The sequence below is a fragment of the Mesoplodon densirostris genome, chromosome 4 (genome assembly GCF_025265405.1).
Source record: "Mesoplodon densirostris isolate mMesDen1 chromosome 4, mMesDen1 primary haplotype, whole genome shotgun sequence".
Lineage (NCBI taxonomy): Eukaryota > Metazoa > Chordata > Mammalia > Artiodactyla > Ziphiidae > Mesoplodon > Mesoplodon densirostris.
The window spans coordinates 124,314,798-124,458,976 of NC_082664.1; the positions used below are offsets into that span (position 1 = coordinate 124,314,798).

General features: G+C 44.2%; 5 protein-coding genes and 1 long non-coding RNA gene across 9 annotated transcripts; 1 reads left to right on the forward strand and 5 right to left on the reverse strand.

Annotated features, from left to right (window-relative positions):
* Positions 1–25,345: 25,345 nt before the first annotated feature.
* On the reverse strand, positions 25,346–27,555 carry RPLP1 (ribosomal protein lateral stalk subunit P1). Its single transcript, XM_060095200.1, has 4 exons — positions 27,361–27,555; positions 26,593–26,667; positions 25,732–25,849; positions 25,346–25,471 (listed from the first exon to the last, which is right to left on the reverse strand). Exons 1-4 carry the CDS (start codon positions 27,430–27,432, stop codon positions 25,392–25,394), a joined length of 345 nt encoding a protein of 114 aa, XP_059951183.1. The 5' UTR covers positions 27,433–27,555; the 3' UTR covers positions 25,346–25,391.
* Positions 27,556–27,686: 131 nt separating this feature from the next.
* Positions 27,687–58,565, forward strand: LOC132488657 (uncharacterized). Its single transcript, XR_009531795.1, has 3 exons — positions 27,687–28,065; positions 51,937–52,051; positions 58,259–58,565. It is a non-coding gene; the product is annotated as an uncharacterized LOC132488657 (long non-coding RNA).
* LOC132487500 (small ribosomal subunit protein eS1-like) lies at positions 33,592–34,442 on the reverse strand. Its single transcript, XM_060095202.1, has one exon. It carries the CDS (start codon positions 34,440–34,442, stop codon positions 33,648–33,650), a length of 795 nt encoding a protein of 264 aa, XP_059951185.1. The 3' UTR covers positions 33,592–33,647.
* Positions 49,130–84,101, reverse strand: KIF23 (kinesin family member 23). 4 transcript variants are annotated; one of them, XM_060097092.1, is made up of 24 exons: positions 83,916–84,101; positions 81,873–81,942; positions 80,658–80,786; positions 75,781–75,886; positions 68,641–68,777; positions 68,320–68,429; positions 67,755–67,925; positions 65,862–65,903; positions 65,040–65,152; positions 64,763–64,884; positions 63,372–63,474; positions 59,495–59,574; positions 59,291–59,410; positions 58,943–59,069; positions 58,222–58,380; positions 57,461–57,618; positions 56,384–56,557; positions 55,918–56,097; positions 55,333–55,644; positions 52,358–52,588; positions 51,463–51,545; positions 51,192–51,270; positions 50,488–50,558; positions 49,130–49,763 (listed from the first exon to the last, which is right to left on the reverse strand). In XM_060097092.1, exons 1-24 carry the CDS (start codon positions 83,924–83,926, stop codon positions 49,748–49,750), a joined length of 2,904 nt encoding a protein of 967 aa, XP_059953075.1. In that variant the 5' UTR covers positions 83,927–84,101; the 3' UTR covers positions 49,130–49,747. The 4 variants fall into 4 exon arrangements, with proteins under 4 accessions (XP_059953075.1, XP_059953076.1, XP_059953078.1 ...); XM_060097093.1 differs by lacking the exon at positions 65,862–65,903; XM_060097095.1 differs by lacking the exon at positions 55,333–55,644.
* An 8,934-nt stretch (positions 84,102–93,035) lies between these two features.
* PAQR5 (progestin and adipoQ receptor family member 5) lies at positions 93,036–120,139 on the reverse strand. The gene is made up of 7 exons (XM_060097096.1): positions 120,086–120,139; positions 115,007–115,134; positions 112,168–112,373; positions 107,439–107,565; positions 99,127–99,223; positions 96,418–96,559; positions 93,036–93,277 (listed from the first exon to the last, which is right to left on the reverse strand). The coding sequence occupies exons 1-7, from the start codon at positions 120,137–120,139 to the stop codon at positions 93,036–93,038; spliced, it is 996 nt and encodes a 331-aa protein (XP_059953079.1).
* An 18,421-nt stretch (positions 120,140–138,560) lies between these two features.
* On the reverse strand, positions 138,561–141,594 carry LOC132488658 (lysine-specific histone demethylase 1A). The gene has a single exon (XM_060097097.1). It carries the CDS (start codon positions 141,450–141,452, stop codon positions 138,885–138,887), a length of 2,568 nt encoding a protein of 855 aa, XP_059953080.1. The 5' UTR covers positions 141,453–141,594; the 3' UTR covers positions 138,561–138,884.
* Positions 141,595–144,179: the final 2,585 nt, after the last annotated feature.

Consider the following 144,179-nt stretch of genomic DNA (forward strand, 5'->3'; position numbering starts at 1 on the left):
GACCTCAAGAAATAGAAAGTAGCCATTAAAATGAGCAAAACAAAATTCTTAGCCCTAGGTTGCCCACTCTCACCACTATTATTCAACATAGTTTTGGAAGTTTTAGCCACAGCAATCAGAGAAGAAAAAGAAATAAAAGGAATCTAAACTGGAAAAGAAGCAGTAAAGCTGTTGCTGTTTGCAGATGACATGATACTATACATAGAAAATCCTGAAGATGCTACCAGAAAACTACTAGAGCTAATCAATGAATTTGGTAAAGTAGCAGGATACAAAATTAACGCACAGAAATCTCTTGCATTCCTATACACTAATGATGAAAAATCTGAAAGTGAAATTAAGAAAACACTCCCATTTACCACTGCAACAAAAAGAATAAAATATCTAGGAATAAACTTACCTAAGGAGACAAAAGAACTGTATGCAGAAAATTATAAGATACTGATGAAAGAAATTAAAGATAATACAAATAGATGGCGAGATGTACCATGTTCTTGGATTGGAAGAATCAACACTGTGAAAATGACTCTACTACCCAAAGCAATCTACAGATTCAATGCAATCCCTATCAAACTACCAATGGCATTTTTCACAGAACTAGAACAAAAAATTTCACAATTTGTATGAAAACACAAAAGACCCCGAATAGCCAAAGCAATCTTGAGAAAGAAAAACAGAGCAGGAGGAATCAGGCTCCCTGACTTCAGACTATACTACAAAGCTACAGTAATCAAGACAGTATGGTACTGGCACAGAAACAGAAATATAGATCAATGGAACAAGATTGAAAGCCCAGAGATAAACCCACACACATATGGTCACCTTATCTTTGATAAAGGAGGCAAGAATATACAGTGGAGAAAGGACAGCCTCTTCAATAAGTGGTGCTGGGAAAACTGGACAGCTACATGTAAAAGTATGAAATCAGAACACTCCCTAACACCATACACAAAAATAAACTCAAGATGGATTAAAGACCTAAATGTAAGGCCAGACACTATCAAACCCTTAGAGGAAAACATAGGCAGAACACTCTATGACATAAATCACAGCAAGATCCTTTTTGACCCACCTCCTAGAGAAATGGAAATAAAAACAAAAATAAACAAATGGGACCTAATGAAACTTCAAAGCTTTTGCACAGCAAAGGAAACCATATGAAAAAAAACCACCCTCAGAATGGGAGAAAATATTTGCAAATGAAGCAACTGACAAAGGATTAATCTCCAAGACATACAAGCAACTCATGCAGCTCAATATCAAAAAAAAAAAAAACAACCCAATCCAAAAATGGGCAGAAGACCTAAATAGACATTTCTCCAAAGAAGATATACAGACTGCCAACAAACACATGAAAGAATGCTCAACATCATTAATCATTAGAGAAATGCAAATCAAAATTACAATGAGATATCATCTCACACTGGTCAAAATGGCCATCATCCAAAAATCTACAAACAAATGCTGGAGAGGGTGTGGAGAAAAGGGAACCCTCTTGCACTGTTGGTGGGAATGTAAATTGATACAGCCACTATGGAGAACAGTATGAAGGTTCCTTAAAAAACTAAAAATAGAACTACCATACGAGCCAGCAATCCCGCTACTGAGCATATACCCTGAGAAAACCATAATTCAAAAAGTCATGTACCACAATGTTCATTGCAGCTCTGTTTACAATAGCCAGGACATGGAAGCAATCTAAGTGTCCATTGACAGATGAATGGATAAAGAAGATGTGGCACATATATACAACGGAATATTACTCAGACATAAAAAGGAACAAAACTGAGTTATTTGTAGTGAGGTGGATGGACCTAGAGACTGTCATACAGAGTGAAGTAAGTCAGAAAGAGAAAAACAAATACTGTATGCTAACACATATATATGGAATCTAAAAAAAAAGAAAAAAGAAAAAAAATGGTCAGAAGAACCTAGGGGCAAGATGGGAATAAAGATGCAGACCTACTAGAGAATGGACTTGAGGATACGGGGAGGGGGAAGGGTAAGCTGGGACAAAGTGAGAGAGTGGCATGGGCATATATACACTACCAAACGTAAAATAGATAGCTAGTGGGAAGCAGCTGCATAGCACAGGGAGATCAGTTCAGTGCTTTGTGACCACCTAGAGGGGTGGGACAGGGAGGGTAGGAGGGAGGGAGATGCAAGAAAGAAGAGATATGGGGACATATGTATATGTATAACTGATTCACTTTTTTATAAAGCGGAAAATAACATACCATTGTAAAGCAATTATACTCCAATAAAGATGTTAAAGAAAAAAATTCTTGGCCCTGTGGGAGCCAGTGAGTCTGAAAAGGCCCCAATCTATCTGCTTTGCTGAGTTGAAAGACTGCATTTGAAATTCCACCTCAGGCCAGGTCTACAAAACAAGTTGAGCCTAAAAGTTTATATGTATCCCTAGACCCCACCCACCCACCCAGGCTATTGGCCTATGCCAGGCCTGAGAAGCAGGGCAGAGAAGGCAGGAGAGCCTGGGAAGATGGGAGGCCTCAATCGGCTGGCCTTGGGTCTCAGAGAATGACAGGGAGTGGAGACCAGTAGGAGGAAGGAACCCAGACAGACAATATCAAGTGTTGATGAGATTGTGGAGCAACTGGAACCCTCATACACTCCTGGTGGGAATGCAGAGTGGTCCAGCTACTTTGGAAGACAGTGTCGCAGTTTCTTACAAAGTTGAACACATACAGGGACTTTCCTGGTGGTCCAGTGGTTAAGAATCCATCTTGCAATGCAGAGGACGCTGGTTTGACCCCTGGTCAGGGAACTAAGATCCCACATGCTGCAGGGCAACTAAGCCTGCACAGAGCAACTACTGAGCCTGCACGCCACAACTAGGGAGAAGCCCGCACACCGCAACGAAAGATCCCACGTGCTGCAACTAAGACCCGATGCAGCCAAAAAAATAACAAAATAAATGAATAAATATAAAATATGTTAAAAAAATTAAACACATACAGTTGACCTTTGAACAACATGGGTTTGAACTGCGGGGGTCCACTTATACGTGGATTTTTTTCAATAGTAAATATTACAGTACTACACGATCCACAATCCCTTGTTTGTTGAATCCCTGGATGCAGAGGAACCTCGGATACAGAGGGCCAGCTGTGCTGAGGGTTGGTGCCCCTAACCTCCACGTTGTCCAAGAGTCAACTGTACTTAATATATGACTCAGCAATACCTTCCCTGGTATTTACCCTAGAGAAATGAAAACTTAAGTTCACATAAGAACCTGTACACAGATATTCATAGGAGCTTTATTCATAATAGGCAAAAATTGCAAAAAAAAGTCAAAAACAGCCCGAATGTCCAACAACAAATTGTGATGTGTTCATGCAATGGAATACTCCTCAGTGTCACAAAGGCACAGACAACTGATACACCCAGCAACATGCATGAATCTCACAGACATGCTGACTTCTGGAAGAAACCAAACTCAAAAAAATTTATCTGTAGGATTCCATTATATGACATTCTAGCTATAGGAAGAGAAAGCAGATGACTGTGCAGGGGCACGAGAGAATTTTCTAGGGAGACTGAAATGAATCTTGATTGTGATGTATGCATTTGTCAAAACTCATTGAATTGTGTACTTAGGGGCACATTTATTATATAGAAGTTACAGCTTAATTAGAATATAGCTTAGTAAAATTGATATAAAAATCACACCCCAGGGCTTCCCTGGTGGCGCAGTGGTTGAGAGTCCGCCTGCCGATGCAGGGGACACAGGTTCGTGCCCTGGTCCGGGAAGATCCCACATGCCGCGGAGCGGCTGGGCCCGTGAGCCATGGCCGCTGAGCCTGCGCGTCCAGAGCTTGTGCTCCACAACGGGAGAGGCCACAGCAGTGAGAGGCCCGTGTACCGAAAAAAAAAAATAAAATCACACCCCAACACATTGTCCACTGGAAAAACCCTCCTTGAGGTCAATCATCCACCCCCTTCACTTTACACATCAGGAAATGGAGGTCCAGAGAGGGGAGTGACTTCTCCAAGGTCACACTGTGAGTTAGGACTATTAATGCACAAGGGAATGTCTAACTGAGGTTCACAGGGCGTATTCTCAACCTCCTCTGACTTAGTGCTCACTACAGCTTTGTGAGGCCACAGCCATGCCATTATGCCCAGATTTCAGATGAGCACACTAAGGCCCAGAGGAGTTGGAAGACTCACCCGAGTTCACACATCCAGCTTCACCATGACCTAGCCTGCCTGGGCAGCTGCCAGTGGAGGAGGAAGGCAAACCCAGGTCCTCAAAGCCCAGATCTTCCCTCTTCCCCACAATCCACCTCCTAGCAGAGGATGTGTGAGCTGGAGACCCTTGACTGAAGCCCAAGGGCCCAGAGCCCAGCCCTGAGGTAGGCAGAGGAGGGAAAGGAGAGTGTGGAGCATCTGTGAGCTTTCCCTGGTGAGGTTGTGGGCTGGGCGACAGGAGCCACTTCTGTTCCCAGTGGAGCCAGGGAGTAGGTGGAGAGACAGCCCCGGCTGTGCTCAGAAAGATCCGGTTTCCCCTGGATGCTTTTTCCAGCATGGCCTGCCAGGAGAGATTAAGATCACAGAGAGAAACACGATGCTCTGGAGAAAGAGATTAGTGGGTTCCGGGGTGTTTGTCTCCCTGAGAAAGGCGGTTTGTTTGGGATCTGACTCCAAGCCACAGCTGAAGCTGTGCCAGGTCCCACTGGAGTTGACATGAGGAGAGAGAAGGCCCCTCAGGCAAGGAGGCCAAACATAACAGGACTAGGCCTTCCAGAACCCTGAGAGGCAGTGGAGGGTGTTCTGGGCTCCCCTGTAAGCCTTGCTCCAGCGCCTCCTGCCGAGGACAGGCCCCATCATAGCAGACCCCTGGGTTTGCTGAGAACACAGGTGGCCTTCACCCTGCGGAGCTGGCGTGGACTGGGAGGGACCTAATTTGTTTTCTCCAGAGGGTGAGGGTCTGGACCCAGAGGGTGGGGGAGGGCTGATCCCAAGAGAGGGAGGAGGAAAAATAGCCAATTAGCATGGAAGCTGGTGGAACTTTTAAAAAACTGAAATGCGGGGCTTCCCTGGTGGTGCAGTGGTTGAGAGTCTGCCTGCCGATGCAGGGGACACGGGTTTGTGCCCCGGTCCGGGAAGATCCCACATGCTGCGGAGCGGCTGGGCCCGTGAGCCATGGCCGCTGAACCTGCACGTCTGGAGCCTGTGCTCCGCAACGGGAGAGGCCACAACAGTGAGAGGCCCACGTACCGCAAAAAAAAAAAAACTGAAATGCATAACATGAAATATTTCTGAGGCTACCATCGTAGAGGGCACGATGAGACACCTCCTGGTGACCCAAGAACCTTCAATAAGGTTTCTACAGCCTGAGTGACTTTGGAGTGAAAGACCCAGGAGAACGACCCAGGCCCTATGTTTGGGGCAACTCCAAGGGAGAGAAAAAGAACAACCGCAGGAAAACAGAGGCAGGTGTCTAGAGCCAGAGTGGCTGGTGACAATTTGCAGGAATTTGCATCTTAAGGGCTTTGGGTTCCCCACAGGGGTGGAATGAGGTTTCAGTCTGTCTCATTCAGATTTTCAGGAGCTGAGGACTCTGGCTGCCATCTGAGTTACATGTGCTCCTGCGAGACACGGTGGTGGAGGTGGGAGAAGGCAGGAGAATGGAGGTGGCTTGTCTTCTGCCCTCAAGGGGCGCCAGTGGCATTCAGCAGATAGGACAAATCACACAGCCAGTGTGTGTGAATAGAAAAGGGCTCGTGGAGGGAGCAGAGAATGTTAGAGGAAGACACAAAAGGTGAGCGAGAGTGAGGAAGAGCCAGGGAGAGGGAGAGACTGATTTTTTTTTTTTTCCAGCCTAGAGACGGTAACATAAGGAAGCCTTCTGAAGGGACATCACATTTAGGGCCATACTGTTGCATCAGTAGGATATGGCCCTGGGGATATGTGGAGGAGTCACTCCCTGCAGAGAGCACTGCCTAAGCAGAGGCCCAGAGGGGCAAGGCTGGGCGTTTCCAGAGCGCTGAGAAGCCGAAGCGATGGCAGGAGGTCTGGGGACCCCGGGTGATCACGTTGACCCCCGTCCTTGCTGGTCATGCCAGGAGCTTGCTCGAGGCTTGCGGTCTAGGGAAGGAGACGCATATTAAATAACCCCACAATCAAATACAACGTTACAGATGATGGTAGTGTTACAAAGACACCGTTTAAGGAGGTGTTTCAGAGCCAATAGCCGAGAGCACTTAGTGAGCAGTGATGTCTGCATTCACACCCGGAGGATGCGCAGAATTGAGTGGGTAAGGACGGGGGTGGGGAAAAGCACACAGGCCGAGGCAACAGCCTGTGCAAAGACCTCGAGCCGGGTCGGAGCATGTGCCGCCCCCGGCCCACCATACCCACTGCTGTCCAGGGACTCTAAGGGAGTTTTCTCCTCCTACCTTCCCCAGGGCACCACGCACAGGCCTAGGCACGCTGACTGTGCTCTGGAATTCACATGCCCACACCCCCTGCTGACTTGCTCCCAAGTTTATCCCTTCCAGCCACTCGTACTGATTGCCTCCTGGCACCACCTTCCCATCCCCTTGACCTCATATCTTACTTCCCACCCACGGCCCCAAAGTCACCAGCTCCCCACAAGGTTTGCTCTGTTTTGTGAAGGTACCACCAGCCTGAGTCTGGCTTGGGGCCCCCTCTCTCCCCCTCCTCACTCATCCTGCCCCAGCCCTTTCGCAGGATGCCTGGGAAGCCGAGGGGCATGAACACCCCATGGTAACCCCGGATCAAAGGGGGATGAATAAATGGTGTCCTCCTTCCCCCGAGGCTGTTCTGAGACTTGTTGTGTGCATTTTGCAGAAGGCCCTGTGACACAGAACAGAGGCAACTCCATCTTGCCTCTGGTATTGGTTGCCCCTGCCCTGCTTCACTCTCCCACCCTGCACTCTGCTTCCTGGTCATCGTATTCCTGAAAGAACTCCTCCAACACAGGCCTCTAACTGGGGTTCCACTTTAGGGAGCCAGGGCTAAGACCCCCCCATCAGGATGAACCTGTATCTCTGAAGCGGGAGCTGCCTCAGACTCTCCCCATCTCCAGCAATGTGTGCATCAGTGGGCTTTTCAGACCCTGGACCCCAAGCCCCTGGCCTCTCTGCTCGGCTGCTACATCCCTGACTTGACCCTGTTCAAACCCCCCAGTCCCGTCCCCATTCTGACTTCTGTAAATTGCCAGGCAGCACGTTTACCAAGAACACTTTTTTTCTTTTTTTTTTTTTTTTGGCTGCATTGGGTCTTCGTTGCTGCGCACAAGCTTTCTCTAGTTGCAGTGAGCGGGGGCTACACTTCGTTGCGGCGCGCGGGCTTCTCATTGCAGTGGCTTCTCTTGTTGCGGAACACGGGCTCTAGTCCCACAGGCTTCAGTAGTTGTGACACGCAGACTCAGTAGTTGTGGTTCACAGACTCTAGAGCACAGGCTCAGTAGTTGTGGCGCACGGGCTCAGGGCTCCACGGCATGTGGGATCTTCCCGGACCAGGGCTCAAACCCATGCCCCCTACATTGTCAGGCAGACTCTTAACCACTGTGCCACCAGGGAAATCTTACCAAGAACACTTTGACACTTACCTTCCAATGGAAGAGACAGCATGGTACATTACTTAATTCTTGTTTGCCATGGTACATGGCAAAGTGACTGATTCCCCAAGCCTGTCTGGTGGCCTGTATTTCCACAGGCTGCTCCAAAGCCAGCCTGAAGTCCTAGTGTAGAACCCAGAGCCACTGCCTTGATACCAGAAGCCTGGGCTCCCAGCCAGATTCTGCCACAGGCTCTTTGTGACCCTAGACAAGCCCCAGGTTCCTTGGTCTCTTCCTTGTGAACTGAAGAAGGAGAGACATTCTCCAAGGTCCTTTGAGCTCCAACCAGAGAATCATGCTCCCTCCAGTGCCCAGAGGAGATCAAGTTCGGGGCTGCCCTGCTCACCACACCCCCAGTTAGCATTCTCCCTATAGATCACACCTTTATAGAACACACATGTCTTCAATACAATGTTTTCTGGCTGGTATTTACGTGGGTGGGGACTTCCCTGGTAGTCCAGTGGTTAAGACTCTGTGCTTCCACTGCAGGGGGTGCGGGTTCCATCCCTGGTCACGGAACAAATATCCCGCATGCCACACGGTGTGGCCAAAAAAAAAAAAAATACATGGGAGAAAAAAATATGTGTACATCTCCAAAATTTAATACTTTTTTTTTTTTTTTGGCCATGCCAGGTGGCTTGCAGGATCTTAGTACCCCCACCAGGGATTGAACCTGGGGCACTGCATTGAAAGTGCCAAATCCTAACCACTAGACCGCCAGGGAGCTCCCTAATACAACATTTTTTAATGAAACAATGTGCAGGAAAAGAATCAAGATACTTTCCAAATACAATTAGTAGAAGGTTTAAACCAAGTTGTGTTTTGAAGAACATGAAAGTAATGAAGTGGATGGTGTCTCTTAGCTGTTGCTGGCACTGAGGCCAGATTCCCGTGTACAGAGCAGCTGCTTGGCTTTTGTTGTTGTTGTTTGTTTCATTTTTGTTTTATTTTTAAAGAGGCCTTTATAGTCCTGTCAGTAAGAAAATACATAAATACAAAGATCGGCATATCAACCCACGTGGTCTGGTTGAATGAAGATTGGATTTATCTGACAAAGCCCGCTAGAGGGGTACATTCTTTTTTTTTCTTGAAGTATAGTTGATTTACAATGTTATGTTAGTTTCAGGTGTACAGCAAAGTGATTCAGTTGTGTGTGTGTGCGTGCTTTTTCAGATCCTTTTCCATTATAGGTTATTATAGGATATTGAATTTAGTTTCCTGTGCTATACAGTAGGTCCTTGTTGTTTATTTCACAGAGTAACTGCTTGTTAATGTCCCTATTAATTATAGGTGACCAGGAAGCAGAGCTTTAAGCATCTTACAACCTAACCTGATTCTTTGTTACATATATAAGCATTTTACCATATTTTAGTTAGACCTAGGAAATCCCTAGGTTAAGGGATTGGGGTTGACAGATAACAATATAATTTTCCCCTTTAAAAGGAAAGGAAAGGGACTCCCCTGGTGGCACAGTGGTTAAGAATCTGCCTGTCAATGCAGGGGACACGAATTCGAGCCCTGGTCTGGGAAGATCCCACATGCCACGGAGCAACTGGGCCCCGTGAGCCACTACTACTGAGCCTGCGCGTCTGGAGCCTGTGCGCCGCAACAAGAGAGGCCGCGACAGTGAGAGGCCCGCGCACCGTGATGAAGAGTGGCCCCCGCTCGCCACAACTAGAGAAAAGCCCTCACACAGAAACGAAGACCCAACACAGCCAAAAATAAATAAATAAATAAATTTTTTTAAAAAGGAAAGGAAAAGAAAGGAAAAATGTTTCCAGAAGCATTTCACACAGAACATCTCATTTTCAGGAATGATAACTGACATTAAGTAGGAGATGCCGTACAATCTTCCCAGTTCACATGGTAGTCATATTCCTGGGAAATTCAATGGATATTAAAACCTTGCAAATATACCTGGTGTTTATTATGTAAAGCAGAGTTTAGTTTTGAGCTCAGATAATCACCTACATCAATGTCCTGAGAGACATTCGAAAGTCGCGTGGAGGGCAAGGCAATTCTTCACCGTGAGCTGGCCCCAGGCATTGCAATATGTCCAGCATCCCTGGCTCCTCATAGTCCCACCCTAGTTCCAGCAGTGCTCTCTTCAACATTGGGACCCCCAGAAATACTTCCATATGTTGTCAGTGCCCCTTGGGGCATTCCTACCTGCATGGAGAAATTACCCTTAAAAAAAATATAAACTGTAATCTTAGTATAATCACAAAGTTGTGCAACTATCACCACTATCTAATTCCAGAACACATTCATCACCCCCAAAAAAGGAACCCTATACCCATTAGTTGTCACTCCCCATCCCCCCTCCCCCAAGTCCTAGCAACCACTAGTCCACTTTCCATCTCTGTATCTGCCTAGTCTGGACATTCCATACAAATGGAATCATATAATATGTGGCTTTTTGTGTTTGGCTTTTTCACTTAAAATAATGTTTTCAAGGTTCATATATGTTGTAGCCTTTACCAGTATTTCATTCTTTTCAGTGGCTGAATAATATTCCATTATATGGATATACCACAATTTATTGATTCATCAGTTGAGTGGTTTCCTCTTTTCGGATCTTATGAACATTCATATATATGTTTTCTGTCTTCCATTTTTATTGAGATATAATTTACATACAGCACTGTGTAAGTTTAAGATGTACAGCATAATGATTTGACTTACAGATATCATGATCACCGCAATAAGTTGAGTGAACATACATCATCTCATATAGATACAAAGCTAAAGAAATAGAAAAAAATATTTTTTCTTGTGATGAGAACTCTTAGGATTTACTTTCTTAACAGCTTTCCTGTATAACATACAGGAGTGTTAATTTATCATGTTGTACATTACATCCCTGGTACTTATAACTGGAATTTTGTAATTTTCGACTGTCTTCATCCAATTCCCCCTCCCCTCACCCCTCATCACGTACAAATTTTTGTGTGGATGTATGTTTTCAATTCTCTTGGGTGTATACCTAGAAGTTTCTGGGTCATATGGTAACTCTATGCCTAACTTTTTGAGGAACTGCCATACTTTTTCCAAAGTGATGGCACTATTTTAAGATTCCACCAACAATGTATGGGGGTTCCAATTTCCCCACATCCTTGCCAACACTTGTTATTATCTGTCTTTTTGATAATAGCTGTCCTAGTGGGTGTGAAGTGGTATCTCATTAGGGTTTTGATTTGCATTTTCCTAGTGACTGATGATGTGGAGCATCTTTTCATGTGCTTATTGGCCATTTGCACACCTTCTTCGGAGAAATGTCTATTCAAGTCTTTTGTTTATTTTTAAATTGGGTCATTTGACTTGCTGTTGTTGAGTTGTAAGTTTTCTTTATATATTCTGGATACAAATCTCTTATCAGACATATAATTTGCAAAATTTTCTTCCATTGTGTGGGATGTCTTTCACTTTCTTCATGGGGTCTTTTGAAGTACAAATGTTTTTAATTGTGATGAAATTCAGTTCATCTATTTTCCTTTGATTGCTGTGTGCCATGGGCTTTGAATCAGTTGTCCTAGCCCCACCTCATGGCCAAGGCCAGGAAATGGAGGCTGCTGTAATTTGAATGGAGGCAACATCTTCCAGCTTCAAAGGCTCTTGATGGAATTCCATATATAGAGTTTAATTTCTCTAGATTAAAAACTCTATACCTGCCAAGTTCAATGCCCTCAGAATGAGTAGCACCAGCCCTCCCAGTCATTCATACCTTAGAGCAAACTAGTCCATCAGACCCTTCTCTAAGAGCAGACTGTGCTGGGGTGGGGACCCTGAACCCTGGGTGTGCACTATGTGGGTAAAGGCACACGGGAGAGGCAAGCTGGACGTGAGGAAGGCCAAGGTCGCCTCTTAGCTGAGGGAAGTCGTCACCAGCTCTCCTCCATAAGCATTAGCTAGGAGCCTCCCCATTCCCTACCTCAGGCCATACTTTGGGTTTTGCAGCAAAAGGCCCTGCTAAAACGTAAATATATTTGCAGGATGGGGACACATTCTTAGATGGCCAGTACTAGACTAAGAGGAACCTCCATGCTTATCTCCTGCAGGCCCTCCAGCTGTGCATGGAGAAACAGAGGCCCAGAGAAGGCAAGGGACTTACAACAAATCCACAGCAGGGCAGGGACCACGTAGCCCTCCCACTCCCCATGGCCCTCCCACAAGCACCTTGACCCTAATGGGATCCACAAGCCTCTGACAACAAACATTGTCCTTGGGCATAGGCAGTTTGCTTGGGCAGAAAGAGGCCTACATAGGTCAGTGTCCCAGAGGGTGAGCCCATGAAGGGCCACAGCAGGGGGACAGAGCAGCACAGGGCCCCAGACCTTGAGGGGCAGGGGCCTCACCTCTTTGGGACGACCCTGCAAATCACATATCTCTTAGTAATAGCTACCATTCACTGAATGCTCATGAGGTGCCAGGCACATGCTAAGAAATGTACCCACATCATCACACTGATCCTCCCGACAGCCCCATGAAACAGATTTTTTGGTTTTGGTTTTTGTTGAGGCCACCGAGGCTCCAGAGAAGTTAAGCGACTTGTCCAGTATCACATAACTGTTGATAGAAAGAGCTGAGCAGACTTTCAAATCCAAGTCCGCCAGCTCCGAAGTCAGTGCTCACTATGCCCGTTCTGACTGATTTCTGGAGAGCCCTCTAGTTCTCAGCTCCCATATGGAGGATGCACCGTGGATCCGTAGGCTCCTGTTCTACTGCCCACCTCAGGCAGCTGAGTTTGCCCAGGAGCAGTCAGAGCCCTGGGTCCGTTCCCAGGGAAGCCTCGGCCCTCTTCCTCTGTCACAGTGCCCCCTGCTGCTCGCTCCCACTCTCTTCTGCAAGACCGTTTAACGCCAAGGGGCTGCCTGTTAACAGAGGCTCTGGGGTCCCCCCAAATAGGAGCCCCAGTCTCTCACTAACACCCCTGTCTTCTTGAAAGTTCTCTAGGTTTGGAGCAAATCAGAGAGAAAAGTGTGATGTTGTTTCTGGGCTTTTAGGTCTGTGCCTAAGGGACCCAAAACCCCCACATTGTCCTACCCTCCTGTCACAAAACAGGCAGAGGGGCTTTCCTGGTGGTCCAGTGGTTAAGAATCCACCTTCCAATGCAGGGGACACGGGTTTGAGCCCAGTCCAGGGCACTAAGATCCCACATGCCACGGGGCAACTAAGCCCACGTGCCACAACTACTGAGCACATGAGCCACAACTAGAGAACCTGCGTGCTGCAGCTACTGAGCCTGCGCACCACAGCTAGACAGAGAAGCCTGCACACCACAACGAAGAGCCCACATGCCGCAGTTAAGGCCCGAAGCAGCCAAAAATAAAATAAATAAATATTTTTTAAAAAGCAGGCAGAGAGGAACTCTGGACTTTGTATCAGACACTGGAGGTCAGCAAGCTAACTCCAATTCTTCATAGTCCTACGGATGTGTGTAAACTGAGTCTCAGTTCCCTGATCTGCCAACTGGAGACAAAAGTGCCCACCTCTCTGCTGTGGGGTGTCTCGAGTCTAATATACAGCAAGTACCCAGTAGCTGAGCATGTCTCCTTCCTGAGCCTCAGTTTCCTCATCTGCTGATGTCCATTGGCACCTGACCTTCACCCACATTACCTCACTCAGTTACCACAGTAGTACATAAGGTAGAATAAGGAGAACTCAGAGGAGTCAAGCAAGTTGCCCAAAGTCACACAACTGGAAAGACGTAGAGCCAGGGCTCCGGGTTCAAGGCTTGTAACCACCATGTCACGGTGCCTTCCAGTGGCAAGGTGCCTTATATACTATGCAATGTGCAGAGTCTGTGCAAAGCTGGGGAGATGTGGAGTAGGAAGAAATTAGAAAAAATAGTACTTAGAAAAATGAAGCCAGGATGGGAAGACTCATGCAGTTTGCAGCTATCACAGCAGACTTCCTGGAGGAGGTGGGGACTGAGCCAAATATCCCCCTGTCACAGGGTCCAGAGTGACTGATGGAAAGGAGTCTGGCTGCCCTCCACCTGCCAATCTAGAAATGGGGGTGTTTCCCAACCTTGCAGGGACTGAGAGAGAACAAGGCATAATGGGACTGTCCTGATAGTGAAGACATATATTGATTGTTTATACGGACCAGGCACAGTACTAAGTGCTTTACGTGGATCATCTCCTTAAATCCCCCAAGAGCCCTGTGGGGTAGGTACCATTATCGTGGCCCCTTTACACTTGAAGAAACTGGCTTTCCCAGAGATTAAGAGGCTTTGCCAAGGTCTCACAGCAACTAAGAGGAGGAGTCAGGATTCAAATCCAGGCTCAGAGCTCTGCTGCTATATGCCCAAGCCACAGCTATGCTTCCCCAGGAAGAACGTCCCTGGCTGGGATCCACACTTTCCTGCCATCTCCACGTGGCCAGCCCTACTGGACGTTCTCTCTGGTGACTCTTCTCTCAGCTGAGGCAAACATAAAGAAGAAAGACTTCCTTTCTCCCCATGTCCCAGCATCCAGAAGTGGTCAAATGGTGGATGCTTGGAGAATGAACTGGCCTTGCTTGAGGAAGGACGGATTATCTATGTCTCTGTCGCCCCCTCCTGCCGCAAAGGAGAACTTCACAGGACCACAGCTCTTTGGGGAGCACCCCAGTGCAGGCTGGAAAACGAGGTCAGGTGCAGCGCTTCCTAAGACATCCGTGGAGAAGGACCACGCTGTCATTTTTTTTTTTCAACTTTCAATCTGTCATGGACCAATACTTTTTGTTAAAATTCATAAAAATGAATTACTTTTAAAAAATGAAATGCTGCTTGAATGATGTGGCACTGTCAAATTGCTATAAAAGTTTCTAAATGCTTCCTCACAAGTTCTCAGTGAGTACTTCCTGTACCTGTCTTCAGGTAACAATAGTGTGTGAGCCAGCATAGTCCAGGGATCACACTTTGAGTGGCACTGGTCCAAATGGCCACTGGGCCAAATGTCTGCCTGAGGTCCCATGGCTAGTTATGAGGAATCCATTCCCAAGGGCACTGCCTCAGTAGAGGCAGGGACTCTGTGCCATCCTCAGAATTGGGTCCTGATGCTGACTCGGGGTGCATCCCTGGACTTGCAGCTGGAGCCAGAGGGATAGCATAGGCCTGAGAAATCCCCAGGGGCAGGGCCCCAAAGACAGCAGTCAGAAGCCAGATCCTGGGTTCTGAGCTCTCCATCTGTGAGAGACATGAGCAGGAAAGCTGACGCTGTCAGAGCCAAGGAGGCCTATGGGAAGGCAGATCCTTCCCCTGGCAAGCTGAGAGGTAGGGGTGGGAGTCTTGACCTGCTGTAGGGCAAGGGTGATAGACACCCTGAGCTTAAGTCCAAAATTGGATGGTCACATCACCTTGCCACTCTTAGCTTCCTCTTCCACAGATGCTCTCTGAGATCCTTTCTAAGTCTAACATGCTATGCTTGTCCGGGAAGATCAACTGCCTGCCCTCAGGAATGGGGCGACAAGGCTGTTCCACTGCCAAGAGGAGAAACCAGACCAAGCGGAAGGAAAATGGACAGTAGTTGTGCATTGCAGGCTGCCCCCAGGGGACAAGGAGGATCCGGGGCCGGAAAGGCCAGAGAAGGCCTCTGGGCAGGGTGCACCCAGGGGATGCCTTGGAGGGGAGGGATGCTTCTGATCAGCTGGGGAAGGCGCTTGGTGGAACTGAAGGAGCACTTGAGGGAAGTAAAACCAGCCCTCTCCACGTTAGCATCGGCTACCTGCACACAGCTGCACTCAACCGGCCCCACTACCTCTGGTCCCCACCGCCACCTCTAAGAAAAGTAACCCAACAGCTTGAAAGAAAGCAAACAGCTGCAGAGCAAGGAGCAAGCTTCCCACTCTTTCCCAGCCCAGGTGAACAGACCGCGAGTTTGTTGACAGAGAAAAAAGTCATCAATTTTTCATGAGCCAGTGAAGGCAACAGAATGTCTCGGGATGTCAACAGTTTCCAGGCAATGAAGACAAACCAAATACATAGTCCCCTCACCTGCAAAGGTGTTTCCTTTACAAGCATCAGCTTGGATGGGGAGCCGGGAGGAGATGGAGATGGAGGCAAGTGAAACCCCTTGGCAGCCACAACGGCTGATTCAGACGTTGGGGGTTTGTGGTTGTCTGCAGTGACCCCATTAGCAGATCTTGTCAGACAATGACTCAAGGCCAAGCCGGTCTTTGGGGAGGATTCAGGCACAAGAGCAAAGCGGGAGGGATCAGCTGGCGTGTCTTATTCATCCATTTATTCAACAAACATTTTTGAGCGCTCTTAGGATCAGTGCTCAGGCCCCGGGCCCAGTCTAGCTGGGGAGATGAGCAAGGAAACCACTTCCCCTCACCCTATGGATGAGAAAGCCAAGAGCCAGAGAGAGGAAGCAACTGTCTCAAAATCACAGGGCCACCTAGAGGCCGAGCTGTAATTGATCCCCCAGCCCAGGTTCTTTGCAGCTGTGCCCGGAATGAGGTTGGCACAGACACGGTCTCGTCCAGAATTAATGCTGCAAGCTTTCCAGAGCCCTTTAGCCTAAGTGTTCAGAAACCAAATCTAAAACCGAAAAGGAGATCATTAGAATCTCGTCGTGTGGTACATGACTGTTATTTTTAACTATCGAGGTGGTTCTAACCAAAACAGAAAGGATGGCCCTTTCCAGAGCACTTTGTCAGGCCTGGAGCTCCCAGGATGTCTCCTTGTGTTTGCGTTAACGTTTCCCAGTGAATGTCAACGGAGACTCGAGAATAAGTCAACACAGGTCCTCACAGTAAATGGCAAGGCTTCTTAGCAGAGTAAACCGTGTGCTTAGCCTGTCTTAAAAGAATCTTTGCTGAGTAAACAGAAGGAAGGCTTTACTTGAGAGTAAACAGAGCCAGGAGCTGTGGTGCGCCTGAGGACTGGAAGGCGACTCCTCTGGCACCGGCTGCTTCGCGGGGCCCTGGGAGGGAGCCGGCATTGGCCTTGCGTGAGGCAGAAGCTTCCTTGTAAGCCCTTCATGCTGGGAGGGGTGTGGGGTGTGGGGACCAGAGAAGTCATGGGACTTATTGATTGTCACACAGCCAGCTGAAGCAGAACCAGACTCTGAAAGGACCCTCAGAAAGGAGAATTTGGGAGTCCATCCATTTGCTTGGAGGCATCAAGGAACTTATGTCTTAACCTTCCCAGGACAATTTTTATACTTAAAGACCACTTCAAGGAAGTGAAGCCCTAATGAAGACAGAGGTGAGAAAATATTTTTCGTCCAAATAGGTGACAGAACTTTCTGTCTGCAAATATTAATGCTGATTCAATATTGCCCTTAGTGGTAGTGGCTAAGGAAACAAACCTTAATAGCTTCTGGTCCTTTGCCCACACCATAACTTCCTTGATGGCCTTGTTTACATGAGCTTCTCATTTTCCCAAGTAAAAAAACATTTGGGTCTGAAATCTTTGACCCGTAAACTTGTTAGTCTCAAAAACCCAAGTGCAACCACCGACTTAAAATCATCTCAAATAACTTTTCATACACACGCACACACACACACACACACGCACACACACATACACATACCAACCAACTTGAAACATTCCACTCTTTGTTTAATTTATGGATTCCTTTCCTCTTTCTTGAAAGGATATGAGAACATAGATCAAAGTACAAGTATGCCGTGAAGTCATTACAAGAGCCACAAAAAAAGAAAAAAAAAATTTTTTTAAATCAGTACCAAGCAAAGGATGAGGAAGCAAATCCATTATCCATTTAGGTCAATTTAATAGCTGAGATTGGGCATTAAGCCTGGTGCTGTTTCTCAGGCAGAGAAGAGAGCGTGATAAGTCACAGAGCTCTTGTTATTATAAAGGAGGCCTGGCTACCAATTCCCTGGAGGATACAAACTTTCTTCTGGTCCTAATTTTTTTTTCTTTTTTAATAAATTTATTTATTTTTGGCTGTGTGTTGGGTCTTCGTTGCTGCGTGTGAGCTTTCTCTAGTTGCAGTGAGCGGGGACTACTCTTCGTTGCAGTGTGCAGGCTTCTCATTGCGGTGGCTTCTCTTGTTGCAGAGCACGGGCTCTAGGCACATGAGCTTCAGTAGTTGTGGCATGCGGGCTCAGCAGTTGTGGCTCGCGGGCTCTAGAGTGCAGGCTCAGTAGTTGTGACGCACGGGCTTAGTTGCTCCGCGGCATGTGGGATCTTCCCAGACCAGGGCTCGAACCCGTGTCCCCTGCATTGGCAGGCGGATTCTTAACCACTGCACCACCAGGGAAGCCACTTCTGGTCCTAAATTTAAAAGAATTTTTCACACAAGACCTTATTTAGGAGACAGTAACAACACAACAGCCTCCATAAGTTTTATGGAAAAAGCAGAAGTGGTTTTCACGTGGCCGTTTCTTCCAGCAACCTTGGAGGAAAGCCAAGGGTACAGCAGCTTGCACAGCAGCTCAGTAAAGTTCTTCCTTGTTCTTAGACAAGAAATGAACTTAGCACATTTGAATTTTCCTCTTAATATGCTTAAGTAAATTACACAGGAGGCAAGACCATGTGAAAATGCACTTGGTTTCTTCCTGACTGGATCACTGGTGGGCACACAAACATGCCTTTCCTTTCAAATGTGTGGACTGCCTTGCTCACCCCTGGGCCGACAGCCCGCACCCCTACCTGCCTGCCTCACCACGCAGGGGCAGCACTGAGCAAGCATCTGGAAGAAAGAAACTTTCAAAAATTCCATTTGTAAGCAAAGCCATCCGACATGAATGCAATTCTACCAATCTACTAATTCCATTAATCCTGAAAATCCAGTATGTGGCTGTTTCCATGAAAATTTAAATGGTGTAAAAATAAAACAGCTGCTCCAATAGTAGGCATTTTTTCTCTGATGCTCTTTTTAATTTTTTAAATGTCAATCCATCGTATGAGATAGCAAAGAAATGCTAACATTTTTTGAACAGGAACTGTGCTAAGTGTTTTACATGTGCCATCTCATTGAATTCTACAATAATTCTATGAGGTAGATCTCATCATTAACCCCACCATGCATATGAAGAAACGGAGGCACAGAGAGGTTAGACAGTTCTCCTAAGGTCACACAGCCTTATTTAGTGGCAGAGTGGGATTTGAGTCAACCCAGGTAGTCTGACATCAGAGGCCTTAACCCTCTATCCCAAGAGACTGATGGGATCTCACCGATGGAAGACATATCTAGTCCACACTCATTCCGTAAACAGACTTATTGTCTTATTTATCCCAGCCTCTGCCTAATGCCCAGCAAAGTTTTTCCCTATTTTGAGCTAAAACGCTCTCAAAATTGGTCAGAGTTCTTCCCTCCATACCTCCTTGGAATAAAGTGAGCTTCTTTTTCATATGAAAGCCCCTCCAATTTTTGAAAAATTAATAATAATGTTCACTGTTGCTCCCCAACTCTCAAACAGCCCTACAGCAAGAACAGGGTCATTATTCCCCATTTACAAATATGTCCCATATTCCTGCTGGCTAATGAAAGTGCTGGATGCTCCTGACATTGAGGTTTCACAACAGATTAGTTGCTTCAATCCACTCACCAGCGTCAGAGACCACATTGCCATTACTAAACCGGACTTAAGAGTTATTAAAAGTAATGCATGGTCATGGACTTTTTAAATGCAAGCAATATGGAAAAGGATAAACTGAAATGGAAAAAAAAATCTCTCTCCTGCCCTGTCCAATCTCTCCTTTCAGAGGTAATCACTGTTGTTACTTTTGAATCCTTCCAGAAATTTTATTTACACATATAAACATATGCATGTGAATCTTTTGGGGTCATATTATGTATAATAGTCTGTCATTTGCCTTTTTCCCTTAACAAGGTGTCATAGATATCTTTCAATAGCAGCACTCCTGTTAATGGCTACATGAAAGGCTCCTCTCATGCACTTTTTTTCCCCCTCTTACAAATAATGCTTCAGTGAAATTGTACATGTATTTTTGGATGGATTCCTATAAGTGAAATTCCTGAGTGGAAGGTAAGGGCACTTTAAATTCTGAGAGATGGAAACCAATTACACTCCTTAAAAAGTTGTAGTCATTTTCACTGAAAGCAACGGTCCATCTTCCAAGTGTTGACAACATGGTTTATAATTCAACTGTTAAATCTTCCTTCAGTATCTGAAGACAGTTATTAATTGTCCTTTTTGTTTTGTTTTTAATTTTTATTTTATAGTTGATTTACAATGTTGTGTTAGTTTCAGGTGTACACAGTCATTCTTTCAAACAATGCTTATTATGCACCACCTACATGGCAGGCACTGCTGAGGAGGTGGGTTTGCCCTAAACCAGGAGTTCCCAACCCTACTCATCAAATTCCTCAGGAGAGCTAGTTAAAATGCAGACTCCCTGCCGCCTTCTGGGAGGTCCTGGTTCATCGACCTGTGGAGGGGCCCAGGAAGCTACTTAGTTATTGTTTGTTTCATTCGGGTATTTTGTTTTATTTCGTTTTGTTTAACAGCTTCCCAGATGACTCAGCTAATGATAAGCAGTCAAAAGTAGAACAAATCTTCCCGCTTCTTTCTCTGAGCAAAAAACCGCTTTCTGGAAACCAAGGTGCTGGGAACAGGCAGGATCCACTGCCCCCAATATAAAAGAACAGGGAGCTAACTCCATGATATTAATTAGTAATGTCCAAGCGCCGAAATCTATTGTTGCTCCCCACCCCTCAAAGAAACAGCATTATGGCAGGAACGGGCTCGTTATTCCCAATTTACAAATATGCCCCATCCCATTCCTGTTGGTTAATGATAGAGCAGGAATCTCCTGACCTAGAGGTTTCACAACAGATTAGTTGCCTTGATCCACTCACTGGCGCCCGCGACTGCGATGCCGCCGCCAAACCAGACTTAAAAACTTTTACTATCTGGATAGATGGTAACGGGCACGCGCAAAAGCCCCGAGGCGCGCTCGCCCCTAGCGGTCATTATGCCTCAGTGCAATTGAGGAGTTCGCTTCCCTTGGCCACACTCGGCTTCTAACCCCGCCTCCCGTCCCGCCCCTTCCTCCCATCGCGGACGTTGATTGGCGAGAGGCGCACTATAAGAACTTGAGCGCGCGTGTCCGAAGCCCAGGCATCAGTGCCAGTTTTGAGGAGCGTGATTTCTCCGGAATGTACGGCTGAGGAGAGCTGAGAACACTTCACCCGGTCGCCTGGTCTCAGTCTCCAAGTTTTCCTGCATATTCTCCCCTCATGCTAGGCGATGTAGACGTGATGGGGGAGATGACAGGTCACAATGTCCAGACGGAAGTTTGCGGGCTGTGGGGCGCCACTCCTTGCTTCTGCTGTCCTACCTGCTGAGAATTCCACGCTCATCAATAAGGCGTGGCTCTGGCATCACCTGGGGGAATGCCGGGACGCTCTCGTTTGAGTCCGCGGACCCGGGTCTTGCGGATTTAGGATTATGGAATGTGTAAAGCCAGACCGGGTACCAGCGTCTTGCGCCTTCAGTCCTCATGTGGGTCCGTGGGTTCCCATCTCAGGGCCTGAACACCTACATTTGTACCTGGCAACCTGGCAGGTGCGTACTAAGTGTGAATTGACTTAACGAGGCTTGTGGTAGGGGGCAGGCCTGCTGCAGTGGAAAGGGCATCCGCTAGTCCAGAGACTTGGGTTCCACTTCTGGCTTGGCCAGTCACTGCTGCTGAGCAAGGTCCTCCTTCTGTCTGGGCACTGATTACCTTCCGTGTGAAAGGAGAGGGTTTGGCTCTGATAAATATAATAGTAATGCCAACAATAAGCCAGGCGTTGTGATAAGTACTGGGGATGCAGGTGAGCAACACAGGCCTGATCCCCGAACTCAGTGCATGGAGCCAGGAAGATATTGAACAAACTGTCAAAAATGCACAATTACACATTTACTTTTAAGAAGTGGTATATAGGGAACTTAGGGCAGAGATTTAACATAGCCTGGGGTGGGCTTCCTGAGGCCAGGAGTAGAATTAACTGGGGTAGGTAGTAGATGACCCAGGGAGATGGGGGATATAGCCAAGTGCAAAGATCTGGAAGGTGAAAGACAGACATTTCTTACCTTAATTGGACATCATAATAACCCTCAAAGTATACAAGTAAGAGGAGTGGAAGTTTCAGTGAGTTAAATTGAGGAGAACTTGGAGGATTCTTTGGAAGCTCATAACTATTTGAGCAATCCTGTGAAACTATGTGATGGCCCCTGAGCCTGTGTCCTGACATTAGTGTTCCATAAGATAGCTGAATCTGACCTGAACAGTCCAGGTTCCATGATGCATGCTCTGTGGTGTCTGTGTTCTGACTTTGAGGAGCATCTCCTGGCTATTTCAGAACTAGAAACGTCAGTCTTCTCTTAAAAGCAGCCCGTCTATGTCAAGCTGAAGTGTCCAGCCTTGATTGCAAAGATAAGGAGATGAGAGAGAAGTGGCTTGCGAAGTGACAGAGAAAAAAATCAAGGGCTGGTCACTGTACCTTACGTAGCACGTGTATGGAGGGGACACCAGGTCTGGTAGAAGCAATTCTGATTTGAGACAACTGAGGTGGCAGGCCCTGCACTAGCTGTGTGAACTCGACAGAGCTCTCAAGCCCTCCAAACAATGGGGTCTTGATATATAAACAGGGCTAATCAAGTTATCCTGACATGTAAAGTTCAGAATGGGAGAATGTGTGAAAGTTACTTCTAAATTATAAAGTGCTACCCAACCAAAACAATGATCACCTGATCACACTGTTCCCTCAGAATTTTACTGTATATGCCCCTTCCAATTATGGGAGAGAAAGGATCTGACACATTTTATTTGAAGTTGTAGCAATATACCAAGTTGTCTTGTTGCATAAGTATTTTGAATTCTTTCAATTGGTTTTTCTTTTCCAAAAGGTGGTTTTAAAACTTCACATTTCACGTATGGATCTCTCCTTACCATTTTTAGCTGAGAAGAAAGAACAACAACAAAAAAACAATTAGGGTAAAACAGTCGATAGGCACTTCGGATTTTTTTTAAAACCTATCCCATTGTCCAACACATTCTGTGGACTTTTTAAAATAATTTTTTAAAATTTTTGTTTATTTTTGGCTGCGTTGGGTCTTTGTTGCTATCCGTGGGCTTTTCTCTAGTTGCGGCGAGCACAGGCTTCTCATTGCTGTGGCCTCTCTTGTTGCAGAGCACGGTCTCTAGGCACGTGGACTTCAGTCGTTGTGACACACGGGCTCAGTTGTGACTTGCAGGCTCTAGAGCACAGGCTCAGTAGTTGTGGCACAGGGGCTTAGTGGCTCCGTGACGTGAGATCTTCCTGGACCAGGGCTCGAACCCATGTCCCCTGCCTTGGCAGGCAGATTCTTAACCACTGCACCACCAGGGAAGCCCCTGAGAATTTTTTAAAAGTTTTCTTAGGTGGTTTGTCAATGAACATGTCTGTTCCCAAGATTCTTCAGAACATGAGGATTAGAGCCCATATACCTAATGCTGGCTTCCTGCTAATGCAGGATTATTAGAGGGGTGAGTGAGCTGGCCATGGACCTAGGTATGCTTTCAGTAGCCACAGATGTGAATCGAATTTTAAGAACAAGGAACTGTTTAAAAAGTAACAAGTATGCTTGGTGAACATCAGAAGTGTGAAACTAGTTCTAAGAAACCAAGCAGGTACGCAGCCCTCAAGTGTCATAGTAAAGAAACCATGATTGGGGCTTCCCTGGTGGCGCAGTGGTTGAGAATCTGCCTGCCAATGCAGGAGACATGGGTTCGAGCCCTGGAGGATCCCACATGCTGCGGAGCGGCTGGGCCCGTGAGCCACAACTACTGAGCCTGCGCGTTTGGAGCCTGTGTTTCGCAACGGGAGGGGCCGCGACGGTGGGAGGCCCGCGCACTTTGATGAGGAATGGCCCCCCGCTCGCCGCAGCTGGAGACGGCCCTCGCGCAGAAACGAAGACCCAATACAGCCAGAAATAAATAAATAAATAAATAAATAAGTTTATTAAAAAAAATAAAAAAAAAAGAAACCATGATTGGGCAGGATCGGCAGGGAGGGGGCTTGGGGAGCACAAGGTTGCACCTGGGATTCTGGAAACCAGGGATGCCAGCTGTGCTCCTTGGGCCTTATGCAGAAGGAAAATAATATTCGCATGCCAGCAAGCATTACGTTGTTCATTCTCTAACATGAAGTAGGTATGATTTCCATTTTGCAAAGCGGAAATTGAGGCTCAGAGAACTGAAAGGTGGGTGGAACTGGACAAGCTTTATTACTGATATCAAATGAATAAAAGACTGGCATTCCTACATGTGGATGTGGGTCCCCTAATTTGATTATCAGATCATTCTTTGGGAAGGTTTTTTAGCTGTATTAGATTTTTACTATATTAAAGGTTTCTTTTAAAAAGCTGGGCCATCCATTAGGCCATGTTAACATGAGTCTTGCTAGAGTGAACATTTGCGATTATATTGTTTGGCTAACTTAAATTTATAATATCCCAATTTACCACTAATTTTCAGCTGCTTTAGATGCTGTGCTTTCCTTTACCTTGTATTCTCTTTAACCCGTCCAAAAAACATTTCAGCTAAATTAAACGTGGGTGTTCCCTTCTTGAATACTAAATGTAAGGAACCCGTTATCTCAGAACTCTAGAGGATGTACTCTCAGCACTACAGAGAAGAAAGCTAAGGGGCAGGAGCATGGGGAGAGATGCAGTTAAAGTAGGCTTTGCAGTCATTGCCTGGCTTTAGTCCTTCCAGGCACTTACTACTTCGTAACCAAAGGCATGAAAACCTCTGAGCTTCTACTTACCCACCTGACATGGGGTCTTACCAGCATGGGATTATTGTACGCCTGAGATTAGCACAGTGGTGACCTTCATTTAGGTGAGCTATGGATGAGGAAAGTGAGGAAAAGTAGGCACTTACCACGTGGATGTAGATCACCTTTGTTTTATGACACATTCTTTAGTGCTCCGCAATGCCCTTTTCCATGTCTAAATTGTGTTCTCATTGTACCCCAGCCACCTCAGGCCCTAATTTACCCTACCTTATCTTTTTTATCAGATATGAATGCCTTAATCCCTTTAAAAATGTGAGCTTTACAAAAAGGGTAACTATATATATGTTATTTACTAAGACTTGCTTTTAAATCTCACCCTGTAAGAATTCCTCCATATCTGTAGTTTCCACCACTGATAACTGAGGGCCACTTATTTGACGGACCTTTGAGATTTTTATTTTTCAGCACTGCTTTAAACATTACCAGAGATGTATCTTGGATGTCCAATTTTACAAGATACACCAGCCACTTGCCCAAATGGCTATAGTAACATGTACAAATGGTCCTATACACTGGAGTGAGGGCAGTCGGGGCCAGAAAGTCCTGCTCAACTCCTCAGTCCCATGTCCCCATCTATTAATTGCAGATGTCCCAAGTGCCTGGCACCTAACATGCTCTGAATACACAAGAATCATCTGATATAAATCCAAGTTCTAGGGTGGCCCTGGCATTTTGAAAAGCAAACCAATTTCCACTTCACATCACCATTCAATCACCTCTCCCCGCAAAGCTACTTCATTTGTTAGTTTTTCAAAAATCTGAGGCCTGGATCACCCCCAACAGTGACTCTTATTCAGGTCTAGAGGACGGAGCCTGTAATCATGAAGTCATGCGGGTAGTCTGGACAAGGTGTCTGCTCTAACCTTTCTCCTCCTGCCTCTCCATGCAGTTCTCAATGCTGCACCCAGCTTCTTCTTCCAGGAAGAGACCACTGAAAGCAAAGTTCATCTTTACACAACACATCCCCAGAACTATCAGGAAGACAAACAGCAGCAAAGAACTCAGCTTTTTATTGAACGTGCTACTAAAGAGGTTTAGTCAAAAAGACCAAAGCCCATGTCATCATCAGACTCTTCAGATTCTTCTTTCTTTGCTTCCACTTTCTTCTCCTCAGCTAAAAACAAAACAAAAAATAGTCAGTTACCTCTCTAAAACTCCAAAGAGCTCCAAGCCCTTCAACTTTTGTGGTCAAAAATACCCTAGATTTCCCTCATCAAACTATGCCTCTGGTTATTTTGAAAACCTTAAAAAAAAAAAAAAAAAAAACTATGCCTCTGGTTTTAAGATTTCTATACATCATCTACTCTTAGCAAATGAAGAACAATTTTGCCTGTAATACTTCTAATCTCCACACTCTGATACCAAGTTTCCTACCTGGGGCAGCAGTGGTGGAGGGGGCAGGACCTCCTGCTGGTGTAGCACCAGGTGCTGGGGCAGGTCCACCTGCCCCCACATTGCAGATGAGGCTCCCGATGTTGACATTGGCCAAAGCCTGCAATACATATGCATATATAGGTAAATGCTTAGTCCTGTCCCTTTGTTCCAGCACCAAAATGCTGGCTTAACTTGCTAGGAGAAATTTCAAGCTTCCTTAAACACTCAAACCAGGATGCTTTCCACAGTTCATGTCTCCTCCTTAGAGTGAATTCAATTTTTTTATACTATGTAGTTCTATGACTTTTCCCAAGGGAATTCACTGAAGATGACTTACGAACAATGTGTCCAATCTTTCAAGTCTCAAAGTTGAAGGACACAAGATGAATAGTTAGAGGCTATCAGTTTCACTTGCCAGAGATTAAGTTACCTACACAATGGAAGGTAGCCAGTGCTAAGTTCCTTGGGTAGGAACCCGGTTTTCATTAGTCTTTTATATTCCAACACAGAGTAAGTGGTAAATAAAAGGCCATCACCATGCTGGCAGGATTTACTTGGAACAGCACAGGTGGTATTACCTCCTGGGTGACCCTTTTATGAAGGAATGACCTGGTTAATATATTTTCCTCATGATTTTAGAACAGAAGGGAAGAGAAAGCAGAGTCTGAGACCAAGAGAAAGAGACAAAGACACGACAAAGCAAAACTTTAATTCGCTCCCAGAGACAGAAATGTGAGGAAATTATTGCTCATACTTGGACAAGTCCCGTGGAATTCTGGCACTTCTGGAGTTTAGCATGAGCACCTGATTTACTGCTCTTCCAAAATTTGCTTCTCCAAATTATTGCCACCATCACCTTACCTTTGCAAACAAGCCTGGCCAGAAAGGTTCAACATTTACACCGGCTGCTTTAATGAGGGCATTGATCTTATCCTCCTAAAACAAATAAAAACGGCAATCCATCAGACAGCAAAGTTTAGCTTTCGTAAATGTCTCCGAAATACTGTAAATTGAAAGCAAATCACTCTTAACGTGGGTACAAAACTACGTTTACCCAGTTCAAATATTCTATCGGCATCGCATGTATGCTAATTTAAGACGACTCTTCCACTCTAAAGACAAAAAAAATTTAAAAAGCCTCTGCTCTTGTGTGCCAGGTACTTTGCACGGCCTCGAGTTCATCGCTGCCACTTCACAGGCTGGGACTTGCCCAAGTCAAGCAGCTATTTTAAGTTGTGAGGCAAGGCCAGAGGTGCAGCAGAGCCTCCACACCACGCAGCCAGGCCCCAGAGGGTCTTCTCAAGAGCAAGGAAGGAAATCACACCGAATGGAGGTATAAAGCGTCCTGGGGCATTTTCTAGCTGCGGATGAGGCTGCCCACGTGTTGCACAAATTACTCTAAATACAGGTTGTCAAAGCCCGAGCGCGCCGCCGCCAAGTGAAAGCCACTCCCCCCGGGGCGGGCACGTGGCCGAGGGCCCAGGCCGCCCTCACAGGGGACCACCCGATGGGCGCCCGTTCCCCTCCGTCGGGGTGTCGATGGCCGCGGCTCCGGCCAGAAGAGTCCGCCCCGGACGCCTGTGAGGGCGGGTAACCTGCGCCCCGCCACCGGCCCAGGCTCGCACTCACCGTGACCGTCACCTCATCGTCGTGCAGGATGAGGGCCGAGTAGATGCAGGCGAGCTCCGAGACGGAGGCCATGGTGCGGGAGAAGGCTAGGCAGGGTCTGCCGGGCGCGGTGCTAGTCGCCGGATGAAGTGAGGGCCTCACCCCAACGCGGCCTTAGCTTCCTCGGAAGGACCAAGCACCTTAGCGGAAGCTGAGGAAAAGGAAGTGCCCGCCTTCGCGCAGCCCCTTATACCTGCCACGCGGACCAATCGGCGCCCGAGCCTGCCGGAAGAGGCGGGACTAGAGCCTATCGCGACAACACACCAAAGACGCCTGCGCAAACACGTATCTCGCGCGTTTGCGGGTTCAGAAAGTTGCTAGGTGTTTGCAGACGCCAATTCCCGTGGCTTGGGTAGAAACTCAGAGCTTGTGAACAGTAAAAATATTTTTAGCAAAAAGTTACCTAGATAAATAGGTATCACTCCCACCTGCTGTAGCCCTGTGAGAGTGTTTAAGCAGGCAGTGACCTGCTGAAGAGCAGGAAATAGGTTTTAACCTGGAGGTCCCTGTGCTTAGCGCAGCTTCTCGGATAAAATACTAAGTGAATATAGGAGAAAATGAGAAACATGCAACGTTACTGTAGCAGAGGCACTTGAGCGCCTACTGTGACCCAGGCACTGAGCCACACTCTGCAAGGATTCACTTAATCCTCACCCAGCATAAGAGGTAAGTACTATTATCTCCATTTTGTGGGTAGCGAAACTAAGGTGTAGGCCCGGTAACTACACAAGATTCCGCAGTTACTACGAGGCCGAGCCTGGATTTGGAATCTAGGAACCTAAATTCAGTGCTTCCTTCTTGTGTGTGCAGAGAGGGATGGGTCTGGGGATTATGAGTAAATTTTGTCTTTTTTTTTTCCCCCAAAGCATAAAAGATATATTAGGAATATAAGGGAACTTTACACTTCAGCTTCATTTTTTTTTTTTAAATAAGGGACCCCGTGGTTGGATGTAAACGCCTTGAAACTGTACTTGTGATGTTAAAAGACCTCTTGATGTAACGGCTGTCTGGCTAGGTGCTGTATTGCCTTTTTTTTTTTTTTTTTTTTTTTTTTTTTTTTTTTTGCGGTACGCGGGCCTCTCACTGTTGTGGCCTCTCCCGTTGCGGAGCACAGGCTCCGGACGCGCAGGCTCAGCGGCCATGGCTCACGGGCCCAGCCGCTCTGCGGCATGTGGGATCTTCCCGGACCGGGGCACGAACCCGTGTCTCCTGCATCGGCAGGCGGACTCTCAACCACTGCGCCACCAGGGAAGCCCTGTATTGCCTTTTTGTGTCCTTTGAAGCTAATGAAACTGGTGTTGGGTTCATGCTGAGAGGTTTTCTTTAGAATTTTTTTTTAATTGAGGTATAATTGATATATTAGTTTCAGGTGTACAACATAATATTCGATATTTGTTTATATTGGGAAGTGATCATCATAGTAAGTCTAGTTAACATCCATCAATCATACATGGAGAACAAATTTATTTGTGTGTGATGAGGTCTACTCTGTAAGCAACTTTTCAGCGTGTGGTACATTATTAACAGTAGTCACCATGCTGTACCTTACATCCCCATGACTTATTTATTTTATAACTGGAAATTTGTAGCTTTGATCCCCCTTCACCAGTTTCACTCAGCCCCGCATCCCCACCTCGGGCATCCACAAATCTGTTTCCTGTATCTATGAGCTTCTTTTTGTTTTTTTTTTTGTTTTTTGTCTGTTTGTTTAGATTCCACATATAATGAGGTCATACGGTATTTGCCTTTCTCTGACTTATTTCACTTAGCATAACACTCGCAAGTTCCACCTATGTTGTCTCAAATGGCAAGAGTTTATTCTTTTTTTGCTGAGTAGTATTCCATCTCATTTTCTTTATCCATTCATTCGTTGGTGGACGCTTAGGTAGTTTCCATGCATTGGAGATTGTAAATTATGCTGCAGTGAACATGGGAGTGCAGGTATCTTTTCAAGTTAGTGTTTTTCGTTGTCTTCTAGTAAATACTCAGAAGTAGAATTTCTGGATTTTTTTCCCCCCATGGATCAAGCTCATGTTTAATAGCATCGATGTGTAGCGGGGACACAAGGTTGAGTGATGGAACCCTGCCCTAGGGGCTCACAGTCCATCCAGAGCCACAAGTCTTACAGCACTGGGCGTGAGTGCTGAAGCAGCCAAGTGCACGAGTGGGCATGGAGGCAGGACTGCTGAAGAGCAGAAGGGAGTGCAGCGCGGGCCCAAACAATAGCTGCTAATGCAGCAGGCAAGTGCCTGGAAGGGAGCCCAGACTGGCGAGGAGGCCCCACACCCCACCCTCCTGCATCGAAGCTGTCCCAGTGGGCCAGGGCTGCTGGTAAGCCCGTACGTAGGGAAGTACCCCTCTCTGCCAAGACACCCTCCCACTTACACTGAATAGTGAGAGCAGCTGCTTCCTCCATGCAGCCTTCCTTAACTTCCAGTCCAGAGGACAGGGGACCCAGGGAGCAGAGACTGGGGCGGGGGTCAAAGCAGACACTACAGGAGTTACGTCCAAAAGGGCTGGCATGGCGGACCCAGTCCAGTCCCAGCCAGCACCGAAGGGGGTGGGTTTGTGGGGGAGAGTTACATGGACTGTACAAACTTGATGGGGACTGATCTGTGCAGCTCTTTGCAACTAGCGGGAACAGGCCAAGTGAGAAGGCGCTCCCCAACAAGGTGTAGAGATGCAGCCAGAGAGCCCAGTGGGAGGCAGCCTCTGGGCCACTGAGGGAGTCGGAGAATGAGGGGCACAGGGCAGAGGCCATTGTCCTGCTGTGCCCTCGGGTGGCGGTTTAAGAGGAGCTGTTTGTGCCCAGACACGGTAAACCCCAACAAACAAGTGCATCTCCTGCCCAGCAGTGGGGCAAGTGGATGGGGCACTACCTGGTACACTATATCTAGAGTTGGCTGGCAATGCCACACTGTCCTGACAGGGAGCCATGGGGTTCCATGGCCACGCAGGCCGCTTCATGACAAGGGGGCACTGCCACACCTGCCCGGGCCGTGTTCGGAATCCAGCGCTGTGGGTTGGGGCGTGGGACAGATTATAGTAGTTTTAATTTTCGAAGGAACCTCCGTACTGTTTTCCGTAGCCCCTGCACCAATTTACATTCCCACCAATAGTGCGTAAGGGTTCCCTTTCTCCACCTCTTCACCAACACTTGTTAGCTCTTGTTGATGATAGCCATTCTTAACAGGTGGGAGGTGATAGCTCATTGTGGTTTAAGTTTGTGTTTCCCTGATTATTAGTGATGTTGAGCACCTTTTCAAGTACCTGTTGCCCATCTGTATGTCTTATTTGAAAAAATATCTATTCAGATCTGCCTGTTTTTTTAATTTGATTGTTTGTTTTTTTGTTATTGAGTTGTATGAGTTTTTTGTTTGTTTGTTTGTTTGTTTGTTTTGCGGTACGCGGGCCTCTCACTGTTGTGGCCTCTCCCGTCGCGGAGCGCAGGCTCCGGACGCGCAGGCTCAGCGGCCATGGCTCACCAGCCCAGCCGCTCCACGGCATGTGGGGTCTTCCCGGACCGGGGCACGAACCCGTGTCCCCTGCATTGGCAGGCGGACTCTCAACCACTGCGCCACCAGGGAAGCCCTAGAGTATTTTTAATTTCATTTATTGTGTTGTTTATCGTTGCTTGTTTCATCTTTAGTTCTTCTAGGTCCTTGTTAAATGTTTCTTGCATTTTCTCTATTCTATTTCCAAGATTTTGGATCATCTTTACTATCATTATTCTGAATTCTTTTTCAGGTAGGCTGCCTATTTCCTCTTCATTTGTTAGGTCTGGTGGGTTTTTACCTTGCTCCTTCATCTGCTGTGTGTTTTTCTGTCTTCACATTTTGCTTATCTTACTGTGTTTGGGGTCTCCTTTTTACAGGCTGCAGATTCGTAATCCCTGTTGTTTTTGGTGTCTGTCCCCAGTGGCTAAAGTTGGTTCAGTGGGTTGTGTAGGCTTCCTGGTGGAGGGGACTAGTGCCTGTGTTCTGGTGGATGAGGCTGGATCTTGTCTTTCTGGTGGGCAGGTCCACGTCTGGTGGTGTGTTTTGGGGTGTCTGTGGACTTATGATTTTAGGCAGCCTCTCTGCTAATGGTTGGGGTTGTGTTCCTGTCTTGCTAGTTGTTTGGCATAGGGTGTCCAGCACTGTAGCTTACTGGTCGTTGAGTGAAGCTGGGTGTTGGTGTTGAGATGGAGATCTCTGGGAGATTTTCGCCGTTTGATATTACATGGAACTGGGAGGTCTTCTGTGGACCAGTGTCCTGAAGTTGGCTCTCCCACCTGAGAGGCACAGCACTGACTCCTGGCTGCAGCACCAAGAGCCTTTCATCCACACGGCTCAGAATAAAAGGGAGAAAAAGAAGAAAGAAAGAAAGAAAGAAAGAAAGAAAGAAAGGGAGGGAAGGAAGGAGGGAGGGAGGGAGAAAGGAAAGAAAGAAAGAGCGAAAGAGGATAAAATAAAATAAAGTTATTAAAATAAAAAATAATTATTAAGAAAAAAATTTTTAAAAAGAAAAAAAAACATGGACAGATAGACCCCTAGGACAAATGGTGAAAGCAAAGCTATACAGACAAAATCTCACACAGAAGCATACACATACACACTCACAAAAAGAGGAAAAGGGGGAAAAAATAATAAATCTTGCTCTCAAAGTCCACCTCCTCAATTTGGGATGATTCGTTGTCTATTCATGTATTCCACAGATGCAGGGTACATCAAGTTGATTGTGGAACTTTAATCCGCTGCTTCTGAGGCTGCTGGGAGAGATTTCCCTTTCTCTTCTTTGTTTGCACAGCTCCCGGGGCTCAGCTTTGGATTTGGCCCCGCCTCTGCGTGTAGGTCGCCAGAGGGCGTCTGCTCACTCAGGCCGGGTGGAGGGAGGGGTGCGGATGCGGGGCGAGCCTGCGGTGGTAGAGGGCGTTGCACCAGCCTGAGGCGCGCTGTGCGTTCTCCCAGGGACATTGTCCCTGTATCATGAGACCCTGGCAGTGGCTGCACAGGCTCCCCGGAAGGGAGGTGTGGATAGTGACCTGTGCTCGCACACAGACTTCTTGGTGGCGGCAGCAGCAGCCTTATCGTCTCATGCCATGCCCGTCTCTGGTGTCCATGCTGATAGCTGCGGCTCACGCCCGTCTCAGGAGCTCCTTGAAGCAGTGCTCTTAATCCCCTCTCCTCGAGCACCAGGAGACAAAGAGGGAAGAAAAAGTCTCTTGCCTCCTCGGCAGGTCCAGACATTTCCCCGGACTCCCTCCCAGCTAGCCGTGGTGCACTAACCCCTTCAGGCTGTGTTCACGCTGCCAACCCCAGTCCTCTCCCTGCATCAGACCTCCGAAGCCCGAGCCTCAGCTCCCAGACCCTGCCCGCCCCGGCGGCTGAGCATACAAACCTCTCTGGCTGGTGAGTGCTGGTTGGCACCGACCCTCTGTGTGGGAATCTCTCCACTTTGCCCTCCGCACCCCTGTTGCTGCGCTCTCCTCCGCGGCTCCAAAGTTTCCCCCTCCACCACCCGCAGTCTCCACCCGCAAAGGGGCTTCCTAGTGTGTGGAAACCTTTCCTCCTTCACGGCTCCCTCCCACTGGTGCAGGTCCCGTCCCTATTCTTTTGTCTGTGTTTATTTTTTTTTTGTTTTGCCCTACCCAGGTACGTGGGGAGTTTCTTGCCTTTTGGGAGGTCTGAGGTCTTCTGCCAGCGTTCAGTAGGTGTTCTTTAGGAGTTGTTCCACGTGTAGATGTATTTCTGGTGTATCTGTGGGGAGGAAGGTGATCTCTGCGTTTTACCCTTCCGCCATCTTCCCCTATCTCCTCTTGTAACATTCTTTATTTTAAAGTTTATTTTTATATGATATGAGTATTGCTACTCCAGCTTTCTTTTGATTTCCATTTGCATGGAATATCTTTTTCCACCCCCTCACTTTCAGTCTGTATGTGTCCCTAGGTCTGAAGTGGGTCTCTTGTAGACAGCATATATATGGGTCTTGTTTTTTTTTTTTTTTTTTGCAGTTCTCGGGCCTCTCACTGATGTGGCCCCTCCCGCTGCGGAGCACAGGCTCCGGACGCGCAGGCTCAGCGGCCATGGCTCACGGGCCCAGCCGCTCCGCGGCACGTGGGATCCTCCCGGACCGGGGCATGAACCCGCGTCCCCTGCATCGGCAGGCGGACTCCCAACCACTGCGCCACCAGGGAAGCCGTTTTTTTTTTTTTTTTTTTAAGTATCACAAATGAGGTCTTTTATTTGTCACCATTAAAAGTTTGATTTTTAAACAGATTCCTGGACTGGTGGCTCATATCCATGAGCTCGTTCAACTTTAGCACCTGTCTCGTCCCCAGTAGCTTTTCCAGAACCACTACCTTCACCATGTAACTCCATGAGTTTTCCCAATTCAAACTTGGGCTTCTTCAGCATTTTTACTTTTCTAACAAAGACATCATGGAGTGGATAAATAGACTGGCAGGCCTTTTCTATGTCTTTTCCAATGCCGTCTGGAATCAATTTATTGACCACCTCTTTCAAGTCATTTGTCTGCACCTCTCGGGTCATGATTTCCATCATCTTCTTACGGATCTGGCGGACCTGCTGGTGCTGGGCATAAGAGGTCTTCCGAATCTGATTGTTGTGTTTTTTAGTAAAACCCACACAGAAGAGACGAAGCAAATAACCATCGGTAGTCTTGACATCAACGTGAGCTTCAATCATGGTCTGCCATTTTTTGACCATGGAGCACATTTTGTCACAGGTAAGATCCATGCCATGGAAATTAGTCAGGCAGTCTTTGCCCTGAACGTCCTCAGTAATAAGCTTGAATTTTCTAAATGCAACTTCATCATTCTGCAGATCAGCAAGGCTCACTTCAAACACACGACCCTTGAGGCCATCAGATGCAATTTTGGTTCCTTGAGTTCTCGTGACTAGTGTTTTCCCAATATTTCTTATATTGAACATAAGTGGTGCTTTCACATCATACCAATCTTTCTTAGAAAATGCGTCAACCACTTTCTTCTTGGCTCCCTTTTTACCGCCTTTCGTAAGGCGCTTGTTCTTTCCGACCGCCATGGTCTGGGTCTTGTTTTTGTATCCATTCAGCAAGCCTGTGTCTTTTGGTTGGAGCATTTAATCCATTCACATTTAAGGTAATTATCGATATGTATGTTCCTATGACCATTTTCTTAATTGTTTTGGGTTTGGTTTTGTAGGTCCTTTTCTTCTCTTGTGTTTCCCACTTAGAGAAGTTCCTTTAGCATTTGTTGTAGAGCTGGTTTGGTGGTGCTGAAATCTCTTAGCTTTTGCTTGTCTGTAAAGCTTTTGATTTCTCCATTGAATGTGAATGAGATCCTTGCCGGGTAATCTTGGTTGTAGGTTCTTCCCTTTCTTCACTTTAAATATATCATGCCACTCCCTTCTGGCTTGTAGAGTTTCTGCTGAGAAATCAACTGTTAACCTTATGGGAGTTCCCTTGTATATTATTTGTCGTTTTTCCCTTGTTGCTTTCAGTAATTTTTCTTTGTCTTTAATTTTTGTCCATTTGATTACTGTGTGTCTCAGCGTGTTTCTCCTTGGGTTTATCCTGCCTGGAACTCTGCGCTTCCTGGACTTGGGTGGCTATTTCCTTTCCCATGTTAGGGAAGTTTTCGACTATTATCTCTTCAAATATTTTCTCAGGTCCTTTTTCTGTCTCTTCTCCTTCTGGGACCCGTATAATGCGAATGTTGTTGCGTTTAATGTTGTCCCAGAGGTCTCTTAGGCTGTCTTCATTTCTTTTCATTCTTTTTTCTTTATTCTGTTCCACAGCAGCGAATTCCACCGTTCTGTCTTCCAGGTCACTTATCCGTTCTTCTGCCTCAGTTATTCTGCTATTGATTCCTTCTAGTGTATTTTTCATTTCAGTTATTGTATTTTCATCTCTGTTTGTTTGTTCTTTAACTCTTCTGGGTGTTTGTTCTTTAATTCTTCTAGGTCTTTGTTAAACATTTCTTGCATCTTCTTGATCTTTGCCTCCATTCTTTTTCCAAGGTCCTGGATCATCTTCACTATCATTATTCTGAATTCTTTTTCTGGAATGTTACCTATCTCCACTTCATTTAGTTGTTTTTCTGGGGTTTTATCTTGTTCCTTCATCTGGTACAAAGTCCTCTGCCTTTTCACTTTGTCTGTTTTTCTGTGAATGTGCTTTTCCTTCTACAGGCTGTAGAATTGTAGTTCTTCTTGCTTCTGCTGTCTGTCCTCTCTTTCTCTTTCTGAGTTACTTCACTTAGTATGATAATCTCTAGTTGCATCATATTGCTACCAGTGGCATTGTTTCTTTCTTTTTTATGGCTGAGTAATATTCCATTGTGTATATGTACTACATCTTCTTTATCCATTCATCTGTTGATGGACATTTAGATTGTTTCCATGCCTTGGCTATTGTGAATAGTGCTGCTATGAACATAGGGGTGCATGTATCTTTTTTTTTCTTTTAATCAAAGGGAGAAGTTATTTTTTTCTTAAATATATATTTTATTTATTTTAGTACATTACAGTTGCCATTCTTTTTGATGCTCTAATTATCTTGTTTCTGACTGGTGGGAACCATTTCCAGTTGTCTCTTTTTGTTTTGTTTTGTTTTGTTTTTTGCAGTATGCGGGCCTCTCACTGTTGTGGCCTCTCCCGTTGCGGAGCACAGGCTCCGGACGCGCAGGCTCAGCGGCCATGGCTCATGGGCCCAGCTGCTCCGCAGCATGTGAGATCTTCCCGGACCAGGGCATGAACCTGTGTCCCCTGCATCGGCAGGCGGACTCTCAACCACTGCGCCACCAGGGAAGCCCTCCAGTTGTCTCTTGAGTCTTCTAATATCCCAATAGTCTCTAATAGCTTCTTTGACTTCTGATATTCTCTCTTTTTCAAAAAAATATTTATTTACTTATTTATTTATTTATTTTTGGCTGCATCGGATCTTTGTTGCATGGGATCTTCACTGCAGCATGGGGGATCTTTCATTGCAGCACACGGGCTTCTCTCTAGTTGTGGCATGTGGGCTCAGTAGTTGTGATGTGCAGGCTTCAGAGCACATGGGCTCTGTAGTTGCGCCACGCAGGCTCTCTAGTTGTGGCTTGTTGTGCTCAGTAGTTTCGGTGCGTATGGTCTTAGTTGCTCCGTGGCGTGTGGGCTCTTAGTTCCCCAAGCAGGGATTGAACCCATGTCCCCTGCATTAGAAGGTGGGTTCTTAAGCACTGGACTACCGGGGAAGTCCCAGGGTGCATGTATCTTTTTGAATTACAGTTTTGTCTGGATATATGCCCAGGAGTGGCATTGATGGATCATATGGTAATTCTATTTTTAGTTTTCTGAGGAACTTTCATACTGTTTTCTGTAGTGGCTGCACCAGCTTACATTCCCACAGGCAGTGTAGGAGGGTTACCTTTGCTCCACATCCACATCCAGCATTTGTTATTTGTAGACTTTCTAATGATGGTCATTCTGACCATGTGATGTGGTACCTTATTGTAATTTTGATATGCGTTTCTGTAATAATTAGCAATGTTGAACTTCTTTTCATGTGCCTATTGGCCATCTGTGTAACAAATACTTTTTTAATATATATATGGATTTATTTTATTTAATTATTTTTGGCTGCGTTGGGTCTTCATTGCTGCGCATGGGCTTTCTCTAGTTGCGGCAAGCGGGGTCTACTCTTTTGTTGCGCTGCATGGGCTTCTCATTGCGGTGGCTTCCCTTATTGCGGAGCACGGGCTCTAGGCACGCAGGCTTTAGTAGTTGTGGCGCACCGGCTCAGTAGTTGTGGCTCGCGGGATCTAGAGCGCAGGCTGAGTAGTTGTAGTGCACGGGCTTAGTTGGGATCCTCCCAGACCAGGGCTCAAACCCGTGTCCCTTGCATTGGCAGGCGGATTCTTAACCACTGCCCCACCAGGGAAGTACCTAAGAAATACTTTTTGAATTAAATTAATATTTTGTTCCACAAGTTGTTTTATAACCGTAGTAACAAAACCTGAACCTTAGAGTGCGAGAAAGGTAAATTATAGGCTCGTCTCAGTTATGAATGTAAACGCATTCCAAAATAAAATATTAATGTCAGTTATATCTCAATTAAACTGGGGGGAACAAAGCCAAAACAGTTAATGAACTGAATCTGTACTGTATGTAAAAATATGGTATATCATTACTAAACAGGATAGTTCAACATAATGAAGTCTATTAAAAATAATTCATTAACAAATTAAAGAGGAAAATCTACATGAACTTCTTATAGACTCAGAAAAATCACTTGATAAAATTAAGTAACTATTCCCATGGATCGTAGAAAGCTGGGATAGAAGGTAACTTCCATATCCTAAGGTATCTACCAAAAATGTACAGCAAACATCATACTTAATGATGAAACTTTAGAAACAAACTCCTTAAAATCAGGAACAAAAAATGATGCCTGCTTTCCCTGCTTCTGTTCCAATTACTATTTTAGAGTTTAGCCATCTCTGTAAGATAAGGTATTAAAATTGGAAAGTCGTAAACTTCATTATTCATAGATGATATGATTGTTTACCGAGAAGTTCCAAGAGGTTCAATAGACAAACAGTTCAGATTAATAAGTAGTTTGGCAAGGTTACTAGATTCAAGATTAATATACAAAACTCAGCAGCATTCCTGTACTCAGCAGAAGTCAGTTAGAAGATGCAATATTTAAAAATATACCTCATACAATAGTAATTAAAGTCATGGTTTCTAGGAATAAATCTAACAAGATGTGGATGACCATCATTTTAAAAGTCATAAAATTTTATGGAACAACATCAAAGGTAAACTAAAAAGAGTGATATATTCACAGATGGAAGGATCTTTTTTTTTTTAAATTATTTATTTTTGGCTGCATTGGGTCCTGGTTGCTGTGCGCAGGTTTTCTCTAGTTTCTGCGAGTGGGGGCTACTCTTTGTTGTGGTGCACGTGTTTCTCGTTGTGGTGGCTTCTCGTTGCGGAGCATGGTCTCTAGGCGTGAGGGATTCAGTAGTTGTGGCTCGCGGGCTTTATAGTACAGGCTCAGTAGTTGTGGTGCATGGCATAGTTGCTCCGTGGCATGTGAGATCTTCCCAGACCAGGGCTCAAACCCGTGTCCCCTGCATTAGCAGGAGGATTCTTAACCACTGTGCCACCAGGGAAGTCTGGAAGGATCTTAAAGTGGGTAATTCTCTCCAAATTGTGTAATTTCAGTCAAAATTCCATTATGCTTTTCAGTGGAATTTGACAAATTGACCTTTAATTTTAATGGAAGAATCAAAGGCCATTAATAACTTTCTAAGTTATAAGGGAGGATTAACTTTAATGTAAGTTTCACTGAGGGCACAAACTGGTTTACTGCTGCATTTCTTATTCCTAAAACAGTGCCTGGCACGTAGGAGGTACTCAAATAAATACATATGGAATGAATTAAAAGTGTTATTGACATACAAATAAACAGACCATCAGAACAGAGAACCCAGACGTACACTCTATTTGTAAGAGAACTTGGTAAGGTCAGAGGTATGGCTTTATAAATCGGAAAGAGGTGGTTAGGGGGAAGAGTACCTTTTCAAAAACCAGCAGTGGGACAACTAGTTTTCTATCTGTATGGGAGTGGGGAAAGAATGTTTTTAATTCCCTCCTCATACCGTACATAATGTGAAAAGCAAAACTATAAAATTTTAGAGGAAAACATAGGAGTTTTTCTGTGATATCAATGGATGAAATTTTTCATTAGGCACAGAACAGAAAGGAAAAGATTGATGTGTTTGATAACATTAAAATTGAAAACTATTTGGTTGGCCAAAAGGTTCATTAGTTTTTTTCCGTAAGATGGCTCTAGTAGCACTTAGTTGTCTTTAACTTCATTCAAAACAATTTTGTTAGATTGTATGTGACAGTTGAAATATCAGCATGCATTTAAAAAAAGATTTACCAAAATTGGTGAATTTTTGTATAGTCATTTTAATATTGAAGATGGAATAAAAAAGCAACATTTTTGGCATATTATGCTTTATTATTTCAAGAAAGCTAAAAACACAACTGAAATGCAAAAAAAGATTTGTGCAGTGTATGGAGAAGGTGCTGTGACTGACCGAACACGTTAAAAGTGGTTTGCGAAGTTTTATGCTGGAGATTTCTCACTGGATAAAGTTCTTGGTGGAAATGAAAAATGTGTCTTTTATTTTTACTTGAAAACCGAAGGCACTTTTTGGCCAACCCAATAAAAGCCAAAAGTCTGAAAAAACCAAGTCTGAAAAACTGTCACAGCCAAGAAGAGCCTAAGGAAACACAATGACTAAATGTAACATGGTTTCCTGCATGGAATTTTGGGAAAGACAAAAGATATTAGGTAAAAACTAAGGAAATCTAAATACAATATGGACTTTAGTTAATATATCAATATTGGTTTATTAATTGTAACAAATATATCATATTGGTGTGTTAAAAAATAGGGGCAGCTTGTCAATCAGTGGGGCTTAACCACTGGTTGTGGCCAGGGAAAGAAACAGAGAGCCCTGCCAAAATCACTGCCATCCCAGAGTGACTGAGCGTGCTCAAGGCTGCTCCATCTAAGAGCAACATTAGATGTTTCGCAATGTGGGGAGAAAACAGACTTCACTAAACTCATCAAGCCAATCACTAAACAAGTAAGCAAAAAGCCAGAGAACCAATACCTAGTCTTGCTATATTACCTAAAATGTCTAGTTTCCAAAGGGAAAAAAAAGAATGCAAGACATACAAAGAAAGGAAAACCTACATGTTTGGGGAAATAGCAGGCAACAAAAACTGCCAATGAGAACAATCGCATATTAGATTTAATAAAGACCTTAAAGTAGCCATTATAAATATGTTCAAAGAACCAAAGGAAACCATGCTTAAAGAAACAAAGGAAGAAGTGTTGACAGTGTCTCATCAAATAGAGAATATAAAGAGATTGTTAAAATTAATGACTTTTTCAATAAACTTCAAAATTTTTTCAATAAAGATATCATTAAAAAGAAAAAAAGTAGGGACACCTAGCTGTGAGATATGTGGGAACTCTATACTATCCTCACAATTATTCTGTAAGTCTTAAACTTTTCTAAAAATTAAGTTTTCATTTATTTATTTATTTGGCTGCACTGGGTCTTAGTTGCGGCATGTAGGATCTTTGTCGCAGCATGCTGGCTCTTAGTTGCAGCATGCGGGATCTAGTTCCCCGACCAGGGATTGAACGTGGGCCCCCTACATTGGGAGAGTGGAGGGAAGTCCACCAGGGAAGTCTCTTACGTTTTTTTTAAAAAAATACTGTAACCAAAGTGGGAAAAGAAAGTCAGATTGGGAGAAGATATGAGGCCCATAGTACCCAAAGGATATATAAAGTTCTACAAACCAATAAGAAAAGACTAAAAACTAGTCCTGTTTTGTAAAACATCAAAAATTATCAGGTAAAATTGACTAGGGCTAAGAAATTTTTAGTTAAACTATAAAAATGAGTCAGTCATTAACAAAGTAGTTAACAGCTTTGATGTCAGACTTGGGTTTAAAAATCAGCTCCATCATTTATGACTTTGGGGGGTCCTTGAGCAGGTCATTAACTCTTTCCATCTATTTCTTCACCTGTAAATGATAAATAACACCTTTACAGGGCATCAGAGACTGAGCACCCAATTAACCACAGCTATTCTTCATGACTATTTAAGAGAACTATTTAAGCAAAACATCAACTGCCCCTGCATTTCCCTTTATTTTGTGTAGTTCAGGGGCTTACTAGATTCAACATACTGTTCAGACAAATTCTACTACCCCACGTTCCCGTATCATAGTAAAAACTTCCTGTTAAGATATATTTCACAGGAATTCCCTGGCAGTCCAGTGGTTAGGACTCCACACTTCTGCTGGGGACCCGGGTTTGATTCCTGGTCAGGGAACTGAGATCCCAAAAGCCACATGGTATGACCAAAAAAAAAAAGTATTTCAAAAGACTAAGCAATAGGATATTTAAAAAAAATAAAAATAGTCAAGAAATAGAAAGATGAAATACAGTAGCATCTATTGAGAGAGGTGCTCTGAAGCATTCTAGAAACACACCTATGACACTGCTTACTACTATACTATAAGTGACAAGAAAGTAGATTTTGTCTTTTTCCTTAACCTTTGAATCTGCGTTTGGCTAGGAGTAATATCATGCCTTCACTATTAATAAAAAACAGGTAAACTATAATTTTAGTAATAAAAAGGTTCAGCCTCAAAAAAAAAAAAAAACTAGCTTCAAGAAAAATGTATGTTCACCCAGATAAGAATGGATATTTCGTCATGATGTTCAATAGTACTTCTAAATATGTTGTCCCCAAACCTTGTTTTTTGTTGAAATGTCTAGAAGAGCATACTTAATACATATATATTTTGGTTGTCAGGCAATTCGTTGAATTTGTGAATTCAGTGGCAAATTATTTTATATTATCTAGTGCTTTTTTTAACAATTGCAAAAATCTACTTTTCATTTTTTATTGAAATATATTTGACATATAACATTGTGTAATTTTAAGGTGTTCAACACCTTATAATGTATAGTTAGATCATTTATATATTATAATATTGCCATTGTAGCAATACTTAGCACCTCTATCATATTTCATAATTATTCTTTCTTTTTACTAGTTGGAATAATCAAGTTCTAATCTCTTAGGAAGTTTGATGTTTATAATACAGTATTGTTGTCTATATTCACTGTACTGTGCATTATATTTCTAGGGCTTATTTATACTTATTGCAAGTAAACTTAACATCTTTCCTGTCCTCCGTAACCACCATATTACTCTCAAGTTTTACAAGTTAGGCTTTTTAAAATTTCACATATAAGTGACATCAGACAGTACTTATCTAACTTATCTCGCTTAGCAAAATGTGCTCAGGGTTTATCCATGTTGTCTCAAATGGCAAGATTTTATTCCTTTTTATAGTTGAATAATATTCCATTGTTATTATATATAACATGTTTTCTTTGTCCATTCATTCTTTGGTGGACACTTAGGTTGTTTCCATGTCTTGGCTATTGTAAATAATGCTGCAGTGAACATAGGGGTGTAGATATCTTTTCAAGGTAGCATTTTCGTTGTCTTCAGATAGATACCTAGAAGTACTTATGTATTATTTATCTTTGATGTCTGGATCATATGGTAGTTCTACTTTTAACTTTTTGAGGAACCTCCATACTGCTTTCCATAGTGCCTGCACCATTTACGTTCCCACTGACAGTGCATCAGGGTTCCCTTTTCTTCACATCCTTGCCAGCACTTGTTATCTCTTGTCTTCTTGATGATTGCCATTCTAACAGGCATGAGGTGATAGCTCACTGTGATTTTAATTCACATTTCCCTGATGATCAGTGATATTGAGCATCTTTTCATGAACCCATTGGCCATTTGGAAGTATTCTTTGAAAAAATGTCTGTTTAGTTCTTCTACTCACTTTTTAATTAGATTGGGGGTTTTTGTTTGTTTTTCTGATGTTGAGTTGTATGAATTTTTTTTAATATATTTTGGATATTAACCCTTTATCTAATACACAGTTTGTAAAAATTTTCTCTCATTTTGTAGGTTGCCTTTTCATTTTGTTAATTGTACCTTACTGTGCAAAAGCTTTTAAGCTTGATGTACTCCCATTTGTTGATTGTTGATTTTTGCTTTTGTTGTTTGTACTTTTGTTGTCATATCCAAAAAAATCAATGCCAAAACCAATGTTGAGAAACTTCTTCCCTATGTTTCATTCTAGGAGTTTTATAGTGTCAGATCTTATGTTTGAGTCTGTGATACATTTTGAGTTAATTTTTGTGAGTGGTGTAAGGTATGGGTTTAATTTCAGTGCTAGACATATGTTAATCCAGTTTCCTAGCACCATTTGTTGAAGAAACTGTCTTCTCCACTTTGGGTGCTCTTGGTTCCCTTGTTGAATATTAGTTGACCATATAGGCTGGGGTTAATTCTGGGCTCTTTATTCTGTTCTTGGTCTATGTGTCTATTTTTATGCCAGTACCATACTGTTTTTATTACTGTAGCTTTGTAGTACAGTTTGAAATCAGGAAGTGTGTGATACCTCCAGCTTTGTTCTTTTTCTTCAGGATTACTTTGGCTATTTGGGGTCTTTTGTGGCTCCATACAAATTCTAGGATTTTTTTTCTATTTCTGTGAAGAATACTGTTGATATTTTATGGGAATTGCATTGAATCTATAGACGCTTTTGAATATTATAGACATTTTAGCAGTATTAATTCTTATCCATGAGTACAGATATTTTTCTATTATGTCTTCTTTGATTTCTTTCAGCAGTCTTATAATTTTTGTTGTACATATTTTTCACTTCCTTGATTAAATTTATTCCTGGGACTTACCTGGTAGTCCAGTCGTTAAGACTGTGCACTTCCACTGCAGGGGGTGTGGGTTTGATTCCTGCTCAGGGAACTAAGATCCCACATGCCACGAGGCACAACCAAAAAAATTTAAAAAAAAAAAAGACAAAAAAGAAAATTACTCCTAAGTATGTTATTGTTTCGATGCTATTGCAAATGGGATAGTTTCATTTCTTTTTCATATGTTTTCTCCTTAGTGTATAGAAATGCAACTAATTTCTGTATGTTGATGTTGTATCCTGCAACTTTACTGACATCATTGATTAGTTCCAACAGTTTTTTAGTAGAGTCTTTCGGATTATCTTTATACAGGATCATATCACCTTCATTTCTATATACAGGAAGAGTAACTTATTCTTCCCCAATTTGGATGCCTTTTATTTCTTTGTCTTGCCTAGTTACACTAGCTAGGGCTTCCAATACTATATTGAATAAGAATGGTGAGAGTGGACATCCTTGTCTTATTCCTGATCTTAGAAGAAAAGCTTTCAATCTTTCTCCATTGAGTATAATGTTAGGTTTGCATTTGTTATACATGACCTTTATCATGTTTAGGTATGTTCCTTCTATACCCAACCTGCTAAAGGTTTTTTATCATGAAAGGATGTTGTATTTTGTCAAATGGTTTTTCTGCATCTATTAAGATGATCACGTGACTTTTATCTTTCATTTTATGAATATATATTATGTTTATTGATTTGCATATGTTGAACCATCCTTGCATACAAGGCATAAATCCCTCTTGGTCATGGTGTACAATCCTTAAGAGTTCTTGAATTCAGTTTGCTGATACTTTGTTGAGACTTTTTGTTCCTATGTTCATCAGGGGTATTGATCTATCGTTTTCATTTCTTATGGTGTCCTTATCTGGCTTTGGCTTCAGGGTAATGCTGGCCTCATATCAATAGAATCAGTTTGGAAGTATTACCTTCTCAAATTTTTGTAAGAGTTTGGGAAGGATTGATGTTGATTATTCTTTGAATGTTTGATAGAATTCGCCAGTGTAGCCATCTGGTCCTGGGGTTTTCTCAGTTGGGAAGTTTATGACTACAGACTTAATCTAGTTGGCTATTATTGGTCTGTTCATATTTTCTCTTTCTTCCTGATTTAGTCTTTTTTTAATTTATATTATATTGGAGTGTAGTTGATTAAGAATGTCATGTTAGTTTCAGATGTACAGCAAAGTAGTTCAGTTATACATATATATGTATCCTTTTTCAAATTCTTTTCCCATTTAGGTTATTACAGAACATTGAGCAGAGTTCCCTGTGCTATACAATAGGTCCTTGTTGTTATCTATTTTAAATATAGTAGTGTGTATATGTCAATCCCAAACTCCCAATTTATCCCTCCCCTTTGGTGACCATAAATTTGTTTTCTGAGTCTGGGAGTCTTTCTGTTTTGTAAATAGGTTCATTTGTATCATGTTTTTTTTTAGATTCTGCATATAAGCGATATCATCTGATATTTGTCTTTCTGGGTTTTCTAAAAAATATTTATTTATTTAGGCTGCACTGGGCCTTAGTTGCGGCATGTGGGCTCTCAGTTGCAGCATGCGTACTTCTTAGTTGCGGCATGCTGACTTCTTAACGGCAGCATGCAGACGCTTAGTTGTGGCATGCGAACTCTTAGTTGTGACACACATGAGAGATCTAGTTCCCTGACCAGGGACCAAACCTGGGCCCCCTGCATTGGGAGCTCATAGTCTTATCCACTGGACCATCAGGGAAGTCCCTTTCTCTGTCTGACTTACTTTACTCAGTATGACAATCTCTAGGTCCATCCATGTTGCTGCAGATGGCATTATTTTGTTCTTTTCTATGGCTGAGTAATATTCCATTGTATATATGTACACATCTTCTTTATCAATTCCTCTGTTGATGGATATTTAGGTTTCTCCCATATCCTGGCTATTGTAAATAGTGCTACAATGAACACTGGGGTGCATGTATGTTTTCAAATTATGGTTTTCTTTGGGTAGGTGCCTGGGCATGGGATTGCTGGGTCATACAGTAGTTCTATTTTTGGTTTTTTAAGGAACCTCCATACTGTTCTCCATAGTGGCTGTACCAGTTTACATTTCCACCAACAGTGTAGGAGGGTCCCCTTTTCTCTACACCCTCTCCAGCATATATTATTTGTAGATTTTTTGATGATGGCTATTCTGACCAATGTGAGGTGATGTCTCGTAGTTTTGATTTGCATTTCTCTAATAATAATTAGTGATGTTGAGCATCTTTTCATGTGCTTTTTGGCCATCTGTATGTCTTCTTTGGAGAAATGTCTATTTAGATCTGGGTTGTTTTTTATTGGGTTGTTTTGTGTTTTTTTGTTTTTTTTTGTTTTTTTTTTTTTTGCGGTATGCGGGCCTCTCACTGTTGTGGCCTCTCCCGTTGCGGAGCACAGGCTCCGGACACGCAGGCCCAGCGGCCATGGCCCACAGACCCAGCCGCTCCGCGGCACATGGGATCCTCCCAGACCGGGGCACGAACCCGTATCCCCTGCATCGGCAGGCGGACTCTCAACCACTGCGCCACCAGGGAGGCCCCCGTTTTGGTTTTTTTTTTTTTGATATTGAGCTGCGTGAGCTGTTTGTATATTTTGGAGATTAATCCCTTGTCGGTAGGATCATTTACAAACCCCATTCTGTGGGTTGTCTTTTCATTTTAAATATTTTAAATATAGCAGCATGAATGCGTCAATCCCAAACTGCCAACTTATCCCTCCCCTTTGGTAACCAGAAGTTTATTTTCTTAGTCTGTTAGTCTGTTTCTGTTTTGTGAATAGGTTCATTTGTATCCTTTTTTTTTTTTTTTTTTTTTTTTAGATTCTGCATATAAGTGATATCATATATTTGGAGTGATTATTGATATCACTCCTTTCTGTCTCCTTTCTTTGTTGTTGTTTCTGTCTACCTTTGTAAAGTGGTGGTTTTCCTTAGTGATTTGCTCAGTCTTCCCCCAACTCCCGCTTTTTTTTTTTAATGTTTCATGCCTCTAGATTTTTGTTTTGTGGTTACCTTGTGGCTTATAATATATTTCATAGGTAAAATAGTCCTTTTCATGCTGTTGATAGCACCTTGTTTTCATTCGCCTATAAAGATTCAACCCTTTTTACTCCTCCCCTTTTATACTTTTGATGACCCAATTTACCTCTTTTTATGTGTACTTTCATTTGTTTTTATGTCACTAATTAGCATCATTCTGTTTCAGCTGAAGAACTCCTTTCAGCATTTCCTGCATGGCAGGTTTTGTTTGTCTGGGAAAGCCTTTATTTCTCCTTCATAGCTGAAGGTTAACTTCGCTGGATAAAGTATTCTTGGCTGGCCGTATTTATCTTCAACACTTTGAATATGTCATTCCACTCTTTCCTGGCCTATAGAATTTCTGCTGGGAAATCCACTGATAGCCTTGTGGGGATTCCTTTGTAGGCTACTTTTTTTTTAACCTCTGGATGCCTTTAAGATTTTTTCTTTTTTTTTTTCTTTGATTTTTGACAGTTTCATTATAGTGTGTTTTGGAGAAGGTCTTTTTGCATTGAGATAATAGGGTGTCCTGTTAGCTTCTTGGACTTTTATATCCCATTCCTTCCCCAGGCTTGGGAGATTCTCAGCTATTATTTTTTTAAATACCCACTCTCTGCTCCCCTCTCCCTCTCTGCTCCTTCTGGTAGACCGTTATTCTTACATTTATTTTGTCGTCATATATGAGAGTTCTCGTAGGTTTTCTTCACTTTTTAAAAATCTTAGTTCTCTCTTCTCCTGAGTCATTTCTAAATTTCTACCCTCCGAGTTGCAGATTCTATCCCAGATCTCATCTGCCTTATTTCCTAAGCTTTCTATACATTCTTGATGTCATTCATTGAATTCTTCAGCTCCAGAATTTGGTTCTTTTTTAAAATTTCGGTATATTTGGTAAACAACAAACACCTTACATTCAGTAACTTTATTTCTATATTCTTGAATTGCCTGAGTTTTCTTGTAGCTCAGCAAATAAATCCTTCATCACAGCTATTTTTAATTCTTTATCAGATCACCGTGTTCTGTGCCTTTGGGTTCAGTTGCTGGAGAATTATTATTTTTCTCATTGTGATACCATATCACTGTGATTTTTCATAGTGCTTGGTAAAATGTGCCCCTGCCATTGAGTTTGAAGTAGCACACGTTTCTTTTATTAGTTGCTTACTTTGTTCAACACTGGCAATTAGAAACCTTGCTTTTATTCTCCAGAAGGTGGCACCATAGCTCAAGTTTTCGGTTTCTCTACCTGAGCCGGCTCTGGGGCTGTGCTAGGGAGTGCCTGTAAAAAAGCTGGCAGCAGAGTGGGCAAGTGTGGGCTCAGCACCTGTGTTTGCCCACAGCCTGGCAGGGAGATCCTCCACTGCGGGGAGCCCCCAGAGGGCCATGCATGGACCTCCTGCTGAAATCTGAGGCAGAGGGCAGGGAGTGAGATACTTCAGTGCCCTTTGTTCTTGTCTCCCTCTTTCCACTTCCACTAGTCAGGGAGGTCGCTCCTGAGGAATTCGTGCTGCTGGAAAGAAACAGGTTCCTCCAGCTGTGACCAGCCAGGCAGTCCCTTAGAGACCTCTGTGAGGGAGGTGGCTGCTGTCCCTGGCAGTGGACGCCCAGTGTGCTCCTGCTCTTCCTCTGCCTCCAAACTGGTCTCCGTCCCGCTCCCCACAGTGTGCCTGGTTCTCCGTCGGGCTGGCTGGACCTCCTGTCCACCCGGTGCTGCACTCCCAGTCTAGCTTCCCACCGCGCCCACAGCGAGTGGGGCTGAGGCGCTCCCTTGGATCTGCAGCCCTCTCCAAGGTCCATCCACCTACGTTCTGAAGCGCTTATCGGTAGAAATCTTTTGGATGTTCTGGTGTAATGTACAGATACTTTTGTTCAGTTATGAATGACCCATTAGTTGTTCCCTTTTTTCCCCTCTTTTATTTACAACTCACACTGCCATGCTGCTGCCAGCACTTGCTCCTCTACCTTATATCTATGCATGTGAGTTGGGTGTAATATCAGTAATTTAAAATTTTCATACCTGGAGACTGAGTGCTGGTCTTGAAACCCTAAGTTGAACGAAGTAAAAGGAAGATTCCAGATCAAACACAGTCTGTGTGTGAAGGATTGCCCAGGGGCTGCAGTACACCCAGTGGGCTGGGAGAATGTTCCTGGTTTTCAACAGAGGAAATAGTCCCAGAACCTAGCATTGTGCCTTGCTGGCACATTTGTGGGATGAACTAAAAGAAAGCACTAGAAATTTCTCTCACCACATTGAGGATACTTGTTTCAGCATGCAAAGGAACAGCTTCAAAAGGGGCTAAGTGTTAAATTACTATCAATCACACAACCTTGTATTTTAGTGCTTTTTATTTCAATTCTTTTGGTATAGCTAAATGTCAGAAAGTACATATATACAAAATTCAGAACACCTTCCTAAAATGGTTTTAATATTGGCCAGTCTCTGACATCTTTATTTATTTTGGAAGTTTGAATTGTCAAATATGTCTAAAGTGCATTCTTGCAGCTAATCAATAGCAGCATTTGTTTTTTTTAAAAACCCTTAAATATTCAGACAAGAAGTAGAAAAGTCACAATAAAAAGCAAAGCGTGATCTAGATATATATTTTCCTTAATCACCTAAAACAAATACATGCATGAATTAGTTTATAAGTATACAAGAAATATACAAAAAAATAGCATTATAAAAAAGTTCATATGGCATGAGAAAGAGGAGGGGTCTTTCTCTGCTATTAATATTAAATATGGCAAGGTGTATAATATAAAAAGTTTGTAGAATCCTAGATATCTTTGGAACCATAGGGGAATCTTTATGTAGGCCAGTGTATGATGACATATCTGAGGTCTGTGGTATTCAACAAAGCTGGAGTTCTACAAGATGATTCATTCAGAAGACTCCTTCTGGCATTGCTTTGGAGAAATCAACACAAATGAAAATGTTCTTTTGTTATTGGGACTGTCAATTCATGGCTTCTTGCGCCTAAAATGAAAAAAAATGAAAACCAGCATTTAGTGCTGAATTTTGCAATAAATCTCTAGGAGGGCTTTGAGAGAATTCCTGTTTTATCATGGGAAGAGTTAAAAGTCCTTCTAAGAAAGCAAATAACTTATAAAATATGCTTATCTAGTATTAAATTTAAAAAACAGAACTTTCCATCTTTATCCTGTTGCATTGATTTTCCAAACTGCCTAAGGAATACGTGTGTCAAAAATGGACACATGGACCTGTATAGGTAGATATTTGAAAAGCAGTGGGTTTGATTAATATGGGGAGAAAAATGGGCCATAAATTCTGCCATTCCGTTTTATTTTAGCGAACACTTTTTGCTGTAAAAAGAGGGGAATTAGGAAAGAATGAATTACACGAGGAGCTGCCATCCCTGACTCCAGCCTCCCCTCCTTATAGGTGATCTCAGTTCAGCCTCTGAAAACTTCATGAGCACAGGCAAAAAGAACAAGAGCGAATGTTCTTACAGCTCTAATTGCTCTTATTCAGCACCCCCGACCGCCCCCCCCGACCCCGGTTCTCAGCACTGCTACTGCCTAGCGTCGTCTGCCAGTAGGGCCCAGATATTCCAACGGGCAAACAAAAACCACATAGGTCCTCTTTAAAAAAAAAAAAAAAAAAAAAAAAGTGGTTGGTAGGGAGAAGGGGTGGTGGGGAGGGAAAACACAGAGAAAGGCCACACGTGGTCAGTACTCACTTGGGTTGTGCATGGTGCTGATACCCAGGCCCCAGCTGAGACCCTGCTCTCATCTCTACAGCCACAGAACACTGAGAGAAAAACCACAGAGAGGAAAGATCAGCTCCTCTCTGCAGTCTATTAAACAGACCTATTTAGACAGATTCAACCAAGGTGAAATCCAACATTGCTTTCTAGTCCAGCGCAGATACATATGTTAAAATACTAATCAGGTACTTGAAATTTATTTGATGTGCCACAAAAATTGTGAGGTGGAAGGGTCTTCAGAGATCATTCAGGTAAATCTCCTCATTTTCTATCAGGAAGAAGAAAGTGGCAAAGGCTAGAGCTTGGCCGGCTGGCCCCCACCTTCCCATGATCTTTATTATGTCACTCTCTCCTCAGGAATAACAGTTCCACAGGGAAGTTCTTCTCCTGAGAAGATTCCCATCAGTTTGATGGGCATTCTTGTTATTCTAGGGTGATGCTCTCTGACTTGATTCTTGGGCCTTACCCCTCTACACTAAAAACGGGCTTTGAGCTGAAGAGCTCCAGTAAAACCAGAGCAGAAATACAAATACCTTCTCAGATGTGCTGGGGACAGGCCTACAGGCTGCATTGGCCATGTGGGATCAGACCTTAGTTGTTTGTTTCAAAGAGCATGAAAAGCTACAGCTGGTAGGGCTTAAAATATGACATCCCTAGCAAATATTTTTTACTCCTACCCTTGTTTCTACGTCGGTCCATTCAGACTCTGTTCCATCTGGTGGGGCAGGTGCTCCTGTGGAAGATTTTCGTTTTCGACTACAGAAAAAGGGAAAATAGAATGCAACAGTTATTTTTTGTATCTAAGAACAGGAAATATATTAGAAATAGGGAAATACCATATATACTCCTTCAGAGAATTGATACATTTTACAGGCTAGTCAGTTCCTCAAGAATGAGCAGCTAAGAAAATGACAGCCCTCTAAAGAAAGGAATTTGATGATCACTCACCCAGTTGGTGATTCTTGTTTCAAAGTCTCAATTTCAGTAAACTGGACGGATTGTCCACCACCCCTTGTTTTATAAACATCACCCTACAGCCAAGAGAAAAGGTCACCATTACACTTTTTATACATCCAAAGGGTAAACATACATATATATTTCAAATTAAATTGAAGACTCTGCTGTTTTATGGAAACTCCCATCCACAAAACCAGATGGTGCTTGGACTGCTGGGTCTGTACCGTTAAAATACTTTCTCACTAAAGAAGTCCAATGTAATATAATTAGTAGCATTCTTAATTGCAGAAAATAACATTCCTTTTTATTCAACCTATAATTTAAAAACTACACTAGAGATCAAGAAATCTGTCAGAAACTTCTAAACGTTAGAAGGCAGTATACTTTCTTCTCTGGATGTACCCCTACTCTCATATTCAAATAACAGTACAGTTGTTTTTGTTTTTGTTTTGCCGCACTGTACAGCTTGTGGGATCTTAGTTCCTGGTCCAGGGATCGAACTCAGGCCCTCGGCAGTGAAAGCACAGAGTCCTAACCACGGACTGCCAGGGAATTCCCTCAAGTGACAGTACAATCAAAGGTAGGAGTTCTTTGTTTGGTTTACTTCTTAAGTAGGGGTTAAAACAAAATACATATTAATTAAAAGTACGTAATACATCTGGAGTTCCTCTAACAAACCTGAGACTCTAAGCCTCATTTGACAGAAAGTAGCAGATTTAGTTCTAATTTAGCAGAGTCATAATCTAAGTAGTTACTTTAGTTTTCTAACAAACAAAAGGGTTTTATCAATACCCATTTGAGTTCCAGTTGACACTGCCTGTGTTGACACACAGGAAGAGTAAATGGTTTTTTGTTAAGCTGACCTTCTCTTGTGTAAATTTTTTACCTTAATTAGCTTAGTTTCAATCTCCCCATCGGAGGCTAGTTCCTGGTGGGTCAGCATGTACTTCTCACACTTAGCTAGTGCCTTTTCATTTGCAACAGATACAGTGATGGCATGAGGGACTTGTGGCTGCATGACTGTTTCAGTTTGCAGGTTAGAGGCAGGCTTATGATCTACCCATCTGTCTCCCGCAGAGCGTGATCGTCTGTGTCGCAGACGAATTGGTGGTGCATTCTGATCAGGTTGAAAGAGGAATCAAGAAACAAGCATAACCCAGAATTAATTTAAGCGTGCAATTAGAAGTGCAGCAGTTTGGGCTACATTAGTTGGTGACAATATCAAAACAAATGCATGAACCTTTTCAAAAGCTAAACGTTACTCAAGCAATTTAAATGTTCTCTTTGTATTTAAAACCAACGAACATCTTTTAACACCAGCTTGTGTATATGTATTATATATTCTACTAGGGAGCTTCCCTTTCAACAAAGAATGGAAGGAAAAGTTCTGGTAATGCCGCTCGTCTTTCCTGCATAGGTGGTATTCAGGACAAGTAATTCATTTTGCATTCTTAATCAAAAACCAGTATTTGTGCCTGCTATTGTGAGGTAATCTGTTAGGTCCATGACTAAGTTAAAAGCTTCAGAAAGACCAGCAGAAGCCCTAAATATATCATAAGCCTCTAAACAAGAGAGAAAATACTACTGTTACAAAACAGGACCCTCCCCGAAGCTGATGGAGCTGTAGACTACAGACTGCTAAAGAACATAAGGTATAATGAAAACCTTGTGTATAAAATGATTAAAAGAATGTAAATAAATACTTCTGAGTACTGTTAAAAATCTCAAAACACAACTTTTTGAAAAGTTCAGAAACAATAATGGCTAAAACATACCAACATTTTTCCCCCAAACGTTTCATAAAGGTTCCAAGAACTAGATAAAGAATATACTGTCAAATCAGCCTCTATCATACAATGAAAAACTAGATGCTTCCAGTAAAATGTTACATAACTTTAGGACAGTTAAATTTAGCACATTCAGCCTAAGGTGGGGGGGAATCACATACAGAACATAGTTAATAGTTTCTTTGTAACTTTGCAAACATCTTTCTGTTTACAAAACTGAAAGGAAATGAAACAGTCTGCCACAGCCCAAATCCTTCAAAGCTGGTCAAGTATGAACATCTAATTTAAAATGCGTATGCGGAGAACTGAAGTGTTTTTCCCTGTACAAGAAACAAATGAAGCACTAGTGACAAATCATGATACTAAAACATGGGCAATAGAGTTTGCCACTCTGGATGCCCAAACCTCACAACAAGCAGGAAACTTCCCATTCTTAAAATAGCTTAATGTTGTAAAGGAAGAATGTGGCTCTCATGTCCTACCATTTAGCAAAGGTGTCAGATTTCTCAAACACACTTAGCAATAAATACATTCTGAAACAAGCTTTGGAAAGACAACAGTCCTTACATTCTACTATTGTTTATGAAATAAATGATATTTTAAATTTCTTCCTCACTGAAGTATTATAAATTCAGTCCACCTGACCTAATTTTTGACCAACAAACCCAGATGCATAGACACTAGCCTAAACTTTTCTCTGCTGCACTTCTAAAGAGATTTTGATTTCAAATGAAGAAGTTAAAGGACCTCTAGTAAATCCTCTTAAATATCTCATAGCCAAATTAGATATTACATAAATGTTGATCAGGCATAAGTAGGCCTTGAATAGTTTTCAGTCTATAGACTTGCATGAAATAAGGGGGATTTATTAGAGTTGATCAGAAAGACCAGCCACCATGATTTGCTCCCTAAAAAGGTTTAAAGCAAAATCTGCAAAGTAAAGAACTTAAGCGACTTTAGAATTATCCGTTGCCTTGGTAAATACCTTGTAATTCATCATCATCCCTTAATAATCAGGAATGCAGGCCACCTGAATGAAATTTTCTGCACCCTAAATTATACCACAAGAAAATCTAAAGCAAATATTTACTGTAAGATTAAGTTGTTTAGAAGAAAAATTCTTAAAGAGATATATTAAAATTTTACTAAATGTAAATTCACAATATTAACTTTGTCCACTTACTCAGATTCAAAGGAAAACTTTACTTTAATCCTTAAGAAGAAAATATAGACACGAATTTGTTTAAACACCCTTGAATGAGGCAGAGCCCTTGTAAATTGAAATAAAGGCCTTGAGATTAAACGCAATGTATTGGAGATGGAAACCTTTCTTCAGCAGTTATAAAACAGCTGGCCTGGGCTCTTCAAAAAATAGTCAATGTCATGAAAATCAAAAAAGGGGAGGATGGACTATTTTATATTGAACGAGATTAAAGAGAGATAATAACCACATAGAATGTATTCACCTTGATAGGACCAAGGTTTGAAAAAAGAAAAGCCATTATTGGGACAACTGGGGAAATGTAAACATGAACTGTTTCAGGGTTAACATCTTAGGTGTGATGAAGATTGTGGTTATGTAGGGCACAAAGTCTATGACTTACTGTCAAAGGTTCAAGAAAAAAAATATTTACAAATCTATTTTTCAAAATAAAAGTCTGGGAAAGCAATTTTAAAAATGAAAGTTCGAAAACAGCAAAAAGTCTAATTTGGGGAAGAGAAACCAAAATCAGAAATGGAAAATGTGCTCTAAGACACTCAGTCACTGACTTTGTGGATGCTCATCAGTTTATGCAGCTGAAAAGCACATGTGACTCTGGGATGTGCCCCACTGACTTGCTTTCACTGAACAGGAGGCAGTATTTCTGTGCCAAATGGGTTTAGGCTTTTTCAGGTAAAGAGCTAGGCCTCAGTTTCAGGGTGATTTGATCTTTCAAACTAACAGAAAAATTAGACCTTGTTTATATTAGCGCTCACCCATCTTTCCATTGAACTTTCTGAACCAAGTTAGTTAAAAAAACACAGAAGATTAAAATCTATTGCTACAATGCTTTAAAATAATACTGGCACTAACCCTGCTGCAGTGATCCTCTTCTATTTCTATCTCATTTCTGAGTGAAGGAACCACCTCCCTGCCTTCAGTCCGGTACATCCCTCGCCTTCTGTCTGACACGATACAAGTTTTACTTTGTCCTGGCTCCTTCTGCCTACGCCTTGCAATAGATGTGACATTGAGAGGTGTGTTGTACGAAGGAATTTTCTGCTCCCATTCCGAAATACAGGAAGCTACAGAAATGCTGCTGCAAGAGTTAGAGCCCCTATGTAGCTGTGGCTGGCTCATGAGTTGCTGGCCGTTGGAAATCTGAGCAATATAGTTACTAGAAGGCTAAAAAAATTGAAGAGAAATTAATGAGCAAGACTTGAAAAAATGAAACAATTCATTACTTAAATATTAGCACAGGAAGACATAATTTTTGTACTAAATTACTAATTTTTATACTAAATTTGTGTTTATACTAAATTTGAAAATATTTATAAATAGAAATTTGAGAAATACAATAATATAAAACAAAAAATTGATTCTCACAGAAATAGTCACCTAATCTGAACAAACCTTCTCTAGTACTACTAAGTTACTACACAACTACAAATAACTTACAGGTACTGGTGATGGAGAAACAGGTCTTTGAGTAGCTTTTTCTCGATCGCGCTCCCGAGAGGGTCTCTCTGGCCTTTCAGCTTTGGGTTCAGTAACAATAGCCTTCAGTTGTTTCAGTTTTTCATCTTTCACCCAGAGTTTATTTTGCATCTCCAGCTGTTTGGCTGCCACTCGACGCTCCTGAAGATTATATATGGTGATAAATATTCTAATTCAGTTATAGCAAACAAATGCACTAGTTTACCTGAACGCTTTACTTCCTAAAGATGAGAGTTCTCCAGTTCTTCATAATGCTTATTAATTTGTTGTGACTTGTAAGGGCAGAGGAAGGAAGGAAGGAAGAGGAACTGAATAGGGGCTGCTGTGGCCACCACCACTAAAACCCTACCCCAAGTACAAGGGATTCAGAATGCTCCAATTAGAGATGAATCATCCCTGACGTGAGCACTGTATGAATGACACTCACACATTCTTTCTCCCACTTCATGGTTGTTTCTGTCACCATGCCTTGCATCCTGGCCTCTAGTCTGCGCTTGTCAGAAAACTGTTGCTGAAGTTTCTGATTCTGGGTTTCCAGCTCCTGTTGCAGATTGCGCTTGTCTTCTTCATAGATAGTCGTTGTTTTCTCTAAAATCTCAACCTGGGAAAGTAGACCATTATGTTCAGCATTTGGTATGTAAACATTTCAAGTAGGTTTAAAATAATCTCTCTCGGGCTTCCCTGGTGGCGCAGTGGTTGGGAGTCCACCTGCCGATGCAGGGGACACGGGTTCGTGCCCCAGAGTCCACCTGCCGATGCAGGGGACACGGGTTCGTGCCCCGGTCTGGGAAGATCCCACGTGCCGTGGAGCGGCTGGGCCCGTGAGCCATGGCCACTGAGCCTGCGCGTCCGGAGCCTGTGCTCCGCAACGGGAGAGGCCACTATAGTGAGAGGCCCGCATACCGCAAAAAAAAAAAAAAAAAAAAAAAAAAAAATCTCTCTCATAATCTTATGCAAGGATAGTTATGGAAAGAAAAATCATGGAGAAAGCATTTTCTTCTAAAATTTCATCTGAATTCCCACCTCCATTCCTAGAAATGAGAACTTTTAAACAAGTTCCTCACTGAAAGATGAAGTTATAACTGATTTCATGTGAAAATTACTTTTCCTGAAAATTAAGGCCTAAAATTTAATTTTTAGGCTATTTTCAGAATAGAGAACACTATATCGGTTGAGATTAGCTTCTCTCTAGAATGAATGTGTACTCTCTAAATGATCCTCAGTGAATGAGAGAACAAACATTACACATTAGTAAATCAAAAAGCAAGCTATAATCAAAGCTAAACTGTAGAACATTCTCTTCGATTGCTAAAGTCTATTTCATAAAATTAAAGAGTGTATTACCCCTTTTATGCTTTTCACTCATATTTCCTCTTTTTGGGGATGGGATGAAGATTAGTAAATAACCAAATGATAACTCCCAGTAAGCAGCAGCTGCTGGCCAGTATAGCAGAACGGCTAAGTCAGAGACCAGTGCTAAATATACATCCATGATAAAGCCAACCTTGTATTCTAAAGTTTTGTTTTTCTTCTCCAGTCGTTCAATTTCCGATTTCTGTCCTGAGATCACCTTTTCCTTTTCATTTAGTTTTCCTTGAATGTAGTTTTCTTTATTTAAAACAGCATTGTCAAATTCTTGCAACAAAGCTTTAAAAGTAATAGCTGAAACAAGAGCATGCAGGCCAAGGTTACTCCGATTCGAAAATAACCAAAGAAATCAACTTTTATGTGATGTGGGCATTTTTTCTGAGCACATTTCCTCACTTCAAAATGAGGATTTAAATACCACTTATCTCACATTTTTCTTATGAAGATAAGTGTAAGTACATTCACTGAGCACTTACTATGTACCAAGCTGTTCCTGTCCTACATGATTTTCACACATTATCTCATTTATCCTTACAGCACCCTGATGTAGGAGCAATTACAATCCCCATTTTGCGGATGGAAACTAGAAATAAAGGATTAAGTGATTTTCTCAAAGATAGTTATTATAATGTAATACATGTTAAATGCCTTGCAAATAAGTAACTAGTAGGAACTAAAAAGTAGCTGTTATCCCTTTGATCATCACTATTGATTTCTGAAAGGGAGAAACTCATACCCACTTTTCTCTTTTGCTTTAATTTCTTGGGATATAAAATGATGCCTTGGGGACTACTAAGTTCAGAGACAAAATAACCCTTCCTTGAAAATTCTATCCCAACAAAGAACTCAATTCCCTGCAAATTTCTGGTGTTAAAATGACTGCAGTTTTGCCCTTACCCTGTTTGTGAAACTCATCAGTCATCTTTTGTCGTAGGTGATGTTGTTTCTCTAGTGCTTCAGTCAGCCTGGGAAGAGTCTGCTTGTCATTGATATCCAAAATTTCGCAGGATGGCAAAGGTGGAAAACTCTGCAAAACCACTTCTGAAACCAGCAGTTCTGTATTGAGTTATTAAAAATAAAAAGTTAGTTACACAGGAAAAAAGTTACTCAAACAAGTTTTAACACTGTGATAAGATCCCCAGTCAACATTGTACCTTGTTGGGCTGTCATAATACTTCCTTAAAAATGTGTTATAAAGAAGGAAAAATGAAAAAAAGGTATATAATAAAAGAAATGTCACATACTTTGATTCAGATTTTTTTTTGCACTTGGTTTTCGAGGGGAAAGGAAGTAAACAGTTTTCTTATGTGAAACAGATTTTTTTTAAAAAAAGAGAGAGACATGGGGGCTTCCCTGATGGCGCAGTGGTTGAGAGTCCACCTGCCGATGCAGGGGACACGGGTTCGTGCCCCGGTCCGGTCCGGGAAGATCCCACATGCCGCGGAGCGGCTAGGCCTGGGAGCCATGGCCGCTGAGCCTGCGCATCCGGAGCCTGTGCTCCACAACGGGAAAGGGCACAACAGTGAGAGCCCGCGTACCGCAAAAAAAAAAAAAAGAGAGAGAGAGAGACAGACAGACAGACTCATCAGTGGGCAAATGACATAACAGCAGCTCATACCATCTCCAACAGGACCTCCCCGGGCCTGGTTTCTGTATCGCCTTCCCGGCATTAAACCACATATTGCCTTGTCTGTTGGTCTTGCTACTTCAACTTCTTGGGTCACTTCTGCAAATCTCATGACTTGCTAAGATACGAAATAAATGGGGTTTGTTTTTTTAAACAAATAAGCATATCCAAGTCTTTCTAAAGAAATTAGTAAATGAAACGGTAATAGATTGGTCATTAGTTCACTTCTGTAACTAATGGTTCTGTATCAGTTTAAAAAATGTTCAAAATGTTATTCTTCACATCCAAATGGTTGTTTTCTCTGTAGAAGGTCAGACTTTATAAAGGCATTAAAATTACCAAGCTTTCTTCATAATCTTCGGCCTTTGGATTCACACACACGATCAGGCGTACTTTCCCTTCGCCATCAAAGTAGTTCTTGAACAGATGGGTTAACTTTGAATCTCGATATGGAACCATCTATAAATATATTCAAATCCAAATACATAAGGCAGAAAATGCACACAAACAAAACTATACAAATGTTCAAAGGCTGCTGCTTACCTTGTTAGTTCCATACATTTGGTTCTCTCTCAGGACCTCCATACACGTTCTTAGCGTCATTAGTGACTGATTAATGTTACCTGACAGAAAAATGTACACAGAAGACATTTGAAGACGACAATTGAGTAGCTAGAGTGTGGTCTGTTTGCCTGTGAAATCCCTACTTCATAGCACTATTAGATGGAAATTACAAATGACAGATTTTAGTGGCTCAACTTAAAGAGCTATCCTTATCTGGCAGTGTTGCAGGAGAGGGTGAGTACCGTCCTTCAGGGACTGTATCATAAAGACCCTCCAGTGAATGCAGCATTATGCTTCATGACCCATAAAGTTTCTTCCAAATCTTAAATACTGTGATGTGAAAGAGTATATTAGATACAGATGTTTAATATCCTCATAATAAAATATTTTCTCTAAAGCATGACCATTTCAGGCTCCAGTTGGCTCCATCCGGACACTGAAGTCTCCCCTGCACCAGGAGGAGCTCCTGTTTCTACCAGTCAAGTATCTTAAGAGCCAACTAAATCTGTTCCCTCAATATCTAAACAAGGGTTTCTTAGGCAGCATACTTGTTAGTCCTGGCCACTCATTTGAATTTCTCAGTCAAGGCAAGTCTGACAGATCTATCAAGCCAACAGTACAGGAGAGCTCACCTGCATAGACCCCAGAAGTACCTGAGAATTTTTTCATCCTGAAACCTTAAGGTCAGCTGACTCTACCATGCTTTCATTCTTAGCCGCCTCTCAAAACACAGAGCTTAGGCTTCCCTGGTGGTGCAGTGGTTAAGAATCCCCTTGCCAATGCAGGGGACACGGGTTCGAGCCCTGGTCCGGGAAGATCCCACATGCCGTGGAGCAACTAAGCCCACGCGCCACAACTGCTGAGCCTGCGCTCTAGAGCCCACGAGCCACAACTAGAGAAAAGCCGCGCGCAGCAATGAAGACCCAACGCATCCAAAAATAGATAAAAATTAAAAAAACAAAACCACAGAGCTCATTTGCACCTCCGTGATATTCCATGATGCATGCTTTATTTTTCTTGACCCCACCTCCCACTGCCCTTCCTCCTTTTCTTACATTATGTCTCCAAAATCGATATTCCTGTTAACAGACTTCCCTCATCCTCAGGCCTCTCACAGAATGATCCATTCACCTCTTTCCCTAATGCCAGGGGTTCCTAACCTGGGGTCCGTTTTGTCCATGGGTACACTTCAGGGAGTCTGCATACATGGATGGGAAATAACTTACATCCTTATTTCTATTGATCTCTGAAATTTAGCCATTTCTCCCATTATGAATGTAGGCCAAAAACCTACAGTGTGGTAGTACTACCACCTGTGATTTTTAATCAGTAGAAGTCAGATACTTCTATAACACTATGGTTTTTTGCTGATCTCAAGATACTTTGAAATTATGCAGTTATTAGACATGCTGTTGGGATTTTATTTAAGGCCTTAATAAAGCACATAAATTACTATATGACAGGTTTTAAGAATACTTTAAAAAACACATTTCAGTCTAATTGGTTTCCTTTTTAATCCTGTATTTTATGTTATACATTCTAAAATATCATTCTGAGTAGTGTCCACAAGCTCTACCCCATCCCATGGTGCAAAGCCCTGCAGCCTTACTTTTATTTCCCAGAAGGGTGGTGCTTCCCCTGCAGCCCTGTAGTCTTGTGAATAAAAGTTGCTTGTTTTCTAAAGCCTGACATTTTATAAGGATGGTGAGTAGAGGGAGGCCAGCAACATTTTCCCAGTTTCTTAATGCTGCCTCCAAATAAATGTTCCCCATACATGCCAGCTCCTGGGTCAACTTCAGGATCTAAGAGGAAGGTCACTCTGACCTGCCATTGGAGGGCCCCAGCCTCGTCAAGTCCAGTAGATCTTTCTCTCTTTACCACTGTAACCACGCCCTGAACCTTGTCACTCAGAACTGCAGCACCTCTAGAAACCTGAGGCTAAACTGTGCCCCAGGCACAATATCCTCTTCTTCTAGTTCTCACTCCCTAACCATGTCACACCTGTTCCCCATCCATATCAACACTGATCGTCCTTTCTGTTTTTCTCCCCAAAGCATCAGAACCCTCAGGTTTCTACTTTCCTCCCAATCCAGCTAAACCTCTTTTCCCATCAAGGTTAATCCTTCCTCTTGTGATCTGGATTCCAGATGCTCTGTCTTCTTATAAAGACATATATAAAGTGTGTGTGTGTGTGTGTGTGTATGTGGTTAGTCATCCCATACTCCCTCAAGTCACCTAGCTATCCCTCCACTCTCTCCTTCCCAGTCTCTCTAAATTAATCATCTCAAGGATTTGTTGTCCTCAAGGCCCTGCCCTCAGTTTGTTCCTCTTTGTTTTCCATGAATAATCTTATCTTCCCCATTGCTTAAATCATGCTTTTATTGGCAAAACCTAAACCTATAAACCTCAAGTCAAATCTCTCTTCCAAATCCATGTACCTGTCTGCATCCAATTACTAGGCACTTACACTTGAATAAACTGAATATGTCCAACACAAAACTCTTAACTGCCCATACCTGCACCTCAAGCTACTTCTCCTCAATCAAGATCTTCCTTGATTTACCCTCTTCTCTTCCTTCCTCTCCACATCCAGATGGGCCTACTTCCAAACTAGCTCTTAGTTTTGGCTGACCTTTGCCTCCAGGTGACACGATTGCTCATCTGCATTACTGCAAAAGGCTCCTGACTGCTTTTCATCTCTCTAGACTTGCCTCTGGTAAATTAATCTGCTACACTGGGGAAATGGTCTTTCTAAAACTAATCCTTCATTGACTAACAGCAGAAAGATACAAGTTTTGAAAGTTCAACCAACCTGGGTTTGAACCAGGCTCTAACCTTGGGAAAATTACTTAACCTCTTCCAATCAGAAAACTGGGTATGATACAATCCTGAAAAGTCACAATCAAGAAATCAAGCCCACGTACAGTAGATACTATGACACACACTAGTCCCTTAATAATTGGTAGTCACCATTATTCCTTCAAGAAAAAATTCAGACTTTCTAATATGATAGTCAAGGGTCTTAATGACCTTGCCTTGCCCTCCTGCCTCAGTGGTCACGGCTCACCAACCCACACCCTACACTCCAGCTACCCTGACACTGCCATGTTCTCTCAGGAACGATGCCTTTAATTCTATCCTTCAAGAGCTCTCGCCTCAATTTAAGTGTCAACTCCACGCATTCTTCCCCAAAGCGCCCCCTCTCACACACAGCCCCAGAATGGATGGAGCAGCCCTGCTCTGTACTCCCACAGCACCTCGTGCTCACCTCCTTCATACTCTACTGAGACACTCTAGTTACCTGCCTCTCTTGTACTAGATGGGCTCTCTAGGGCAGGGTGTCATCCTTTATATCTGTGTTCAACTCCTGTAACACAGTAGGTACTCCATAAATGTTATTAACATAAAACATAACATGAATGGCTGTACTAAATGACAGATTAAAAGAGAAAAACACACACACAGATTTCCTTTCAACTGGCTTTTGTATTCAAAGATTTTTCCTATCTCCAGAAGCCAATTTTTACCACTTTGAATGTTGGAGTAACTATTCAATCACTTAATTTAATGGACCCAGTACTGACACGCCAGCTGTAGATATAATAGACACTTTCAATATGAATATAACCTGTTTTATATTTATTTTACTCACTTTTCCTCATTCTTAAAGAAATCAATGTGTTGTAATCAATACCAAACCACCATAACTAAAGAAAAAGCACTGGTCACTTAGCCTCTAAATTTTTAGTCAAATTGAAGACAGTTATGCATAAAACACCTATCAATAAGTGACGATAAACTGGCACGGCAAGTCTTTGAAAGTTGTAGCAATAATTAAGTACTATGCTTTGCTCACCAGCTTCACGTAACCTGTTCCCTTCTGCTTTTGTCCGGTTAGTTCTTTCACTTCCAGCAAGATCTACCAAGGACAACTGGCTAATAGTGATTTGTTCTTTTTCCTGAAGGGAAGATTATAATGCCGGTAACATAAGTTATAATTGGTTTACAGTGTTCTTTAAATATATTCAAATCAAATTAAGTCTTATGAATACAATGTTTGCACAATACAAAATGTATAGTAGGGGTGAAGGATACATGTTTTGGGGGAAGAGTTTGCTAAAAGCATATGATAAATATCCTCATGACATTACTTGCCCATTGTCTGGTCTTCTACATTATACTGTAAGCTCCACAAGAATAGGAATTCTACCTTTTAACCACTTCATCTCCAGCAACTTGCACAGTGCCTAGCACTCAGCAGGAGCTCAATAAATGTCTGCTAAATCGTGAGTCTACAACAAGGCTAAATATTTGTATAGAGATATTTGATAATTTAACAGTCTAATAATTTCATAATACTCTAATAACTTATAAGAAATGAAAGTCAAGAGATACATAACTGATACTATAATATTAGATATGATTCAATGGAAAGCAAGTGTATAGAGACTTGACTTAAAAGGATTTTCTAGCTAACATTTATCAAGTGCTGACTGTAAGCCAGGCAATGGACTAAAAACTTTACATGCCTCACCTCCTTTAACCCTCACAGCATTACAAGGAGTTTATTACAATTAGGTGAGACAAGCTAGTAAATGCCTTGGAATCAGAATTCAAATCCTGGTGGTCTTTAGTACCATGCTGTACCATCTACTCCTGCCATCTGAAAACCTTCGTGATATACCACAATTTCACGATATGTTTTGAATGGAATTACATTTTAATAGCTTAAAGTTATTAAATGATTTATATATTCAGGCTCAAATGCTGTTACTAATTGATATAAGCCTTGTAGCATGACAGGCCCAGCAGTAAAGAGTGATCAGCAGATGGAGGGCCCTACTGGCCTATCAGCCAAGAGAAGAACAATTTAGAATTGGCCACTCCTGAACTGTACCTAGCCTGGAAAGTTAACTGCTAACATTTAAAAACCATTAACTGAATTTCTACATACAAAATGAGTCTTCAGAGATAAAATAAGATATGTTTTCATTGTTTTATCTCCTCTATTAGATATTTATAAAGATTTGCAAACCTTTTTAACAACAAAATTCCAGGTTCTAAGATTTAATAGCCAGTTTCCCAAAACTATACTATCTAATTAATGGAACATTTTTTTTTAAATGTCATCACCTACACATATAATTCTAGAGCAATATTCAGTGTAATGAAACCTCCATGGTTTACCTCTGATTCCCAAAATTAAGGATTCAAAACAAGAAAACACTCCACATGTTAAACCTTTACCTGTAAGACATTGTCTCCATCTGCATCCAAGGGAGCCTGAACTAATTTAATGTTGAACACACTATGGGAACGGCTGGACTCACGATTCAAATGTGTATTAGCAATTCGTCGCTTTTTCTGGCCTACAGTGACAGAGAAATCATTGATCAAATCTCTACCAAGTCATTTCAGTGTACATACTTTCTACCAAACCAAAAAGTATTGTCAAATTAGATTAGCAACTTTCAGGATTATATTTATCACTGTATATATCTGTAATTCTAGCTCTGCTTCTAACCTCTCCAGAAAACTTCAAAAGCCTCCTCAGTAGATTTCACTTCTACTTCTATACATCCAGCAACGTACATGTTATGGTTCTTATCTTCACGAAGCAACTTAGATTGTGGAAGTCTACGGAAAAGAAAAAACATTGGTTTCCTATATTACGAGATACTGATATTGCAACTTAAGACAAGGACTAAAATGTCAGGCAACATGACATCCATTCTTATAACGGGAATAAGCCTAAGCAAGACTCCAGAAGCATATTACACTTGGATAAGAATAAGGATATATAGTAAAAAGATTAGTTACATAACAGGATAACAGGAATCTATTTTGTTTTAAAAGCTTTGCTCTAGTTTGTTCTAACAAAGCACATGAAACAACACTTACTAAACAATTAGAGATCAAAGTAGTAGTATAGCACCATCACATGCACAGGTTAAGCATCAAAATCTAGCATTTTCTTAATTTTAAAAGATCAGCAGATAGAGCTGGTTCTGACTTCAGTGTCAACAAAAAACAAATTCAGAAGGAGTTTGGTATATACCAGGAGTGGCAATCCTTTCAAAGTGGCTGGTCAAGTTTTAGTCTAAGGTAGGATGAGGATGGGAAAGGTGCTGCCTGTTTGGCCTCACTCTTGTGAATGGTGGGGGTAGAAACATTTACCAGCCACCATTATTCAGCAAATGGCAGATTTCTCAGGGACCAAGGAGGGGCTTAGAAGTAGCAGCCGGCCCAGTACCAATGAAAAACCACCTACATGCAAACATGCCACAGATGCCAACCACTAGTATAACTGCACCCTTCTCCTTAAGAAAAGAGCACCATCACATACACAAAATCTGTGTTCCTCATGGGCGTGCTGCAACTATTCCACCTACCAAAGGAATAAGGTAGAAGTTACTGTTTCTATAGCAGCCATCTCGCAGCAACACGTTCAGTCCAGAGTATCTGACAGTCACAATGAGTCGTATCTTAAAAATCCTCTGCTTCTAATATTTCTTCATTGTATTAAAAACTAAACCTTAAACCAGCTCAAAAAAGCAGGTTAATCACCACCCTAACAAATAAAATCTGAATTCACTGCCAAATAAGCACCCTGTGAGTTCATTCAAGGAGTTACCAGAAAGGTTACAAGGCATAGTCACATTTGTCAGTCTTCATTTATATAACAAAACCAAGATAGGCTTCTTAGAAAACAATCTCATTTGGAACAAATCAAACAGAAACTTGGCACATGTGCAGACATGAAAGTGATTGGTAGCAGTGAATGACATCACAAAAGTTTAGGAAAATGGGTACATACAACTGATACTTTGAAACAAATGGTAAAGTAATTAGTCTATAAATTGTTTAATATAAATAAAAGTGGGTATACAGACAGCTGTTCTCAGTCTAATGGTTTTCCAAATCTAGCTGTTCCTCCAATAATATTCACTGAGTCATATACACAAAAGTTAAGTAATACAACACAGGTCTTCATATTATTTGTCTTGAGAGGCCCTGACAAAGACAGCATTGAAGATAAGCATTTAGCTTAAGAACAAAACCATCTAGGAACAAGGTACCAGAGTCAGCTCTGGCACAGATGTAGTTTGTGATGCCGGATTGTAATTGCTCTTCAGTCTCAGCAGGGCAAGACCCAAGGAAATCTAAGTAATAGTCTTTTAACTCTGGTGGAATGACAATACAGATGTCACTTCTTATTGGTCAGTGATGGAAGGTCTGTGACCATTAGCTGTGCAGACAACAGCTTTAGGCTCCATTCTGTGGGGATCACCAGAACACGGATTAGAGGCTACAAACTCCCAACATTAAGTGTCAGGTTCTTAAAGGTAGCCCCAGGGCACATCTACAGGGACACTTCTTTATACAATTAAGGTCCTTGTCAAAATACAGCCCAGGGCCCACATATATACAGTAGAATATTACTCAGCCATAAAAAGAAACAAAGTTGAGTTATTTGTAGTGGGGTGGATGGACCTAGAGTCTGTCATACAAAGTGAAGTAAGTCAGAAAGAGAAAAACAAATACCGTATGCTAACACATATATATGGAATCTAAAAAAAAAAGTTCTGAAGAACCTAGGGGCAGGACAGGAATAAAGACGCAGACGTAGAGAATGGACTTGAGGACATGGGGAGGGGGAAGTGTAAGATGAGATGAAGTAAGAGAGTTGCACTGACATATATACACTACCAAATGTAAAATAGCTAGTGGGAAGCAGCTGCATAGCACCGGGAGATCAGCTCGGTGCTTTGTGACCACCTAGAGGGGTGAAATAGGGAGGGTGGGAGGGAGATGCAAGAGGGAGGAGATATGGGGACATAGGTATACATATAACTGATTCACTACGTTATACAGCAGAAACTAACACAACAGTGTAAAACAATTATACTCCAATAAAGATGTTAAAAATATATGTATGTGTATATATATATATATATATATATATATATATAGCCCAGGGCCAAGAGTTTTTCAAAAGTAAAGTCTAAGGTGAATATTCTCCTTAGATGCCTTAACCCAATGGTTTTCCTAATACAGCTACAAATCTAGTTAATATACAGAACTATTTACCAAGCACCAACTGCATGACATGAGTTATATTTCATTTTGAAAACAAAAGTAAGCTTTATCCCCATTTATAGTTGAGGAAACTAAACCTCACTGATGTGAAGTGACTTCACCAAGGTTAAGCAGCTAAGGGACTCTCTCCACTACTTACTTAGGCTTTATGGGATCAAACGGCACCTCTTCCAATAGATCATATATGTAATTATTATATATTTCAATATAAGAGACAAATACACCGTAGACACTATCTTCATCAACCTCTCCTGCTTTGCAGAATTCTTGTACATTTATCATATCTGCAAACTCTGGATCTACTTGTCGTCTGAAAAAAGAAATAAAAAGCCCCAAAGTCTCATCTTACACACTGTAAGTAAATAAATGACCTCCATTACAAGTAGGAATGCACAGAGCAACTTTATTCATACTCATGGTTGGGCCAACAGTTCTCCCATATCTCCCCAGATACACAACACAGGCTTTTACACCCTCTCTCACCAAGAGTGGCACCTTCCCTAAACAGTGATTCAAGGACAGTGTGCTCAGAACAAAACAGAACATCTGAGCAAATAAACTTACTTAAGAACATCTCTCAACTTTGACCTCACTAAAGTCAACTGTCAAACCAACTTCTCCACTTCTGTTCACCGTTCCCTATGCCTGAGGAAACCACTGGACAGGGTTCCCATGAGGCCAGTGTTAGAAATGTAATTACTTACTTGCTAGAGGGGGTCTTTGGATTGGGCGTGGCTTCTCTTTTCTGCCGTTCTAATAAAGCATCAACTTCACACTGTATTTCCATACTATTCCTATCATTAGATTTAAAAACCTTAAAGTGGGGACAAAAATCAGACCATAATTTTTAGACTTTGACTTAAATAGTAAGAAATATATTTAAGAAATAAAAATCAATATTTAAACATATTTAAAGTTCCAAAAGGTATCCGATGCCTTAGTTCTCCCTTAATACTACTGTATCCACAGGTATTTTGGCACCTATGCCCTCTAGTGAGTCACAACATACAAAAATTTAAACTTACATATCGTTTAGCTTGAAACGACCCTATACTGTTAAAGAGCATGTCCAAACAGCGAGGAAGCAGTCCTCCTTCCCCTGGAGAACCAGTCATAGTGTGAGTTTTTCCACTTCCCGTCACACCATATGTAAAAAGGAGACCTACAATGTAACAAGTCACAGTTATATATTAAATGTCACACTTGGCTATATCTTAAAAGTCCTCCACGTATAATATTTTTTGTATTAGAAAACACTTAAAATAACTGCTCAACACTTCAATATATAAGGCAAATGCTAACAGCCATGAAAGGAGAAATCAACAGTAACACAATAGGGAGGCTTTAACGCCCACTTACATCAATAAACAGATCATCCAGACAGAAAATCAATAACGAAACACGGGCCATAAATGACACATTAAACCAGATGGACTTAATTGATATTTATAGAACATTCCATCCAAAAGCAGCAGAATGCACATTCTTCTCAGGTGCACATGGAACATTCTCCAGAACTGACCACATGCTGGATGACAAAACAAGCCTCAGTAAATTTAAGAAAACTGAAATCATATCAAGAATCTTTTCTGACCACAACACTAAGAGATTTGAAATCAATCACAAGAAAAAAAAACTGTCAAAAAAAACAAGTAAGTGGAAGCTAAACAAGATGTTACTAAACAACCAATGGATCACTGAAGAAATAAAAAAAAATACCTAGAGACAAATGACAAAAACATGACAATCAAAAACCTATGTGATGCAGAAAAAGCAGTTTTAGCAGGGAAGTTTATAGCAATAAAATCTTACCTCAGGAAACAAGAAAAATCTCAAACAACTTAACCTTACACCTAAAGCAACTAAAGAAAAAAGAATAAACAAAACCCAAAGTGAGTAGAAGGAAAGAAATCATAAAGATCAGAGCAGAAATAAATAGAGATGAAGGAAACAACAGAAAAGAGCAATGAAACTAAAAGCTGGTTCTTTGAAAAGGTAAACAAGACTGATAAACCTTTAGCCAGATTCATCAACAAAAAAAAGGGAGGGCTCAAATCAAGAAAATCAGAAGTGAAAACAGAGAAGTTACAACAGACACCACAGAAATACAAGGGATCATAAGAGACTACTACAAGCAAGTGTATGCCAATAAAATGGATAACCTAGAAGAAATGGACAAATTCTTAGAAAGGTACAAGCACCCAAGACTCAACCAGGAAGAAATAGAAAATATGAAAGGACCAATCATAAGTACTGAAACTGAAACTGTGATTAAAACCTCCCAGCAAACAAAAGTCCAGGACCAGATGGCTTCATAGGCAAATTCTATCACACATTTAGAGAAGAGTTAACAGCTATCCTTCTGAAACTATTCCAAAAAATTGCAGAGGAAGGAACACTCCCAAATTCATTCTAAAAGGCCACTATCACCCTGATACCAAATCTGGACATGGGTAACACAAAAAAAATTACAGGCCAGTTATCTTTGATAAATATAGACACAAAAATTCTCAACAAAATACCAGCAAACCGAATCCAACAACACATAAAAAAGGTCACACACCATGACCACGTTGGATTAATCCCAGGGTCCCAAGGATGATCCAACATACATAAATCAATAAATGAGATACACCACATCAACAGAAGGAAAAAACCTCATGATCATCAATAGATGCAGAAAAAGCGTTTGACAAAATTCAACATTCACTCGTGATAAAAACCCTTATGAAACTGGGTAGAGGGAACATATCTCAACATAATAAAAGCTATTTATGACAAACCCACAGCCAATATAATATTCAATGGTGAAAAGCTGAAAGACTTCCCGCTAAAATATGGAACAAGACAAGGATGCCCACTCTCACCACTTCTCTTCAACATAGTATTGGAAGTCCTAGCCACAGCAATCAGACAAGAAAAAGAAAAGGTATTTAAATGTGTAGGAAAGAGGTAAAATTGTCATTATACGCAAATGACATGATAATATATGTAGAAAACCCTGAAGACTCCACACTAAAACCACTAGAACTGATAAATGAATCCAACAAGGTAGCAGGATACAAGATTAACATACAGAAATAGGTTGCACTTTTTACACTAACAATGAAATATCATAAAGGGAATGTAAATAAATAATATTTGTTTTTATTGTTTATTAATAAATAAATAAAATAGTCCCTTTTAAACTCCCACAAAAAAATAAAATACTTAGAAATAAGCCTCACCAAGGAGGTGAAAGACTTAGTGCTGAGAACTACAAAACATTATTAAAGGAAATTAAAGATGATTCAAAGAAACGGAAAGATATCCCATGCTCTTGGATTGGAAGAATTAATATTGCTAAAATGGCCATACTACCCAAAGCAATCTACAGATTTGTGATCCCTATTAAATTACCAATGGTATTTTTCACAGAAATAGAACAAATAATACCAAAATTTACATGGAACCATAAAAGACCCAGAATTGCCAAAGCAACCCTGAGGAAAAAGAAAAAAACAGGAGGCCTAACACTCCCAGACTTCACTACAAGACTACAGGGATCAAAACAGCATGGTATTGGCACAAAAACAGATATACAGATCAATGGAACAGAAGAGAGAGCCCAGAAATAAACCCACACACCTGTGGATTAAAGACCTACTTATAAGACCAGACACCAGGAGTTCCCTGGTGGCCTAGTGGTTAGGATTTGGCACTTTCACTGCAGAGGCCTAGGTTCGATCCCTGGATAGCACCATCCTTCATGCCGCGTGGCATGGCCAATATGAAAAAAATAAAAAAGAAAGTAAAAGACAAGACACCATAAAACTCCTAGTAGAGAAAATAGGCAAAACATTCTCTGACATAAATCATACCCATGTGTTTTTAGGTCAGTCTCCCAAGGCAATAGAAATAAAAGCAAAAATAAACAAATGGGACCTAACCAAACTTATAAGCTTTTGCATAGCAAAGGAAACCACAAACAAAATGAAAAGACAACTTACGGACTGGGAGAAAATATTTGCAAATGATGTGACTAACAAGGGCTTAATTTCCCAAATATGCAAACAGCTCATACAACACAATAACAAAAAAACAAACAACCCAATAAAAAATGGGCAGAAGACCTAAATAGACATTTCTCCAAAGAAGACATACAGATGGCCAATAGGCACATGAAAAGATACTCAATGTCGCTAATTATTGGAGAAATGCAAATCAAAACCACAATGAGGTACCACCTCACACCAGTCAGAACGGCCATCAATAAAAAGTCTACAAGTAGCAAATGCTGGAGAGGGTGTGGAGAAACCCTCCTACCCCGTTGGTGGGAATGTAAATTGGTAGAGCCACTATGGAGAAGAGTATGGAGGTTCCTTAAAAAACTAAAAATACAGCTACCATAAGATGCAGCAATCCCATTCCTGGGCATATAGCTGGAGAAAACCATGGTTTGAAGGGATACATGCACCCCAGTGTTCATTGCAGTGCTGTTTACAATAGCCAAAACATGGAAACAACATAAATGTCCACTGACAGATGAATGGATAAGGAAGACGTGATACATATATACAATGTAATATTACTCAGCCATAAAAAAGAATGAAATACTGCCATTTGCAGCAACATGGATGGACCTAGAGATTATCACACTCTAGGTATAATAGTAAGCAAAGTAAGTTAGAAAGGCAAATACCATGATAAAACTTATTACGTGGAATCTTAAATATGACACAAATCAACATATCTATGAAACAAAAACAGACTCACAAATATAGAGAACAGACTTGTGGTTGCCAAGGGAAGGGGGGGTAGGAGAGGGAAGGAGTGGGAGTTTGGGATTAGCAGAGGCAACCTATTATATATAGGATGGATAACAACAAGGTCCTATTGTATAGCACAAGGAACTATATTCAATATCCTGTGACAAACCATAATTGAAAATATGAAAAAGAATATATATATATGTATAACTGAATCACTTTGCCATACAGAAGAAATTAACACAACATTGTAAATCAACTACACTTCAATAAAATTTTAAAAAACACTCCCAACAAACAAAAGTCCAGGACCAGATGGTTTCACAGGCAAATTCTGTCAACATTTAGAGAAGAATTAACACCTATTCTTCTGAAACTCTTCTAAAAAATTGCATAGGAAGGAATACTCCCAAACTCACTCTACAAGGCCACCATCATCCTGATACTAAAACCAGACAAGAATATCACAAAAAAAGAAAATTACAGGCCAATATCACTGGTGAATACAGATGCAAAAATCCTCAACTAAATACTAGTAAACTGAATCCAACAATACATTAAAAGGATCATACACCATAATCAAGTGGGATTTATCCCAGGGATTCAAGGATTCTTCAGTATCCACAAATCAATCAGTATGATACACCACATTAACAAACTGAAGAATAAAAATCCTTTGATCATCTCAATAGATGCAGAAAATGCTTTTGACAAAATCAACACCCGTTTATGATAAAAACTCTCCAGAAAGTGGGCATAGAGGGAACACACCTTAACATAATAAAGGTCATGTATGACAAACCTACAGCTAACATCATACTCAATGGTAAAAAGCCTAAAGCATTCCCTCTAAGATCAGGAACAAGACAAGGATATTCACTGTCACCACTTTTGTTCAACATAGTTTTGAAGTTCTAGCCATGGCAATCAGAGAAGAAAAAGAAATAAAAGGAATCCAAATTGGAAAAGAAGAAAACTGTCACTGTTTGCAGATGACATGATATTATACATAGAAAATCATAAAGATGCTACCAGAAAACTACTAGAGCTGTTCAATGAATGTAGTAAAGTTGAAAGATACAAAATTAATACACAGAAGTCTCTTGCATTTCTATAACTAATAACAAAAGATTAGAAAGAGAAATTAAGAAAAGAATCCCATTTACCATCACATCAAAAAGAATAAAATACCTAGGAATAAACCTACCTAAGGAGGCAAAAGACCTGTACACAGAAAAGTATAAGATGTTGATGAAAGAAATTGAAGATAACATAAACTGATGGAAAAATATACCATGTTCTTGGATTGGAAGAATCAATGTTGTCAAAATGGCTATACTACAAGGCAATCTACAGATTCAACGCAATCCCTATCAAATAACCAATGGCATTTTCCACATAACAGGAACAAAAATATTTTTACATTTGTGTGGAAACGCAAAAGACCCCAAATAGCCAAAGCAATCCTGAGAAAGAAAAACGGAGCTGGAGGAATCAGGCTCCCTGACTTCAGACTATACTACAAAACTACAGAAATCAAGACAGTATGGGGCTTCCCTGGTGGCACAGTGGTTGAGAATCCGCCTACCAATGCAGGGGACACGGGTTCGTGCCCCGGTCTGGGAAGATCCCACATGCCGTGGAGCGGCCAGGCCCGTGAGCCATGGCTGCTGAGCCTGCGTGTCCGGAACCTGTGCTCCACTACGGGAGAGGCCACAACAGTGAGAGGCCCACGTACTACAAAAAAAAACAAAAAAAAAACCACACAAAAAAACAGTATGGTACTGGCACAAAAACAGAAATATAGATCGATGGAAAAGGATAGAAAGCCCAGAAATAAACCCACGCACCTATGGTCAATTAATTTAGGACAAAGGAGACAAGAATATATAATGGAGAAATGACAGTCTCTTCAATAAGTGGTGCTGGGAAAACTGGACAAGCTACATGTAAAAGAATGAAATTAGAACAGTCTCTAATACCATACACAAAAATAAACTCAAAATGGATTATTAGAGACCTAAATGTAAGACCTGATACTATAAAACTCTTAGCACACTCTTTGACATAAATCACAGCAAGATCTTTTTGGATCCACCTCCTAGAGTAATAAAAACCAAAACAAAAGTAAATAAATGGGACCTAATTATACTGTAAAGCTTTTGCACAGAAAAGGAAACCATAATCAAAATGAAAAGACAACCCACAGAATGGCAGAAAATATTTGCAAATGATGCGACCGACAAGGGATTAATTTCCAACATATACAAACAGCTCATGCAACATCACAAAAAACAAAAGAAAAAAGACCCAATCAAAAAATGGGCAGAAGACCTAAACAGACATTTCTCCAAAGAAGGCATACAGATGGCCAAGAGACACATGAAAAGATGGTCAACATTGCTTAGTATTAGAGAAATACAAATCAAAACTACAATGAGATATCGCCTCACACAAGTCAGAATGGCCATCATCAAAAAGTCTACAAATAACAAATGCTGGAGAGTGTGTGGAGAAATGGGAACCCTCCTACCCTGGTGGTGGGAATGTAAATTGGTATAGCCACTATGGAGAACAGTATGGAGGTTCCTTAAAAAACTTAAAATAGAGCTACCATAGGATGTAGCAATCCCAGGCCTGGGCATATATCCAGAGAATACCATGGTTCAAAAGGATGCATGCACCCCAATGTTCATTGCAGTGCTGTTTATAATAGCCAAGACATGGAAACAACCTAAATGTCCATCGACAGGTGAATGGATAAAGAAGATGTGGTACATATATAAAATGGAATATTACTCAGCCATTAAAAAGAATGAAATAATGCCATTTGCAGTAACATGGATGGACCTGGAGATTATCATGCTAAGTGAAATAAGTCAGAAAAAGACAAGTATCTTATGATATTGCTTATATGCAGAATCTAAAAAATAAAAAAAATGATACAAATGAACCTATTTACAAAACAGACTCACAGACTAAAACAAACTTATGGTTACCAAAGGGGAGAGATAAATTGGGATTTTGGGATTGATATATACACACTACTATATTTAAAATAGATAATCAACAAGGACCTACTGTATAGCAGAGGGAAATCTACTCAATATTCTGTAATAACTTATATGGGACAAGAATCTGAAAAAGAATGGATATATGTATAACTGAGTCACTTAGCTGTACATCTGAAACTAACAACACTGTAAATCAACTATACTCCAATGCAAAATAAAAATTAAATTTGAAAAAATAAGCAAATTAAAAAAATTAAAATAACTGCTCAAAAAAGCAGGTTTAACACTTCTCTGGCAAATTAAATGGGTTCAAGGCTGAACATAAACCAAATATCTAAGTATCAAAAAAGTTTTATCAGAGGGGGAGAAAAAGAAAAGTTCAACAAAACTCCAAGAATCATACCATTTTTGCCATGAATGAGGTCATCTACCAAGGGATTAGCCACAACATCAAAGAGCTCCTTTTGGGTGGTATGAGTGCCAAATACTTGTTTAAATGAATACAGAGTCTGTGAAGAAGAAAAAAAATAAAAAGCACATAAATGGAATTCCACTATAGCTAGGCTAGAAATATATCTGTTTAAACATATTCAGATGTTTACTTCTGAACAATTAGATCTAGACATGAAAAAAAAATACCAATAGTCTTTAAACTTGGAATCTTTAAAAAATTCATGACATACTTAAATTATACCAATTATAAACTGGTAAACATTTACAGTTATAACTACTAAAGAGACTGTAGAAAAGTCTTGTCTACTAATGCTCCATAGACTAAGGCTGATTTTGTTTTAATTAAGTGACAAAGGAGTTCAAAAGGTATTACAACGATTCAGTCATAGACTTGTGAAAATCCTCAAGCATTACTTCATATACTATTTTACTGCTATCTATTTTTCTTTATAAAGGTGTCATTGGGCTTCCCTGGTGGCGCAGTGATTGAGAGTCCGCCTGCCGATGCAGGGGACACGGGTTCGTGCCCCGGTCCGGGAAGATCCCACATGCCACGGAGCAGCTGGGCCCATGCATGAGCCATGGCTGCTGAGCTTTTGTGTCCGGAGCCTGTGCTCCACAACAGGAGAGGCCACAACAGTGAGAGGCCCACGTACGACAAAAAAAAAAAAAAGGTGTCATTTAAAATGGCATAGCAGTATAAAACCAAGAGTTTTGATGTACTGCTTTTTTAAAACTAGAAAATAACTGTCAATATAATCTCATCTGAGTTTTTTGTTTGTTTGTTTGTTTTTGGCTGTGCCACAAGGCATGCAGGATACTAGTTCCCTGGCCAGGGATATAACCCTGGTGCACTGGAGTGGAAGCATGGAGTCTCAACCACTGGACCACCAGAGAAGTCCCTCATCTGAGTTCTTCTATGAAATAAATTTTAAATAAACTGTGACCTTTAAAAAAGCAATAATACTTCAATTATCAAATCTTTCAAAATATGACTATTATTATAAAGCATATCTATATTATCAGAAATATTACCAAACTCCTACTTGGAAAATAAGACTGGGGACTAGGGTATATATTTCAAGGTAAATTAAAATACCCTAATCGTCCAGGGACTGGAGTTCTATTCTTTCAATTTTTGTTATTTTCTAGCTTTATTAGTTTGTAAACATTGCAATTGTTCCTGTAGGCTTCCTGAATTTCTTGCAATTTTTGCTCCATGAATGTCAATGCTATTATTTGGTGCATGAGTATTCACTAGAATTTATTATGGGTTATAGCCTTTGTCACGTGGCCCCCTTTCCCTGTTTTATAACGTTTTATCTTAAATTCAACCTGCTCACATATCAATATCGTGACCCTTATGTTTTTAAAATTAGCAGTTTTGTCCCCCAAAAGGAGATATGTATAGATTAGGACTCAAATACATCATCATCATCATAACAACAACAACTTGCACTTAACACTAACCATGTCCCAAGCACTGCCTTAGCATATTAGTGAATCATCATTTTTACAACCTCTGATGTAGTAGGTACTATCAATTATTATGACTCATTTTATAACTTGTTAAAGATCACACACCTACTTCAGCTAAGCTAACTCTCACCTTTGTAGAAGTTTTTATTCCAATCCTGTAAAACAGCTTTAGAGTTCACAGAAAGAACAAAGAATCTTAGAACTGAAAAGATACATACAGGTTAGCACTGACAGGTCAATAAGATGACCTCCAAGTCCTCATGAACAATCCCCACCCTCTTCCAGGTGAAGAAAACTGAGGCAAGAAGGAACTTGCCCAAGCTCATGAAGCTAATTAGTGTCAAAGCCATTTCCATTCCAACACTTCTTCCATTATCCAGTGTTGCTTTCTGTTAAAAAGCACTGAGAACTTTTAATCCCCACCAAACCTTTAGTACTATTTACACATACATGAAATTAACTCTAATAAAGAAGTAAAATTCATTAAGTCAGTTCTCAACTATTTTACATTCTCAAAGGCCTACTCCTCCATGAAGCCTTTCCAGACCATTCCTTCATGCTTAATCCGTATCTACTGAGTGTTTGGCAAACAGGACAGATAAGGTACATATCCCCTAGAAGTGTATATTACACCAGGGGAGAGACAATAAACAAGTAAATAAATCTATAGGTTGGGTTAAGTGCTGTCAAGGAAGTATAGAGAGTACAGACCAGGAGAGTAGTGGGAGGGGTGCTACTGCTGATGGGGGTAATCTGGACACACTCTCGGAGGAAGTGATTTAAGCTAAAACCTAAGGATGAGGACCCATCCTGCTAAGAGCTAAGGGCAAAGCCCTGAGGCAAGATTCTGGCTTATCCAAGCAATTTAAGATTGTATGAGTACTAAGAGGTGATGTGGAGAGAGAGATAGCAGGAAGATTAAGCAGGATTGTGCCCATCTAAAAACTTTATTCCTTAGAAGGGTTTTTTTTTTTATTTGCAGTACGCGGGCCTCTCACTCCTGTGGCCTCTCCCGTTGCGGAGCACAGGCTCCGGATGCGCAGGCTCAATGGCCATGGCTCACGGGCCCAGCCGCTCCGCGGCATGTGGGATCCTCCCGGACCGGGGCACGAACCCGTGTCCCCTGCATCGGCAGGCGGACTCTCAACCACTGCGCCACCAGGGAAGCCCCCTTAGGTTTTAAACAGGAAAATGGTGATGGGAAGCGGGGGGGATAAGTTAGGAGTCTGGGATTAGCAGATACAAACTGCTATACATAAAATAGATAAATAGGGCTTCCCTGGTGGCGCAGTGGTTGAGAGTCCGCCTGCCGATGCAGGGGACACGGGTTCGTGCCCTGGTCTGGGAAGATCTCACATGCCGCGGAGCGGCTGGGCCCATGAGCCATGGCCGTTGAGCCTGCGCGTCCGGAGCCTGTGCTCCGCAACGGGAGAGGCCACAGCAGTGAGAGGCCCGCGTACCACAAAGAACAGCAAAAAAAAAAAAGATGAACATCATCCTACTGTATAACACAGGCAAGTGTATTCAATATCTTGTACTAAACCGTAATGGAAAAGAATATGAAAAAGAATATTACATATATGTATAACTGAATCACTTTGCTGTATACCAGAAGCTAATACAGCTAAATTAATGGTACTTCAGTTAAAAAAAAAAGAAAAAGGAAAATGTGAGGTCTGATTTCTGCTTTAAAAGATGACTGGCTGCTCTGTGGCAATGGATTAGAGAAGATTCAGAGTGGAAGCAGGTGGTCCAGCTGGCTTCAGCATAATCTTGTTAATGTTACTCAAAGTGTGGTCAGCAGGCAGGCCAATGCCCCTCTGAGAGCTGTCTGTCTCCAGTCCAGGGGTAGGTAATTACAGAGATGGAGGGTAAATGCTTAGAACCTCTGTAGCCATTTCACACGGCTGCAACATCCCAGCATGTGATCAGTGGGGCTTATCTCTGAACAGATTATAAACCAGTCCTCTGCTGTCTAACTTTGCCTAACAGTTGTCTAACAGTTTCTTGTGGCAAAGCTGCACAAAAGTATCAGTCACCATGCACTGAAAATAAAAAAGCTGCTTCTTCACCACAGTTTGAGAAGCACTTGTCTCCGTAATTAATAACAGGCCTCAGACGAGGGTAGTGGCAGTGGAGATAGAACTGAAAGGACAGTTTCAAGATACACACTGGAGCAGAACTGATAGGATCTACTAATGAATGGGATATGAGGGGGGACAAGAGAAAGGTAAGGACAGGGTGTCTGGTTTGAGCAAATAGATGGTGGTGGTGCTATTTACTGACAAGAAAAAACAAGGGAGGAAGTGATCTAGAGGGGAAAAAACTCAAGAGTTCTTTTGGACATGCCTGTGTGACATCCAAGCAGTGGACGTTCAAGTTGAGAGTTAGAGAAAAGATTTAGTCTGGAGATAAAAATTCCAAAATTATTACCATATCATCAACATGTAAAGCCATGGAAAAGTATAGATAGGGAAGAGAGCCCTGGGTATAGCCCAACCTGGTATTTAGAGGTTGGAAAAGGAGGAGAAGCCTGCAGACGGTGGCCAGTGAAAGACAGAACATGGAGAATTGGAGCAGAAGACAGGATAGTGCTGCTGAGAAATAGATCATAATGAAGACAAAGAGGTGTCCATCACATCTAGCAGCAAAGAGGCCACTGGCGGGCTTTTGACTAGCAATCTCCCTCGAGTAGTGTACACAAAAGAGTGAAGGCAGCTTGAAAGAGATGACACCCTGAATTAATCCTTTTTTCTGCATTCCCAGAGTCTATTTCTTTAAACACACCTCTGTCTTACCAATGAGGGTCACTTGCTTAGCATCTGTGCTCCCAACTAAATTGTAAGCTCCATAAAGGCAAGGACCATGTCTTACTCAGTTTTTAAAGTCTCCTTCTATGCTCCAGCTTAGCACATGTTTGTCAAACTGAATTGAACTCTCTTTAACATTTTACTAAAAATAAAAACACTTCATAAGAGATCAATACAAGTATACAATGCCTATTAAATGTTATTTCAATCCCACACATGAAACTATATATATACATGTAACTGCCTAGCACAATCAGATATCATTCCACATTAAACTATCCCTAATATATGCTCTAAAAAGCAATAATTATCCAATACAAGAAATTAATCATCTAAAAGCAATCTTCTAACTCCAGTATACCAAAGGTGTGTCTGTACAGCCCAGAAATTAAAGATACTTTTGATATGGTGGTTAGAGTGAAGTAAATAAGTCTTTCAATAAAGTGGAAACACATGAATGTTGTTAAATGGAAAACATGGAAAAGCCATTCAGGAAAGAACCTATCAATTAAAAACAGCTGCTTCCAATAGGAATTACCTCCTTATATTCTCCATTTCGGTTGAGCCTGTAACCCTCAGGAGGATGAAGTTGAACTGTTGTATTACTGATCACCTCTATGCAACACTCTTGCTCTGGGAGGCTCAGTGGGCGTACCCTGCAGTACACCTGAAAATACATGAAGGTGCTTAAAGAACAAAGGTTGACTTTTTACCTGACTTTTCATTCATACATTCAAACATTTGGCCTCTAAACTTAAGTATATATACTTAGAGCTGTGAAAGCCAAGATCTGCTACCCTGCTACCCGATTTGCTGATTGTCAAATGCAAACAGATATTTTAGATATGAGAGAATTTTAAATGCATATGATATCAAAACTCTCTCTAAAAATCAAAAACATATCACACAATGAGATTTGAAAAGCTGTTAGGATTGTCTGGAATTGGATGTCAATTAAAACTTGCCAGCTTAACACTTAATACACTAAAGTGCGAGATCTGAAATATGGTCTTTCTTTAAATTTTTATTTATTTAATTTTTGGCTGCATTGGCTTCGTTGCTGTGCGCGGGCTTTCTCTAGTTGCAGCAAGCGGGGGCTACTCTTCGTTGTGGTGCACGGGCTTCTCATTGCAGTGGCTTCTCGTTGTGGAGCACGGGCTCTAGGTGCACAAGCTTCAGTAGTTGTGGCGCATGGGCTTAGTTGCTCCGCGTCATGTGAGATCTTCCCAGACCGGGGCTCGAACCCGTGTCCCCTGCATTGGCAGGCGGATTCTCAACCACTGCGCCACCAGGGAAGCCCGAAATATGGTCTTCTTAATCAGTGATAGGGTTGAGGAAAACCTGTTCAGCACTATAATGCAAAGCACCTGGTTCCAATGAAGGGAAAATTTAAAAACCCCAGACCAAACCATCTTTCTTTTATTTGCCATTTGCTTTTAAAAGCAAGTTCCCAAGCCTGCATGAAGAATTCTCCAAGATAGTTGAAGAATATTTTTTCATTATCTAACTTTTCAAATATAATTAGTTATAGGAAGTATGCAACTGACAACCAAACACTTCATTTTACTGGGCTAATGTATCCTACATAGAAACAAAGTTTCAAAGCTGGAACCAGCCTAAGCAATTTAGTATCATCCTTTTAGCTAAATGTTCTTTGACTCCACTTCCACTTCTCCATCCCTTCCAAGCATAAGCATAAGACATAAAAGGACTGAAGAAAGAAGACACACACAAATTCACAGGGAGACCTTACCCCAACGGGGTCTTTAAGACTCGTTTGGGATCCTTTTTTCACTGGTGGTTTCCTGGGTGTCTTAGTTCTCCTGGTCATAGATACAAAAACATTTCAGTTCAACACTAACATATAAAAACTTCACCTGTAATTCATACAGAGCCGACCTTCCTAGGGTTTATAAAATTATTCTTTAGCAGTTCCACAACACTATATCCCAAATAACATGAATAAGAATACATTTCCTTAGTAGAAGGGTGTTTGTGGCATGGATAACCCAAAAGTAATTAAAATTTGGCTTAGGAGACATTTTTGCTACTAAAAAATAGAGATAACAAGCCCAAAACGGGGTCACTTGTGCTAGGCCTCAAATCACCAAACTGAGACTTCATACCTAACTTATAGTTCCAACCTCTCCCAGGAGTAGAATCTTAAACCAGTCAATCTGGAATTACCCGGTCAGCGCTAGTGAGGTAATCTGCCTGATAGACCCCTGCCATCCACTAAAGGATGTTCACCTTGCCACAGACAATCCACTCATTGCTGGTATAAATCCCTTGTTCCATCCCCCTCTGCCTATAAAAAAACTTCCATTTTGTACAGCTCTTAGGAGCACCTTTCTGTGTGCTAGATAGGATGCTGCCTGATTCATGAATCATTGAAAAAAGCCGGTAAGATCTAGTTGAATTCTGTTTTTAAATATCTATTTATAGTTCTGTACGTAAAATAGCTTATTTTCTTCAGCAACAACTTTACAGACACTACAAATTTGAAAAATCTACAGATAGTTGACCACACTTATCTCTAAAGTCATTTATGTAGGTACATAAGCACACACGCTGTGCCAACAGCCCACTGCCAAGGCAGACTGACAAGTGATTAACTTCAATAAATTATAAAAATGCAGATGGAGGAATCCATTCTTTCATCAAGATTTGTCTTTACTTTCAAGGAACAAGGGATTATTGAATTCTCAAAACTATCATCCTTTGTCCTCAAACAAAATGTGGTCCCCAAACTGCAATTTCGTGCTCTCTTAAGTAGGGGCAGTAGAAAAAGATATTTTGCTTTATTCACCATTTCTCTAGCATGCCACTCCCCTCTTTCCCCCATTTATCTAGACTAGAAAAACATTTAACACTAAGTGAAATTACTGGCTTGGATTTTAGGTTATTAAAATACTTCTTCAACCCCTTCCCAGATGAGACAAGCAAATTCGTGTTTTAAGTATAGAACATTACTGTAGGTTTACTTAAACTCAACATTTTTCCCCAACGATTTTGACTTTAGCCTCTTAAGAAGAAAACAAGTTGCCTTTGCAAACGACTAGCTACGTGATGGTGCTAATTATAAAGGCAGCCCTCTTCTTTGCACAAGTATTTCGTTACCCAGCAGCAGTCAAGGAATTAGGCTGAGCTGCAAATGTCACCGACCCCGTGAGGAATGTGGGCGTGGGCTTTTGTGTCGGCGGCGGGGCTTGTCTGAGACCCAAGAACAGAGCAAAATAACTGGCCTTCATCCGGGGGTGGTCGCGGCCCCCAGGCTACCGCGCTAGGCTAAGAAAATCACGCAGTGCGCTCGGGCGCCAGGGCTCTCCGGGGGCTGAGACCACCTACCCAACCCCAACCCCAGGACACAACACTCGGCGCACCCGCGAGATGACCCCCGGCCCGCACTAACTCCGCAAAATGCAACCCGCGGGTGCGGGCGGCAGGGGATGGAAAGGGAAACTTAAGAAAGGGTTGAGGCGGCGGTCCCGGAGCCAGGTGGCGGGCGACCTGGCTAACCCGAACTGGGGTTGCCGCCCAAACTTCCCCCTCCTCCCAACTTGGGGCAGACATTTCCGGGCCGAGTGAAGCTAGGGCGGCGAGCCGGGCGCCCGACTCCGGGCGGCGGGGAGCCGGACGGGGTGTCCGCGCCCGGGCTCCCCCCTGGGCGGTCCTGATGGGGGCTCCCTTCCACTTTGAGGGCCGCGGCCCGGGAGACGCGGGGCTCGGTGCCGACCGCGTGTCCCGGGGCCTGCTGCGGCGTGAGGAGACGCCGGCTCCGCGGCCCGGTACTCACGCTGGCTTCATGGCAGCAGGCTCCGCGCTGCCCAGACGTGCGAGCGGGACGTCAGACTCGGTCGGGCGGGCTGGCGAGGACGGCGGGCCGCAGGGACAGGACGCGGGCACCGGGACTCGGCAGCTCAGGAGTGGCGCTCAGAAACGCCTGGAGAAGCAGCTCCGGGACCAGGTGAGCTCGCGCCCGGCGCATTTCAAACGGGCCAATCAGCGCCCGCCCGCGGGGAAGGGGGCGGGGCTTCAGGAAACGCCTGCGTCTCGGGGAGAGTCGCTCGTCTCCTAGGCGACCGACGCAGAAAGGGCAAGGGCTGTCTGCGTGTCTGAGCTTCAGGGCTGGAGTGGGAAGCGGAGCTCAAATATTAGAAAATACAACCCCTTGAATTTTCTGAGGAGGAAACTGAGAGTTTGTTGTCCCACAGCACAAGAAGTCCAATGGAAGGGCAAATCCAGGGTTGATTCAGAAGTCAGCAATGTCGTTCCGGCCCAGGAGTGTCCTATCCTTGGGCTGTACCCTGCGCAGAGTCTCAGACTCCCTCTCTAGCTTCCAGAGCATCACAACACCTTGGCTTCCTTTCTGTCTCTTCTTCACCCTTCCTGGGATCTCCCTCTCTGAAACCTCCAGCTCTTTCCAGAACCAGTCTTTTCTAAGATGAACTGATTCTATCTCACTTCGACCTTTGCGCCTAAACCAATGACTATCAAATGTGCATCTACATCTGTGCTCTCTCATGGAACTGTAGTCCCATCTCCTCAACTTCCTATAGGACCAGACACCACTAAGGATACACATAATTAATATCCTCGGCCCATAATGTTCCACATAAAGATGGTTCCAATCTCTGCTGTTACAAACACAGTGGATAAACTTGGAAATTCATCATTTTACACAGATGGCTGTGTTAAAGAGTATATGTGTATGTAATATTTCACAGGTATTGCCAAATTGCCCTCCATAAAGGTTGTCCAAAGGCACAATCCCACCAGCCATGTATGAGAGCACCTGTTTCTCCACAATTCTCAGATAGCAAAGTGTTACCAAACTTTTCTGTGACTGTTGATCTAATAGATGAAAAAAAGTCACCAATTTAAATTTCTCTTCTCTTATGGTGAATGAGGTTGGGTGTCTGTGCCTATGTTCAATAGCCATTTGTGTTTCCTTCTTTGAGAACTATGTTCATATCCTTTGCCTTCTTGTTCTATTGGGTTGTTTTTCTTATTGATTTGTAAAAGCTCTTCACATATTAAGAAAATTGGTCCTCATCCAAAATCTGAGTTCAAAGATTTTTATAGTTCATAACTTGGTTTTTATTTTAATTAGTTTATGTTGTTTTGTGACAGCTTAAGAAAAAACTTAAGGTAGCCAAATTTATCAGCCTTTTCTTTTGGGGCTTCTGTTTTGTGCCATACTAGAAAAAAGTCTTCCCCACTCTAAGATAAATTTTTTTAATCTTTTCTTTTTCCTAGTGCTTTTATTGCTTTGTTTTTTAAGTCTTTGAACCATTAGAACTTTATTTGTTGTCAAATGAGAGGCCTGTATTATTTAGGAATTGGGCTGGGCTGCTGGCCACTTACCTCTTAATTACACTGCAGCCTGGCTTTGGCCTCAGTCTTTCCACTGGAACTCTTCTCACCAAGAACACCACCTCATTGATGCTAAATCTATTTGATCCTTCCCCACCCTTATCTTACTTGACCTCTTAACACACTAAAAAAATTTCCAATTCCTCTCTTCCTGTGCCTTTGTTTTTCTTCTTAGCTTTCTAACCCCTCTTTCTCAGCCTCATTTGTGAGTTCTTTTTTCTCCCTTAAATACTGTGGCTTAGGGTTTTCACCTGGTGGTCAATAGCTACACCCTCTCTGCAGGCACTCCCAACCATTCCTATGACCTCACATTTGCTCTTCTGAGCTCCAGAGTCATATGTCCAGCAGCCTACTGAATTCTCCACCTGGGTGCTCCACAGGCACCTCACACCTAATACATCCTAATCTCTTCCCCTGAACCTATTATCCCTCAGTGGATGGCATCACCATCTATCCACCCACCCAAGCCCAAGTGCAAGGTACCATCTTTGCATTCTGCCTCTCCTTCTGTTCCAACGTCCAATCACCAAATCTTGACAATTCTACCAACTAAATAACCTTCAAACACCTCCTCTCTGTCTCCTCGGCCACTACCATGTCTTGTCTGGATGACTGCAACAGTATCCTAACAGGCTTCCCTGCTGCCATCTTCCAATCCTGGTTCCATTTTGCAGCCAGCTCACCACTAAATCACAGATCTGATCATATCATTCCCCTGCTTGTAATACTACAGTAGTTCCCATTGCTGGAGACCCTCAACAGGCCCTGGGGTTCTTCCTCTCCAAGCTCATCACCTATTATTTCCCCTTGCATCCCTCCAGCCATGACGACCTTCAGTGCCCTGAACACACTGGGCTCACATACCATTCCCTCTGCTGTTAAGCTCTCCTCCCTCCCTTCCTCTGACAATGCCTCCTTACCCTAAGTTCTCAGCAGATCTTCTGCCAACGACCCTGCTCTGGATGCTGGACCCCTGTTCTCTATCCACAGTGCCCTGCACTCCCCCAGTCACTGCACCTATTGATTTGCTTCGGAGCTCGCATCCCAATTTTCAATCGCTGCTTATTAGTCTCCTCTACCAGCTTATCCCCACATCCTCAATAGATGGCGCTGTTGCATCCCCCGTGCCCAGCAATGAAGATGTTCCATAATGTTTGACGGAATGAATGAACCCATCCCTGCACAGAACACCCCAATGGAGGGCCCAGTTACAATACACCACCCCCAGCTTTTCTTTTGGCCAGTTTCTTCTTTCTCACTCATCTATATCCTTATTAAAGCTCACTGACTTAATTTTTAATGCCAATTCATTATATCATTTTCTCTGTTCAAAAATGGTCAAGCACTCCCCACAGCTGGTAAAAGATTTGCATTTCCCCTAGAATTAGAGATCCAGACCAGGGTGAGGGTAGAAGAGGGATAGAGAGTACAACTGGGAGACTTTTTTAAAGATCAGGTTTATTGCAGTATAATTTACATGCAATAAAATTTACCCTTTTTATTTGTCCCATGTATATATTTGACAAACATACACCATCCTGTAACCACTTCCATAATCAAATGTATAATGTTCCCATCACACTGAAAATTCCTTGTGCTGACCCTTCGCAATCACCTTCCCCAGCCCTTGGCAACCACTTTTCTGATTTCCTTCCTTAGATTTCTGTCTTTTCCAGAATGTCTCTTTTTTAACTCAGCATAATGCTTTTGAGATTCTATCCATGTGTTGCATCTGTCAATAACTTTTTCCCTTTTCATTGCTGATTAGTATTCCATTGTATGACAATCTACCCATTCACTAGTTGATGAACATTTAAGCTGTTTCCACTTTTTGGCGATTATGCATGAAACTGGTATAATTATTTGTGTAAAGTTATCTATGTAGACATAGATATTTTCACTTCTCTTGGGTGGGATTGCTGATCTCGTGGTAATCGTAAGTTTAACTTTATAAGAAACTGCCAAACTGGACTGGGAGGATCTTATGCAAATCACTGAAGAGGGGCTGATACTACAGAGATTTGAAACCATAATTAATCCCATCTCCCAGCTAAACACATCCAGCTGTGGGAACCTAATAACCAGCAAGCACCAGAAATTACCAAAGCCCAGAGTGTTTGAGGAAAGGTGGTAAGCTGGAGACAGGATGCCTGTGAGCATCCAACCCACTCAGCACACCCAAGGCTTCAGTGGCTTTGGCAACATAATCTCACATCCCCAGGCCCTGTGACTCTCTCTCCCCAGGCCATCTGTAAAATGAATGATTGGATGTTAATGCCTTACATGCTCAAGCAACAACAACAAATTAGTAAAATCAACAAGCTTGGGGGAGGGTGTACAATTGATACAAAAAAACACACAGAAGATCTGAACAGAACTTCAAATGAATAACATACACAGAAGGGGAGCTATCACTTACCCAAGGTATTTAGACTATTTAGACTAAGTATATGCCCTCAGGCTCAAGACAAAAAAAAACCTTGAAACATATATTGAATTCTAATTAGTTGGCCTTTTTGAAGACATGGTTAGTAGTTCTGAAAGGACATTCTGTACATTCCAGGATTGAGCAAGTAAATACATTGTGGATAATGGGAACCAAGTTTCTCACTGTTAGACAGTAATATAAATATTGAAAGGGGGAAGGGTGAAAAGTACCTGGGAATTCTTTGTACTATTTAGCAACACTTTTCTAACTATGAAATTATGTCCCCCCCGCCACCCAAAAAAAAGAGAGAGAGAATGGTTGGACTGTATCAGTGCTTCCTAAACTCCCTTATGGTATTAAAAATCACCTGGGGCTTCTGATAAAAATTCAAAACTCCAGGACCACGCCCACCCCCAGCACCCTCGGTGAGTCTTCTACATATGTGCATCTGGGCCCTGAGCATGTGCATTTTACATCATCACACACATTTTTTAAAGGCTAGATTAAATTTTCTTTGAGGCTCGTGGTTCCATGCTCTGGAGGAGACAACATGTAAGCCAGTTTTAGAAACCCGTTTCTTAGCACGGAGAGAATGTGTGTGACAACCATTTGCTGAAGTACGTTTATTACAGAGCTGAAGAATTCATACAAATACCAAGGGGCCATAGGAAAACCCCTCGGGCAATCTCCCGGGAGGAACATTCAGGAAAAATTTCATAATTCTTTGAGTCACGCCGATGTCTTCTGGAGCTATACATTTCAGGAATGAGTGGCCTGATTTCTATCCTTCCAATAAGACAAACGCTTACTTGCCCTAGGGCCTTTGCACTTACAGCTACCTGGACCTGAAATACTCTCCCCCACATGCTGGCAAAGTTGGCTCCTTTTCACCCATCAAGTCTCTCCTCAAATACCAGTTTATCAGAGTGCCCATCCTATCTCAGCTGCCCCACCCCACCCCTCCCTAGTCCCTCACCAGGCTTCTTTTCTTTTCTTTTTTTATAAATTTATTTATTTATTTTTGGCTGTGTTGGTTCTTTGTTGCTTCACACGGCTTTCTCTAGTTGCAGCCAGCGGGGGCTACTCTTCATTGTGGTGCGTGGGCTTCTCTTGTTGCGGAGCACAGGCTCTAGGTGTGCGGGCTTCAGTAGCTGTGGCTCACGGGCTTCAGTAGTTGTGGCTCGTGGGCTCTAGAGCACAGGCTCGGTAGTTGTGGCACGTGGGCTTAGTTGCTCCACAGCATGTGGGATCTTCCCGGACCAGGGCTCGAACCCGTGTCCCCTGCATTGGCAGGCGGATTCTTAACCACTGCGCCACTAGGGAAGTCCCAGGCTTATTTTCTGAGCACTTACCATTATCTGAATTTATCTATATCTCTTGTCCTACTGACTGACGTAGAACATCAGCTCCATGAGGGAAGGATGGTTTGGGTTTTGTTCTCTTCTGTATCCCCAATTCCTAGGACGGTGTTTGTTCTATACATACCAAGCACTAAATAAATGTTCACTGAATGACTTAACAAAACACACGTACAGGAATCTATTTCTCATGATGAATGAACATGTTTACAGTGGGGTAGGTGAAATATAACCAAGTCAAGTGAGAAACGGAAGGACCTTCCTATAATAAATACATTTTATTTTTTCTTCCACACAGTTTAAGAAAACCAGACATTAGTATAAGTTGGAAGAACATCTCTGAGTTTGTTTTTGTTTTTTTGTTTTTTGTTTTTTGTTTTTTTGCCATACGCGGGCCTCTCACTGTTGTGGCCTCTCCTGTTGCGGAGCACAGGCTCCGGATGCGCAGGCTCAGCGGCCATGGCTCACGGGCCCAGCCGCTCCACGGCATGTGGGATCTTCCAGGACCGGGACACAAACCCGTGTCCCCTGCACTGGCAGGTGGACTCTCAACCACTGTGCCACCAGGGAAGCCCACATCTCTGAGTTTGGACATAGGTCTCTGCCTTTTCCTCCATAATGGATTGTCGACTGGAAAATCAGAGGCTGGCATTCAACAATATGTTATAAAGTGTTGTTATACAGTGTTAATAGGTGTTTCATATAAAAAGGGTACCATAACCACAACAAATTTGGGACACAGCAGATCCAAAGGAAAGTTTTCTCCAATGCATCCGAAAACAGCTTTCTTCCCCACCCTGCCTTCCTCAGAACATCTCCTGGGAGCTGAGTTCCTTCCACAAAAAACACTTTGAGAAAGATTGCAGCAGACCAAATATTTAAATCACTTTGTACTCAAAAGGCTTCTAAACATCCCACTTCTAATTCTAATCAACAATGACAAATTCATGTCTTTAGAAAGAAGAGGGAGAGTTCCTTTCTAAGAACTGAGCAAAGGAAAATGAAACTCTGGGGCAATTGACTAAATGGCCTCATTCAAACCTATCTGAGTTTTATCACAACAAAAGTGACTGGCAAATTTTACAGTAGTGTTTCTCAAGCAGGAGGAGGGGGAAGAAATACATCTCTTTAGGAATTCTCTCCCCCGTCGCTCCCCCGCTGCCTTTGGAGACAGCAGTGGGAATATGGTACATCTCTAAAGTGTATTGAGACACGAAAAAAAATGCGAGAACTGCTACATTAAAAGACATCTTCCCAGTGAGGTTTCAACTAACCCACTGCCAAACTTTTTAATTTCCGGAATGGCTTAGACAAAACTATACTCACATTAGACTTCATAATACTTAATGATAATTAATATATTTGAACCCATTCTCACTCAACATTAGAAGCTTCCAAATCAGTGTACTGCAAACTGTTATAAAATTTTAATTTGTAACACTGTCCAAAAGTATACAATGGGACTAAGTTTACCAAACTTATAAAAACATTATGGAACACCTGGTCTTATTTTGTTGATTTAACATTTCATTTTCATCATTAAGCATGCTGAAAAAGCAACGTAACCAAAGATTAAATAAACTAATCTAAAAGTCCTTCAAATTAGTCACCCGTTATCTTTCAACTACTTCTGAGCTAAATGAAGAACCTTATTTTACTCTCTATAAACAAGAGAATTTAAAAGCCTTCATGCCTTTGGCATTACTAGAATGGAGTATTTAAACTTTATACTTTTGTCCACCATAAGACTGAAGTTACAATAACATGAAATGGAAGCCCGCAGACCCTGCTGGAGTAAGATTCCACTAACAATGTCAGCCTCTTGCCAAAAAAACAAATTTTGTCATGCAGCTAGCAATTAATGTGCCAAAAATTTACCAGCCCAGATTATTTTATCAGTCTACCTTCCCCAGAGGAAGTAAACAGATAATAAAACTAATGAAATCGTATTTCTTTTTTTTTTTTTTTTTTTTTCTTTTTGCGGTATGTGGGCCTCTCACTGTTGTGGCCTCTCCCGTTGCGTAGCACAGGCTCCGGATGCGCAGGCCCAGCGGCCATGGCTCACGGGCCCAGCCGCTCCGCGGCATATGGGATCCTCCCAGACCGGGGCACGAACCCGTATCTCCTGCATCGGCAGGCGGACTCTTAACCACTGCGCCACCAGGGAGGCCCTGAAATCGTATTTCTTGACCACTCGCATCCAATATAGATTGTTACTTGTGCTCAGAAGATTGGACGATGATTTATTTATAAGGCCATTCGAGTGTCTGGGCCAGTAAACCATAGAGGCAGTATACTAAGGTATGGGGGTGCTGCTGAGTCAGCAAAAGAGGATCCTGCATTGTGATGGATGGCCCCTTAAGTCATTAGCAAGTGCACAACAGGAGTGATGGGCTTCTGTTAAAAACTGTTTTGTGTCAGCATTTCTGTACTCTCTGAAAACATCATGAAACAGTGAACTTTAATTAGTAATGCAACAGATGAGAAAATACTCAGTGTTTTGTAATACTCCACAGAGTAGAAAGCAGGGGACACATTCTTAGGTGGTGAGTTGCTAAAAGTTAGACCAATCAAAACAAAGCTGATAGGCCCAGTACCTTCTGGAATTTGTGACATCAGCATTTCTGCAAGTTTGGCCCACGGCCCTCCTGACTCAGAATCACCTGGGGAACTTTCTCCAGTGTAGATCTTCTCCAGGAAACCAACATTTTAAACCAGTAAAGCAGCATCTCCTGATTCGCCCGGGGAATCTACATTTGTCACAAGCTCACCAAGTGTTTCCATCCCTTTGGCAAGGTCTTTAGCATCCTCTGCACATGAACACTAAACTCGGCAGCATATATGAAATGCTGAAGCAACATCAAATGTATAACCTCCCCAAATATCGTGATGTCATTGGCTTAAAAGGTGACAGACAAGCACAACCAATTGGGATTGACTCAGCCAATGCCCACTGGGTAACACATTTTACCTGTGCTGCATAATACTTGGCACCATCAAACTGGTGACAAGAAAACAGAGCAAAACAGAACACATAACACTTAGCCACAGGCTGTGGACTTTTAAGAAAATCCAAATCTATAATGACATGGGAACCCTGCATTGTGAAAAAGAATGTACTTGTAGGAAAAGAGTACTCTCTATTCATTCCCTTCACTAGGTGGGGAAAGGAAGAAGACCACTCCCCAAACCAGGTTTCTTCATTCTGGAATGCCTTCCCAGCCCCCAGGGCTCCCACAGACCCAACTTACTCTTTCTCAGGTTCCCCTACTGACCTTTCCAGCTCATTCTCTTCCCACTGTGGGAGCTCTTGGGAGAGGCTTTGTTACATGAAACTCATCAGATGAAGCACACTGCATTCTGCAAGAGTAATACTACAAGGGTAGTAAAGGTTAATCCAACTATTTCATAGTAAAGCTACAAGGGAGGTATGCTTAATCCAATTGTTTAAATAGGATTGGAGAACTCACTTTAAATAAATTAAAAACTAAATGAAATATTAATGATTTGCCTGAATGAGGACTTACTTGAATCCATGTTCCCCTTTTAAAATCACACATATGGAACCAATGCACGTCCAGAGAAATGTCCCCATGTCAATACCTTATTGACATGAACCCATTCAAAAATGCCAAGACACCAACCATTATAAATATTTTAGGCCACTGTAAACTGGTACCATGACACTGGCTTATGGTGGTTAGGAAGTTGTAGCTTAATGTTGACATTTGGCACAAAAAGCTTATGGTCTGAATTATGTTTCTTTTTTATGTAACTCTGGCTCAGGAATCCGATACAGAGTAGCTGAGAAATAAATTATGTTGCTGAGGCTGAAGATGAGGCACAGAAGTATGGCTCCAGCTATCTGAGAGAACAACAGGGGCCTGGAGTGGGCCAGGAGCCATTCCTTCCTTAGAGTCTTGTCCAGAAGGATGGCTTCCATCTGCATGTGTGTGGCCAGGATCACACACACATGAAACAGCTGGTGACTATGACCTATAGCAAACACACAAAAGACCACCAAGATCAGCAATAGAAAAGGAATGGATTGATACATGCTATGGCATGTATGCTAAAAACACTATGTGGTGTGAAAGAAGCCAGATACAAGAGACCATATATTGTATGATTCCATTTATATCAAATGTCCAGAAAAGGGAAATCCACAGAGACAGAAAATAGATTAGTGGTTGCTTCAGGCAGGGGTGGGAGTTGGGATTAACAGTACATGGGCACAGAGGATCTTACTGGAGTGATGAAAATGTTCTAAAACTCATATATGGTGATGGTTGTACAATGTGGTAAATTTACTAAAAAATCATTGAATCATATACCTGAAATTAGGGTATTATGTAATATATAATATATACTTTAAAAATTTATTTTTAAAATGTAATATGAGAAAAATAAAAGGGCCATCAGAGCAAACCAAATCCATTTTTAAAACAACTTATCCACCAGTCCTGTTTTTCACATGAAAAAGTTCTGCCAAAGGTTACCTCTTGAGAGCTGTCACTGATCAGCTCAGATTCTGACTTCAATCCCAAAGGAGAAGCCAGCCAAATTTTCTGTTGGCCTCTTACGAGGTGCTCCTCGCCCCACTGCTGGTTAATCCCAGACACAACCAGGGGCTCTTCCTCTCCAATAACTTACAGGACCCCAGTCACCATGTATGCATCCCCAGAGGGTGGGAGTCCAGTGGAGGGTGGTTGGAGTGAGCAGGGATGTGCTGATTTGGTGACTGGTGAGAAAAGGAGTCCATTGCCCAGGGCTGGGGATTGCTTTGGGGGACAGCCTGCAGAAACCATGTTTCATGGGCTGAGTTGTATCTCCCCCTCCCAAATTCATATGTTGAAAGTCCCAACCCCCAGTACCTTAGAATGTGATCATATTTGGACATAAGGTCTTTAAGAGACAATTGAGTTAAAATGAGGTCACTAGCGTGGGACCCACTCTGATTGGTGTCCTTCTAAGAAGGGGAGATTAGGACGCAGACATGCACGTACACAGAGGAAAGACCATGTGAAGAGAAATGGAGATGGCCATGGGCAAGCCAAGGAGAGAGGACTTGGAAGAAACCAACCCTGCCGTCCCCTTGATCTCAGACTTCTGACCTCCAGAATTGTGGGAAAATAAATTGCTGTTGTTTTGGACACCCAGTCTGTGGTTCTTTGTTATGGCAGCCCTAGCTAATACGACACAAGAGTTAAAGATTCTCCTTCAGTTAAAAAAAAAAAAAAAAAAAAGAATTCAGTGTTGTACCCTCAGGACTTAACCCAGAGTAAGTATTCAATAAATGTGCCCACAGAAGGAAACAGCCTGGCCATCTGCCCAACTGAGCAAGAGCAGAGTCAGGAATGAGGATGTAGAAGAGTTGAGTAGGTGGCCAATGAGTTCCTTAGGGCAGGGAGCTGCCAGCTCCCCAGCCTGCATCCCCCAGGGAGGAAGTGTGCCTGGAGGAGCCACCCTGGCCTCACTCAAGCCATACTACTGGGCTGTATCCAATTTCCAAATCTGTGTGTGATGCAACGATGTGGTTCCTTATCCAGCGAGAGCCGTGTACTCCAAGGACACAGGGCCAAGCAGAAGGAGGTGACCAGCTGTGCTCACCAACTGAGGCACAAACCTGTCTCTGTTAGGGCAGGAGATAAAAAGAAGAGCCACGGGCACTGAACAGATGTGAACTGTGCCTGCAGCAGGAAGAGCGATTTCAACAATCCCTCCTGGCAGGAATAGGGAGGAACTTCCTGTGGGCATTGGAGAGGGAGCCCAGCATCTGACTGGCTCTGTTATTTAGGGAAGGAGAACTTTCCAAACCCTTTGTTAAAGATCTGTTACTAACTGCCCGTCTGGCCAATTTCCCCCTATAGGAGTGTCTTTCTGCTCTGGGCCCAAGAGGACAGGATAGAGGTGAGTAAATAAAATGTTATTAAGAAGCCAGAGCTGGCAAAACAAGGCCCAGGGCTGTTTTTCCTGCCCACCACCCCCACCCCCACACTTCGTACACTACCACCTCTATTTCATCTGGCTGGAGCTGGGGCGGTGGACGTGCTGGGCAGTTCCTTAGGCAGGTTCCAATCCCCTGGCCCTCTCATCTCCCTCCTTTTTTGAAATCTGCCCTCTAAGCATTTTGTTCATTGTAATCCCTTCTGGCAGGAGAGAAGAAGTCAAGGAGATGAAACTCTAATCAGAGCAAACAAAGCAAAATCTGGCCATGTGTCTTGGGCAGAAGATGGAACCCCATCTTCTGGGACAAATGGGCTTCGGGAGAACCAAGCTTCCTGCCCGCCACCTGGGGATGAGGCTCTGAATCCCCGTGGTATTGATAGCTTAGCTAAGGAGCTCTCATCCCAGGACTCATCAGCCTCACCAGAAGTGGCCCAAGGGTCCCTCCTCCAGCCAGTCCCAGAGCCAGGGTGGAGGAGACACGTTCCGCAGTGCCACCCACTTCCCTAGACAGAGAGGAAGGAACCCTGCCAGCAGGTGTAAACCCCTGTGCTTCCGACACCTCCTCTCCACCACATGGCTTCTCTAACTTGAATGAGCTCAGGCTCACCTGGAGAATCACACAAGCTTCTGAGACACGGGATGTCTGGGGGCTGGGAGCTGAGAATCTGTGTGTTCCCAGGTGATGCTGAGACTGCTGGTCCAGGGGCCATACCTGAGAACCACTGTTCTACCACAATTCCTGGCCCCATCGTACCCACCTGAATGAGACAAAGACACTTTCCTCTCCTCAGCACAGCCCCCTGCCAGCTGGTACCCTCAGAGCCAGCTGTACTCTGTCTTTCCTCTTCCTCTTTACGGCTGCCTTACATGTTCATTGAATAACGGAATTTCACATTCTAGGTAATAATGGGACTCTCCTGTCCCCATACCTGCTGGAAATGCTTTAGAATCCTAGATCTACCTCCTCTCCATCCTCCGCCATCCTCCCTGGTCGTCCACTGGCTACGTACATCCTGGCCTCTGTCACCTTACAATTTCACTAACCTTGGTCTGTGCCTGGAGAACTTCCTGAAGAATTGCTTCTCTCCCTGCCCCGGCCTCTCTTTGCAACTGTGTGCACTGGTGTCAGGGATGGGAACCCTCCCTGGACAGCAGGGCAAGGGGCATCAGGGCCACCAGGCACTCACCAATGTAGTCGAAGCGTCCAGGAGCCAGGCGCTCCGGCAGATGCGCAGAGTAGAGGAAAGAGGCCAGGAGGGTCACGGCCATGTGCTTCTGGTGGTACAAGGTGGCTTCGTTCTGTGCAGTCTCCCCGGGGAAGAGGAATAGCTGCAGGTATTTAAAGAAACGTCAGGTCTTAAAATAGATAACCAACAAGGACATACTACATAGCACAGGGAACTCAATATTCTATAATAACCTAAACGGGAAAAGAATTTGAAAAAGAATAGATACATGTATATGTATCACTGAATCACTTTGTTGTATACCTGAAACTAACACAACATTGTTAATCAACTATGTTCATTATAAAGTAAAAATTTTTAAAAAGAGAAGGAAAGAAAGAAAGAGAGAGAGGAAGGAAGGAAGGAAGGAAGGAAGGAAGGAAGGTAGGAACGTATGTCAGGTCTTGAGAGGAGGCCTGCAGACATCCCCACGCATATGTGTAGACTCTGTGGGCCAAGGCTGTTCCCTCTCCAGTTCTGTGGCTTGGAAACGGAACTCGCAGGCTTCCTGTTCTGAGTGTGATCAACTGAGACCCAAGGCAACTGTAGTTTAATCCCCCTCATGCTCATGAGAGCCTTTGGATTATTTAATTCCAAAAAAAGAAAAAGGAAAGAAAGGAAGAAAGAAAGAAAGGAAGAAAAGGAAAACAACAGAAGTGAAGACAAAATTAAAGGAAAAGAAAAATCCAGTTAGATATATCGCTACATTTTTCCTGGGGCTAAAACGTAAGTATAGTAAAACATGGCCTATTCACACTTGAACTCACTTCTAACCAGCACATCCCCTGAATTGATGCTCCTAATTAAGGCTTTAAGGCCTAAAAATCCCTGGAAGGCCTTCTGAATCATCACAAACTATTAATTATGGACATTACCCTGGTGTGGAGTTCAGTACGGTTTTTGTACGATTGTTATCAACAGCGGCGGCAGCCACCACTACGGAGGACGCTAGGCCAGGCCTTTTACGTGCATCACTTCATCAGAGCCTCAACAATGACCACAAGGCAGACACTATTCCCCCCATTTTGCAGATGAGGAAGCTGGGCTGGAGGGTGACTTGCAAACCACTAACTAGCAGTGAAGTCAGGCTGATTCCAGAACCTGTGTGCTCAGCCACATCGCCATTTAGGGTAAGCCCTCCCTTCCCCCGCTGCCCACTGGCTGGTGCAATGCCAGGAGCACCCAGTGCTCATAATAGCAAGAACTTGTGCTGTATGCTTTGGTGGCCTTGTGGGACCGGCTTATTCTTTGCTCTGGTTTCCTGTGTGTGGTCTGTGTCCTTGAAGAAGGATTCAAGGAAATGGGCTGCATTCCCATCTCTGGGTACCCCCCAGGCCCACACGAACTCAGCAGGAGCACACGCTCAGTGCCTCAGCTAATGAAGCCAGCTCGACACCTCTCCTTTATCCCTGGGCCCTGCCATCCTGGCCTCATGCAGCAGTGTAAGGCAGCCTTACGCTGCCTCTGGGAGGGGAATGTCACCCACTGGGCCTGGGCTTGGCATTGCTGAGCCCATCAGTTCTGTTTATTTGATTATTCTCCTCTACCCCCCTGTGAAAGACAGGATGTCAGCCTCATTTAAAGATGAGGAGGACTTCCCTGGTGGTGCAGTGGTTAAGAATCCGCCTGTCAATGCAGGGGACACAGGTTCAAGCCCTGGTCCAGGAAGATCCCATATGCCGCAGAGCAACTCAGCCCGTGTGCCACAACTACTGAGCCTGCGCTCTAGAGCCCGCGAGCCACAACTACTGAGCCTGCGTGCCACAACTACTGAAGCCCGGGCAACTAGAGCCCATGCTCCGCAGCAAGAGAAGCCACTGCGATAAGAAGCCTGCGCAATAAAGAGCAGCCCTGGCTCACTGCAACTAGAGAAAGCCCACGCACAGCAACGAAGACCCAACGCAGCCAAAAATAAATAAATAAAATAAATTTATAAAAAATTAAAAAATTAAAAAAAAATAAAGATGAGGAAACCGAGGCTCAGAGAGCTTATGTTCATTGCCTAGGGTCACACAGCCAGTGAGCAGTGGGACTGGGATTTGAACGTGCATGAACTTCCCCCTTTTATCTTTCCTCCTACACCCTCTTCCTTTGTGTTCTCCATCTAATTCCCATCTATCCTTTAAGACCTTCATTCATATATTTTCCTTCACTACTACTACTATGTTAATTGATAATATATAATACTGCATTTACTGGACTCTCACCACCAGCTAACACTTTACACATTGTCTCATACAATCCTCCCCATAGCCTGACAAAAGGAGGTGTTATTACCAGGCCATTTTACAGATGAGGGAAATCAAGACACAGAGGTGGAAGATAACTCGTCCAATGTCTTGCAGTGAGTAAATATTACAGATTTGCCTCCAGAGCCCGCTCTCCTGGTCGCTCTACTGAACCCCAGGCTACCTCCCCTGCCCAGCCCTCTGCGATTGCTCCTGAGCCCCTAGTCAGCACTGGCCACTGGTGCATCTCCTATGGTCATCAGGGCCTCTGTGTTCATGCCGTCTCTTAACTAGTCTCCGAGTGCCATGAAAGGAGCACCTGGGGCTCGACTCCTGTGTGTCCCACTGTGACCAGGACGGCGCTCTGACCCCCAGAGCTCAGGACACAATTGATTCCCTGATGCTGCCAACAGGCAGAGAGGGGTTGGAGCCGGGCCCTTACCCTGGAGAAGATGGGAAGGGAGTCCCAGGTGTAGGGATAAGCGAAGGCCAGGACACGAAGCATCTTACAGAGCCTGGGCTTCTGGACCTCAAGAAACCTAAATCAGGGAATGAAAGGGGCGAGAAATGAGAATGAAAAAAGAGTTTCAGTAAATAACACACACATGCACATTAAAAATAACCAAGGGCGAGTAACCCACGAAGGACAAGCATTTTTGCACAAGCTCCTCCTAGGGCCAGCAGCTTCTCCCCCAGCGCTCTCCACTTGTCCCACCCTGATGGGAACGGCTCAGTCTCAGATGTGGAAAGAGCTCAGGGTGGGCGGGGAGGGGCAACCATCTCCCAGCATCCTGAGAAGCTCGTGGGGCGAGCACCTCTGCGAAGGTTGAGATGCTTAATTAGTCAGAGGCGCCAGCTGATTATCCTGCAGAAGCCCTGGGTGCAATTAAGTGTTTAATTACTTAAGAGATTTCTGGAATATTTAATACCACACACAGGGATACTGGGCTGGGGAAACTAAGTAAGCATGGTCCTTCCTTCTCTCTTTCATCATCACCCCCACCTGCCTCCGGTTCCAAGACAGATGAAGCCAGCATTAAAATGAGTGGTGCTGACTGTCGCAAAGATAGGCAGCTCCTCCTGGATGGAACACGATGGGGCCTCAGCTGGCTTGGGCCCAGCCTGAGGAAGGGGCAGCAGCTGAGGGTGTGCGGAGCCGGGCAGCACAGATGGCACGCTGGGTACTGGGAGGAAAGGCTCCACGTGAAATCACGGCCCTGAACTGGGGCTCGGGCGAGGGAGAGCTCACACGCCCAGGCTGGGCCGGGAGGCAGGGCAGGTACCCGCTTCAGCAGCACGGTGTTGTGAGGGATGGATCCTCCCTTGGTGCCCACAGGGCTGCGAGGCCAGAGGACCCCCAAGGGTGGTGTGCAGAGCCCGGGCGCCGAGGCTCGTGGGGTAGTGCAGCCCGTAAGATGAGGGAGGCGCTGGGGCCATCTCAGCCCCCCGTCGACAGTTCTGCCCCTCATCACACTGTCCAGCGGGGATGGAGTCTATGTCCCACCACTGCTCTTCACCTCTGCTCCCCAGATACCCCGTCCCAGCCCACTGGCCTGCCCTTTCTCCACCAGACATAGTCTGCTGCCCCTGCAGCCCAGGCCCATCTCCCCCTCCAGGTTATTCACGTCCCCTACAAGCCAGTGCAGTCACCTGACTACAAGCCCCACTGTGCCCACATCCTTTGGCGTGGAAAATGGCAGAGACACCCACACCTGCCTCCTGAGTGGTTGGGGAACTCTCCTCGAGGGCAGAGCTGGGTCTGCTCAGCTCTCCATCCCCAGCATCCCGCTCAGAATCGTGTCTGAGGACATGACATCGCCAGGCTGCTGTGTGCCGTCCAGCTCTCAGGGCAGCCCAGCCTGGGGATCCCTGTTCTGGGTAAGAGGCGGCCACCGTGGACCCCGAGAAGCCCCATAACCTCCAGAGATCAGCGCCAACTTTGCTCCAGCCCATGGGCATGTCCCTCCTTCTTTCCTGACCCTGTGGACACTGGGCAGAGATGGAAGAGAAGTTCAAGAAGGAGGAGGAGAAATAAGGGACCTCCATTCATCGTCCCCCAGAACAGAACCCCAGCCTTGGAAGGAACCACAAACCCCGGGATTGGTGAGGCTGCACAGGGTCACGATCTGGCAGACACCCTGAGGCTGATCCTGTCCCTGCCCTTTGTGACCATGTCATCCAGCAGGTGATGTAACCCTTGTGTGCCCCCAAATCCTCATGTGTAACATAGGGACAACAACAGAATCCCTGCAAGGGATTGTTGCAAGTGTTTGATAAAATGATGCTCGCAAAGAACTTACAGCTGTGCACAGCACAGAGTAACACTCACGAAATGGCAGCCTTTAAAAAGAATGTGTGTTATAGGAGCTATCCTCTCCCCATCCCCATCCTGTAGCTACATCGTACCAGAAAATAGGAACAGGAGGGACCAGATGAGTTCTGGGTGATTTGCCTAAAATCACAGGAGCTAATAAGAGGCAAAGCTAGGATTTACAGCCAGGGCCATCTGGCTGGCTTCCCACCCTCTCCCCTCGTGCAGGCAGAGCAGGCATCTGACCACTACTCAGCCTCTGTCCTTACCTTACAGACACCCCTCTGCCCCAGGAGGCAATCAGAACACACTCCCGCTGCCCCCGGAACCAGGGCCCATCTCGATGGCCTTCTCAGTCCACGCTGGCAGACCCTGTCCAACCAGGGCAAGCCTACTCCCTCCCTCCCCATGCACTGCCACCGCCTATCACCTCTGGGTGCAAAGAGACTCGCTATTAAAGCACGCTCTTTCTGCGGCCACTTACACAGGAAGAAGGCTGGCTCTGGCTGACGAGGGCCATCCCCCAAACCATGGATTTCCTGCGACTTGAGACATTTCTCCCGGCCTGATAAAGTACTTCCCCAAGGGCAAAAGAACCAGCCTCTCCAGCTGCAAAGCCGAGTCTACAGGGGGGAAAAGGAGAAAAAGCAGAACAGAAGAGAGACAGCAACAAAGAATAAGAGGCAGAAGGGCCAGCAGCCACAGAGACGGGGCGGGGGGCCTCCCACTACCAAGGTGCAATTCCAAATCAGGCCACAGGGTGTCGCCACAGCCAGAGATTCCGAGAGGGACGGGAGGGAGCCACAGCATCCTCCAAAGCACCCCACACCCCAAAGTCTCCAAAGCCTCGCCTGGTAAGGCAATCCCTGCACCCCAGAGCTGGGAGTCAGGGAGCCAGGCCTCCTCTGCCTAGAACCAGGTGGGCAGGAAACACTGGATTTTGGGAGAAGCCTCCAGCAAGAGAGGGTTGATACAATACCAGTCTATTCTGAAACCTGATAAATTCTTGTTGTAACAAAGCTGGAAAGATTTGCAGGTGAATTCTAGAACTAGTGCTTGAAGGAAGTGGGCCTTTGGAAACATCATACTGTTGTGGAGGTGTGTCTGTATGTGTGTTGGGGGCGGGTGTTATGGTAGTTTGGTTGTTGTGTGGGTGACACAGCAGGAATGTGGACATTTGCACGTGCTGGCCCCTGGCCCTAGCAGCACTCTGTCATCTGACTGAGCTCTCTGACCTCCAGATGTATCTGAGAACCACTGTCTGCTAAGCCTCCTGTCTCCAGCTCTGACCTCCAAACCCCCTTCCAGGCCTGCCCCATGCCCCTCTGAGCTGCCACGGCAAGGCTCTCAGAGCACAGCTCACTATCCACCAAGGATGAAAATTCATCTCTCCCTCACAGCACCGACCACAAGGCATTTCACTGAGCAAGTATGTGTCAAAAAACCAACGGTTGGATGCTTTGAATGGATGAACGGAAAAGTGCGTAGAGTGACTCGTGGTAAACAGCAAATACTGTGTAACTACCATTCCTGAGAGAGTGGTGGTGCCTTCCCGGGCTTTCGGGCTGTCAGCGGGTATGAGCAGGCAGGGTCTCTGTCACCCTCACCTGGCTCCGAGAGCCACAGAGAGGTCACACGTTCTGTCATTTCCCCCCCTCAAATGCTGCAGAACAAGAAAGCAGTTTTCTGGAACGTGTTCCTTTGAACTGAATTCCATGATAATAAGGATCGAAAGAACAGCTGGGGGAGGCCACGTCTCCCTGGGTGGACTTTACCTAATGGACATGTATCGTAAGGGAATGAACGCCACTAGGACCATGCTACTCTGGGAAGCATGTGGATAACTAAAGCATGACTCCTGAGCTCCACGGTCTGCTGCTCAGGGAAGGAGGTGGTTCTCACACTCCTGGCCATACCACGGACGGATAGAGCAGGAAGGGGGAGGCAGACGTGGGCTTGGGGGGTAGGGAAGAAGGCAAGGAGAGAAATCTTGCAAAAGGCGCTGAAGCGGGCATCATAGAATGCTCACACCAGAAGGAACCCAGGGGACATCTTCTTAGATGCCCCTGTTTAAAGGCCGTGATCGGCCAGAGGCAGCACAGCAAGTCTGTGAAATCGGGACTCCAGACGGCCCTCGCCCTCCTCCACCTGCTTCTCTTGAAGTTAATCAGGGCCAGAGCCTCTCTCCACACACGAGCCCCCTTCCTCACTCCTCAGACACTGAAGACAAAGACAGAGAATGAAAGCAAAGGGGACGGGCCTTGTAAGAGCAGGGATCCACCGACACATGGAAAGGAGAGCGGACCAGATGCGAAGGAGGCCGGACGGGCCCACGGGGGGACATCCACTCTATCCTTGACTCTCAGCATGTGGCGTTTGCCCCTCTCTCCCTTTCTGTTCCCCAAGTCCCCACTTAAGCCCCGCAGGGCACGGGAGCTGAATCCACAGAATTGTCTTCTTAGGAAGTTTACTGTCCTTCACGAGGACAGGGCCAGTCCTCTGTAGGACACACGAGGTGCTTCCATTTCCCCTGCCTCTCTCTAGCCCCCCTCTAGCTTCTCTCCCCCCTTCCAGCCCCACAGGCTCTGGCAACTCTGAAGCTCCTTGTTGCCTCCCAATGCCATCCCATCCTCTCCAGGCCCTCGCCCTTGTCCAGGCTGTTGGCTCTGTCCAAAATGCCCTTCCCTCCTCTCCAGCTAAAGTGTTCAACCTTCCTCAATACTCATTCCTAAGGCCACTTCGCAGAAGCCTGGGAATCCAAGCAGGTGTCATTTTGTATTATCATTATTTGCTTATGTTATATCCTGTAATGCTACACACTGAAAGCCTTTTCCTCTGGCCTTTAAAGGAAATGATGACTCCATCTGGACTTTTTGAGGGTCTGCAGTCTGCTTCTCATACTGCACGGGGCACTCTTTGAGGACAAGGACTGAGCCTCACTCATCCCTGTTTTCCCAGGTCTTAGCATGACACTTGGAGCATGGCAGGCGTTTAAGGAATGTTGAGTGGTTGGTTTGCATTGATGGAAGGATGGATGGTTGGGTGGGTAGATTGATGCATGAATGGGTGGGTGGATAGATGGATGGATGGATGGATGGATGGATGGATGGATGGATGGATGGGTGGATGGGTGGATGGGTGGATGGGTGGGTAGCTGGATGGAAGGGTGGATGGATGGATGAATAGGTGGATGGATGATGAGTGGGTGGATGGATGAATGGGTGGCTGGGTAGATGGATGGATGGGTGGGAAGATGGATAGGTAGGTAGATGGATGGATAGATGGATGGATGAAACAGCCACAGATGTGCCCCATAAACAGAAATAATCCATTTCATTGACAAGGGAGAAGCCCCAAATGGACATTCAAGAGATTCCTGGCCAACCTGCCCTGCCAAACAAGTTTGTCTAAAGGTGCCAGGCATGTCACATCCAAAAGACCCATTCAGGGACTTCCCTGGTGGCACAGTAGTTAAGAATCCGCCTGCCAATGCAGAGGACACAGGTTCGAGCCCTGGTCCGGGGAGATCCCACATGCCGCGGAGCAACTAAGCCCGTGCGCCACAACTACTGAGCCTGTGCTCTAGAGCCCGCGAGCCACAACTACTGAGCCTGCACACCACAACTACTGAAGCCCACGCGCTCTAGGGCCCGCATGCTGCAGCTACTGAACCCACGAGCCACAACTACTGAAGCCCGCGCACCGCAACAAAGAGTAGCCCCCGCTCACCACAACTAGAGAAAGCCCGTGCGCAGCAACGAAGATCCAATGCAGCCAAAATTAATAAATTAAAAAGAAACAAATAAAGAAATAAAAGACCCATTCATTGTACCCGAACAATCAGGGAGGACTCCTGGCTAGAAGAAAACAATATACCCTCGTGGCTTATAGGTGATTCAGGAAGATTAAAAAAAAAAAAGTTCCAAGAATTTGCGTTGGGAGTTCATGGGAAAGCAGTTCTGGATCATGAATGGCAGGACTGTTTCTTCCACCCATGAAGCCCACCTACCCCACCAGTCCGCAGTGCTTGCCTCCCTCTGATCCTAAGTTCGCAACAGCAGAGCCACACAGCCCCGCAGAAGCTAACCAGGCAGGACAGTGGCTCATCCAAGGACCTGATCCAGGTGTGTCTTTGGCCCAGGCCTGTCGGTGAGCCCTCACATCCAGACACTGTACCTCCAGGCCACGCTTCATCTCTCTTGGGCTGTTTTTAGCATCAGTGTTACTTTTCTATGTATGTTACGCCTTGTCTCACCCAAGGCAGGGACCCGATCTCTGCCTCTCCCCCATCCGTGGCAGCCCTCACAGCTCTGGCCTGGCACAGAGGTTGCACTTCAGAAAGAGCTTTTAATCGCCAGAGCCCTTGAGGAACTCGGGGAGAAGGAAGTAATAACCCCATGATGTCTGATTCAGTTTTCTACCCTCTGGGCAGACCCTATCTCCTCACAGCTGGAGGGGCGCTCTGATTTCCAGGAAGAGGGAAGGGGGAGTTTACCCCCAACTCCCACCCCAGGGACGAAGCAACACAAAGCCCAGTCTTGAGACTGAGCCTGGAAATGAGACTCACCCCCATGGCAAGCAGCTCTGTGCTTCCCACCACCTGCCTCAGGACAGGTAAGTGGAAGGCAAGTTGGGAAAAGCATCCCCGATGCTGTTTAAGGCTCTATCCTTTGGTTTTTAAAGAAAACCAACCTGTCAGGTTTGGGGAACTTGCCTACCTCTGGATCCCACAAAACCAAAGTGTCACCCAGAGAAAGCTGGAGCCAAAATCATTGCAGGGAAGTTGCAGAAGCATACCTCTCCCTCCCTGTTTTCTCCTAGGGAGGGAAGAGGTGGTGGCTGCCAGGAATAAGAATTCTATGAGGCCAGCAGCAGTCTATTTGGAAGACTCAGACTGGCTCAGTGGAGTCGTGGGTAGGGGGACAGATGGCCAGGGGTGACCGCCAGCCTTCCTTGGTGCTCTTCTAACCCACCATGAAAGGCCCCCAGCTCCCAGCACCATCTACACAGGGATGTTACCCCAACACCACCATTCCAGAGGTTTCCCAAGTAATTTCGGGTAGTTCATTTTTACCAAGAGCTGAATAAACTAGAGTAGTTATCCTAAAAAATGCCTCTTGTACTCATACTCCAATGAGCTTCCTTGAATGGAAGGAAAAAAATAGAAGGAGTAAGAGCCAGTGAGCTGGGCATGACTCATGGCCACCAGTCTTCCCCTGGGGATGTGTTGGACATTTGAATATCATCCATCACCCACCACACAGCCAGGCATATCTTGTTTTATTACACTTTGCTTTATTGTGGTTTTTGCAAATTGAAGGTTTGTGGTAACACTGTGTTGTCAGATGATAGCATTTTTAGCAATAAAGTTTGTTTTTTTTTGTTTGTTTGTTTTTTGCGGTATGCGGGCCTCTCACTGTTGTGGCCTCTCCTGCTGCAGAGCACAGGCTCCGGACGCGCAGGCTCAACGGCCATGGCTCACGGGCCCAGCCGCTCTGCGGCATGTGGGATCTTCCCGGACCGGGGCACAAACCCGTGTCCCCTGCATCGGCAGGTGGACTCTCAACCACTGTGCCACCAGGGAAGCCCAATAAAATATTTTTTAATAAAGGTGTGCACATTGTTTCTTTAGATATAATGCTATTGCACACTTAATAGACTATAGTGTAAATATAACTTTTATATGCACTGGGAAACCAAAAAGTTTGTGTGACTTGCCTTATTGTGATGTTGGCTTTATTGCAGTTGTCTGGAACTGAACCTGCAGTATCTCCAAGGTGTGCCTCTATCAAGAGGCCGGCCCCCTCTGTCCCTATTAGCAGATGGCCCATTTATGGGGCACCTCCTATGGGCCAGGCTTGTGTTAGGTGTTCTGGATACATTACCTGTAATCCTTACATCCGTCTCACAAGGTAGCAGTGTTGACCCCACTTTTTTTTTTTTTTTTTTTTTTTGGCCACGCCACACAGCTTGCAGGATTTTAGTTCCCCAACCAGGGATTGAACCTGGGCCACAGCAGTGAAAACACCAAGTCCTAACCACTGGACCGCCAGGGAACTCCCTTGACCCCATTTTATAGATGAGCAAACTGAGGTTCAAGGAGGGTAAGTGACTTGTTCAGCAACAGGACAAGCTACATAACCTGTAGAGCCCAGGGCAGAAGGAAAGTAGGGAGACCCCCCTTGTTCAAAACTCATTAAGTGTTTTGAAACAACAACAGCAGGGAATTAAACCAAGTGGGGAGCCCTCTTGATCACAGGGCCCTGAGTGCCTGCACAGGCGTGTGCCTGTGAAGCTGGTCCTGCCCGGCCACTGGAAGTCCATCTGGAACTGAGTCCCAGGTTCCCGAGCGTCTTTTCCACTGTTCCCTCCAACAGTCCAGGGAGCTGCGTGCTCTGTGCCGCCCCCAACCCCATCCCACCTGAGACAGAGCCGCCAAGTACCTGGAATAGCAGGAGAGGCCGGTGCTAATGAGGGTGTTCAGCACAGCCAAGGCCACGTAGTAGTCGTGGAAGACGGTGTTCACCAGCGCGTCCGGGAACACGTAGGCAGAGTAGGCGATGGCCGAGCCTGGGGAGAAAAACCAGCCTTGGGCAATAAGCCAGGACTCAGCACTGTCTGGACTCCTTGGGAAGACCAACCCCCCCGCATGTGGCTGAGACCCCCATCATCCCCACAGGCCATGAGCAGTCCTGCCGCTGCCCCCTTGCTCATGCCATCACGCATCACCCCCGCAGCATGAGAATGCTCTGTGAGCCCAGCGCTGCTCCAAGGGCTTGACGTGCATTAACTCATGTAAACTTTACAACCACCGTCTGACATCAATCCTGCACTTATCCTCATTTTATAGATGAGGAAACGGAGGCACAGAGAGGTTTAGTAAGCCTTCCAGGGGCACACAGCTAGAAAGCAGCAAAGCCAAGCTTCAAACGCAGGCAGTTCAGCAACAGTCCCTGCTTTTAACTATGGTCCACGATGACACCCCAGTGTGCTCAGCTTTGCTCTGAGTGTGCACATCTCACCTGCCCGATGATATGGGTGTCCGTTGTGGAACGATCAAGGCTGCAGGGGAGGTGGGGTGGGATGAGGGAGGGCCCTTGCTGAGGCGAGGTGTGTCATATCAGCGGGCTGGGGGACTGGCCAGCTGAGAGGCTGGGCGTGAGATGCTAGCCTCAGCATTTTGTTTTGTTTTAGGTTTTGGAGTCTGTGAGAGAAGGGTTACTGAAGGACCTTTTAGAGACCTGTCTGCTGCAGCTTTTGTTTGAAAGAACAGAGGAGATCACTGTCCTTTTCAAAGGGGACAGATGTGTCCAGGAGCCTGGACCGGATGGCCTCTCCAGGCACCCTCCCCTGCTGAGGTCCCTTTTGGGAGAGGCAGCTGCAGGCCTGTCAGCCCAGAGCCTAAGATCAGGCCTAAGGACATCTGTTATCCAAACACAAAGAACCCTGGAATGCTAGTTCAAGGCTGAACTCAACCTCAGGCCATGCAAGTTCAGCCTCTGCCTTTGATCCCATGTGACTGGTGAAATCTAGTGAAGCCCAGGGATGTGCCCAGGGTCATACAGGCAGAAAGGGCCAGGAACACTACTCCTGGTACAGTGCTCCCCACTCCTGCAGGCTACCTGTGAGATTTCAGCAGGAACTGCCTCCAGGGGGACAGATTCTTGACGCAGTCTGATACCATGGGGAAGCTCCCATGTGGACCAGGATGCATCTGCTCTGTGTGTATTAACTGGGGCCAAGCTCCATGGGTGATATAAGAGTGAAGGAGACTCAGTCCCTGCCAAAAACCGCAGTGGAAAGGGAAACTGGTGAGTGCCTCCAGGCGGGTTCCAGGGTGAGGTGGGCGTTCAGGATGGGCAGGCATGCAGTCAAGCGGCTGACCTTGGAAGCATCCTTGGAAGATGGGGGATTCTTACGGGTGCCTGAGGGCAGGGACGGCTTTCCAGGGAGCAGGACCAGGAGACACCCTTGGATGCCAGACTAAGGAAAGTGAATGTCCCCTTCCAGGCAATAGAGGGCCCACCGAAGGTTTTTGAGTACGGGATTAAGATGGTCAAAGCCTAGTGAAAGTGCGCGGGAGGTCCAAGAGGGAGGGGAACAGCTGGACATCGGGGAGGAAGCTGAGCAAAAGCCACCCTCCAAGGATTGAGGGTTTCCACGGGGTCGGGGAGGAGGGGAGATGGCTGCAGACAAGGGAGTCCCAGGTGGATCCCACAGGCTCTCTCGACTGACTAGACCTTCCTTCCAGGTTTACTGAACACCCCTGGGCTACGGACTGGAAAACCAGATGTGAAAGATGCATGGGTGTCCTCAGGGAGTTGTTCCCAGTGCAGAGCAGAAATGAAGGAATCAGACAGAGCTCCGTGGAGGTGGATCCAGGCCCGGGGACTTGGAGGAAGCCACAGGCAGGGGCCCTGAGGCTCCCAGGCCCTGGATCTGCCATTTACAAGCTGCGTGACCTGGGTAACTTACCTTTAGTGTTCTCACCTGTAGCATGGGTATAATGATGGTCCCCACCTCAGGGGCCTGCTGTCAAGGTTAACTAGGTAATCGTGGCAATTGCTACCTTCTGTTGCTTACTAAGTGCCAGGCACTGTCCGGCACGCTTCACTTACAAAACCCATTTAATCTTTATAACACTCCTATGAGGAAGATACTATGCCAACTGTATCTTGCCTAAGAGCATATAAGTATTAGGGGGTGGTGCAGTTAGGCTGCTAAGCCCCGCGTTATGCCACCCCTTGGTGATGTGGGATGTGGGTCGGGTGCTCGGCATGGAGCCTGCCGTGATGCCTCCAAAACGCTTGCCCTTATCATACAGGAGTCTGGGGCAGGCGATCGAGGGTGATGGAAGCTGCTGGGTTAAGGAGTTTGGACTTCATCCCAGGTAACCGGGAACTTGGAAAAGTTTAAGTGGGAGGGGTGCCATGGTCAGAAGGCCTGGAGGAAACCCCGCAGGGCAGCTGGGCGAAGCCCAGGGGAGAGGTGTGAGGGACTGAGCCAAGCCAATGGGGGCACGGCCGATTTGAAAAGTATGTAGGAGAAACTCAACTGAGTTTGCCAACCAATTAGACAGGATGGTGAAGTGGGATGGGTGGGGAGTGAGAGGCAGGGGGAACTTGATTATTCACAGATTTCTGACTCGAAGGGGAGTACATGCAAGGGCAGGGGTGGGGAGGATGTAGACAGTCTCGATCCCAGGGCTGGATGTGGTGTGGAGCTTGGGTGAGCAGTTTACTAGAGATGGGGTTTGGGAGTGTCCCCCAGAGGTGTTGGGGGATGGTGTGGGTGCAGAGGAGATCTCCCAGGGAGCCTGACCATGGAAGAGCAGAGGCCCCAGAATGGACTCCCAGCTTGTGCACCCATGGGGGGACGGAGGAAGGAGAACTGGCCCACCAGGATGAGCATGTGGATGGGTGGGAGGAAAACTAGGAGGGAGTGATATAACAGGGGCCAGAGGAAGTGGGGGAGCTTTGAGGAGCATGGGGGTGCCCCTGCATCAAAGGCTGGAGAGGGAGCCCACGGGGCCTGCAAGTCAGGAGGAGGCTGGGGCCTTGGCAACCAGGTTTTAGTGAACGGTGGGGACTGAGCAGCAGAGCACAGAGGACTGGTGAGCATGTAGAGACTCGTGTGTGTGTGTGTGTGTGTGTGTGTGTGTGCATGCGTGTCTATGTTTGTCTATGTATGTGTGTTGGTGTGTATGTATGCACGTGTGTGTTACTAGTGAAGAGAGAGGGAGAGGGGCGGGAGAACAGGATGGAGGTAGGTTCCTCACACAACCTCTTGGGCAAAGGGAAGACGGTGACTTTGCTTTCACACCTGGAGCAGGACCAGGAGGGAGGAAGCGGCTAGAGCTGGGATGCAAGGGGACAGACGGATGCTCACAACTGGGGGAGAGGAGAGGAGACAGGAGGAGAGGGTGTCAACCCCCCACCTCCCCTCACTCTATCCCTGCAGCTCTAACCCCTACAAGCCTCCAGACCGATGGGGTCTGTGACCACCTCCTTCTCTGCGGGGCACAACAAAGACCAGCACTGATGAGTGGAGTTGGCTCACCCTGGCCTGTGACAGCAGATTGTTAGTGTCAGAGAACTCGCAAGCCAATTATTAAACACAGCCATCATTAAAAATTGAATGACAGGGCTTCCCTGGTGGCGCAGTGGTTGAGAGTCTGCCTGCCGATGCAGGGGACACGGGTTCGTGCCCCGGTCCGGGAGGATCCCACATGCCGCGGAGCGGCTGGGCCCGTGAGCCATGGCCGTTGAGCCTGCGCGCCCGGAGCCTGTGCTCCGCAGCGGGGAGAGGCCACAACAGTGAGAGGCCCGCGTACCGCAAAAAAAAAAAAAAAAAAAAAAATTGAATGAGGGCTTCCCTGATGGCGCAATGGTTGAGGATCCACCTGCCAATGCAGGAGACACGGGTTCGAGCCCTGGTCCGGGAAGATCCCACGTGCCGCGGAGCAACTAAGCCCATGGGTCACAACTACTGAGCCTGCGCTCTAGAGCCCACGGGCCACAACTACTGAGCCCGCGTGCCACAACTACTGAAGCCCACACGCCTGGAGCGTGTGCTCCGCAACAAAAGAAGCCACTGCAATGAGAAGCCTGCGCACCACAACGAAGAGTAGCCCCCGCTTGCCACAACTAGAGAAAGCCTGCACACAGCAAGGAAGACCCAACGCAGCCAATACATACATACATACATATATACATAAATAAATAAAATTTATAAAAAAAAATTGAATGACATAAACTTACAATGATATGCATCATATTAACAAGAGTAGCAACTGTTCAGTCAATGCACCCGCTGTATCTGTACAGAGGAATTGCTACGTAATGGGGACCTACCATGCATCTCTCCCCAGCCCTGTGTTCAGTGATGTTGGCGGCTTGAAGCCGGCCGTGGCAGGAGTATTTACACCACAGCAAACCTGCCAACACCACAGACCGGGACTTTCGTCCACAGAGAGCCAGTTGTTAAATATTTGCCAGCACGCCTTTGGACAAGTTTCTTATAAAACACTCATCAGGCACCCGGGCAGGGGCACTGGCATTGCGGTGACTCTTCTGGAAGCCCACCAGAGCCTCAGGGTGACCCCAGCTTCCAGGGGAAGATACAGGTGGTTCAGTCCCAGGGAAGAGGAGACAAGAGCAGGGCCTGACGTACCCAGGCTGAAGAGGTTGACGGCGCCGTAGTCCAGGAAGTAGCAGATGTGCCGGGCATTCCTGGACATGGAGCTGAAGGTGTGTGCACAGCTGGATGCGAGGGGGTACACACAGCTGGCGCCCATGTACACGAGCAGAGGCCAGGAGTAGCTGTCATTCAGGACGTCCGTCACACGCAGGGTGCTCACAAACCTCCACATGAAGAACCTGGAACACAGGGGGACACCCTCAACCTGCGAGACAGGGGCTCCTCTTATAGTCCTCAGCCGACGGTCGTCTGCCTTCCATTTCCCTGAGATGACCGGCTCCTACATGGTCTCACTTTGGTGATATGCCATGAGCGAGGAAGAGAGAGTAGGATCCTTTTTGGATGGAAATATGCAGGATGGTCAATGGTCCAGTCCCCACCCCTGCATGTGGTGACAGATCCCTTTTACAGCATCTTGCCCAGCTTCAGCTTGCACGCTTCCAGGGATGGGGAGCTCACCATCTCTTGAGGTAGCTCTAAGTGTTGCAAAGTTTCACTGAGTCTCCATCTGTCTCCCTGGAATCTCTCTCCATTGGATCAGCCCTAGTTCTCCCCATCAGCACAACAGAAAACAAACCCATCAAATATCTCAAGGCTGTCTTCATAATCCCTCACACCTCTCTGAGCTTCACATTAAAAAACCTCAGTGCATTCAACCATTCCTCATGGGATCCAAATTTGGCCTTGTCCTCATCCCTGTGGTTGGTCCAAGTTCCCCTTGCAGGAGGGCACCTCAAAGAGAAGCAATCCCCTCTGTGGGGTCTGGAAAGTCTGGAAGACAACAGGACGATTCTCTCCCCCCTCTTCCATGCTATTCCTCCACTAATATCACCATCTCTTTTCTGAGGGGCCTGGTCCCACGGCTGAGTCTCGGCTAAGCCTGGGCCTCCAGACTCTTTACATGGAGACACTGAACAGTTCTGTGTCAGATCTGCCTAACCTATAACCCATGTGTGGGGTTCTTGCTTGTAGAGCTGCCTGCTTCCACAAACCTCTACTGGAGAGCCAGGCCCCTTGCCCACAAACTCTCCCAGGGAAGGGACTAAAAGCTGTTCACGCAGGAACCCCAAGAGCATCGCTAAATTCTCTGGCTACATTTGTGATCTTTTCCCTCCTGTCCCAGCAGAAATCAAGCTTAAGCTATCTGCCATTTTTCAAAATGTACCCTTTTATCATCTCGAGATTACTCCCGAGTCCCACTTCCTGGGGCATCTTTCTCCGGCTCTCCCAAACCCCCCTTGCTGCTCTGTGCTGCACTCTCAGGGCCTGGCGGTACAGGGGCGTCATGCCCAGTGGGGCACCCCTGCCAGCATGTCTCAGCTGTAAAACAGCTACAACGGGATCTGCACACAGCAACTCAAGCCCCACAAACAGGGATGGTCAGGCTGGCACTTTGTAGTGGCACAAACTTCAAAATAGCCTAAGTCACCTGTGGTTCATCCAGAAAATGGAACACCGCACAGCTGTTCAAAAGCCAGAGAGGCTTCTGTGAAGGTCAGACAGAGATCTCTGAGGGAAAAGCAAGGGAGGAAAGAACCAGGTGCTGGGTGTACACACATGTCACAGATGCTCGAGTCTCTAGAAAAGCATTCTGGGAGGATGCACAAGCAGCAGGTCACCCCGGCGGCTCCAGAGAGGACGAAGAGGGGCCGGGGGAAGACTCCGACTCTACTCCCTGCTACAATGTTATAGTTTATCATCATTTAGACTTTTTACTTAAGTTTACTTACATTAAAAACAACGAACAGCCTCCGTGAGCAGATCTTGCTGCCACGCGGACCAGTCTGCAGGCGCTAGGGCTTCTTTCCAGGTGGTCCTATCCCACCCCAAGCCTGAGCTCTCCCTCTTCTCCACTGGCGACGTTGCTGGCACCAAGCAGCCTTCCCCTGCATTTTGCCCTGGGTCTGTCTCTGACTGCTGGCCAGGCAGGCCGCCGTCCTCGGGCCCCTCTCTGCCTGCAGCACACCCTGGGGTCCTTCCTACTCTCTTGGCTTCTCAATATGATTGGGAGGGGGAGTCCAGAGACCAACCTGGGCCAGAACTTGCCAGGGGATGTAAGCAAGTCACTCCTTTCTCTGGGCCGCATCTGTGTCAGCCAGTGGTGGGCTGAGTCGGCTGGTGGCCTGCATGACTCCCACGGTCCTCCCAGCTCTCGTACACTATGACCCCATCTCCACCCTTCACTCGCTCTGCACAGGCACCAGGTATGTGAAGCTGGTCTTCGGTCCCCACCTTTCTCAGCCAGGTCCCTCCTCACCTTCCTGGCAGTTCCCATTTGTGCGTGTGCACGTGCCGGAGCATTCTCTTGGCTGGCTCCATTAAAGTGCTACCTGACCAAATGCCTCACAGCTGCTGTGGTCCCAGGCACCCACAGCTCTGTGCCCGATGCCTTTTCCAACGCCTCATCCCCTAACCCTCAGGGCAACCCCAGGAAAGGCGCAGACTATCCTGTTTGCATATGGGAAAATGCGAAGCCCAGAGAGGTTAAGTGACTTGCTCAAGCTAGGGAATTTTAGCCAGGGCTTCCAGAAGACCCAGAAAGCCTCCAAGACGAATAAGACAATCCTCTCAGATCAGGCCCCGAAGCAGGGGAGCAGGGAAAGACTGGGGAGCTTCCAGGAGCCCCTCGAATCCTACTACAATCTGGGTCCTAGAGCTCACCCCAGCAGCAGACCGCCACGCCTCCCAGCACCACGGGGGAGTCCCCCAAATCCCATCACAGAATCTCAGCTCTCTCCACCCCAGCTGTGTTTAAAGAAGCCCCAATTCCCAGGCTCTGAATGAGCAGCTGGTCAAGGGGGCTGGGAGGTACCAGAAGGGCAGCAAGTGCGTCCAGATGTTGAGGGTCTCATTGGTCATTTGGAAAAGGCTGAGGAGACAGGCCATGGCGGAACTCTGTGGATGTCGGTAGCCGAAGAGGATGCCCTGCTCGTGGAACACCTGCAGGGGGAAGAGAAAGGGGTGCTGAGGTGAGACGAGAGGGTGGCGGGAAGGTCTCAGGAGGAACATCTCCGGTAGTCTCTAGCTTTCTCCCAGGTTGTGCACTTGTACACTGGAGCCTGGAACACTTGACCCCGAGTCCTTAACCCCAAGTCCTTGTCAAGCTGCTCCTGCCTCCCTCCCATCACTTCTAAACTCCCATGTCCTTCCAGAAGCCTGCAGTCAGGGGGAGGAGAGGATTCAAGGCCCTGACTCCCTTTGGGAATCCAGCCTGTCTTTGCATTCCAGATGCACTTACTCCTGTCATGAATATTGCCTAAGAATCTGCTTTTGCACCCTCTGCCTGGGGCCTACAGCCCAGTCTTCAGATGCCTTCGTGGTTGGTTGACATATATGCTGCCTGTTCAAGCCAACAAGCCTTGGATGCCAGGGGCTGGTAGGATGATCTCTGCAGAAGATCCCTCCCCACCGGGGCCAGGATATATTCACCAAGGCGCTTCATAAAGGCCTGTTGACGATGAAAACTATGATGGCATCAGCCTGCGCTGCAGGTGGAGGAGAAGGCTGGTCACAGAAGGGCCCACGCAAGCTCCCCACCCCACGCAGCCCACCTGGCAAGGCTCTCAGTAACCATCCTGGATGAGAACTTGGACGGGTCAGGTAAAATAGGGGGTGTCAACCTGCTTGGAGGACTGCATCACATCCATTAAAAATGGTAATTATGGAGACAATGAAGCACGAGGGACAAAAGCTCAGGATGCGATATTAAGTGAAAAAAAGTGGAATGTCAACTGTATTCCTGCCATGATGATTAGAACTATAGACATTTTAAGTACACATAGTGGGGTGGAGACTGGGAGAAACACGGAAAAGGAAAGAGATTTATTTGTTGAACTAGCAGGATTTGCAGGAGATTTTCTCCCCCTTTTGTGTTGATCAGATCAGGGTTTCTCAATCTTGACCCTGTTGACATTTGGGGCCAGACAATTCTTTGTGCTGGGGGGGAGCTGTCCTAGGCATTGTTTAGCAGTAATGTGACAACCAAAAATGTCTCCCGAAATCGTCAATGTCCCTGGGGGCAAAATCTCCTCCAGTTAAGAACCACTGACTTAGCCAAATGTTGTTATAACCTTTGAGAGGTAAGTAAAAATGAGTAGATTAACTGAGGCAAATAATAACAATGACAATATTAGTAATCGTGATGTAAATTGAATCACAATCAATTTTAAAGGTTTCCCTCTGATTTTCTAGGGCTGTGGGAGGAATGGAAGGCTGCGAGAATTCCTACCTAACCACCCATTTCCCATTTGGGTTACCAACTTCTTAGTTTAAGAGAGGATCTTGATTCAAAAATATACAATATTTGTAATGACCTATAATGGAAAAGAATCCAAAAAAGAATATATATGATAATAACTGAATCACTTTGCTGTACACCTGAAACTAACACAACATTGTAAATTAACTATACTTCAATTTTTAAAAATGGTTTAAAAAATAATAAATAAATAATCAAAACCAAAACAAAAACCACAAGAATAGACAATGTAGGGACTTCCCTGATGGCACAGTGGTTAAGAATCTGCCTGCAGGGGACACGGGTTCGAGCCCTGGTCTGGGAAGATCCCCCATGCCACGGAGCAACTAAACCTGTGTGCCACAACTACTGAGCCTGCGCTCTAGAGCCTGTGAGCCACAACTACTGAAGCCTGTACGCCTAGAGCCTGTGCTCCGCAACAAAGACAAGCCACTGCAACGAGAAGCCTGTGCACCGCGAGGAAGAGTAGCCCCGGCACAACACAACTAGAGAAAGCCCGTGCACAGCAACAAAGACCAAACGCAGCCAAAAATTTTAAAAAAAAAATTTTTAAAGAATACACAATGTATGGCATAACTTGGACTATCTCTTGAGGTTCTGAGTCAACAGGTCTCATGGAATAGTGGAGAAATTAGTAAGGGGATATCAGAGTAAAGAGTCAAATCTGGGCCCATTAGGTGCCCTATGACCTTGAGCTGGGCCACAACTCTCAAGGCTCAGTGTCCTCACCTATGAAATGGGGGGCGTTTGCTCACCAGACGGTGAGCACATTCCCATCTTGGTTCAATTCCGGGTGAAACTAGTCAACTAGGGAGAGGGGGAGAATGAAGTTGGTTCGTGGTCCAGTGAAGAAATACTGTTTGAATTAGGTTTGGGTTTTAGCTAATTAAAGCAATTTGTTCCAGTTTTTGATTCACTGTGCATTTCTGCTGACATCCCCGGTTTTTAGTGGACAAGCTTCTCTAATGGGCAGCAGGCATCTCGGCTTGCAGCTGCCCACCCACCAGGGTTGCTGACAAGGCGGCAAACGGGCTGATGGCCTTCAGCCTTTGATTCAAGCGAGGAGGATGGCGCGTGCTTGGCAGGCACGAGTAAGGCCCTCCAGCAGAAACTATAGGTCTATCATTCTACCTGTTACGTTTCTTGCTTTCTTCCTAAAAAAAATTTTTTTTAATAAATTTATTTTATTTTTGTCTGTGTTGGGCCTTTGCTGCTGCGCGTGGGCTTTCTCTAGTTTTGGTGAGCAGGGGCTACTCTTCGTTGCAGTGCACGGGCTTCTCATTGTGGTGGCTTCTCATTGCAGAGCATGGGCTCTAGGCGCATGGACTCAGTAGTTGTGGCAAGTAGGCTTCAGTGGTTGTGGCTCGCAGGCTCTAGAGCGCAGGCTCAGTAGTTGTGGTGCACGGGCTTAGCTGCTCTGCAGTATATGGGATCTTCCTGGACCAGGGCTCGAACCCGTGTCCCCTGCATTGGCAGGCGGATTCTCAATCACTGCGCCACCAGGGAAGCCGCCTTTTTTTTTTATTAAAGCATTGGCCTCTTGTTAAAATGCAAGGACTCCAGAAAGGAGCAATTGTTATTAATTATTCACTGCTTCATGTGAATAAGTTCAGCAGATCCTGTGTAGCAGATCTTACGACAAGGGGCCTATGGAGCCCTGGGCATGTGAGGGTGACACACAGGGAGGAAGCAGGGTAGGGCTGCAGGACAGCTCAGATGCAGTGACAGCCACAGCTGGACGGTGGATGGACGGGACCCAGAGCAGGGGGGAGTCTCCCACATTTTGTCCACGGTGACTCAGGATATGACTATTGCCCTTCTCTCTTTGGACCCGGCATTCTGGGAGGCAAGAGAGGATGCTGATAGAGTCAAAAGCCAGAGGGGAACGGAGGGTCTGGGAAGTCCACAAACTGGACAACTTGACCACACTGAAGAATCTAGCCCCAGACCTGGGGAGAATGCCTTACCACCAAGGCCAGGGTTGGCGCAGATTAAAAGAACCTGCTTCCCTCTGACCGGCTATCCTGACGCCAGACATGGGGCAGGATTTTAAGCAGCCCCTCCAAAAAGAAAAAAAAACAGACGGATGGATAAAGGATGGATAAAAGAAAGGGAGCCGCTCTGTCCCAGAAGAGTGATTCAGCCTCCTGCCTCCTGCCTCTCCACCGCTCATGAGGCGGCATTGCTATGTCCACTCCTGCTCTGAGCCCCTCCAAGCACAGGAAGGGAGACGTGTTCTCTCCATTGTCCGGCTCCAGCCTTATCAAAGCACTTTGCATAGAGTAGATCCTTACAGGATGCATGCTACATAAATCTGAACAGCAAAACACTTGAAAGCAATTTTGCATTCATGCCTAGTTTGACCCCCCAAAGGCAAACTGTGGTCATTGCCTTAATACTCCGTAGCTAGGCCTCATTTGTAAGCAGCCCGAAGTTAGCAGGCGCTGGCATATTTGCACAGCAGAATTGATTTGACTCCGCCTTGCCTCCCAGGTTGCAGGCTGGGCAATTTAGAATGAAATGAAATCAAATTGCGCACGGCCTATAATTTAGGAGCGAGAACCCCCGGGCAGCCAGGTGGAAGGGCAAGGGCACGTCAGTGGGTTTTTCTCTTACTGCCTGTCACGAACTCGGCTTCCAAGAACAGCCCTGTGCCCCTGCCAGCTGATGCCCGAAATTCCACTGTGACCATTTTAAACCCTTGGTTTTTCCAGCTATTAAACTGCAAATCACCTGGGGAAAATAATCCAGCATTCTGGCTAGCAGTAAATAAGAGAGGATTTTGATGGCAGGCAAAGCACAGAGGCTGTCAGAGCGGGGTCAGCAGGCCACCGGCCTCAGCGTGGTAATCTGCATTTCCCATCTAGATCTCATTGAATCCTCACGGCCTCGTGAGGGACAGGCTGTTCCTGTCCCCACTTCACAGAAAAGGAAACTAAGGTCTGTGGATGTTAAGGCATTTATCGAAGATCACAGAAGTAGTGGGAGCAAAGCTGAGACATCAGACTCCGTGTCCTGGTCTCTCACACTATCCTACCTGCCACTCCAGAGGGCTTGTCAGAGATGAAGCTCTCACCTCTCAGCCTGCAGTGTGATTGTGGACCGTCACACACTTCTCTGAACCTTAGCTGCTTCTTCTTTAAAGTGGTGTCATTGTTCTGAATTGCATCTCCCACAAAATTCATATGTTGAAGCCCTAACCTCCAGCACTTCTGAATATAACTGTACTTGGAGATAGTCTTTAAAGAGGTGACTAAGTCAAAACAAGACAGTTAATCTAATCTAACTGGGGTCCCTCACGAGAAAAGGAAATCTGGACACAGAGGGAGACACCAGGGATGTGCGTGCACAGAGGGATGACGATGTGAGGACACAGCAAGAAGGTGGCCCTCTGCAAGCTGAGGAGAAGCCTCAGAAGAAGCCAACCCTGCCGGCACCTTGATCTTGGACTTCCAGCCTCCAGAACTGTGAGAAAATAAATTTCTGTTGTTTAAGCCACCCTGTCTGTGGTACTTTTTACGGCAGCTCGAGCTAATACAAAGTGCAAGTGGTAAGGTTGGGGGACAAAGTCTCGAAGCCAGTGCCTCTCCAACTTTCTTCTGCAGGTGTCTGCAGATCACCTAGGGATCTTACTGCAGTTCGGTGGGGCTGGGGTGAGTCTGCATTTCCAACACGCTCCCAGCACATGCTGATTCTGCAGCTATCTCCAGCTTCCCAGCCCAGGCTCCTGCCTCAGCATCGCACTGTCACCTCCCTGTCCAGAATCTGTAGTTCATCACAGAAGAGAGGGTGCCCTTTAGGTATGTTAAGATGAACCCAAAGACACAGGCATGAAAAGCAAGGGAGGGGACAGTGAGAGACCAGCGAGGAGTCTGGTGAGGTGCTGGTAGGCAGAGGCATGGATAGAAGGGGGAGGAAAAGAGCAGGCCACAAATGGCTGTATGGAGTATAACCGTCATTTAGTGAGGATCTGCCATGTGCCTGACACTGGGTCGGACACCAAGCCACTGTCTCATGCAGGACGGACCATGCTTGGTCCTGGTAAAAGAGAAGCCTTAGGTTCTCAATCTAAAACACATAAAACATCACTGGTACACAACCCACATGCAATTACTAGAACCGTAAGTTGGCTGAATTAATAGCCAACCATTGTTGGTATTAAGCAATTACAGATAAAGGTCAATTTAGAACACTGGGGTGATGTTCTCTAAAAAATAAGTGTCTAGGGCTTCCCTGGTAGTGCAGTGGCTGAGAGTCCGCCTGCCGAGGTGGGGGACATGGGTTTGTGCCCCGGTCTGGGAAGATCCCACATGCCACGAAGCGGCTGGGCCCATGAGCCATGGCCGCTGAGCCTGCGCGTCCAGAGCCTGTGCTCCGCAACAGGAGAGGCCACAACAGTGAGAGGCCTGCGTAACGCAAAAAAAAAAAAAAAAAAAGTGGAAGTGAGAGGACTTCCCTGGTGGTGCAGTGGTTAAGAATCCGTCTGCCAATGCAGGGCACACGGGTTCAAACCCTGGTCCAGGAAGATCCCACATGCCGTGGAGCAACTAACTCCATGTGCCACAACTACTGAGCCTGTGCTCTAGAGCCCGTGAGCCACAACTACTGAAGCCGGCGCGCCTAGAGCCCGTGCTCCGCAACAAAAGAAGCCACCGCAATAAGAAGTCCGCACACCGCAACGAAGAGTAGCCTCCACTCACCACAACTAGAGAAAGCCCGTGCACAGCAACGAAGACCCAACGTAGCCAGAAATAAATAAATAAAATAAATTATTTTTTTTAAAAAACCTTTAAAAGTGGAAGGGGGAGGTAGAAGGGGATGTGACTATGAAGAACGGTCAAGAGATGCAACATTGCTGGCTCTGCAGATGGAGGGAGTGGGCCAGGAGCCAAGGACTGCAGGTGGCTGCCAGAAGCTGGAAAAGGCAACAGGTTCTCCCCAGAGAGCCTCCGTCGACACTTTGATTTTAGCCTAGTGAGACCCATGTGAGATTTCTAACCTACAGAACTGTAAGATAATCAATTTATCTTCTTTTTTAAGCCATCAAATTTGTGGTAATTTGTTATGGCAACAACAGAAAACTAATACAAGGTCAGGATTTGTCCAAAAATCCAAAAGCATTCTTAGAGCTGGAGATGGCAGCACATGGTTTCAATTTCTTACTAGGAGAATTGATGCCTTCCTTTGGAACAATTCAAAGATTATATATGACATCCACAGAATCTTCCCCAATATGGAATATCTTCCTGAAACACATATCAAAATTGACCACAAACTACTCTTATTCTTGCAATGGGAATGCCAAATAAATATCATTAAACACTTAGGTAAAATTTAGGCAAGATGCAAGATGACTGAAAGAAATCAGTGAAACAACAGAAGGTTCTCAAATACAGAGCAAATCCCATCTTTGGTGGGAAATGACATTAGGTTTGAACCTGAGCTGTCCACAGATATATGTTATGGGATGTTGTTAGCAAAAGCTTACAAAAAAAATCTCTAGTTTGGCTATTTCACTTTTAAAGGGATTAAAAATGCATATTTATTATTTTAAATATGTCTAGGATTTTTCTAAACTAAAGGAGCCACACATGAAATATGCAACAAAATGATATTCCAATAAAATAAAATTCAAATAAGGAAACAAAAATGTCTGTGGACTATGAAAGAGAAGATTCACATACAAACAATCCTGAAATTGATTCCCACAGAAATTATTTTTCTGGCCATTGCAGACTGAGGTATAATTTTGACTGAGCAAGATGTTCTTTTGTTTTCTTTATATTTTTTTCTTGGAAAAAGAAAAATCAAGTAAGTACTATATGGATCTAAATATTGTTTTAAGAAAGTGAAAACAGCAACATAAAAGATGGTGATCCATATGAAATTAAAATATTTTATAATTTTCCTGCTTAATTCTAACTATCATACGAAACCTCATTACAATGTTTGAACCTGGCATGTAAATTTTATACTCATTCCTGACTCTAAATGTGGCTTTTTAAGAAGATTTTTTGATAATTCCAGTTGCTCTGCCTCAGCAGAATTGAATAAAAACTCAACAGAAGTTTCTCCCAAATGAAATTAATTAAAATTTAAAAAAATCTAAGAACTACAGTGATTCAAGAATAATGGTCTCTTTTGGCATCACTGTTAACAGAACACAAATTATGTGATAATGTGGATTACAACATCTCAAAATTTTGCTGAAATGAAGGCAAGAAAAATAAATTTTATAGAATAAACATGTAAAGTTATGAATTATGTATGTTATGCCCATCTAAACATCACTAATCCATCAACATTATATCCAAACATGTGCAAAAATAATTAAGTTTAGTTGTCTTTGACATTTTGCTGGCATTAGCTATACAAAAATCAGAGCTTTACTTATTGTTTTTTGTCATTATGAAGGAATATTTGTCAAAGTAGAATTTATATAACTATGAGCTTCATTTGTGACTTTTACATATTTAGGCATATGGTCTGTGGCCTCTATTTGTTCTCCTGATTCAGATCCAGCACATGGCAGGGGCAGACCCGATTTTATTTGCTCATCGTGAGAGCACTGAAAGGTAGGGATTGTCAAGCCCATTTTACAGATAAGGAAACTGAAGCTCGGTGAGATGGAGCTTCATCTGCTATTTCATAAGAAATAGCAGAACCAAAATGCAACTCCTAGTTTGTTAGATTGAAAAGCCCAGGATGCTTCACTGCACCCAGCCTAGTGGAACCAAGGATTGCTACAAACATTTCATGGATATACTAGATGTTACACAAGTTTTCAGAAGGAAGGGATCACTGGACCCATGTGATGCAGGAAGGACCTGGAAGAATAGCTGGGGAACATCTGGTTCTGACAGAATGATGGTCGATTAGATGTCATGAAGGATCCTTCCAACAAAAACAATTAAAATGCTGGATGAAGCCTACATTCTATGCTGGATAAATCTATCTGCTGCCAGCCTTTGCAAATGAGAGATGAAATCCAAGGCCCATCAAAGGCAGGGAATCTAATAGGAGACCTCATCAATAAAGCTAGGACTTTCAAGATAAGTGAATGTAAAATAAATCCTACCAGACAGAATACAATTACAAAAGTTGTCTCTCTGAAAAAAAAATCTCTGTCAAGAATTCAGAACCATCAGTTCATCTTCACAGGGGTTTGTGGCCTAAGTCCACACTACCACTGCAGTCCAAGAACTCTCAAGTGGAAAATTTACAGTGGTTACAAATAGATAGAGGTCAAAGTTTTGTAGTTCCCTCAGGTAAGCAACAAAACAAATGCAAATCCTCTCTGAAGGATTTCTACGTTAAAACAAGCATGCACACACCCAGAAACAAAATGCCATGAATGAGAAACAGCAAAAAACAGGAGATAGCAGAAAGAGAGATCAAAGAACAGATACTGAAATATAAAATAACTTTGTTCAATATGTTTAAAGAAAGAGCTTAAAAATATGAATAAGCAAGCAGATTTGAAAAGAACCTAATATAACTTTTAGAAATAAAAAATAATAATAATTGAAATAAAAAGTCACTGAAAGGATAAATAGCAGACTAGACCAAGCTGACAAGGAAATTAGTCAACTGAAAGTAGATCCAAAGAAAGTATCCAGGATGCGGTCCAGAGAGATTAAGAGACAGAAGATGTGAAAAAGCAAACAAGAGACATAATGAATATTTCTCTAGAAGGAGAAAATATAATGGTTCTGATGTGATATTTGAAGAGATAACTGGTAAATGTCTAGAACTGTTGCAAGTCACCAGTCCTCAGATCCAAGAAGTTAAGTGAGGCATGGTAGAGACAATTGGTGCTCACCAAATATCACATGTGCTTTCTTACATTTCTCAGACTGTCTTGTCGTTAGGTTGGGGCCATGTTGACTATTTCTGGTTAAAGTTAATTCCAGGCCAGGGCAGTTGAAGAACAATGCCTTCTTGTAGGAGACATCATGATGAACTGGGGATGCAACTCTTCCCCTTTTCAGAACTGAGACACTACCCATCTCTGGGAATCACTTTTGGCCAAAGGCTGCTACCTTGACCACATTATGCTCACTGTCCAGGGGCATCACAAACCCACTAAGGATGGATACAAAGTCCTGGCCTTCTTTTCTCACTGGGGACAACTCTGAAGGGTCAACCCCACTCCAGAGCTCCCTGGGTGGTCAGCAGAGGCCTCTCATGCAACTTCTCCTTCTACCCAAGCCTGCTTCCCCCACTTCCTTACAGGTGTTCCTGAGAACACTCCCTCATGAACTTCCTACATGTATATCTTTGTCTCAGAGCCTGTTTCTGGGAAACCCAACCTAAGACACCTCTCTCTCTTCCCCTTCTGTGGCGACCTAGAAGGCCACATATTCCAGATGGAGCATCTGTGAGGTGGCAGACCTTCCATCTGCCTGGGCCCTTCACAGTTCCTCACTGACCACTTAGCTACGTAATGTGAGGGTGAAATAAACCTTTGCTCTGTTAAGTCACTGAGCTATCTGGGGTAATGTTTAAACTCAGCATAGCCTAGCCCTTCCTGCTTCCTGTAGTTATTCATGTAAAGATAGCTGGAGTAACCATTAAGCTGATAAATTCAGAGAATATTTCTAGTATATTAATTATAAAACAAGGGCAGGAGAAAACAGCATGTTCAAAAGGAAGAAGAAAAGAAGAATGTAAAACTCAATTCAAAGAGCGCATGAAGGGAAGGGCAACAGAGAAAACAGGACAAATAGAAAGCACATAAGATGATCAAAATAAATGCAAATATTTCAATACTCATTACAAATATAAACAGACTAAACCGTCCCTTTAAATGACAAATATTGTCAATCTAGATGAAATCCAACTATGTGTCATTTACATGAGCAACAACTAAAATGTAAGGACTGGGAGAGATTACAAGTCAAAGTAAGGAAAGAAATAAACCAGACATATAACAAAAACAACAAAACTAGAGTCACTGTACAACTATCAGACAGATGCTAAGACAAAAAGCATTACTAGATATAAAGAGAATCACTTTTTAGAAATAATAAGAACTTTACTTCACCGGAAAGATACAATTACAAACTTGGATGGACCTAAAAAACACAGGCTCAAAATATATAAAGCAAAAATTGACTTACCTACAAGGAGTAATTCACAAATCTGACACCATTAGGAAAGATTTTAACACATTTCAATTATGGATACCTTGAGCAATCGTTAAGTTGCATAAAAAATCAAAATGGAAGGTAGAACTTAATTAGAACTACATATGTGGACTGCAGTTAAAGCAATACTTAGAGAGAAATATATATATATACATATTTAATTGCTTACATTACAATGGTAGAGTGATTAACTTAAGAAATTAGAGCAGTAACAGCAAAATAAACCCAAAGTAGAAAGAAAATAATAAAAATAACAAAAAGACATTAGAGATATAAAATTCATAATAAAGAGGCTCCACGAAGCCCAAATCATCTTCTTTTCAAAATTTTTTTTTAAAAAAGACAAACTGACAAGATTAACCAAGAAGAGAACAGAAAAACAAAAATGACATATTCATGTCAATAGACACAGAAAAAGCATGTCACAAGATCCAATACTCTTTCATGATAAGAGAATACTCAACAAAATAGTAATAGAACTTCTTTAAACCAACAAAGGCCATCTACAAGAAACCCACAGCTAACATACTTAATGGAATGCTTTTCCCCTATGATCAGGATGTCTGCTCTCACCACTTCTATTCAGCATTGTAGTGGAGATTCTAGCTAGGTCAACTGGACAAGAAAAAGAAATAAAAAGCATCTAAATTAAAAGGAAGAAGCAAAACTATCTCTATTTGCAGATGACATGATCTTACATACAGGAATTCCTAAAGGGTCCATTAAAATACTATTAGAACTAATAAATTAATTCAGCAAGCATGCAGGATATAAGATAAATATACAAAACTCAGTTTTCTATATTCTAGCAATAACAATCTGAAATGAATTTAAGAAAACAATTCTACTTACAACAGTATCAAAAACAATAAAATACTTAGAAATAAATTTAACAAATCATTTTAATGGTACAAGACTTGTATACTGAAAACTACAAAACATCACTGAAAAAAATCAAAGAATAACTAGACAAATGGAAAGACAGCCCATGTTCATGGATTTAATTTACTTAATATAATTAAGATGGTAATGCCCCCCAAATTGATCAACAGATTCAGTACAATCCCTCTCAAAATCCTGCCTGGTTTTTTGTTGGTCTGTCTGTTTGCAGAAATTGACAAATAGATCTTAAAATTCATAAGGAAATGCAAGGGACCCTGAACAGCCAAAACAATCTTGAAAAAGAAGATCAAGGTTAAAGGACTTACACTTCCCAATTTCAAAACTCATTACAAAGCACAGTAATCAAGACAATGTGGTACTGACATAAGAAGAGACCAACAGAATCCAGAAATAAACCCTCACATTTATAGTCAATCAATTTTCAATAAAGGTGTCAAGATAATTCAATGAAGAAATAATGAATAGTCTTTCCAATAAATCGTGCTGGAACTGCTTGATACCCACATGAGAAAAAGAAAAGAATAATGTTGGACCCCTATTTCACATCACATGCAATAACTAACACACACAAAAAATGGATCATAGACTTAAATTTTAGGGATAAAACTCTTAGAAGAAAATATAGGAGTAAATCTTCATGACCTTGGATCAGCCAAAGGTTTTTTTGCTATAACATCAAAAGCACAAGCAACAAAAGAAAAATAAAAGATAATATTAAATTTTAAAACTTTTGTGCTTCCAAGGATACCATAAATAACATGAAAATGCAACACACAGAATGGTAGAAAAGATTTTCAAACCATGTATCTGATAAGGGACTTGTATCAAAAATATATAAAGAACACTTACCACTCAACAACAAAAAGACAAATGACCCAACTTAAAAATTGGCCAAAGACTTGAGTAGACATTTCTCCAAAGAAGATATACAAATGGCCAATAAGCACATGAAAAGATGCTCAACATAACTAATCTTTAGGGAAATTCAAATCAAAACTACAATGAGATATCACCTCATATCCATTAGGATGGCTACTATAAAAAAAAAACAGAAAACAACAAGTGTTGGTGAAGATGTGGAGAAACTGGAACACTTGTGAACTGTTAGTGGGAATGTAAAATGGTACAGCCACTGTGGAAAGCAACAGGGTGGTTCTTCAAAAAGCAATTTTTTTTTAATGGCCAAATGATCCAGCAATTCCACTTCTGGGTACATACCCAAAAAGATTGAAAGCAGGGTCTTGAAGGGATATCTCTACACCTATGTTCATAGCAGCATTATTCACAATAGCTAAAACATACAAGCAACCTAGTACTTATTGATGGATGAATGGATAAGCAAAATGTGGTATGTACATACAATGGAATATTATTCAGCCTTTAAAATGAAGGAAATTCTGGTATATGCTATAATATGGATAAACCTTGAAGACACTGTGCTAGGTAAAATAAATAAAACAATCACAAAAAGACAAATATTATATAATTCCACTTATATGAAGTACTTAACGTAGTCAAATCATAAAGACAAAAAGTATTAATGGTGGTTGTCAGAGGCTGGGGTAGGGGAAAATGGGGAGTTCTTATTTAATGGGTACAGAGTTTCAATTTTACAAGATAAAAGGAATGGAGATGAATGGTGGTGATGGTTGCCAAACAAGGTAAATGTATTTAATACCACAGAACTGTGCACTTTGAAATGGTTAAGACGGTAAATTTTATGTTAAGTATATTTTGCCACAATAAAAATAAAAGTTAGGCATACAGTTACCATGTGACCCAGCAATTCCACTCCTAGGTGTGTACCTAGGGGAATTGAAAATATGTCCACACAAAAACTTGTACACAAATGTTCATAGCATTATTCATAATAACCAAAAATTGGAAACAACTTAAGTGTTCATCAATTGAAGAATGAATAAACAAACTGGTATATCCATAAATGGAATATTATTCAGCCATAAAAACAAATGAAGTACTAATCTATGCTACAGCACAGATGAACCTTGAGAACACTATGCTAAGTGAAAGAAGGCATTCACAAAAGGCCACCTACTGCATGACCTCATTTATATGAAGAGGCAAATCCATAGAGACAAAGTAAATAAGTGGTTGCCAAAGGCCTGCGAGTGGGGGCAGTGGGAAATGTCTGCTAATTGGTACAGAGTTTCTTTCTGCAGTGTTAATGTTCTAAAATTCAATTTGGTGATGGTTTTGTACAACATACCTTTTGTGTGTCAACATACTAAAACCCACTGAGCTATATACTGTTTTTTGTTTTTTTTTTTTTTTTTTTTTTTGCGGTACGCGGGCCTCTCACTGTTGTGGCCTCTCCCATTGCGGGGCACAGGCTCCGGACGCGCAGGCTCAGTGGCCACGGCTCACGGGCCCAGCCGCTCCGCGGCATGTGGGATCTTCCCGGACCAGGGCACGAACCCATGTCCCCCGCATCAGCAGGCGGACTCTCAACCACTGCGCCACCAGGGAAGCCCCATGAGCTATATACTCTTAAAGGGAGAATTTTATGGTATGTGAATTATATTTCAACAAAACCGTTATAAAAAAAACTTTCTACAGAGAAAATGCAGCTGGGCATCGAGTTGCTCCTTGCACAATTCCACAGTCTGTCATTCACGTAGACTAAGAGATAAACGATGCTCCCTTGGGTGGGCAACATGGTGGCCCTGCTCAATTTTCCAGGTAAATTCTACCGAGCTGTCAGGAATATATAATTCTAATATTATACAAATATTACATATATTTTCCATAGAATAAATAGGCAACACTCTCCAACTCATTTGTGGTTGGCACCATCTTAATCCCCAGTCCAGGGGAGGGCAGTATAAGAAGGAAAAATTTCAGGCCAACTCAATAAATAGATTAAAGGATCCTGGACAAAATATCAGCTGATTTCAGTGACAGATTAAAAAGATACTCCATCATGACCAAGTAATATTTAAATGCAAGGTTGGGGACTTCCCTGGCGGTCCAGTGGTTAAGATTCCACACTTCCACTGCAGGGGGCACAGGTTTGATCCCTGGTCAGGGAATTAAGATCCCACATGCTGCGCGGTACGGCCAAAATAAATAAATATATAAATAAATAAGTAAATAAGTAAGTAAGTAAAAATAAAAAGAATAAATAAAATAAATAAAGAAATGCGAAGTTGGTTTAACATTAGTAAATCAATGTAATTCACCACGTTAATAACTTAAATGAATCATAATGGCCATCTCAAAAGATATACTGATAGAAAAAAGAATTTATTACTGATTAGAGGGAAAAAAATCCTAGAAAACTAGGGATAGAAAGGAATATTCTTAACCTGATAAAGGTTATTTATACACATACACCCACACACACAAACACACACACACACCCATACACACAGAAAGAGCTAACATTATATTAAATGATGAAATGTTGAAAGCATTCATTTGGATTAAAATCAAGAACAATACAAAAAGCCTGCAATCATGACTCCCTTTCGTAAGCTCCCAGGTCTTCTCGTGGTGGTGATCCAAGCGCCCACTTTGAGAAATTCTCGGCTGGAGAAATCAGTTGCCCTATTGAGACGGCTTCTTGTTTCAGGTGCCCAAGCCCATCTACCCAACACCACTCCCAGCCACTGATCTGGCTCTGCTTCCGTTCCTTCATAATTATCCCACTACTCTATTTCATTTTTCTTGGATCTTCACAATAGCTCTGGGAGACAGATATTATCTCCATCTCACAGATAAGGAAACTGAGGCTTGGAGAGGCTACAAGTCTTGTCCAAATTCCCACAGTAAGCGGCAGAGCTACAGTGCCAGGCTGGGAAATGCTTTGTAGCATCTCTGGGATCTTCCTGCCTGTGCCCCTAAATTAAGGCTTCCAGGACAATATGGTGAGTTTACCTGTAGCCTGGGAGCCAAGGCTACCGTTAACAAAAGATTCTCAATTTGACACAAAATACTCTTGTTTCCTGGCCAACTGTCATGCCATGTTCCATATGAACTTGCTGTCTAGACTTCCCTGTTTGTCTCTAGGTTGGGTCTGTGTAGGAATCAACACCTAGATATTTATTCCATTCCTTGAGCTGTTTGCTCACATCTTTCACAACGCCCTAACGTACCCAGGTCTGTTGTTAGACACAGGGAGAGTTGAAATTGTGAGGTATGTACCCAAGTCCTACCTTCTCCGGGAAGGGAGAACTGTCCTTTCCTGTGAGTAGTCCATTAGGAAGAAAGCACCAGAATTAGAACCCCAAGGATGCCAAGAGGCGGTGCCCCACTCTCCTCTGATGGGTGAGGCTCAGAGAGGGTAGGGAAGTGGCCCAGGCCACACAGCTGGTTGATATACGAAGGGAGAGGTGGCCATATAGGGCAGCCTGCAGAGGTGCCAACCAACAGCTGAAGGGGCTCAGGGAAGGGAGAGGGTACCTGCAGCTCCACGGAGAAGGAGGCCAGAAAGGGGGATGGAGGGGCAGGGGAGGTAAGCCTTCTTCAAACAGAGATCAAGAGAAGTGAATGTCCAATCTGGTGGGAAGTCTAGAGAGAGCACCAGTGTGGCTGGAGAAGAGGGTTTACAGATGAAAAACAGTGGGGAAGGTGGGTTGGGGTTGGGCCTGTGAATACCAGGCAGGGAGCTGGGGTGGGAGTCTGTGGGAGGTACTGCTTAATTAATGTCTCCTCCCAACACACTCCACCCCTCAAAGTGCGGAGTGCACAGGAGAGCTGATAATAATAATAACGGCCAACAATACTGACTTCACCATATGCCAGGCACTTCCCATGGGTTACCTCATTTAATCCTCACCATTACCCGAGGAAGCAGATTCTAGCACCACCCCATTTTACAGATGCAGAAACTGAGGTAGGGAGACTAAGGGCACTCTGCCCAAGGTCATTCTGCAGACCAAGTACTGGAACCCACAGAGACCACCAAAAGTAAACTTAATATTTCTATGAAGTCTCCTATTTTAAATACTCATGAAAATTACACATTTTCTCCTTAATATGTTTGCATCTGTTTGAATATTTTGAAAATGCCTTTCCCCCTCCCCCACTAAATCCTCAAATAAAACTACCCTCCAGGCAGGCAGAGCCACTGTGTTTCCTCCGTGGCCACATGAACCTTGGGCATGATGCTGGGAAACCCAGTAGCAGATGCAGGAGCCCAAGGAAGGTTCTGAAGTAAACGGATGTGAGGTGTAATGTTGGTTCTCTGCCTCTGACTAGTGCCATTTTCCTAAAAAGAAAATTGTCATCTCCATCATTTATGAAAAACTGGACAGAGAAGACACATTAATCTTCAGCCCTCAGGGGGCGTCCGGTCCTCACCCTCAGAAACCCCATACATTCAGAATCCTGGCAGTTTACCCAAGGCCCCAGTGAGACCACTCTCTCTCCTTCACTTCTTTCCTGGGCACAGTCTCTGAACCCAACCTTGACCAAAACTCCCAGGGAGATACCCGAGCAGATACCCATAATCCCCGCCCCAAGAGTTCCCACACCTGCCCCCTAGTTTCCCAGCTCCAGGCCTTCATTCGTGCCATTTCTTCACTTGGAGTGCTCTCCCCGCCTCCCAAATTCTACCCATCCTCAAACCCAATCTTACAGATCGCCCCCTTTGTGGAGACATCCCTGATTCCCTTCTCCGCCATGATGGAAGTGACCAATCCCTCTTCTGAAGCCATCTGTCCCTCTCTGAGCACACACCCTAATCCACTTTGCAACGGAAGTGCTCCTGCACAATTTTAAATCTTCCCAACCAACACAGAGCCCCTTAAGGGCAGGATTTGTATGTGATTCTTCTCTGGGCCCCGCACAGAGTAACACCTTGCACATAGTAGGCAGTCAATAAAAATGTCACGAGTGAATGAATCAAAAGATCACTGTGTCTCCGCTAATCACAGCCACTAGTTCTCTGTGAGTAGGACCAACCGGGGCAGTGCACCAGGAAGAGATGCCTACAGTCTTGTGAGAACAGAGGTGGGCCACCTGCCCAACAGCATTGTGGGAACCTGGTCTCATTTCCAGTGTGTCTGTTACCTGCCGCATCCTCATCTCTGCCCTTCAACTGCTCCGCATCCTTCTGATTTTCCCCCAATGCCATCTAGCTGGCATCACCTAGCCGCACAGGCTTTTAGGAAGAGGGTCTGGTGGTTTGTCTCCTCTTAACCTTCCATTCATGATGCTGAGATCATTTGGGATTTATTTTTCTGGGGAAAGTCGTAAGGGCTTGGCGGTCGGCTGGGCGGAAAGGAGATCTCCCCTCCCTCCGTGACATCCTCCAGATGAAACATCCATGAAACAAGTTATTCTTGTTCAGTCAAAGAGGAAGGAGACATAACACCGAAACAAGGGTGTAATGAGATGACGCTTACTTTGCAAGGGAAGGAGGAGGTGCACCACTGGCATAGCTCACAAGCAGCATGACCTCTCCTAAGGCTTATTAAAAACGCAGATTATCAATGCATCCCAGGTGTTTCGGGGTAGCTGCCCTTGAGCACCCAGGCACAGGCAGATCAATAACTCTTCATCGCCTCAACACACACCTGGCCTGGGCCTCCTGCAAGGGATGAGGACAACCACAAAGCCACACTCTGAGGTGACTCTGCCCCTGGCCTGCTTTCAAGCACCCACGGGAGTGTCCTTAAAAAACTGTCACTCAGACAAGTGCTGCTAGCTTCACCTGTGTAGCTTGAATCAGTAGTCTCAATAATGACTCTGCTTCGGGAAAAAATACAGATGTCACAGGGAAGGGCTACAACTTAAACGGTTTTAGGATCACTTCCGTTTCCAGGTTTGGTGTAGGTGAGGGAAACAGGAGGCTCGAATTCCCCCAAGGGAGTCTGGGAGGGGCTCCTTGAAGAGAGTGGGTGTACACAGGGCAGACTGGTTGAAGACATAGCAGTCGCCATGTTGCAGAGGCCAAGCCCTAGTCCCAGCCTGGAACTCAACCACCGGAACAACAGCACGTACCTGGGGCACCTGTTCTATGCTGAACAGCCTGGGGAGCTTCAGGCTCAGCATCTTGAAGCCGAGCTGGGAAGACTGGTGGGTGACAGCCGGTCCCTGTCACCAGGCCTCGCTCAAAGTTCTGACATGGCTCCGGATGCCTCTGGCCAGCCAATGTCCGAGCTGCTTCACTGAAAGAATACAGCATGAAGAACTCCAGTGAGTGTCAGCCTAACTCCAGCTGGATCAAGACTGTCAGATTGTTTACCTAAGGAACATACCCTTGCTTGTGATGGCAAAATAACCAGGCTTCCTTAAAAACAATAGTGAAACTCTCAGACTGCTGAGTCATTCACTCCGAGAGTGATAGAGGGAGGTACTTAAATCATAATAGGGCAATCATAAAATTACAGCGCTGGGGCTTCCCTGGTGGCGCAGTGGTTGAGAGTCCGCCTGCCGATGCGGGAGACTTGGGTTCGTGCCCCGGTCCGGGAGGATCCCACATGCCGCGGAGCGGCTGGTCCCGTGAGCCATGGTCGCTGAGCCTGCGCGACCGGAGCCTGTGCTCCGCAACGGGAGAGGCCACAGCAGTGAGAGGCCCGCATACCGCAAAAAGAAAAAAAAAAAAAAAAAAAAAAAAAGTTGATACTTTGCAAACAAATGAACAACACTGATGTAAGTGGGCCTGGCACACCTTGGTCCTCCTGGTTTTCTGATCTAAATCACCAAGACACTTTCACTTCCAGATATACCACTAATTCACCTGGTGGCAGGATGAGAGGCAGTGGTCTGCTACCAGGGGAGACTCAGGCACATCAGAAAAACCTCTAGCAATAATGGGACCAAGGTTGGGTTTCCACGGACTTGCCCACCTTGGTCCCCTGGTTCTCCCTGGATTTCAATGTCATGGGCAAGAAAAAGGAAAGAAATGGTCCCTACTCTCACAGCACACACCATCCAGGAAGGATGACCCAACGAAACATACAAAAGGAGGGTAATACTTAGTAGCATACGATTCACACACTTCATTCAACCAGTGTGTCCGGCATTTTTATCATGTGACGAATAAGGTTAAGGGCTCAATGTAGAGCTGATTACACCCTGTGAGTTGCAGTAGCTGGAGGGAAAAGGAGAATTTAACTGAAATAAAAATTGCATAGGTTTGTGACACACAGAATGGAGGAAAATAGGTGTCCTCCATACCATTGTATTCCTATGTTGCACAGGAAAAAATTTTTAAAAAGATGAAAAGACAGTCCTTGTCCCCAAGAAATGTATAAAGGAAAAGATGAGACAGATATGCACCCAACTAACCAGGACAAGTCACCCTCAAAGGACAGGAACCCTCACCCACTCTGTGCCAAGCCTGTGCTGGTCACCTTGCCTGCCCACCTGGTCTCCTTCACCTTCACCACTCCGTCTCAGGAATTAAGGCAGAGCAGTTAAGGGCCTCGGGGTTGGATTCAAGCCACATGGGTTTAAAGACTGGTTTGCCATTTCCTGTGCAATTCCAGGCAAGGAACTTAACTCCTTGTGCCTTACTTTCCCCATCTGTGAAATGGAAATAACAGCAGTTACTTTCTTCATAGGGTGGTGGTTATGATTAAAAGAGAGAGCCTATGTAAAGGGCCTGCCATAAAGTAAAGATCCAACAAACACTTGCTATTGTTATTCATTTTCAGATATGAAACTGATTTTATACTTTGCAGGCAGGAAAACCGAGGTGTTGGAAAGTTAGGGGGCTTGCCAAAGATGCTATCACTTGATTTCCGGTTTGCGTGGATGTCTGTGGAGGGAGGTTGGGGTGGGGATGGGGATGCTTCTGCAGTTGTGTTATTTGATCTGAGGACTACAGGCTACGTAGAGAGATTGGAGACTTCGAAACTGAATTCTGTAGGACCCTAAGTTACATTCCAGGGACCACTTTTTTGGGGGTGGATGCTGTAGTCACTAGGAGCAACAGAAAGGTTACTTCTACCCCTATTTCAACCAGAAGAATGTCTTGGTTGAAATTTTTCTGAATTATAGTAAAAATATAATAACACAAGTCCTCTCTTTGAGGAAGAAAATATAAGAGGCAAAAGTTTCCTTTTAAGAAGAGAAGTAACTTTGATTAAGGGGAATTAAGTCCTAGCACAAAGCACTAGGACTTAATTTTTCTTTGCTACTGAGAAAAGATGAAAAATACAGTGTTCACTATGATGTTTATAACCTAGATGCTAAACAATGACCCTCTTTGCCAATTAATCAGGTTGAGACAAACTCACAGGTAAGACCAAACTTGACCTTGCTGTTTCAACGGTTGGAGATTTCTTGTGTGGTGTTTTTCCACCATTCAAAGAAATAAAGACTCTCCCATTAATACATTGTTATTTTGCATGTAAAATGTAAACCTTTATGTTTGTCAGTACTGTGAAACATCCATGGATGATCATGGGCAGTGATTAAAGCATAGCTGATGATTTGTATGTTGTGCCTATTGTTAATCATTTCAGATTAACTGCACATAAAATGAACTCACTGGTCTTTTTAGCCATCACAAGCTAAAGCTCTTAATTTCACCAACATTGTAAAAACCAGAGTGTAATTTCCAGTATTTCAAACTGCAGCTTGGTTTGTTGTCTCTTTTCACAGAGGTCTAGAAATAAGACTGAATAAAACAAAAGGCTTCAGAGAAGTCTGAAATCAACACACAATGTGAGGGACTTCCCTGGTGGTCCAGTGGCTAAGACTCCATGCTCCCAATGCAGGGGACCTGGGTTCGATCCCTGGTCAGGGAACTAGGTCCCACATGCATGCCGCAACTAAGAGTTCGCATGCTGCAATGAAAAGATCCCACGAGCCGCAACTAAGACCCAACACAGCCAAATACATAAATAAGTATTTTTTAAAACCCACAATGTGAAGCTTTGCTGATATTTCAACAGTATATTGGTGTTCCATATAGGATTTCATTTAAAAGAGGATCCACAGCTTTAAAATATGTTTTAAAGCAGCTTTTTTTTAAAAAAAGGAAAATGGGCTGTTATACACTTTCAGGGACCTGCCAAGTTCTCCTGATTTAGCCCTAAAAAAAAAAATAATAATAATAAGACAAATCACAACAACAAAACCACCACCAGGAGGTTTCAGGCTAGTCCTCGCAGATTTAACCAAGGGAAATTAACAAGAGGTGAAATTTGCACCTGACTTCTTACCTGTTTCAGGCTAGTGCTCCACCCATATTCCCGGACCCTCCCCCAGTAAACTTTAGCCTACACACTGTGTATCTCAGGCCTTAAAGAACATAGCCAGCAAAACTTATCACCTCCCGAATGAATATGTTTACATATTAGGTGGCTGAATATAAACTGATGGGCTGCTTCCCCAATGAGAGGGTCCAAAAAAATATACAACTTCTAGGGATGCAAATGGTACACACTCTCTTCATCACATTAATTTATTAATTTAGTTATACGTACCTATTTAGAATCCCTTACCATATCCAACATAGTATTAATTTAATTTTATTTATTTATTTTAATAAATTTATTTATTTATTTATTTTGGCTGCGTTGGGTCTTCGTTGCTGTGCGCCGGCATTTTCTAGTTGTGGTGAGCGGGGGTTACTCTTCATTGTGGTATGAGGGCTTCTCACTGCAGTGGCTTCTCTTGTTGCGGAGCTCGGGCTCTAGGCGCGCGGGCTTCAGTAGTTGTGGCTCGCAGGTTCAGTAGTTGTGGCTCGTGGGCTCTAGAGCACAGGCTTAGTAGTTGTGGCGCATGGGCTTAGTTGCTCCGTGGCATGTGGGATCATCCCGGAGCAGAGCTCGAACCCGTGTCCCCTGCATTGGCAGGCAGATCCGTAACCACCACACCACCAGGGAAGTCCCAGTATTAATTTTAAAATATTGTTTTTCCACTCCTAGTTCATAGAAATGTGTGTTCACAATCTTTGCATGCATCTTTGACAACAGCATCTTCATAACACAGCCACTTTTTGGAGTCACCTAACACAGTTTAAGTAAAATATTCTCATTTCCATCTAAGTTATTTGAAAGCTACACGTTTTGAAGCTGTGTTTAATGCTATTGCTAAAAATGTACCCAAGTCACAAGTATTCATTTGCTATTATGACACTGTAGGCAATTTGCTTTCAAACACTTCACACAGACAGTGTGATGTGAAAATGTTAGTTTTAACCCATACCCCTGGGGTGGTGGCTCATTAGCATTTGAAAGACAAACCTGAAGCTCATATTCCAGAGGCCACACCTCTGGTTCAGTTGGGGTTATTTTTGATGAACACCAGAGGGTTTACTAATTAGCCAGATGAATGCTGTCTCATTGGAGAACTGAGTGGAATTAGAGATATGTACACTGATGAGACGTGTCGCCCAGGCACCCTCCCTCCTGCATGAGCAGAGGGTGCCCCAAAGTGGCTCCCCCTCTGAATGAGCCCAGATGAGCCCTATAAGGAGGATTCTGGGCTTGAACCCACAAGAAGTTCAGCTGACACATGCCACCACACAGCTCTCACATCAGCTCACACGAACTTTCAAGAAAGGTGCGTTAGAGCCCCTAAGAGTGTAGGTTGCAGGGACTTCTGCCAACAAAACAGGTCATCTTAATGTTTTTGTGCCCGCTTGCTGGAAAATATTTGAATGGGGGGAGGGGACAGGGGGGTGGGACTCAGCCTGAGACTCCCACTGTGCTGCGCCACCTGCCGGTCAGGTTGGGGGTCCTCTAGCCCTCGTGGACCTCGAAGTACTGATAGTGCCTGAGACTGTATTTCCAGGAACTTCACATGTGCTCGGCTGGAAGTCACACCACCACTTCGTGTACCACTAAGACCGAAAAGAAATTGTCACCAATTATAATCATGAGACAGCAGTGACTGGAAATGAATCCTGATTTCAGAGCTGTTTTCATGTTAAAAAAAAAAAAAAAGTGCACATAGTAACTGATGAAATACAGTGAGGGTAAACGAGTGATTGGCTCAGGTCAGTCTGCATAGCTACTCTCTCCAGATCCACTACTCTGCTTTTTACAGGGATCATTAAAAGCTCCTTGACAACAAAACCAGTACTTGCAAATGGAAGACCAGATTCCTGGGAATAAATCTCAATCTGTATTACATTTTTTTTTCTATGAAGTTTTATTCTCAAAATATAAAAAACCACCACACACAAAGAGACTAAGATGTTCTCTCGCAGCACTTGCTTGCCTCAGTCCTAATGAAGAACACAGACTCCCACACTAATGGACAAGTGCCTCCCTAGCTCTAAGTCACTTAAAGGAGGCAACCTCCTTGGCCACCTGACCACCAGGAGCTCTAGCAGTTGATCTGGAGCCCAGATGCCAGGGTGAGTTTCTCAGTGGAATCTAATATTGCTAGAAGAGCTTTGCTTATGCAGCAAAAAACACAAACACATCGGCCTCTTCCCTTAGAACACATCCATCTCACATGCTCGGGGACTGCTGTGCAGGGACGCCTGGTGTGGCCTGGCGAGGCAGGGTATACATGGCCCCCAAGAACTGGTCTGCAATCCTTCCTGCTTCTCTGAGCCCACTCAGCAGAGCACCATGGACCGTGGCTGGGTAGTTACGGATTGTATGTTCTCCAGCAAAGAAGAGTCGTGGAATAGGCTGTGGGGCACCTGGAATTGAGGGGCCAGGAGTGATTGGCTGAGCCATTAGGTCATAGTCATTTCCAGATGATCCTGCGGCTACATAGGAATAGGAGCCCCGGGCCCAGGGATCAGCACGCCAGCGAGACACCACTGTTTCCTTGGGCTGGGGCACTGCACTGCTACCAAAAATCCCTTTGAGAATGGCCAGGCATCGGCCAACAATCACACCATCACTTATGTTTTCCATGATGCCAGCAGCTTCTCCTGCCACTAGTGCCAATAGTATTGGAGCTTTATAGAGGTTCCAGAAGAGGAAGAGCTCACCCCTGCTGGCAGTCGTACTGCCAACATGTCCGAACAAATTGACACTTGGATCCCAGAATACGCGGTCAAAACACAACACGACCTTGTTAAGGTTGCCAAATCCCATCCTTTGGACTGCAGATGTTTTCCACTCAGGAAGAGGTGGCACAAACTGAACAGCTGGTGGCTGCTGCTTCAACACACCCAAGGGAAGGGTACAGAGAACTGCATCACACTTATAAATAAACGTCTGGCTCGTGGAGCGGGTATTCACAGCTATCACTTCACATCCTGAAGCTGTGTAGCGAACCTGCCGAACTGCTGTATTCAGTTTAATGTCCAGGCCTTCTGCTAACGCCACAGGCACACATGAGTAGCCATTCCTCACTGTCAGGTGGCTGCCAGTAAACTCAAAGTCATCATCCTGATCCCAATGTTTAAGGGAAAGTGTAGAGAGAGGTGTGGCATTAGCAAATTCAAGATTTGCAAAATGCCAGTCAAGTATTTGTCTGTCTCTTGACGAGAGATACACATCACTTGGAGGATTGGCTTCCAATTCTTGAAGTTTTTCTTCTAGCTTTCCTTGTGTTTCAGCTAATTCATCATATTCCTTGCATAAGGCAGTTAGATCCCTGTGTTTGCTTTTCACTAAGAACTCAGCAGTGATATCTCTGGGTGGCTTGACTTCAGATGCTTCTTTGTATTGCTGATGGAGTTCTTTAATTTTCTCTTTTAAATTTACCATCTTATTAAGAAGTTCTTTCAGTTCCTCCTGAGTTTTCACTATCTTCTTCCAATGTTCAATCTGCTCATCTTTGACATGCTTTTCTTGTAACTGAATGACAACTTCCAATGCCTGGCCAAGGGACACAGGCTTATTATTGAGGACATTGAAGTCTAGTTGATGACTAAGGTAAGATGTAGCTTCTAGCAACCGGTTAAACTCTTGCTCTACCATTTCATCTTTCTCTTTAGGAACAGCTTGTCCATTAGCTTCATAAAGTGGGCATTTTTGCTTGATCTTGGCCAGTTCCATATTTACTTGCTTGCTAACCACAGCCATGGGATTCCCTCCAAGACCTGTTACTACCATGGCTCCAAGATCAGCTACGTAGTTTCCTTTGCGAAATGTAGCAACTCGTCCATCCACACGATCCCTGGCTTCCAGAAGTGTGACATCCATTCCAAAACTTTGTAACTGACGAGCTGCTGCCAAGCCCGAGACTCCAGAGCCTATAATGATTACCTTTCCTGTCTTTTTAGTTGGGAGGGGCTTTATCCTCTTATAGATGCCGAAGTTGATAAGACCATGACGCTCTAAATAACTGTGAACTCGGTGGACAAGCACAGTATCACTGTTGTAAGGCGCTTCTAATTGTTGGAGAGTAGCCTCAAAGGTCAGCTGAATCTTTGGATTATCCAACCACAACTGCAATGTGCGGTTTCTAATGAACAGAAAAACCTTCTGGGTCTGCTGTGGTCCACTGATGATATCTGGAAAACAGGCTGCTTCTTGAGAAGTCATCCGGTCATGAGGAAGTCTACTCTGGAAAGCTGCACCCTCCACACCAGATGGTTCCTCAGGCTCACTTTCATTTTCTTCCTCAGGTGGGGCTTGAGGGGGTGGTGGGGGAAGCTTCTTTTCCTTCTCTGCTTTAGCATTTCTCTCTTCTTCTGAATAATACTCATCTTCTGAGAGGTTGGCCAAACTTTCATCCATCTCTCTGTACTCTACCTTCGCCCGCTTGCGCCGACTGGTCCGTCGCCCCTCCGGAGTCTCTGCGATTCCCGTTTCCATGGGGGTCGCAGACCCAGGCACGACGGTAGGCCCAGCTTGAGGCCCGGCGGACCCCGGCGGCTCAGCCAGGCCCCCGGGGGGCGAGGCCCGCGGGGGCTCCTTCTTGCGGGGAGTGCGCTCCCCGGCCGCCCCCGGCCCGGCTTCGGCAGGGCCGGATAGGCCCGCGGGCGGCGCGGCCACCTCAGAGCCGTTCTCCGAGCCGCCCGCTGCCCCGGCACCGGCCTCCGACCCGGCCGCCGCCGCCGCTGCCGCCGCCGCCGCCGCCGCCGCGGCTGCTGCCTTCTTCCCAGACAACATCTCGGGCCGCCTGGCTGCGGACGGCCGTAAGGGCCGCTCGGTCTGTCGGTCCGTGAGTCCGGAGTCGCCTCGCTTCACTTCACACACTCCGCGCGCTGCCAACCGCCGCCTCGTAGGCACGCGCTAAGCGCGCTCCGCGCGCTCCCGCCGCGCCCCTGTATTACATTTTTTGTCCTCTCTTTTTTTTTTTTTTTTTTTTTTTTTGTTTGGCGGTAAAAGGACCTCTCACTGCTGTGGCCTCTCCCATTGCAGAGCACAGGCTCCGGACGCGCAGGCTCAGCGGCCATGGCTCACGGGCCCAGCCGCTCCGCGGCATGTGGGATCCTCCTGGACCGGGGCACGAACCCGTGTCCCCTGCATTGGCAGGCAGACTCTCAACCACTGCGCCACCAGGGAAGCCCTCTCTTTTTAAATTGATTGTGTATGTCAGGTGTCTTCTGAAAGGATCCCAAACGAGCACTGACGGCGAGAGTTTCAGGTGACCGTGACTTCCTTCAAGCAGCCCATACAACCCATTGTTCAAAATACAGGAACAGAGTGACCCTAAATAGGAAAAACTCTGGATGGACCCAGCTCCCTCTTTTCTGAAAAATGTTATGTTGGAAACATAAAATTCCTTCCTGGGCATACATAGCAAAGGCAAAGAATGCTGTTTGGTAGGGAATCTCTCCATTGCTTGCTTTTAGAAAACTACAAGCATGAGATCAGGAAGCTCAGGAGAGGCCATCTAGTCCAAATTACCAACGGATGCATGGATGTCACCGAGGGCATTTCAGACAAGAGGTCATAGATTTGACCCAAAGAAGTGAGGTTACCAGCAGGAGTTCAGGTTCCATGAGAAGCCAGTGGGGAGTAAGTGGAGAGGGGACCAGAGTCACCTTTTGCCCCTACTCATCGGTCCGTCCTAGGCTGGGTGGGCCCCAGAGCTGTCTGAACGCTGACTGGTCCTGATAAGTCCCCAGCTTCCTGGATGTGGCAGGAGGCTGCTGGCTAAGGGGCAGCTGCTGGCGAGGCTCGGGGTCTGAGTCACACTTCAGACCCTCTGCCTCCTCCAGGCCTGTCGAGATGTCCTTCATGTTAAACAGAAAACAGCCCTGAGCCCAGGAGGTGACCGGGCAGAGTTTCCATCCCATCACTGTACCAGAGGACCACCAAAGGTCCTCAATACCACAGAGGACTAACATGCCCTTGGGGAAGAGGGTGGGAGGCAGAACCTAGAAGCGGCCCCACGCCACCTTCAGACGTGAAAATTAAGATCTTTTGAGTATCAAAGGACACTATCAAGAAACCAATAAGAGCCCATTGACAGATGAATGGATAAATAAGATGTGGTACATAAATGCAATGGAATATTGCTCAGCCTTGAAAAGGAACGAAAGTGGGTCATTTGTAGAGACGTGGTTGGACCCAGAGACTCTCGTACAGAGTGAAATAGGTCAGAAAGAGAAAAACAAATACTGTATGCTAACACATACATATGGAATCTAAAAAAAAAAAATGTTACCCATGAACCTAGTTGCAGGGCAGGAATAAAGATGTAGACACAGAGAATGGACTTGAGGACACGGGGTGGGAGGGCAAAGCTGGCGCGAAGTGAGAGTAGCATTGACATATATACACTACCAAATGTAAAACAGTTGGCTGGTGGGAAGCAGCCGCATAGCACAGGGAGACCAGCTCGGTGCTTTGAGATGACCTAGAGGGGTGGGATAGGGAGAATAGGAGGGAGATGCAAGAGGGAGGGGATATGGGGACATGTGTATGCATATGGCTGATTCACTTTGTTGTGCAACAGAAACTAACACAGTATTGTGAAGCAATTATACTCCAATAAACATCTATTAAAGAAAAAAGAGAGAGAAAAACAAATATCATATATTAACACATATATGTGGAATCTAGAAAAATGGTACAGATGAACCAGTTTGCAAGGCAGAAATAGAGACACAGATGTAGAGAACAAACGTATGGACACCAAGGGGGGAAAGCGGTGTTGGGGTGGTGGTGGTGGGATGAATTGGGAGATTGGGATTGACATGTACACACTAATATGTACAAAATGGATAACTAATTTAAAAAAAAAGAAAAAATATACTGACAGATAAAAAAAGAAAGTAATAAGACAGCCCACAGAGTGGGAGAAGATATTTGCAAACCACATATCTGATAAGAGATTAATATCCAGAATATATAAAAGCTCCTACAACTCAACAACAACAAAAATCAAACAACCCAGTTCAAAAGAACTTGAATAGACCTTTCTCCAAAGAAAATATACAAATGGCCAATAAGTACACAAAAAGATGCTCAGCACAACTAGTCATTAAGAAAATGCAAATCAAAACCACAATGAGATACCACTTCACACCCATTAGGTTGGCTATTACAAAAAAGAAAGAAAGAAAGAAAGAAAAGAACAAGTGTGGATGAGGATATGGAGAAATTAGAATCATAGTGCATTGCTGATGGCATTATCAAACGGTGTAACTGCTGTGGAAAACAGTATGGTAGTTCTTCAACTGGTTAAACATAGAATTACCATATGATCCAGCAATTCCACTCCTCAGTATATATGCAAAAGAATAGAAAGCAGGGACCAAACAGATGCTTGTACACCCATGTTCGTAGCAGCATTACTTACAATAGTCAAAATGTAGAGACGATCTAAGTGTCCATCAACAGATGAATGGATAAGCAAGATGTGGTATATACATACAATGGAATATT

Excerpts from the sequence above, each read along its gene's own strand:
- KIF23 (XM_060097092.1), bottom strand. Across the intron at positions 75,887-80,657 it reads GAAATGGAGAATATAAGGAG|ACTCTGTATTCATTTAAACA; the intron begins GTAATTCCTATT and ends TCTTCTTCACAG. Across the intron at positions 51,271-51,462 it reads AAACAAGAATCACCAACTGG|TCGAAAACGAAAATCTTCCA; the intron begins GTGAGTGATCAT and ends CTTTTTCTGTAG.
- LOC132487500 (XM_060095202.1), bottom strand. The coding sequence starts at position 34,442 with ATGGCGGTCGGAAAGAACAAGCGCCTTACGAAAGGCGGTAAAAAGGGA.
- PAQR5 (XM_060097096.1), bottom strand. The coding sequence starts at position 120,139 with ATGTGCTGGGAGCGTGTTGGAAATGCAGACTCACCCCAGCCCCACCGA. Across the intron at positions 115,135-120,085 it reads CCCAGCCCCACCGAACTGCA|GTGTTCCACGAGCAGGGCAT; the intron begins GTAAGATCCCTA and ends TTCCCCCTGCAG. Across the intron at positions 107,566-112,167 it reads CGTCAACCTCTTCAGCCTGG|GCTCGGCCATCGCCTACTCT; the intron begins GTACGTCAGGCC and ends TTTTCTCCCCAG.
- LOC132488658 (XM_060097097.1), bottom strand. The coding sequence starts at position 141,452 with ATGTTGTCTGGGAAGAAGGCAGCAGCCGCGGCGGCGGCGGCGGCGGCG.
- RPLP1 (XM_060095200.1), bottom strand. The coding sequence starts at position 27,432 with ATGGCCTCCGTCTCGGAGCTCGCCTGCATCTACTCGGCCCTCATCCTG. Across the intron at positions 25,850-26,592 it reads GGCCAGGCTTGTTTGCAAAG|GCTTTGGCCAATGTCAACAT; the intron begins GTAAGGTGATGG and ends TATGTATTGCAG. Across the intron at positions 25,472-25,731 it reads CTCCACCACTGCTGCCCCAG|CTGAGGAGAAGAAAGTGGAA; the intron begins GTAGGAAACTTG and ends TTTTGTTTTTAG.